We start from the raw sequence: 144,179 nt of genomic DNA, 5'->3' as shown, positions 1-144,179 counted from the left end.
ACCTGCTCTTAACCACTACACCACGGTGGCTCTCAGGAGTTCTGGTGCTTTGGTAGAGTGAGGCATGAGTCTTTTAATTTGATGTCCCTAATTTTCAGGCCCTTTCCAATCAAAGCAAATGTACAAGCAGCCGGCTGCACTGTTTTCAAGGAAGCTACAGGAGAGTCCCGGCTCCGCTGTCAAACAAACTTACCCCCTTTGTTTGCTGCATCTACCGCCTCCGCCGGCAAGCCGAACTGACTCATGAGGGGTCCCAGCTGCCCGGAAGCCAAGGCAGCGCTGAACATGCTCAGGGCCTGTGGAAAGACGAGCCAGGTCAGACTGCATCCCTCCTGATGAGGGAGGACAGAAGGTTGAGAACCTGCCGCCCCTTCCGAAAGATCAGTGTGGACGGGCTTCAAAGAGGAGCCGCAGCTTGTGGCAAAACCTCAGCTGGTTCAAGTGGACAAGCAGCTGTTTGACAGTGACTGCTTTTTTACCCTCAAAATCAAAACGCAGCCTGCAAGAGATACTGCCAGATGGCACCAACCAACTGTGTTTGAACAGCTACCAGTTTTTCAAGTCGTTCAGTGGGTCATTAAAAAAATTAACGTTGTACACTCAGCTGAGCCCTGCTGGACCTCTCCCACAAAGGCAAGGTTGTAACTTGTAGCAAAAATTTAATGTAGGTAACAAAGTTCTTTCAGACAAGCTATTTTTTATCCTACACTGGGAGCTTGAACAGAGACCAGGAAATCCATGGCGCTGATGTGAGCCAGGCGCTCTAGCTAGGAGAATGCAAGGATGTGGGGGCACATTTGAGCTAACGACAGAAATGAGAAGTGCTGCTCCTACTGGCGTCTATTCTCCACACCAGGGCTCTCCAACATGGTGCCCGTGGACACCACGGCACCTGCCACTATTTCCTTTGGAGCTTGCTGAGCTTTTCAGAACGTGGACGCCATTGTAAGGCACGGTAAGGGTTTGTTTACTGATTTAGGTTGCGATCTTGCCCTTTCCTAGCCGAAGCTGGGCTTTCCACTGGAAGCTCAGGGGAAGCTGTGAGCACCTGGGCTTTCCTTAGTCACTGTATGGTTCCATTTCCCTTTCAGGCTTTGCTTCTTCCCAAAAGTTATGAGGGAGGCATTCCGTTGGCTTTGTCTCCCACGGAAGCCATTTTTGGGGTAGAAGAAGAACAGAAGTTTGGATTTATATCCCCCCTTTCTCTCCTATAAGGAGACTCAAAAGGGTTTGTTTGTTTGTTTGTTTGTTAATTAATTAATTAATTAAACAAACTTATGGGCCGCCTCATCCCCGAAGGCCTCGAGGCGGCTCACAGTACGGCTGTTCTACCGAACAGCAAATCAACAACATAAAACTTAAACCCATTAAAACCTATGCAGCAATTACAAACAACAAATATAGATTAAAACAACAAAAGTTTTTTTTAAAACAGAAGTTGTTTAAAACAGGCGCCCGATCTAAGGCCAAAAGAAAGTGAGGGAGTAGGCAGGGCCCGCGATGGAATCAGAAGATCAGGCCCAACCGGAACAGAGAAGATGGAAACAGGCAGCCTCAATTTCAGTGGGGGGCAGTAGGGCCACGGCCGGCCCCTCCGAAAGCCTGGTGGAATAGCTCCGTCTTACAGGCCCTGCGGAACTCACCAAGGTCCCACAGGGCCCGGACAGCTGGAGGTAGAGCATTCCACCATTTTACATTCTCCTTTCCCTCCCCCCTCACAACAAACACCTTGTGAGGTGGGTGGGGCTGAGAGAGCTCCGAAGAACTGTGACTAGCCCAAGGTCACCCAGCTGGCATGTGTCGGGGTGCACAAGCTAATCTGGTTCACCAGATAAGCCTCCATAGCTCAAGTGACAAAGCAGGGACTCAAACCCGGTTCTTTTGTTTAGAGTGCACCTGCTCTTAACCACTGCACCACACTGGCTCCAAGAAATGGCAAGGGTCCCACAGGCAGAAATTCCCCAGTTCTGGGTGCCATTCCAGTAAGCGCCAAGATATCTCAAATGACTGTAATTCCAGCTTCAAAACAGGCCAGTATGTTTCCTTCGGACTGGACAGTTGGAATTACAGTCATTTGAGACATCTTGATATCTGGATGGCCCTCCTCAAAATTCCAAATGCGCTCACCTGTTCAAAAAGATGGGCGAACCCTGCTCTAAGCATTACACTGGTACTGTAAGGAGTTCCGACGAGGCAGAAACAAAAGGCTTTTGGTTGAAAGACCATTTATTCAGACATCTTAGAAAGCTCACACACACGGCATGACAGGAACGGGGCCTCCCGCTTAAACTACAGATTATAACCCCCCTTGTCCCATCCCCCTCCCGGTGTCTCCAGTCCCATTCTCATGGGAACGGAATTCTCATCTCACTCTATGAGATAAGCCCTCTAACAGTGTGGCTGCTGCGGATTCTGGCCCGTCGCCCGTGCCAGGGAACTCAGTCAAGGCCAAACGGCTGTGAAGAGAGTCAGCACCACTGAGATCTTTACACTCTGCCTCTCCTAAGAAAAATCCCTTCCCCCCCCCCCCGGTTTCAGTGGAAAGGCAACGATGAAAGGCAGAAATAAGGGAGGGGGCATTGATATTTCCGAATAGACCCATTGATTATGGCCGGAGGAATATCCCACCCAAGAAACTAAATATTGCAAGCGATTGCGATTAAAGCGAGAGTCCAGAATAGCGTCAATTTCATAGTGCTTGTGGCCATCAATTATGGTCGGCGGGGGTATCTCCGGAGGGTCGTGCCAGGCATCGGAAGCGGGAGCCTCCTTGAGCAAACTGGAATGAAAGACGGGATGGATATTACTTAAGGAATTAGGCAGTTCTAAACGAGCAGTAACATCATTGATCACTTTTGTAATTCTAAACGGACCCACGAATTTCTTGCCCAGTTTTGAATATTTGTGAACGTCTCTAAGATTTTTAGTAGACAAATAAACCCAAGCCCCCACACGTAAAGGGAAGTCAGAACGATGTTTATCCGCCTGAAACTTTTGTGAGTCCTTGGCTTGCTGCAGGGCAGTCTGGACTGTCTTCCACCCCTCAGCCAGGGATGTAATCCATTGTTTGAACTCTGGAGGATGTAGCGCCTCCGTGGGCAGTTGGGGCAGTGGTGGGAAAGAACGCCCAGACACAATTTCAAAGGGGGTTTTCTGTGTGCTACTATGAATGGCATTGTTGTAAGCGTACTCTGCAAATGGGATTAAATCGCACCAATTGTCTTGATGGTAATTAGTGTAACAACGTAAATACTGCTCTAGAGTTCTGTTCGTCCTCTCTGATTCACCGTCACTTTGAACGTGGTAGGGGGCGGCAACCGCCGGGGTGGTTCCCAACAAGTCCAGGAAAGCCTTCCAAAATTTGGAGATGAATTGGGGCCCGCGGTCGGACACCACCTTGCAGGGGGCGGAGTGTAGGCGATAGATATGTTGGATAAACAATCGCGCCAATTTAGGGGCAGAGGGAATGGTAGTGCAGGGGATAAAATGTGCTTGTTTGGAGAACAGGTCCACCACTATCCATAAAACAGTGTTTCCCTGGCTTTCCGGCAAATCCGTAATAAAATCCATTGAAATAACCTCCCAGGGCCGGGAGGCAACAGGGAGAGGTTTTAAAAGGCCATGGGGTTTTTCCGGAATGGGCTTGGCCTCAGCGCAGACCGAACATCCCTTGATATAAGCCTCAATGTCTTTGCGCATGGCGCGCCACCAGAACTGGCGACGGGCCAGGTGTAGCGTTTTGAGGAAGCCAAAATGTCCAGCCGACCTGGCATCATGGCAGGCTTCGAGAACCTGCTTGCGGAGGGGGGGAGGCACGTACCAACACCCCCCCGTTTCCAAACGCCATCCTCCAAGCGCATCTGGGAGTCTCCTTCCTCCGCTGGAAGTTCGCGGAGCCCCGCCTCCTCGAGTTCCCGCAGGAAGGGGGAGACGATACTCGGAACGGGCGAAGGGGGAGGAGAAGCGGAGGTCTGTGACCTAGTGACAGCCAAGCCCAGCTGGGAGGGGGAGAGCACGGTGCGCGGGATATCTCGTAACGAAGAACCGCCCCCCTCCCCGGGAAGACGAGACAGCGCATCAGCCAGTTTGTTGGTTTTTCCAGGGAAAAAATGAACGGTGAAGGAGAAGCGGGAGAAAAAATCAGCCCAACGTAGCTGCTTCGCGGACATTTTGAGGGGGGTGGAGAGGGCGGCCAAATTTTTATGATCCGACCAAACTTGGAAGGGGTGTTTGGCCCCCTCAAGCCAGTGACGCCTTGGATGAGTGCATAGAATTGCCACCTTGCCAGTAGCGTACTTGGCAGTCCTCCTTTATCCCCCACGGTCCCGAGGTTGAGCTCAGGGCCAGAAAACTTTTTGAGATGGATAAGTACAAGCACCGCGGCACAAGTTTACCATCTTTATTTCTCTGCCAAGAGACTGAGCTCGGCATGTGCTTGTCCGATGTCATCCAGTGAACTATGAAGAGGAGGTCAAGGGTCGGGGTGTTTCAAAATAGGTTTGCGGTGAAAGTGAAAGCTGATTTCCAGATGCTGGAGATGCCGACGCTGACATTCCTGAAGGACCAAAGGGAGGGGCGGGCTTAGCAGCCTGTGAATGCCTTGCCTTTGAGTGCGTGCAAAGAGATCTGTGGCCGGAAGGGGCCAGTTTAGCAAATTGGGTACTATAAAATCCACGATAGAAATTAGCCAAAACCAAGGAAGGATTGCAATTCTTTTCTGTTGGTGGGGGCTGGCCATTGAAGTACTGCGTCTACTTTCGCAGGATCCATTTTTAAGCCGTCGGGTGAGATCCGATAGCCTAAATAGTCTATGGAGGACTGATGAAAACAGCACTTTGACAATTTCGCGAAGAGAGAGTTGTCAAGTAAACGTTGTAATACCTCTCGAACCAGGGCTTCATGCTCTTCCATAGTTTGTGAATAAATCAAGACATCATCTAAGTACACGACCACCCCTTTATACAATAAATCTTGCAAAACCTCATTGATTAGGGCCATAAAAGCTCCGGGGGCTCCAGCCAAACCGAATGGCATATTAAGTATTCATATTGTCCAAATTTAGTATTAAACACTGTTAAATGTTCATAGCCTTCCGCAATTCTGACCCTGTAATAGGCCTCTCTTAAATCCAACTTAGTAAAAATCCGGCCCTTGCCCAGTGCATCTAAGAGGTCTTTGATTAAGGGCAAAGGATATTTATTGGACATGGAAACAGCATTTAATCCACGGTAATCAGTACAAAGTCTCAAAGAGCCATCTTTTTTCTTCACAAACAGAACAGGGGCGGCATGGGTGTGTTTGGTGGCTCGTCGTATGAATCCGCGAGCCAGATTCTTATCTAAGAAAGCACGGAGCTCCTTTTCTTCTGTGGGGCTCATGCGATAGATTCTACCCTTGGGCAGTTGAGCTCCGGGCTGTAGAATGATTTTGCAATCGGTATCCCTATGAGGGGGCAACTGATCGCATTCCTGTTCCTGAAACACCCTGGCCAAATCTTTATAAACTTGTGGAATATCGGTGGGACTAGAAGTCACCGACGTGTGCAAGGCGGTGGAAGCCAGCGGTTCAATGTCATTTGGAGGCGGGTTTTCCCCCCACTTCATGTGCTCCCCGCAGGGGGGGTCAGTGAATTCTAGAATTCGCTCTTTCCAAATAATATTTGGCTCATGTAATAACAACCATGGCATGCCCAAGACAATGGAGTGTTTGGCCACTGGAGCAAGAACGAAACTAATCTTTTCCCAATGGTCAGCGCAACGGAGCAAAACAGGTTGCGTTTTGAATCGGGCCGGGCCTTCCGCTCCGAGTGGGCTGCCATCCATTTGAGTAAACGGAATGGGCTTCACTAGGGGAATTCGGTCTAAGCCAAGCTCCTCAGCCACCTGCGGCCGCATTAAACAGTGGGAGCAGCCAGAGTCAACGAGGGCGGAGGCTAGGATACGTGTATGCTTGGCAGGGTTGGCTAAAGAGGCTTGAATAGTAATGGGCGCGCTGCCTTCACTCACCGAATCTGGAGTAGGACCCATGTCCATGGGCGCCGAGGATAGGCAAACTGCCACTTCCCCCTCCTCGAAGTCCTCCTCGATAGCGGCTTTGGACGAGCCTGTGGGGGGAGGACCAGACTTCCGTGGAGGCTTGGCAGAGGGGGTGCGTGAGACCGGAACGGCGGGCTTCTGTTTCTTGGGGCAGTTGGCAGCCAGATGGCCAGGACCACCACAATAGAGGCATAATCCCAAACGGCGGCGGCGTTCAGATGTGGTCTCAGTGGAGACGGCTGGGCTCGGCTTGCGAGTTGTTGGGGCAACCGTGGTGGTTTTCGGACGTGGGCGTCCCCCGGCACGAGCGTAATCTAGACGGGCTGCTACTTGTGATCCCAGATCAATCCACTCAGCGACGGTGCGCGGAATGCGGATGAGGAGTACTGTCTCCCGAAGTTTGGTATTCATAGCCTCGAAGAAGTATTCACATTTCATGCGTTCAGGCCAGTCAGGAGGAAGTTTAGTAGCCGCCGCACGAAATTCACGGGCAAATTCGGCAAAGGAGCGGTTGCCCTGCTGAATGGACTTTATGGTACGAATGGCTTCGTTTTCAGCATCCGGATCTTGGAAACGGGCACGTAAGGCTTGGAGAAATCCGGCCACTGTGCGAGTATCATCAGCTTGCAATTCATAAAGAGTCACAAACCAGTCAGCAGCCACCCCATCCAAGACGGACCCGATGTCCCGTATCTTTTCACGTTCAGAACGATACAAATCATCAAATTCCTCCATATGTGCGTCAAGTTGCAAGATGAAGTAGGGGAGTTTAGAGGCGGTCCCGTCGAAACGGGCAGGGATGGGGGGCCTATAATATCCTCTTTCAACAGCTCTTGGAGCCCGCTGGGGCTGTGGTTGCAACGGCTGGGGCGGTGGGGCTGGGAGAGCAGGGGCCGGTTGAGGTACCGCCGGTTGAGGAGGTAGAGCGGGGCCTTGCACCGTCGTCCCTCCGGCGAGAAAGGAGGCAGCAGGGATTGAAGTAGGACCTTGCAGCGTCGACCCCATGGCAGGGGGAGCGGTGGTAGGCGCTCTGGTAAAGGTGTAAGCACCGACCCGGGTTCGTGCCATCGTATCCCGCTGCCTCTTCAGCTCCTGCTCCAAGGCAGCCAATTCTCTCTCTTTGCGAGTTAAGGCATCTTGATGCGCATGTAGGGCCGTCTTTTCACGATCCAGTTTTGCTTGTTCATCACGTTGAATGGCCGCAGTCAGCTCGCTCTGCATTTGGATGGCCCTAATGCTTTCGCGCTGGCGTTCTAGATCCATCTTGGAGTGATCCAGGACCTTGTCATGGATCGATAAGTTCTGCTGATACAGCCGTTGCAACGCTTCTTTGGCCCGGTTCAGCTCGAGTTGGACGTCCTTGCGTTGTTGTTCTCGGTCCCTTTGCAGGCATTCACGATCCTTTTGCAGCTGTTTGCGTTCCTCCTCCCAGAGTCTGCGTTCCCGGTCCCATGCCTCTTTAGCATCGCGCAGTCTGGCCACTTCATCGTCCCAACTTTCTTTGGACGGGAGGGGAAATAAATCCGGATGGGGAGTCAGGTCTTCTTCGGATTCCTCCTCTCCGGATGGTAACTCCTCCAGTCCTCCGACAGCTCCATGGGGCGCCTCTTGCACATCAACGGCTACCTGTAAGGAATTCCATAGAAGCAGAAATAAAAGGCTCTTTGGTGTAAAAGACCGTTTATTCAGACATCTTAGAAAGCTCACGTACACGCAGTGGCAGGAATAAGATCTCCCGCCAGAAACACAGGTTATAACTCTGTCCATCCCATCCCCCCTCCCGGATTCCCATGGGAACGGAGGTCTCATCTCCCTCGCAGAGATAAGGTCTCCGGGGCTGGCCATCGCCCGGGCTGTGGGAGATGTAGTCAAGGCCAGGCGGCCGACCAGCTCATCAACACCATTGAATCCTTTACACTCTGCCTCCCTTAAAAGACCCTCCCCAGGTTTTGTCGCGGAAAGGCGCGGTGGAAAGCAGAAATGAGGGCGGGGGCGTCAATATTTTCGGAATAAATCCATTGATTATACCCAGAGGAATACCCCACCCAAGAGACTAAATATTGTAAGCGTTTGCGATTAAAGCGAGAGTCCAGGATGGCATCAATTTCGTAATGCTTGTGGCCATCAATAATAGTCGGTGGGGGTCTCTCCGGCGGGTCGTGCCAGGCATCGGAAGCGGGAGCCTCCTTGAGTAAACTGGAATGGAAGACAGGATGAATGTTACTAAGAGAGTTAGGCAAATCCAATCGGGCAGTGACATCATTAATCACTTTAGTAATCTGAAAAGGTCCCACGAATCTTTTGCCTAGTTTTGAAAATTTATGCGCGTCTCTGAGAATTTTGGTAGACAAATACACCCAAGAAGCCCACACGCAGAGGAAATCAGCGGTGCTTATCCGCTTGCAGCTTCCGGGAGCCTTTAGCCTGTTGTAAAGGCAGTCTGGACCATTTTCCACCCCTCGGCCAGAGATGAAATCCACTGCTGAAACTCCGGAGGATCCAATGCTTCCGCAGGTAGTTCTTGGCGCAACGGCCGGAAGGAGCGACCGGACACAATTTCGAAGGGGGTTTTTTTTGTACTGCTATGAACCGCATTGTTATAGTACTCTGCAAACGGAATTAGCTTCGCACCAATTGTCTTGGTGGTAGTTGGAGTGTAACAACGTAAATACTGCTCTAGGGTTCTGTTCGTTCTCTCCGACTCACCGTCACTTTGAGCGTGGTAGGGGCGGCAACGCCCGAAGCGCCCCTAACAACCCTAGAAAAACTTTCCAGAACTTTGAAATGAATTGGGGGCATGATCGGAGACCACCTTAACCGGGGGTGCATCAGTAAAGCATGCTGAATGAACAGGCTAACTTAGGAGCGGAGGGGATGGAAGCACATGGGATGAAATGGGCTTGTTTAGAAAATAAGTCCACCACCACCCACAAGACCGTGTTGCCATGACTTTCTGGCAAATCTGTAATAAAATCCATGGAGATGACTTCCCAGGCGGCGGAGGCCACCGGGAGAGGTTTCAACAGACCATGGGGTTTTCGGAACGTTCTTGGCTTCTGCACAAACAGAGCAACCTTTAATATACGTCTCAATGTCCTTGCGCATCGCGCGCCACCAGAACTGACGGCGGGCCAAATGCAGAGTTTTTAAAAGCCAAAATGTCCAGCCGAAGCGGGCATCATGGCAGGCCTCGAGAACCTGCTACGGAGGCACGTACCAACAATTCCCCCGCCGCCAAACGCCATTCTCAAGCGCACTGGGAGTCACCTTCCTCCGCCGGAGGCTCGCGCAGCCCCGCCTCCTCGAGTTCCGTAGGAAAGGAGAGACCAGGCTGGGAATGGGCGGAGAAGGAGGAGTGGATGTCTGAGATCGGGTGACAGCCAGCCCCAATTGGGAGGAGGAGAGAACAGTGCGGAATGTCCCGTAAGGCAGCTCCACCCCTCCCCGGGTGCGCGAGAGCGCATCAGCCAGTTATTGGTTTTCGGGGAAAAAATGGACCGTGAAAGAGAAGCGAGAAAAGAAATCGGCCCAGTTCGAAGTTGCCAGCGGACATCTTGAGGGGGGGTGGAGAGGGCGGCCAAGTTCTTGTGATCCGACCAAACTTGAAAGGGGTGTTTAGCCCCCTCCAGCCAGTGGCGCCAAGTGGAGAGTGCTACTTTGATGGCCGCAGTCTCTTTATCCCCTACAGTCCAGTTGAGTTCAGCACCGGAGAATTTCTTTGATAAATAAGCACACGGAACCAGCCTATCATCTTTATTTCTCTGCAACAGGGCTGCCCCAAGCGCTTTGTCCGAGGCATCCACGTGAACCACAAACGGGAGATCTGGGTCAGGGTGCTTTAGGATAGGTTCGGTGGTAAAAGCAGATTTTAAAAGCTGAAAGGCTGTCTGACATTCTTTAGACCAGGAAAGGGGGGCCCCGGGCTTGGCAGTCAGTGGATCTTTACCCTTAGTGCGTAAGAGGTCTGTGAGAGGGAGAGTCAGTTCAGCGAATTGGGGTATAAAGTCACGATAGAAATTAGCAAAACCTAGAAAAGATTGGAGTTCTTTTCGGCTGATAGGGGCAGGCCATTGGAGGACTGCATCAATCTTAGCAGGATCCATTTTTAGGCCCTCGGGCGAGATCCGGTAACCCAAATAGTCAATAGAGGTTTGGTGGAAACAGCACTTGGAAAGTTTGGCAAAGAGGGAGTTGTTGAGCAAACGTTTCAATACTTCCCGAACCAATGCTTCATGCTCCTCCATGGTTTGTGAATAAATTAAAACGTCATCTAAGTACACCACTACTCCCTTGTACAATAAATCATGGAGAACTTCGTTGATAAGGGCCATAAAAGCTCCGGGGGCCCCACTCAACCCGAATGGCATTATTAAGTATTCAAACTGTCCAAACTTTGTGTTAAATGCAGTCAAGTGTTCATAGCCTTCCGCAATTCTGACCCTGTAGTAAGCTTCTCTCAAGTCCAACTTAGTAAAGATGCGTCCCTTGCCCAATGCGTCTAAGGTCCTTGATTAATGGCAAAGGGTATTTATTGGACAGGGAGACTGCATTGAGTCCTCGGTAATCTGTGCAGAGCCGTAAAGACCCATCTTTCTTTTTTACAAACAATACAGGAGCAGCATGTGTGTGTGTTTGGTAGCCCGCCGGTATGAACCCAGCGGCGAGGTTCTTGTCTAAGAAGGCACGCAGTTCCTTCTCCTCATTGGGACTCATGCGGTAGATTCTACCCTTGGGCAGTTAAGCCTGGCTGTATTACGATTTTGCAGTCAGTGTCTCTATGGGGTGGCAGCTGATCGCATTCTTGCTCCTGAAATACTCGGGCTAGATCTTGATGCGCCGGTGGAATGCGGTAGAATCGGGAGCAATCGCTGATGAAGCGAGTGTGAGGAGAAGCCGGGTTTTCCCCAATTCATGTGTTCACCGCAGGGAGGGTCAGTGAATTCTAAGATCCTTTCTTTCCAAAGGAATTTTGGTTCATGCAACAACAACCATGGCATGCCACGAACTATGGAGTGTTTGGCCACTGGCGCCAGAATAAAACTAATTTTCTCCCAATGGTCGGCGCAGCGGAGGAGAACCGGTTGCGTTTTGAACTGGGCCGGTCCTTCGCTCCCGAGAGGACTGCCGTCCATTTGGGTGAATGGTATGGGCTTAGCCAGGGGGACTTGGTCTGAACCTAAGCTCCTCCGGCCACCTGGGGCGCGATAAGCAATGGGAGCAGCCAGAATCCACAAGGGCTGAGGCTATAATACGAGTATGCTTAGCGGGGTTGGCCAGAAACGCTTGGATCGTAATGGGAGCGCTGCCTTCACTCACCGCGTCTGGAGTCGAACCCATGTCCATGGGGGCTGAAGAAAGGCAAACAGCTGCTTCCCCCTCCTCTGGGTCGCCTTCGATGACTGCCTTAGACAAGCCCGTTGGGGGCGGCCCGGATTTGCGTGGTGGCTTGGCAGATGGGGTGCGCGTGGCCGGAGCAGTTGGCTTCTGTTTTTTCGGGCAGTTGGCGGCCAGATGACCTGGTCCTCCGCAGTAAAGACACAATCCCAGTCGGCGACGGCGCTCGGAGGTGGTCTCGGTAGGGGCGGCTGGGCTAGGCTTGGTGGACGCAGTGGCAGGTTTGGGGCGTGGGCGGCCTCCGGCACGAGCGTACTCCAAACGAGACGCCACCTGGGATCCCAATTCAATCCAATCAGCAATAGTGCGGGGGGACCCGAATTAAAAACACCGTTTCACGCAGCTTGCCGTCGACAGCATCCGAGAAGTATTAAGCATTTCATGCGCTCAGGCCACTCAGGAGAGTCGAGCAGCCGCCGCACGAAATTCACGGGCAAATTCTGCAAGCGGCGGTTGCCTTGCTGAATAGTTTTGATGGTGCGGATAGCTTCATTGTCAGCACCCGGGTCGTGGAAGCGAGCCCTGAAGGCTTGGAGGAATGCGGGCACGGTGCGAGTATCCTCATCTCGGAGGTTCAAAAGAGTCACAAACCAGTGGGCTGCCGCCCCATCCAGGACTGAGCGATGTCCCGTATTTTTTCGCGCTCAGACCGGTATAAATCGTCATAGTCCTCCATGTGGGCGTCGAGGGCCAACGTGAAGTAGGGAAGTTAGGGGGCGGCAGACGTGAACCCGGCCGGTATTGGAGGTCTGTAGTATCCCCTCTCCACGGCCCTGGGCGCCCGCGCGGTGGTTGGCGCAGGTTGAGCAGGTTGAGGCAGCGGTTGCGCAGGGGGGGCGAATCGGTGGTGGTGGAGGTACCAATGCCGGTGCGCTGGCGTTCTGGTGGGAGCGGTCCTTGGAAGGTGGCAGGACCCAGCAGCGTCGCCCCTCTGGCGCCGGCTGTACCAGTGACAGCGTAGACTCCAACTTGGGTTGTCCTGTTCTGCTGCTTCTTCAGTTCCCTCTCCAAGGCAGCCAGCTCTCTCTCCTTGCGAGTCAATGCATCTTGAATTGCGCATGCAAAGCTGCTTTCTCTCGTTCCAATTTAGCCAGTTCGTCTCGTTGAACAGCTGCAGTAAGTTCACTTTGCGTGCGCAAGGCCTGAACCAGCTTTCGGCGTTGACGCTGTAAATCCAGTTTGGAGTGTTCCAGGACTTTATCATGGACTGATAGATTCTGCGCATATTGCCGTTGCAGCGCGTCTTTGGCACGGTCCAATTCGAGTTGGATTTCTTTGCGCTGCTGTTCCCGGTCTCTTTGCAGGTTTTCACGCTCTTGCTGCAGCTGTTCCCGTTCTTCTTCCCATAGCTGCCGTTCACGGGCCCATGCTTCTTGGGCATCTCGCAGTCGGCCCACTTCCTCATCCCAGCTCTCTTTCGATGGGAGAGGGAACAGATCCGGATGGGAGTGCAGACTCTCTCCGGACTCCTCTTCCTCTGAACGCAGGACGTCGTGCCCACCGGTGGCTCCACGGGGCATCTCAGATGCAGCCGCTGGTCCGGGATCTGGGGGTTCCGATCGGAAGACGGTACGGATACCCCTCCCAATCCCTGGTATAGTCCCAGTTTCAACGGTGGTCTTCGGACGGGCCCCAGTGCTATGCCACGGTGGATCTTTGGGAGCATCACCAAAATACGAGTCCAGGAATCGTTCAATGGACTCCTGTGTTGCCGCATGAAAGGTGGTCAGGCCCGTCTCCTCCGTGACAGGTTACATCTGAGGTTTGTAATCCATCACAGCGGGTAGATATCCGATCCACACGCTCCCGATCCATAGACAGCGCCCCGAACGACTCATGTAAGTCCCCATGGTCGTCTTCACGTCCCTCGTTCCAACTGAGTAAGGGAAGACTCGTGCTGATACGAGGACGGGAAAGAGTCACCAGCGAGACCCGTTCTCCCGCCGGTTCCTCCAGATCCAGAAGGGAAAGGTCGGAGCCCTCTTTGGGGGCTACCGCACCTTCCACAGAAACATCCAACCTCTCCATGCCGAGACACCAGAGGTCCACTGCACTAGGAATATAGATGAACTAAGATTCCTGCCACAATGTAAGGAATTCCATAGAAGCAGAAATAAAAGGCTCTTTGGTGTAAAAGACCGTTTATTCAGACATCTTAGAAAGCTCACGTACACGCAGTGGCAGGAAGAAGATCTTTCGCCAGAAACACAGGTTATAACTCTGTCCATCCCATCCCCCCTCCCGGATTCCCATGGGAACGGAGGTCTCATCTCCCTCGCAGAGATAAGGTCTCCGCCGGAGAAGCTGGCCCATCGCCCGGGCTGTGGAATGTAGTCAAGGCCAGGCGGCCGACCCGCTCATCAACACCATTGAATCCTTTACACTACCGGCCCGGGGGCTGGAAATCCGGATTGGGAACCGGCACGGAAACCCCTCCCGATCACCGATCCTGATCTCGTCAACGTCCCGGTTTCGACTGTGGACTTGGGACGGGCCCCGGTGCTATGCCACTGGGGATCCTTGGGAGCATCATCGAAGTACGAGTCAAGGAATCGTTCAATTGACTCCTGGGTAGCTGCATGAAGTTTAGTCAGACCCATCTCTTCCGAAACAGGTTGCATCTGGGGTTTGTAATCCACACGGAAACGGGTAGAGATCCGATCCACAGGCGCTCGATCCATAGACAGCGCCCCAAATGACTCATGCAAATCCACATGGTCACATCCGCATCCCTCATCCCAACGAAGTAGGGGAAGACTTATGCTGGAACGAGGACGGGAGAGAGTCACCAGCGAGACCCGTTCTCCCACTGGTTCCTCAGAATCAGGAAGGGAAGGCTCGGAACCCTCTATGGGGGCTACCGCGCCTTCCACAGTTTCAGGAATATTCAATCTCTGCATATTAAAACACCAGAGATCCACTAAGTGTTAAAAAGAAAAATAAAGAATCATTCCTGTCATAATGTAAGGAATTCCAACGAGGCAGAAATAAAAGGCTTTTGGTTGAAAGACCATTTATTCAGACATCTTAGAAAGCTCACACACACGGCATGACAGGAATGGGACCTCCCGCTTAAACTACAGATTATAACCCCCTTGTCCCATCCCCCTCCCGGTGTCTCCAGTCCCATTCTCATGGGAACAGAATTCTCATCTCACTCTATGAGATAAGCCCTCTAACAGTGTGGTTGCTGCAGATTCTGGCCCGTCGCCCGTGCCAGGGAACTCAGTCAAGGCCAAACGGCTGTGAAGAGAGTCAGCACCACTGAGATCTTTACAGGTACCTTGAATTATGGACCAATCAATCAGCCTTTATTACCTAGATCTTTTTGATTTGCTCACTGTTTTTGCAAAACAGAGAGGAGAGGCCACTGGGCAGAGCCACTGCCTTAAATCAGGAGGCTGCTCTCCAGAAAACTCTCCAAAACACATCTGGAGATTTGATCCATGCAAAGAGAGTGCTGCTATTGTCATTGTAGCATTAAAAGAAAAACTCACCTGCTGAAACTGCGGGGAGGTTAGTGTGTTCTGGATCTCCTCTGCCGTCTGCGGTAGAGATTCTCCCGAAGGCAGGTAAGGCAGCAGCCGTTCTTGTACTTCGGTGTTTGCCAGAATTGGCGCCATTATCTCGGGGGTGAGCACGCTCGACAGGTCAACTGGGGAAGGAGAAGGCGAATGAGAGGCTCTTTCAGGCTGGAGCACCGAGAAATGGCAAGGGGGCCACGGGAAGAAATTCACCAGTTCTGGGTGCAATTCCAGTAAGCGCCAGGATATCTCAAATGACTGTACGAGTGGGCTGCCCCGTTGGCTACGGGCCCGGTCCCTCTTCCTTTAATATTACCACAAGCTGCATTCAGACCTCACAACAGAATATCTGTTCTGCTTTCCACTTCCTTCATTACTACCTGGCCTTTCTCCCCAAACCTGCTTCCATCACTGTCCGTCCTCCATTAAAACCTCTAGCTTCAGAACTGGCCAGTATGTTTCCTTCGGATTGGACAGTTAGAATGACAGTCATTTGAGGCATCTTGACACTTACTGGAACTGCACATCTGGAGATCTGATCCATGCAGGGGAGTGCCGCCATTTTCATTGTAGCACCAGAAATTAACTTTTACCTGCTGAAACCGTGTCAAAGTAGGACTGTTCTGGGGTGCTGTGGATTTTCAGATATAGCGTGTTACCAACATTCTCTCCTGGCGTTTAGCCTGTCATCTGTGGCTGGCATCTTCAGAGGATCTGAAGTACTGCCAGCCTGGAAGCTTCAGCAGCGTCGAGAAGAAATACAGCCCGGAAACCACACAGCACCCCAGTGATTCCGGCCGTGAAAGCCTTCGACAATAGGACTGTTCTTTCTGGAGTTCATTCCCCTTGTCAAGCAGTTCCCAAACTTTTCTGGCTGCCACCCCCTTGGTCCCATAAACTCATCCCAAGTGCTCATACCCTACCCTATAAAAAGCATTATGCAAAATAGTGGTTTGCAAGACCCGCTAAGGAAGGTGATTACAATTAAATTGGAAGCCATAACAATCAACTGCACATCTATTTAAAAAGTTTATTCAACACGATTGATTGATGTGACCCACGGATACCAGCTTTTCAAAGTTAGAAAAAAATTCCAATAGTTTTCACCAAATTTGCCAGGGTGGTTCCACAGCTTGATCTATTGTAGTTATGTGAACCACACAACTGAAGGGGTCCACTCCCAGCCGCCCCCCTGCTGCCCTTTTGCCTCTTAGTGCCCCTCTAGGAGCCCCCCCCCCCAGGGGGCAGTAATGCCCACTTTGAGAGCAGGTACTACCCTTGTCCGTCCAGACTCTCCCCCCAAGCCTACCCCTCCCTCACGTGACCCTGCTGACCTCCAGCTCCAGCAGGTACATTCATAGTTGCCAAGATATTCTGGAGGTCACTCAGTTGAATGGGCTGGGTTGGGCTGGTTGCTGTACTGGTTCCATTTCCTGAGCTTGGGGTGGGGCTGGTGGCAGCGGCGGCGGCAGGAGCAGTGGGAGCTGGCGTTACCCGTGTGGATGAAGTACTGGAAGATGGCGTCACAGCGGCCGATTGGCTGCGAGAGCTAGAAGGACAGAGATGTTGTCAGCTGCCGGGCAACCTGCTCCTCTCCCTCACTTCCACAAATATGGTACTGCCCATGGCTTAAATGCTGAACCCGGGCAGCCACAGCCAGTTAGTAATAGGTCTCCCTTCCACTGTAGCCCCAGACATGGGTCCTTGCACTACGGGGGCACCCTCCGTGTCCTTCAGCGTGCAGTCACAAGCTAAATCACAACTTTTTAAAAAATTTAAGAGGCGGCAGTATTTTTCCTGGAGAAATAAATCAGCCAAAATGTGTTCACTGCCAAACAGAAGGTTCCACTCAAGAGACCTCTCTTGGTATGTCCCCCAAAGACCATCACGCTCTACAAACAATGACCTACGGTGACCTCTGGCCTCACAAAATTGCCAGCTGTCCTCAAACGTCTTTCTCGGCTCTGGCTCCAGCCTGGTGGAATGCTCTGTTCTACCAAGACCAGGGCCCTGTGGGATCTACCTAATTTCTGCAGGGCGTCTAAGGAAAAGCTGTTCCACCAGGCCTACAGCCGAGGGCAGAAACATCGCGGCTCCATCTCGGCTGGCCTGCCCTCCCCTCCCCCTCTGTTTTGTATAGTGGATTAGGGGAAATCAGAGGGATGTTTAACTGTATTTTAATTGCTCCACCCTGACTGGATCTTTTAAAGGCCTCATTGAATTGTATGTTTCTAATGTATGTTTTTATTGACAAAATGGAAATCGCTCTGAACCTGCTTTGGCAGAGAGAGCAAATCATAAATCTAATAAATATATACATAAAACAAACACCAAGCAAGGATGTGATACCATTATACAAGAGATTTATACCCCACCTTTCTCTCCCGCAAGGAGACTCAAGGTGGCTTACAAGCTCCTTTCCCTTCCTCTCCCCACAACAGATGCCTTGTGAGGTAGGTGGGGCTGAGAGAGTCCTGAGAGAACTGTGATAGCCCAAGGTCACCCAGCAGGAATACGGAAACACATCTGGTTCACTAGATAAGCCTCGGCCACTCAGGTGGAAGAGTGGGAATCAAACCCGGTTCTCCAGATTAGAATCCACCTGCTCTTAACCACTACACCACGCTGGCTCTCCCGGCAAGCACCGGGACTGGCAGAGAAGCACCCGGTAACTAGCAAGACAAAGCCCCCCTTTTAAATGAGAAAAGACCCAGACCAGAACTGCTAAAGCAAGAAAGAGTGAATGCAAACACATACAGAGGGCAGCAGTCAAATTCAAACCCAAGCAGGCCACGTCTCCCAACAATGATTCAAATATTGGTCCCAAGAGTAAAAGGTGCTGGACTTTTCAATCTCAGGCGCCTACTCTTCACTCTCCCAAGGCAGGATTAAATGTGAGTCTACCGTGCCATGCTGCTGAAAAATTACTGGGGAGAACTGTAATGCTCTAGAAGCGATGTCTACGCATTCATTTAGTCAGCTGAAGCACAGGTGCATGGGGAAGCCAACACCAGCACCAACCCAGAGGTTGAGCATCTGCATGCAGAAGGTCCCGAGTTCAATTCCAGGCATCTCCATCAGAAAGGACCAGGTAGGAGATGATGGGAAAGACCCTCGACCAGAGACCCTGGAGGCAGCCGGTCTCATGGGGACAGTGGTGGGAGTGCCAGGACTAAGACACTGCCGGGTTCACAGGAATAGGAGACTTTATATCTCCAGAAGCAGGATTGTTGTTTCACCCTGCCAGCATGGCCAATTGGTCATGCTGGCAGGGGCTGATGGGAATTGTAGTCCATAACATCTGGAGTGCCAAAGGTTCGCCACCATGGGAGTAGACTATACTGACTGCGATGGTCTGATGGTCTAGTTCGGTATAAGGCAGGGTCACGTGCCAGAGAGCACAGCCACACAGAGAGCTAACAATTTCTAGTTCACAGCAGCATCTTTTGCTGTAGGATGGAGCTCTGGGAGAGGAGCCGGCTGCTCCAAGGAACTAACATCGCACAGAGAGGAGCCAACATATTAGCACTGCAGTTCAAAGTCCTCCAGCAAAGGGACCTCTTACCTTGAGGAAGAGCTGCTAGTGGGCGGGCCTCCGCTTCCCAACAGACTAGCCAGGCCAGGACCGGTCAGGGCACCCAGCCCACCTTCCATAAAAGGGAGAGAGACTCGTTGAGACACTTTCACATTCAGAAAGGGGTTTTAGAAAGCACCATTTGCTAGACCAGTGGTTCTCAACCTGTGGGTCGGGGCCCCTTTGGGCCCCTTTCACAAGGGTCGCCTAAGACTCTCTGCATCTGTAAAATGGATGTTAGGGTTGGGAGTCACCACAATATGAGGAACTGAATAAAGGGTTGCGGCATTAGGAAGGTTGAGAACCACTGTGCTAGACTTTTGACCCAAGGACGTCTTCAAACATAGCAGGTTTTCCTACACAGACACAAGTGCAATTGTCTTACGCTTTAATCGTACTGCCCCCTAAATCGGTCATGTTGAGGAACATGGGAAAAAGGCAAAGGAGCTGGGGGGTTTTCTGGCTTCTTTGGCCACGCCCTGAGCAATTAGCTACCTTATCCTGGTGGCAAGGAAAAGGTGAAAGGCCAAACCTGAATTCTCCTTTCTGCCACTAAGCTGTCCTTCTGCTACCTCAGGCCGTTTTCTTCATGAAAGCCCCATCTCAAGTACTGAACTACAGCCATTTCCCTTTGCACAAAGGCCTTACGGATATTGGGAGGGGGGAGGGCAGGAGAACCTAGTAATGCTACATCTTTTCATGCAGGTTTTGGTCTGCCTATAATCCCTTAACATGAAAGCCTTATTTCAGAACACACCACGCCGCTTGAAGAGTCAGAAAGAGAGAAACGCAGGAAGACAACATGGGTGCAAAAGAATGACAAACACGTTACCGAGTCCTCCAAGGCCCGTGGGTCCGATCAGCTGCATCAGCTGGTTGTGGCTCATGTTTCCCAGGAGGCTTTGCAAGCCACCTTCACCTAATGATTAAAGAAAAAGGACACTGATCAGCTGTCCATCTCAGGGCAGGCCGTTTAAACGGCTTCAAGTTTTGAAGAAAGAAAGGCTCCCTGGAAGGTGTGAAAGACAAGCAAGGAGAAAAAAAACAGAGGGTCCCTGAAGAGTCTCACAAGATGCAGGAGATCAGTGTCAGAATGCTGGCTCAAAAAGCATCTGGTCTCCCTGAATATTTTACACCCAACCAGTTCATTTCCCCCCAAAATATTATCCCTGGCTTTCTGGCAGCCCAAACACCCAAGACAAGGAGGCTGAGCAAAGGCCTACCTCCTAGGGCGGAGAGCTCATGGCCTCCACTTCCGCTACCACCCAGAGCTCCAGGCATCGGAGGGTTGTTGAGATACTCATTCACCTTCCGGCAGTGTTCTTCGTCTTTCTCCACCTTGGGCTCCTGGAAAGAAGGCAACAGTGTCCTGAATTCACAAGTGCTTTGATATCTAACTAGCAGAGGCTTTGCCCTGCATGGGACAAACACTCGTACATAGAGTTTGCCAGGCCAAGCACGGCAACTGGCAGGAGGATTAGGGGTGGATACAATGCTGTCTGCGTCCCTAGGTCACTTCCTGGAAAAACCTGGAAGTGGCGTAAAGAAGCTCTAGAAGAAAAGAAGAGTTTAGATTTATACCCTTCTTCTCTCTCCCATAAAGAGACTCAAAGGAGCTTACAAACTCCTTCCATTTCTCTTCTCGCAACAGACACCTGGTGAGGCAGGTGGGGCTGAGAGAGTTCTGAACCAGCTGTGACTAGTCCAAGGTCAGCCAGAAGGAAGGTAGGAGTGAGGAAACAAACCCAGTTCACTAGGTAAGTGAAGGAGTGGGGAATCAAGCCTGGTTCTCCAGATTAAAGTCCACCTGATCTTAACCACTACACCATATTGCCTCTCTAGAGTTTCTGAAGCTTCCTAGAGCTACCCTACATTGCTTCCAGGTTTTTGCTGGACATGACATAGGGATGCAGTTGGGTTTCCCTCTGCTGCCACTTGGAGCAGTGTCACACAATGGAATCTGGAGGCGTGGTATTCCCCACCCTGACTGGGGGACAGGCAAGCCCACTCCCCTCCTGGAGACTGAGATTGGTCACTGGGACTGGGTGTGGCCACATACCTGCATCCAGAAGAAAAGGCGCTTGGAACCAGCCTTGAATTTCAGCACATACACACGGCCTGTAGTACACTGAGGCACCCTCTTGAATTCACAGTCGTCCGGAAAAATAATCAGGTCCTGAAATACAAGCAGTGAGTAAATGCTCCTCTTCCCAGCAACCATCTGTTCACAAATCCATTACTATAAAAACTTTTCACTTTTAACACAGGTTTTTAAGAGCTGGCTGCACACACTGCACAGGCGTCAAACTCGCAGCCCTCCAGATGTTTTGGACTACAGTTCCCATAATTCCCTGCCAGCATCATGCTGGCAGGGGATGATGGGAACTGTAGTCCATAACATCTGGAGGGCCGCGAGTTTGACGCCTGTGCTGCAGATGAACGCACATACACGTTTCCAGGTTACGTGCACACCTGACTGTGGCGAGAAGCACACTTTTTTCAATCATTTAAAGTTGTTTATCTCACCAGGAGGGCAACGTCCATATTACCCTAAAGCAAAGGCATAGGCAGGGGAAATGGCGGCCGGGGCAAAATGCCCCCCCCCCGCATTAGTGAAAAAGCAGCCTGCTCTGGCCACGCTGCTTCGGGCCCCAGGGCCTGACTGGTGGGGAGGAGCCAGGGTGATTTTCTGGGGGGGGGGGTACCACGTGACCCCAATGGTGCGTGCCCGGGGGCTGCACCCCCCTTATCCCGTGGCAGCTACACCACTGCCCTAAAGCACAACTCAAACATCTCCTATTTGCCCCTTCAAATTATGTGCAGCTCAGCTTTAATAATGACGCTTTCTACTTACATCCTCCACATTCCCAGAAGTCCTGTCCTTCCAGCAGAAGTGGATGAGAGAATCATCAGTTTGCTGGATGTATACCAGCCCTTTCCTCTTGTCTGGGGTGACTGTACTGCCTTTCAAAGACATCTTTCCTGCACGGAACTCTACCAGGTACTTGCTGGACGAGCCCCGAGAGCCAGAGACCAGGCTTGGGAATAATGCACCGGAAGACATCCTGGACAGAAACAAGAAGGAAAGCACAGTTTCCTAAGCAGCTGTTCTTGGACGTGTAAAGCTCTACTGAGCACAGAACCATCCTTTCAAAAAGAGGCCAAAACAAGCAAAATCGAGCCAGAATTCCAGAGCTTCCTCATGGGGATCCCTAGTTGGGGAGAAGTCAGTCTTGGTTATCAACACAAACGTCTGAACAGTGACACTGTTCGCTACATCTTCCTTCCCTCTCAGCTTTGCACAGTAGTAACACAGCCCTCTCATTTGAACCTCTGGCATGTTTCCTCCAACCTTCCCTTGGCCTTTCATAAAAGGAGTTAAAACCATTCAATTCAGACTGCATCTGCCAGCAAAGCTTTTTGATGCTGGAGATATTGAAGAGCTGCGGCCAAAGGGCGTCTCCAAGGTCACAATGGTGGGATGCTCTCGAAGATTAACACGTTTCCCCACTTTTTTTTTTTTTTTTAGTATTGCGATTTTTTTATAAGAGATTTTTGGCCATTTGCTCTTTTGCATAGACCTGTTTATCTGATGTAGAGAGTAGAAGAGCATGACTGACACGTGATGGTAGATAGAACATTGGCAACTGAACAACTCAATTAGCCCAAGAAGGTATGGCTGGAGTTGTTAGGGTCTGTGATTGTGCTGTCAGAGTGAATAGGGGGGGAGAGTGGGCAAAAGTTCAAATGCCCAAAATCGTGTTGATCTTGACTGGATTCAAATCTATCTGTTCTGCTGCAGAGCAACACAGCTACTCTCTAGCTTAGCGGATTCCACATGGGCCAAAAACAGCAGTGTGAAAGCGGTGTAATCCCTTTTACGCCATTTTTCACACTGCTGTTTTTTGCTCATGCGGAATCTGCTACAGATTCTATCCAGCCAAATAAAATTCAGAAAGTCCGTATAAGGATGTGTTCCTATTCCCTGGCCAACTGAGCTTCTCCGGGGAACCAATTCACCAATGAAGCAACAAGCGAGCCAAAGGTTGCACAACTATCCAAGTAATTTTTTTCCACAGTAATCAGACAAGCAATCCCTACTTTTTTGCGCCACAGAAACAAAAACACTGCCTTACACCCTTCTTTAATATGCATTTTCGATTACAGTAGCTGTTGTCTTACCATCTTGGGGGAAGGGGGGAATCAGCAAAAACTTTGTGAGGGTGAAATCACCTTTTGGGCAGGTGGAAGACGCATCGTGGGATCCAACCCAACACAATTAATTCCATCCCACTGACAGAACAGGGTTCTCTGGCCAGGAAGCTGATGTAGGTCAGGTTACAACCTCAAAGAACTAATGTGCGTGTTTACTCAGCTACTTGAAGAACATACATACCAACATGATTTGAAGCACCTCAAAACACCGCTTCCCACCCCCCCAATTCTAAACATTACATCACTTCAGTCTAAAATTCTGGCTCCCTCCCTAAAAAAAAAAAAAAAAAAAAGGATCACGCTGTTACTGGATTTCAAAATTCCAAACAGCAGCAACACATGAATCCTTTTGGTCTGCTACCCAGGCCACTTTTTTTTTTAATGAAAGATTTCAAAAACAGGATGACTATTTGGGATAAACACTCAAATATATTTGTACTGAGAAAGACAGATGTTCAAGGATAAAGCTTCTTATACATCAACCAATGCCTTTCAGAGTTTGGGGGAAGGGAGGGAGGGAGTGATCAATTTAATGTTAGGAATGAACAGCTCAATATTTGAAAGAGAAAAGGAACACTTTAGGCCAGAACGTTGAGGTATCCATTATGAAAAATACCATTAGAGCAACACAAGTGGAGGCCCATCAAACTCATGGTGGGGAATCCCATCTATCCACTACCATTGCCTTATTGTGCTTGAGTACTTACATTCCTTCCTTAAAGCCTTTTCACATGGGGTCGAGGGACACTTTGGCTGATTCTGCATGGGCCAAAAACAGCAGTGTGAAAACGGTGTAAAAGGGTTTATACTGTTTTCACACCACTGTTTTTGGCCCACGAGGAATCATATTAGTCAGAGCCCACTTCAGATACTGCATGAGAATCCTCACTAGTGGTCACTTGGTGCCAGAGAGGAATAAAAACAGGCGCATGCGTAGTTCATTTCCTTACTTATTCTAATCTAGGCGGATCCTGCCCATTCCAGACAAGCTGGGTTCAGGGCAGGTTCCGGCCACAACAACGCGTGACTGAAATACACAAGTACATTCAAATCCCAACGTAAAGCTAAACTTAAAATCTAGAAGCTAGATGGTGTCGGTACACCAAGAGGCCCAATCATAAGGGACAAGTAAATCAGAACCCCGCTTCACAGGGTTGCCAACTCCAGGTCTGGGAATCCCTGCGGCTTCGAGGGAGAGTGGGGCTCAGGGAGGGGAGAGGCCTCAGTGCAATATGATGCCACGCAGCCCACCGTTTAAGGCAGCCACGTTCTCTAAGAGAATGAACGTTTTTAATAAGCAAGCGACGGAGGTGTGGAGAACTGTAATTCCGGGAGATCCCCAGCCCCCACCTGGAGGTTGGCCACCCCCCGCTCTTCATTCCCCTCACAGCCCCCTCCTCCTTCCCACGGTGAACACCCCGACCCCGGCCGCCATTTACCTGCCGACTCCGTCCCTTAGCAGCCCGCTCCCGTCCTCGTCCGTCCCCTCAATCTGAACACGACCCACTTCCGGCTCCCTCAGAGGACCACACCGGAAACCCGTTCCGCTTCCCCCTCCATGCACTCCTTCCCCGTCGGGCTCTCATTGGTTGAAGAGCTTGCCTCTCCAATCAGCCTCCCCAGCATGCACTGCGCGCTTCCTCGAGTCCTTTTCGCCGCGCCTGCGCTTGAAGCCGTCTGCGATCGTGCTGTGTCACGTCGGCCCCGAAGGGGAGGAAGGAGGTGCGGCCCCTAGCGGCCTTTGGCGGAACTGCAGTTGGATTGTACCATTCGTCTCCAGTGGCAGGGAGGACGGGAAGGGAGAGATGGTGCCTGCCAGCATCAGGAAGCGCTCAACACAAAAACGGCCTGCAGCAATTCACACGCTTAAATAGGAATATGCTTGAAATCAGTCTCTTTTTTTAGAAGAAAAAACACATTTATTATATTCAGCAGTTACAATATACATAATTCAATGAAAATTACTTATAATAGATGTGTGAGTCGTTCCACAAAGAAATAATGGGAAGGGAAAGGGGGGAAAAACAGAGATAAAAGAGAAAGTGTTGCCACCAGGAAAATAAACAAAATATTTTCCTGAAGTCAGGTTGCCTGGCTACACTGGCTCCATGCCCAGATGCAGAGACTTGTGTGGTTCCGAAGCCTCCATAAGGTTCACAGAGAACACATATGTATGTTTGTCCCAATGCTATACGCTTTCCCTCTTGTTTATGCCTTTCTAGGATGTAATAAAAGCCCCTTTTAAGTTGATTTTATGATGTGCCTGCAGTTTAGGATGTTAGTTTAGTTAGGTTCTTCAGTTTAAGGTTTTGTTATTGTTAGATTTCAGAAAGCCATGCCAATAAGTATCTGTAAAGTCTTGCCCATAAGTATAAGTATATGTGTTTATCCTGTAAGGTTTCTCTAATGTTTAAGTTTAGAAATGTTATTTTTGAAATTTGTGTCTGATGGCCAAAGCAGTGGCCAGAAAGGTTGGTATTAAGGGACAAGGAAGTTAGTCCTGGAATTCAGTTTGGACCAACACCCAGGTAATCCCATCTTCACCAACAAAAGGGCCTTTTGACTAACAAAGGATGTCACCCTGTTTTGCTATTGGACTGTTTGAAGTTTTACTCTCAGGATCCAGAAGCTCATTGGACTGTTCACACCCTTACTTTCAGGATCCAAGAATTCATTGGATCATTTAAACTTGTCTCTGTCTAACACTCCCAAGGAACCACCTCAGGCAGGAAGGTCCAAGCTTTTCTTCTGGGATTTGATCTCATCAGCATGTGCAAAGGGATTGTTTTCTCCCTTTGGTGTTCTAGGATATTTTCTCTGTAAGATGGAAGGAGACCGCCCCCTTCCTGGTTTTTGCACTATGGGGGTGGGACTGCCCTACACCCCCTTTCTGGGTTACTGGGGAAATGTATTAAAAGGGCTGATGCACAGCCATGTGGGGGTCCTTTTTGCTGAGCTGTGCCAGGAAATCACTTGCCAATAAAGAACCTCCCTGCTTGAAGCACATCGCCTTCCTGCGCCTCATTAAGTTGCTGAGCTGAAATCACTTATTGTTACCTGGCAAATCGCTGTAACAAAATGAATACAGAAATCAGCAAGTTATCATTATCTACTTCCTTCTGTTTGTCCCCAAGAATGCATGTCTTGTATGCATTGCAAAGCAATCCACGGTGGATCAAACCAAAGGGCCTCCTGCAGTAGTCCTCCAGCTAATTCTATAAGGCTGAGCTTCCCAACTTTGTTCACTGGCCAGTGGGCAACCCATTGGAATCTACTGGGCCATTTAATAGTGAACAAAGATACTAAAAGGGAAAGGGAAGCAGAAAAGGCAGTGGCAGTATTGACAGGGGCTGCTTTTGAGGCACAAAAGACCTCCAAGTCAAAGAAGCCAAATGGGTGCATTGTTAATGTGATTAACAATAAATGTGCTTTCTACTAGGAATGAGATGAGTCATAAGGGAGGATGCTTGTGGCAGGACAAAATAAGACGGTGGGATGACTAGGCTGAAAAGCAAGCCTTGTATCAGACTGTACATATTGAGCATGCTTAATAAGCTAATACATATTAACTTCTGCTCTGATGGCAAACAGTATTGTAATGAACATACAGGAAGAATATGGGAGGGGCCACAAATTAAGGAGGAACATGTAAATAGGCAGACTGGAAAGTTGTGATTCTAAGTACCCTTAGCCAATGGGGGAACAGAGAGGGTGTGGTGAATTCAGAAGAAGGGGATAAACGTGCTGTAGATGTACTGTTTCAGGGGAGTCTGCCCCTGTGGGGACAGCTCCCCTTTCTTTGCAAATAAAACTGCTTAAAACTCTTTTCTGTTGGGTTGATATTTGGTAAAGGAATATTGGGCACTGCACTAATATTATATACAGAGTTATGTGTTTTTTTTTTAAAAAAAATACAGGTTGCAAGACCCAAACACAAAGTTGGTCCTGGAGAAGAAGCCAATAGTTGGCTTTTTAGGATGTTGCAACACAGGGAAAAGTTTGATGAACTGTTGTTCTGGTCAATTTAAAACTGGCTGTTGTACATGCATGGGATAGCATTAGATCGGTTTTCCTCTTGACAGTTGTTGGTAGTGATGGTTCCAAGACATGATGGAAGCAAATTTCCCCTGCAACATACACTGGAACCGCAACCAGTGCTTTCTTTGTATAAGCGAGAAATATTTGGGTGTGGGGAGGCATGCCCGGTCATATTGAGGCTCCAAGTATGTGCAAACTCATGTTGTACTGAATCTAATACTACAGCATATTGTCCAGCTGCGGGTATTTGATTTGGAATACAGCCCCATTGCTTTATATATCTAATGGCTACCGTAAATACATTCTGAGAACTCAAAACATATGTGAACTAGTATTGTCGAAGGCTTTCACGGCCAGAATCACTAGGGTGGTGTGGGTTTTCCAGGTTGTATGGCCATGTTCCAGTAGCGTTTTCTCCTGATCCTCTGAAATTGCCAGCCACAGATGAGGGCAAAATGTCAGGAGAAAATGCGATTGGAACACGGCCATACAACCCAGAAAATCCACAACACCCATATGTGAGCTAGATTTGCCCAGCATCCTTAGATACCTGTAGGATTTTAAGGGTGCATTTTGTATGCAATCAGATTACCATTCAGAAATGCCAAAGCGGATTACTACTCTATGTTATTTACTCAACATGGCATAACATATGGGATGTTAGGTACATCTCGGAGTCTGCAGGCATGTCTGGTATGATTTATGTAGTTCTTCAACAACAATCCTAAAGTCTAAGGGCCTAGTCCAGGAAAGGTTGAGATACTTTGTTGCTTTTCCCCAAAAATCAGCTACAGGTGCTTATAGAGCAGTGGTGGCGAACCTATGGCACGGGTGGCACTCAGAGCCCTCTCTGTGGGCACGTGCAGAGTCGCCCCCACACACATCTAGGCTGGCCTGGGACGCTGGGCTTGATTATTAGCATTAAACCTAAGACCTAGTTTTGGGGAAGCAGTGTGGGTAACCCTGTTAAGCGCTGTTAAACCCCACTGATTTTCATGCGAAGAACTAAAGCACGATCCTTTACCTGGGAGTAAGCTGAGTTGCTGGCAATGTGGCTTGCTTCTGAGTAAACCCTCCTAGGGTTGTGATTCATCCATTCGAAGCGTTGCACGGTTGCTTCAAAGCAAAGCCACTGATTACCACCAAGCTTACTCCTGAGTAACGCACGCCTTGGAGCTAACCGTTTTTTCTAAACTGAAACCTCAGTAGTCAGGTTAAATTGCCGTGTTGGCACTTTGCGATAAATAAGTGGGTTTGGGGTTGCAATTTGGGCACTCGGTCTCAAAAAGGTTCACCATCACTGTCATAGAGCCTGAGTCTGTTCACTTGGAAGTTACTCGTACTATGTGCAGGAGAATTCAACCTCCATGTAAGGGGTCCCCCGACTTTTCTGTGCCAGAAGCCCAACTGGAGGAAAGATTTTTCAAACGTACCTCCATCTTCTATTTCCTTCACAGCTAGGTTAAGGTTCTGTTTGGCAAAAAGTCTGTTTAATAACTCTATGGGGAGACAATATTTGTTCAATGAATCAGATTTAGTTTTGGGGACAGGAGTGTAATCACAGAAAATGATCTTTTGGACAAGCACTGAAATTTCGCTGCCCCAGCACGGTCTCCACAGTGGGGCAGTGGAGTTTGGGATGGGGGGGGGGGGTGTCAAGCAACCCTAGTTGTGTGAAAAGGCAAGAAGAAGAAGAAGAAGAAGAAGAAGAAGAAGAAGAAGAAGAAGAAGAAGGAGGAGGAGGAGGAGGAGGAGGAGGAGGAGGAGCAGGAGCAGGAGCAGGAGGAGCAGGAACAGGAGGAGCAGGAGCAGGAGTTTGGATTTATATCCCCCCTTTCTCTCCTGTAGGAGACTCAAAGGGGCTTACAATCTCCTTGCCCTTCCCCCCTCACAACAAACACCGTCAGACTGAGAGAGCTCCGAGAAGCTGTGACTAGCCCAAAGTCACCCAGCTGGCGTGTGTGGGAGTGCACAGGCTAATCTGAATTCCCCAGATAAGCCTCCACAGCACAGGCGGCAGAGCTGGGAATCAAACCTGGTTCCTCCAGATTAGATACACGAGCTCTTAACCGCCTACGCCACTGCTGCAAGGCAAAGAAAGAAAAATAAATAAATAAATCCCCAACTGGACTCTGCATTCGCAACCTTTCTTCACTGCTGGGGCGGCACATTTTTTGTGCCAGACTTTGGGCAGTGGGCTCTGCCTGCAACCCCGCCCCCCCAAATCCAAGCAGCATGTGGGCTCAAGCCTCCTGTTCGGTTCCCCAAGGAAAACAGTCTTAGGTGCCCTGTACTAAGCCAGGACAGAGTGGGAGACTCACTAGCAAGGTGTAACAGTTTTTTTAAAAAAGGTTTATTGCTTAGAAGAATTAAGACCCTAACTCTTCCCAGGGTCTGACTAAAATAAAGTACGTGCTTGACTGAAACAACTTGAAGTTTAAGACTTTTGTCCTTTCTTGACTTCTTCCAAAAAAAGTCCACTTTGTCTGTGCTTTCTCTTGGTTCCTTCAGTGTCCTTTATCTGGATTCTACTTTCTGTTAACACCTTGATTCTCTACACTTTATACACCTTAGATTATACATTGTAGATGTCAGAGATATTGCAGCCTTCCAGCTTCCCTGGCACCTCAGACTAAACTGAGCTTAACAGGGGCACTGCTGGGTAATGAAAGGAAGACTGCCTCTAGGGCAGTGGTGGCAAACCTATGGCATGGGTGCCAGAGGTGGCACTCACAGCCCTCTCTGTGGGCACGTGCAGAGTCACCCCCCCACACATCTAGGCTGGCCTGGGCCACCGGGCTCGATTAATAGCATTAAACCTAAAACCTAGTTTTGGGGAAGCAGTGTAGGTAACCCTGGTAAGCGCTGTTAAACCCCACTGATTTTAATGCGAAGACCTGAAGCACGATCCTTTACCTGGGAGTAAGCTCGGTTGCTGGCAATGAAGCTTGCTTCTGGGTAAACCCTCCTAGGGTCGTGATTCACCCGTTGGAAGAGTTGCACAGTTGCTTCAAAGCAAAGCCACCGACTACCACCAAGCTTACTCCCAAGTAACACACGCCTCGGAGCCAACCGTTTTTTCTAAACTAAAACCTCGGTATTCAGGTTAAATTGCCGTGTTGTCACTTTGCGATAAATAAGTGGGTTTTGGGTTGCAGTTTGGGCACTCGGTCTTGAAAAGGTTCACGATCACTGCTCTTAGGGGATTTCTTAAAAGGGCAGCGTCTAACTAACGTTCCCTCTGTTGAACACTATACAAAAGGAACTTAACCCATTGTAACTACAGGGACAACTGAGACCAGTAATAAGAAAATAGTAAGAGCTTCTCTGGGGGCATGACACCTCCCCCCACCCAGTTACGCCTCTGTTGGAGTGGGGCTGATGATGAAAAGGACCCCAAAACACCATGTCTTCTCCAAAACAACCTTTATTCAGATTTACAGTTTTTAACATTTATGTCCACAAACCTGTACAGACTTCTCTAAAAAGGTAAATATGGTTTCGTCTCGTTAATATAGCTGGGTATTAACAGTTATTAAATATTATAAAAATAAATCCATTTCACTAAAGCCTTTTTTTTTGTTATTATCCTCCAACATGTTCATGCAACAAGGCAAAAGAAAAATAAGAAAACTCACGGGCGCACTCTGCCAGCAAATGCTCTCTGGTGCAAGCCCCACTCAAGGAAACTGGGATGGGGGTGCACAAGGGTACAGTGTGCGTGACTACTCTTGCGCAAGCCCCCTTTCGAGTGGGGTTTGATGGAAAGGATTTCCTGGTGGACTGACCCATCTACGTAAATCATCATTAAACAGAAACACGGTAAGTAAGGCAAAAAAAAATAATAACAGCAACAGTAGCAGCAGCAGAATGGACCGAAAAATGGAGCGGAGGGGGTAGATGGGTAATATGTTGAATTCTTCCATGCTATAAAAACCATACTTTAAAAAAACAAAATCAGTTTTCCCATGTTAGAACCGTTAGCTTTTACACGTATGTAACTATTGCTTTAATTTACAATTGACTCCAAACCACGTGTGTGTTTCGAGAGGTGACATCGCGGCACGTTGTCAAATGGGCGTGTGAATTTAAAGCACTACATAAACAGGAACATCTACGTCTTACTTGCAACAGTAAAATACGTGGAGCACAGTGAACGGGAGAGAGGCTAAAGACCCCGCCAGGGACCCGAACGGTTTGGATGATTCACGCTGCCCATTATTTTTATATTCCGAACTCCGGTGCAGCCTTTCCAGATTTGGGAAGGAACTTTGGGCCGTGAGAAAAGATTTCAACTTGTTAAGGAAGGATCTGCTTGCTTTTCACATATAGTTCACTCGTTAGTCTGCTGATCACCAGATTTTGAAAGAAGAAAAGATGAGAAAAGGTTAGCACTGAAGTGGAGACCATAATCAGGTTTGTTTCTTTCTCAGTTAGGTGAGCTAAGAGTGGGCCAGCGTGCAAAAACAAAACAGATCTGCCACTTGACGTGAATGGGTTTATCAAACTTCATCCAGTAGGAATATGCAATCCACGCACCTCTCATTCGCTTGAGAAGAGATGTCAGGTAAAATGAGTTATTTAGCTGAGACGTAAGACTTTTCTTTTCTTTTTTTACATAAAACAAAATAAAATAATTGGCACTCTCCAATTAAGATCCTCCTCTGGAGGATTCAAGAGATTTGTAGTGTTATTTAAAGCCCGGGATCCTATGTAAGTCCAAGAAAGAATGAAGGCAGTCGATTCTACTGCTTGTTGTAACAGGTAAGGAGGTGAGGGAGGCCTCAGAAAAGTTTGTTTTTGCCTCTGTAGTACTTATCCCCAGGAAAGCCAGCTGTATCCCAGGCAATTAGCCTATTTTCACTACACCACGCCAGAGATAGTCTAGTGCAGGGGTGTCGAATTTGCGACCCTCCAGATGTTTATAAACTACAATTCCCATCAGTCCCTCCCAACATGAGCATTAGCTATAGTGGCAAGGGCTGATGGGAATTGTAGTTCATGAACATCTGGAGGGCCGCAAGTTCGAGACCTGTGGTCTAGTGCCAACCCTTTTTGTTTACTGCTAACAAAGTACCTTTAGTCACTGCGTAGAAGTAATCAGTCTAGAAGCAAAGGTAGAAGCCACCTATTGGCATAGCATGGAGAAGGCAAAGCACCCCCCGCCCCAACTAAAGTTTCAGAGGACTTTTATGCAGACACAGAGGCCCCTTCCGCACACGCAAAATAATGCATTTTCAAACCACTTTCACGACTGTTTGCAAGTGGATTTTGCCATTCCACACAGCTTCAAAGAGCATTGAAAGCAGTTTGAAAGTGCATTATTCTGCATGTGCGGAAGGAGCCAGAGTTCCAGGCAAGCACAGCCTTTCCGACATACTACACCATCACTACATGAACAGGCCCTAGTGATGGGTGTAGGAAATTCTCTCTGACGTTGGAGTAGAGGGGGAAAGCCTCTGTTTGTAGAGAACACCCTCCGCGCCTTCGGGTGCCAACCAGCACCCATGGGTCAGGGCCAATGTGCGCACTCAGGACTTAAACGTCAAATCAAAATATCAAGGCAGATACAACTGAAAGTGAGCAGATGAGGAAAAATAAATAGATAATTGTCCTCTAAACAATATTTAAGCTAACATTTCATCGATCCTGAATATTTTAACGTGATTACTTGTTAAAAGTGCTTCCTCCCCCCGCCCCCATGAAGTGTCAAATGGTCAACTGTGTATGGCAGTGCTAAGCGATGAAGGTGGTACTGCTAAGTGCAGGTAAAATGTTAATGAGACAGGCAAGTTGTGTTTTTAGAAAAATTAAATGTTACATTTAAAGCTTTTAAGCGTCAAGGTCTCTAGGGCCCCTCCGCACACACAAAATAATGCGTTTTCAAACCACTTTCACAACGGTTCGCAAGTGGATTTTGCCATTCCGCACAGCTTCAAAGAGCACTGAAAGCAGTTTGAAAGTGCATTATTCTGCATGTGCGGAATGAGCCTAGGACTCATTTCAATCTGATGCTATAGTGAAGTGTTAGTTTTAGATTCCCGGCTGCCCCAGAGAAGAGGCAGACTAGAAACTGAAGTCAAATGCTGAAGAACATGTCTGCTATTTCCCCAAGATACATTTTTTTCCCAGTGCAATTCAATATTAGCAGTGTTGCAAGTGCTTAAAAGGAACAGTTCACACCAAAACTCTCCCTGCCTCTTGAGACAACTGCCTATTTTAGGCTTCTCCCAAAAGATTTGCCCCCCCCCCCCCCCTTTATGCACTGTTAATTTGTAGTGAGTCTGCCCAAAAACCCATCAGGTATTAGGCATGAACACAGTCTATGCCTGGCACTAAAGGATGAGACTCAAAACATGGACATGATTTAAGGGTGCTTCAAATGCAGGTTGATTAAGCAAGAAGTTAAGTAACTGAAAGCACTGGGCATGGCATGCCACCGTCACCAGTAAGACATTATTTATTTATTTTTTTAAAAAGTTAATTAAAATTTCAAATACGCTAGGATGACATTTTCCTCTTGCGGAGCAATATGGAAGAAATATCCCTTCTAAGTTTTTTTATATTAAAAAAAAACTAGGTTCATTCATTCCGCAGTTCAGAATGTAAAATATTCCTCCGCACAACTTTATGAAAATGGCGACAGTAGATGTCGTATTTTTAACTATCTGCTATGATAGTAGTAGGCCAAGTGATTCTAGCCCGGCCTCTTTCCTACTTTATCTAGAACAGGGGTCGGAAACCTGCGGCTCCGGAGCCACATGCAGCTCTTTTGACCTCATACCATGGCTCCGCAGCAGCAACACCAACGTCAGCAAGTTGCACTTGGGACATGATGAGGGTGCCTCCTTCCCCGCCCCCCTTCCTTCCTTCCTTCCTTCCTTCCTTCCTTCCTTCCTTCCTTCCTTCCTTCCTTCCTTCCTTCCTCCCTCCCTCCCTCCCTCCCTCCGGGGTCCTTTCCCCTCCTTCACTCGTCTGGCGCCTGGGAAGGAGAGGAAAGGATGCCGGAGGGAGGAAGGAAGGAAGGAAGGAAGGAGGGGCGCTCGCCGCGCCCCAAGTGCAACTTTCTGTCATTGGCGTCACCGCCGCTGTCTATCCTGCCCGCTTGGCTGAAGGGAGGGCTTGGGGAGGATGGGGGCGGGGCTTGGGGAGACGGGGCCAAATGGCTGTTTGGGTGCTAAAGGTTGCCGACTCCTGATCTAGAAGGAAAGGGGGACATTGGTGGGGTCATCATCTTCCCTTCTCTGGCCAAGTGTCCGTCTGGCATAGGAACAGGAGAGGGCATGAGATCTACTCCTCTTCGGGTCGAGGCATTTGTTGGTAAATTATATGCTTCCAATCAAGAGCGCGTTCCTTAATTCTGACGAGAAGCTTATTGTTTACATATACTGATATGCAGATGTACAACATTTATTCATTGTGGGATGGAAGGGAGAGAAAACATAGAAGACAGTGAAGACGCAGCTGAATGAGGTTAATGACTTGAAGTGTCTCGCTGGGGACCTCCAACTTCAGAGGCTCGGAATACCAGTTCCAACCTCGGAATACCAGTTCCAGGAGGCAACATCAGGGAGAGTCTTGGCCTCTGTGTCCTGTTTGTGGGTCCTTTCAGAATAACTGGTTGCCACTCTGTGAGACAGGATGCTGGACTAGATGGACCGCTGGTCTGATCCAGCAGGACTCTGCTTATGTAATGATGGTGTTCATCAAGCATTTCTTAGCCCCGTCGGAACGAATAGGGGACTTAAACTTTTCCACAAACACAATGCTTGGAAGACCATATCCAAGGACAATATGAAGTTAAGAGTGATGAAATGCATGCTGGCCAAAGGTAGTTCTCTCAGTTTGTAGTGTCTTCTTATTGCCTTGAATGTTCTCAGCAGAAGCTGGGAAATGGCTGGAAATGCAATTAAAATGCTGCAGCCAAGTTTTCCGGCTCAATAGGCAGCGTAGAAAAATACCAACACCTACATTCCCATAGAGGTCTCGGGCGCTTCTCTCCTTTAGATGCAGTTGCAGCATCTCTCTAGTCTTTGGTCGAAGTTTGCAAGTGTGAAACTTCAAAAAGCGTGGAAATAAAAAAATCATCCGCTTGATATAGACATTTTTCAATACACGAAGGACAGATTCTTGACTACTGCACTGGTATAATCCCAGCAGCTGATGGGATTTCAGCCAAAAAACTAATCAGTGAATTGTTATCTCTGAAGCTCATGAAAATCTGCCTAAATTACCAGCCTAAACTTTATTTTCAAGTTCACTTCCTTTCTAGAAATGTATAGCTGACAAGGGGGGGGGGGGGGGAAAGGCTTCGCTTTCACAATGTGTAAGGTTAGGGATCATATGGCTGATATGTTTTTAAATCCAAAAAATAAGCTCACACTCAAGAGACTGATATCTCTTATAAATTCAATGAAAGCCTCACGCAGGTCACTCAGTGTTAAGCCACAGGGCAGAGGAGGGAAACTGCTTATTAGTCATGACCCAGAAAATGCTTCAAAAACATGCATTTAAAAAAATCCAAAAACCAAGTGTGACATTTTTGCAGAGAGAATTCAGAGAAAGGAGGAAGTGCATCTTCATGAATAAATCCCGAACAGCGTCAGCCTGCCTGAAGCAGCGCTGCAGACATCTCTTGAGTAAAGCAAAAACAAAAAATGTGGTTTCTTACACAACACACACACACACACACACACACAAAACGGCCAAATTCCGACAAAAATCTCCAATGCCTCGGTGATATTTTTTTTAAAAAATGCATACATTCTGAAACTTTGGACAAGGAGACATTTGTCAGCAGCACTTATAAAACATGTCCCCAAATTCGACATAGTAGTTTGCTGTTTCTTTTTTTAAAAAAGAGAAAAGAGTCGCAGGTACTTCACGTAATTGATCATCACTGTGCGCAAAGATCAAGTCGAAAATCAAGTGAAAGTTTCCAAGACTGCAAGACAGGCCTGATGCTCTCTGCTAAAGTTGTTGAGCTAAAATTATAAGACTTCTTTGAGAAGACTCCCAAGGATTCCAGTCACTCCAATTCTCATTACATACCCCTCCAATAACCACACTGCTTCCGGATCGTACCAATTTACCACAATTGCTCCAAGCTGTGAATACGTCCAAGTATCCTTCTCTGCTGGCATACGGAGGTTATGTAGCGGTCATTTGTACTGAATAAGTTAAATTTTCAAGAAGGTGCTGAAAGCAATGCTGGTTTCAGCATTTTCGTTGTGGCCCGGCAACAAAATAATAAAATACAGACTGACTAATGGGAAAAGCAAAACAAACATGCAAACCACTCCCCTCTGAAACGCAATTAATTTCAGGCTATCGCTTTATGGAAAGAAGTAACAGGACTTGAATTCATTTTGGCAATCGAAATTAAGGGACAAATCCTTGATCGGCGACTGATTGTTAAAATTTACTTTTAGAAAAGGGGGCATTTCTGCTCTTGACCAAGTCAGAGAGTCACTGGCATCGGCTGAAGTCTACCATCTCAGGGCGAAGCAGCAACGGCGTTCAAGGTTTCAGTATATGTCTGGACAGTCAAAGAAGTTTCTGTCAAAGTAGCCGCCTGAGTATAACCAGTCTGGAGTCCCAGTATATGGATTTGTACCTTGATAAAACCATCTATTAAAAAAAAGAGAGAAAGAAAGGAGGTTGGTAGTATAGGACAGTGGTGGGGAACCTTTGGCACTCCAGATGTTATGGACTACAATTCCCATCAGCCCCTGCCAGCATGGCCAATTGCCATGCTGGCAGGGGCTGATGGGAATTGTGGTCCATAACATCTGGAGTGCCAAAGGTTCCCCACCACGGGTATAGGATATACTGCTAAGTCAAACAGCAATTAAACGAGAAACAAAACCTGTAGCATATCACCCGGAACTATTTTATCCCTGATACATTTGTAATTTAAAAGGAGATTCAAGTTCCCTATGTCTATTATGATAATAGGATAGTGACAATAAGATTACAATAACAATAGTCATCTTCAAAACTTTTTTTTAAAGTGTAGCAAGGTGCTAATAGGAATTTGAGAGCCAGGGAGTTATAGTGGTTAAGAGGATGTAGGAGTGTGGAAACACATCTGGTTCACCAGATAAGCCTCCGCCACTCAGGTGGAGGAGTGGGGAATCAACCCCGGTTCTCTAGATTAGAATCCACTGCTCTTAAAACCACTACACCATGCTGGATACCTGTTACGCTGCATAGAGACCCCCAATTTTGGTTGAAACTCTCTGGTACAATACAACAATCCCTCTCATTATCCATCTACCAACAAATGTATTTCTCCTCCCCTGCCCCTTGGTTTTTCAGAAAATAATTTCTCATCTGACCGTGGTACCAAATGGGAATTTTCCATCATAAATATTTATCAGGCTATTTTAGTTCAATACAACAGGGGTACAAATTGGGCTCTACTCGGTTGAAAAGATAACGGTCTTGTTCTTTTCAATGCATCAATGGTGGCTTTCATTGGGGTGCTGCCGCCGCTGCTTACTGAAGTGAATATCAGACCCTGTTGTGTACTTTTTTCTTGGGGAGATTTGTCCACAGAAAGAGAGGCACTGTTATTATCACTCTTTTCCAAAACAGCCGCCGCAAGTCAGAATAACAATTTTAAACAAATACAGTCCCACTGCTCCAAGCATTTTGGAGGGTTCTTTTGTGCAGGCGCACAAACAAGGAAAGATGCAAAGAATCCCTGCCGAAGCACAAAAGCTTCTCTTGTGTCTACGAGTCACAGTTTCCTCGTTTTGACAGCCACTTTGGTGCTCCCGTTCAGCAAGAACTAGGTGCTGCTGCAGCAATTGCTTTCAAGTCGGAAAAAGTATGGAACATTTCTCATTTGTTTGTTTGATCACTGGCTGGCTTCGAATTATATACAATCCTCAAGCTTCATAATGGCATTTGAAGAATGCAGTGGAGGAAGAGAACTCAGCCAGGGATAATATGAATAAGGATGATGAACACCACATGGTAGGTTTTAGAACACAGATAAGGGACAGTCAATAAAGTTCCAGTTCATCATAAAGTTCCAGTTTATCATAGAATTGCAGAGTTGGAAGGGGCCGTACAGGCCATCTAGACTAACCCCCTGCTCGATGCAGGATCAGTCTAAACTTAGCATCCCTGACACCTGTCTGTCCAGCTAGTGATTGAAGACTGACAGGGAGTGGGAGCGCTTTGCTTTCCTTTAACACAAGGTATATTGCATGATGTTTGTGGGCAACCCCCATCCCCGATCCCTCCGAACTTCAGTTACCTTGTTTGCCATTCGGTTTCCTCTTTTGCGCGTTCCTTACGAGCAGCCCTCTGTTTCTCTTCTAGCCTCTCTTTTTCTTTGCTAGCCAGATCTAACAGACATTTCAATAGGATTGATTACTTCGTAAAATAAAACGAAAAGTACAGAGGAAAGGAAGGTAGAGAAACAAAACCCAGACAGGCTTTAAGAACAAACTCTAAGATGCGGTTGTGGCACAAAGCAAATGACTAGTTTGGGCTTTGCACTCCCTCTCAGTTCAAAGGTTTTAAAAATCAGAGGCATGAAAGTAAACTCAAGTGCCATCCTAGCCAGATTAAAATTCCAGGAAATCGTCTTGCCTCAATGCCTGCTTGGATCTCAGTAACTGAAAAGCTCTCAGCAAAGCTCAGAGGAGAACGTTTCATAATGTTGGGGCTCGCTAACACATCTCCCTACATGCTTATTTCAGAATTACACCAGAATATAATGCAATAGCATTCACCTCAAGAGTAGAAATAACGGGTACCAGCATATTGCAATTTCTGCAGTAGACACAGTTGCCTGGATGGGGCTGAGGTGAAGCCAACACGGAGTTGTTCTTGTCCACAGCATTTTAATATTTTGTAGGATTCTTCTATTCTGAAACTTGGATTTTTTAAAAAATATGGAGGTCCAATATTATCAAGATTAAATCTTTACGTTTTTCATCTGGAAGAATTCCATGTGCTTAATTCAAATGAGATCTTCAGTATACCCCAAAGAAGAGTACTGGACCAGGAACAACAGCTGCTTTTAAGCATCGGCAGACAAATCGTGCTCTCCTCTATATTACAATGTAGTACCAACATATCGGCAGTTGGCACGATATATTGATCTAGTATTGGACTCTAGGCAAAGATGGGTTCTAAGTCGAGCTAGGTGCAATGTGCAATGTCAGCCGTAGAGGAGGGACGACTACTTTCTATACCCGTGGTGGCGAACCTTTGGCACCCCAGATGTTATGGACTACAATTCCCATCAGCACCTGCCAGCATGGCCAATTGGTTACAATTGGTTACAATTGGCCATGCTGGCAGGGGCTGATCATTTTATTGTCTCATCCTAACAGATAGGAAACAGCAGGTGAAGCTAGGAAAAATTACATCAGACACCTGTAAAATGAGCACAGGGGCCCCCCAAGGCTGTGTACTTTCACCACTTCTCTTCTCTCTGTATACCAATGACTGCATCTCAAACGATCCATCTGTTAAAATACTGAAATTTGCAGATGATACAACAGTGATTGGTCTCATTCGAGACAACGATGAAACCGCATACAGACGGGAGGTTGAACAACTAGCCTCATGGTGCCACTGGAACAATCTAGAACTGAACACACTTAAAACCGTAGAAATGGTGGTAGATTTCAGGAGAAACCCTCCCATCCTACCTCCTCTCACAATACTAGACAACACAGTATCAACAGTAGAGACCTTTAAATTTCTAGGCTCCATCATATCTCATGACCTAAAATGGTCACCAATATCAAAAATGTCATCAAAAAAGCACAACAAAGAATGTTCTTTCTGCGCCAACTCAGGAAGCTCAAACTGCCCAAGGAGCTGCTGATACAGTTCTACAGAGGAATCATTGAGTCTGTCATCTGCACCTCTATAACTGTGTGGTTTGGTTCTGCAACCCAACAAGATCGACACAGACTTCAGAGAATAATCAGAACTGCAGAAAAAACAATTGCTGCTAACCTGCCTTCCATTGAGGACCTGTATACTGCACGGGTCAAAAAAGGGCTGTGAAAATATTTACTGACCCCTCGCATCCTGGACATAAACTGTTTCAACTCTTACCCTCTAAACGTGGCTACAGAGCACTGCACACCAAGACAACTAGACATAAGAACAGTTTTTTCCCGAATGCCATCACTCTGTTAAACAAATAATTCCCTCGATAATGTTAAACTATTTATTATATACTTATTATATAATTACTGCACTACTTTTTTCATTCCTATTACCCATCTCCTCCCACTTGTGACTGTATGACTATAGCCTGTGCTGACATTTTATTTTATTTTATTTTATGATTTTACATTTTATGTTTTCATTACTACTGATTGTTTCCTGATTGCTTACTAGACCTATATGACAATCATTAAGTGCTGTACCTTATGATTCTTGACAAATGTATTTTTCTTTTATGTACACTGAGAGCATATGCACCGGAGACAAATTCCTTGTGTGTCCAATCACACTTGGCCAATAAAGATTCTATTCTATTCTATATTCTATTCTTTGCCTAGAGTCCAATACTAGATCAATATATCGTGCCAACTGCCGATATGTTGGTACTACATTGTAATATAGAGGAGAGCACGATTTGTCTGCCGATGCTTAAAAGCAGCTGTTGTTCCTGGTCCAGTACTCTTCTTTGGGGTATACTGAAGATCTCATTTGAATTAAGCACATGGAATTCTTCCAGATGAAAAACGTAAAGATTTAATCTTGATAATATTGGACCTCCATATTTTTTTAAAAATCCAAGTTTCAGAATAGAAGAATCCTACATCTGGAGTGCCAAAGGTTCGCCACCACTGTTCTATACCATTCAATGAAAGATTCTGTTCATACTGTTTAAATCAAGCAGAGACTCTTACTCATATGATCTTCTTCTGCCCTAAATATGCGAGCATCAGATATTTGTCAGCACAGGCTACATTTCCTAAAGCGTTAATTTGCTCAGCCAATTCAGGAATCACCCTACTTCTAAACAGTAAAAACAGAGACACTGGAAAAGACTGCAAAATTTATTCTGCAAGTGATTGCTACACCAACTTAAGAACAACAGAAGAGAACTTGATCTTGACCTTGTTTTTAATATCTGTATATTTCTATTTTTGTATTTATTTTTATGCCTAATAACGGTTATGTGTATTATTATTGGATTTATTTTATGAACTAGCTGGCTTGTGGCAGGCTACAACATAAAAGACTCATTCTATTCTCTCTCAAAGATCTAAGGAGAGCTTTTACTCTTGCAAGAAGTGCACATTTACCTTCTGCTGTCTTAGAAGGGAAATATCAAAAGATACCTTACGCTGCAAGGTTATGTTCTTGCTCTCTGAATTCTGTAGAAACTATAGAGCATATGTTGTTAAAGTGTCCCCTTTATGAGGAGGCAAGGAAAAAATGCCTGTCACATCTACTACACAAGATGACATATTGTTCTGATAAAGTTTGTTGTGAAAAACTATTACAAGATAAGAAGGAGAATGTTGCTAAATGGGTAGCAAAATTCTGTCTGTTCATTATGAAAAAGAAAAAATGATTTGAATATGGTATTCCCCTCAGATATTTTTGTTTTGTTTAGTATTTTTATGCTGTTTGGTGTGTTTACAAAGTATAATGATATATAGATGGATAGTGCTGGAGTAAGGGAGAGAGATCTGTGTTTATGTTGGACGCCACTGCAATGCATTGTTATTAATCTGTTTTAATGGGGGTATTGTAATTATTGTTTTTATCATGTTGTTTACCGCCCAGAGCCCTTCGGGGGAAGGGCGGTATACAAGACTAATTATAAATAAATAAAATAAATAAATAAATTCTTGTTTTGTTGTAGATATTTTGGAGATTTGTAATATATCTGGTCATTGACTGTAAATAAAGTCTTCTTCTTCTATTCTCTCTCAGTGAGCTCCCAGAAGCAGTGTTCAAGACGACAGGAAAGCATTATTTAATGTTTCTAGTACAGATGAGCGCGCACTCTCCCACCCGCCTCTTTACACATACCTATCTCTCCATTCTCCATGTGCCTGATGTCCGGCCGCAGTCGACAGTCTGTGGGAGCCAGTGTTTCCTGCATGCCCTTTTCTAGCTCGTTGAGAGTGACGGCAAAGCTGGTGAAGTTGTACATCTTAAGCAAAAACGAGAACACAGATATGTCATCAGTCTCAACTGTAAAACTACTGCATTCTCCCCGCTGCCGCCCGACAAAATAACGGTCTTAATCATCCTCGCTTGGTTTACGGACACAGACCAGAATAATAACCCGCAGTCTAAAAATTTCAAAAAAGTCCATCCAAGAACAGATTTACAATCAATTTCCCTCAATAAAACATATGATATAGCAAATAAAATAAAATAAATTTTCAGACAGCATCTGCACCTCGCTTGACATTTAACTTAAACGTATTTTGTGTGGTGCGAAATTTGGCCACCAGAGCGGGGAAGGAATATGCAGAACTAGAGAAGAAACTATTATTATTATTATTATTATTATTATTATTATTATTATTATTATTATTATTATTATTATTATTATTATTATTATTATTATTATTATTATTATTATTATTATTATTATTATTATTATAGATTTCACAGCTGCCAGATCTTTAGCTGGTTGTTGGCCTTCATTACAATTTGAGTCTCACCCAGAGGCCTAGGAATAATAATAATAATAATAATAATAATAATAATAATAATAATAATAATAACAACAACAACAACAACAACAACAACTACTACTACTACTACTACTACTATTATTATTATTGTAGATTTTTATCATTTTATCGTTTTATTATTTTATTATTATTATTTTATTTTATCATTATTTAATTATTTAATTATTGTTGTTGTTATTGTTATTATTGGTGGTGGTGGTGGTGGTGGTGGTAGTAGTAGTAGCAGCAGTAGTAGTATATTAGACTTGATAGACCGCCCAACCCCCGGAGGGCTCTAATGCTAAAATGGTATAGAACTCGGAAACAACTGTCATATATGATAAGAGGATTCAGTCCAAAGTGTTGGTATTGTGGTGAAAAAGGCACAATCTATATACATATGTGGTTAGAATGTGAAGAGGTTAAACAATTATGGAAACAAATTACACTGTATATAGAAAAATATGTTAAAGTAAAAATAATGGTAAATATTGACTTATTAATTACAGGCATAATGGATAATAAATTAATAGACCAAAGAAAGAGGACACCTTATAAAATGATAATAAGAGCAGCCCATGCTTTAATAGCATTGGGATGGAAAGAGAAAAGTACGTGGATGAAAAGAAATGGATGGAATAAGTATGGGAACAAATACAGTTAGAAATGTTTGGCATAACGTCAAGAAACCAAATATGGCAAGAAAAACAAATGGACATGTTGATGATTTGGACTGAATTTACAGATTGGTTAAATGAAGTTGGAATTGGAGAAGAAAATTGGAAAAGAAGAGTCGACAGAATGAACCTGCTGTTGCACATTTGAAGAAAAGGGGACAGAATTTGGGGCTAGGGTGGGGAAAAAAGGGATATATCAATAATTAAAAAAAAAAAAACAAAGTGGGGGAGGGGACTTACTGGGGAGGGGTGGGGGTGGGGATGTTAAAACTACATCTATGAATGTACTAACAAAGCAGCAGATATTCGTTTTGTCTCATGCTACAGATATGATGCGGATGAGAAAAGTGCAGCTTCGTGGAGTTAACTTTGGAAGGAACTGAGTAATCCAAGTCTGAGCCCCTGGCAGCAAGAGAACTTGAACATCCCACTGCTCAGATGGCAGGCATGATGGGAGGTATGCAATTGGCATCTCTTCAAGCATGATGGCACCACTTCAGATGAGACACAGCAACACGCTGGGGGTGCTAATTGTGCTTCCCCACCTTAAGTCCCCGCCCCTCTTACATCTTGCTGTTTGCCAGCCATGGAGCCCGGCCATTGAGAGACTTCTTTATTACTGGAACTCAGAAAATAAGGAAACTTTGGCTATGGAGACAAGAGTGCAGCTAAAGATTAAAGAACGGCAACAGCTAAGAGTCAAGAACTAACATTAATTTAGCCAGAAATTTATACATGAAATTCTGGAGAAGGATATGTTTTCAGAACATAAAAGGGCAGGAAAACAAACCGATTTGGCAAAGGTCAAATGATTCACTTGTTCGAGAACAAAAGAATGGAAATGGCAGACAAATCTATGTGAATTACTGGTTGCAGTTTATCCATTTCTGGGAATAGTAAACACACTAAGGTCGCAGAAATGCTACATGTATTTATGATAGCTGAACAGGAATTGTGAACCCCGACTGCGTAGATTGAAGTCCAATGCCCCTCCGATGACCAAAAAGGCTGTGTTTAGGATCACGGGACCTATGTGGACAGATGGAATGGGGGCTGTACAAAGGAAAGGAACTGGCTGAGATAAAGTGAAACGGCTGCTAGATCCAACCCAATTACGTTTATTGAATGCTTTTGTTCTTAGCATGGAATTCAGGGTGGATCAAACAAGATTCTCAAGTGGTCTCTCTGATTCAGGCCCTGACCAAACCTGGATTTGCTTAACTCCAGCAAGACTGCTGCTTTCCAATAATACTGGGTCCCATGCTTAACTCTTGCAGTGGGCGGGAAACGCCTCATCCGGCCCAAGGTCACCCAGATGAGCGGGGATTCGAATCCGAGTCCCCTGGATACTAGTTTGACACTTTTAGCCAGTGCACCACGCTGGCACTTAACAAGTTTCACACAGAAAATGAAGGAACACAGAACGGAAGGACAATTTTTCTTTATGCCCCATTCTTTGTTAAGGGACTGAATGTGCGAAGAGGTTGAGCAACCCTGTTTCAAAGTAAATGCAGGATTGGGGTATCATGGTTTTCAGAGGAGGCTTCTTCAGGTCAGGAAGAGCTGGAATATTTTGATCAATTCTACATAGCACTGGAGATTACACACTGTATTTTGACATTTTATTGCAGGCATTAAAAAAAAGGAAACATGTATCTGCATAGAGATTGGAAAGATAAATGAGGCTGTGGAGAAAGAAAAATATGTGCTGCCAATACTAGAGAACCATCCTTCAACAGTGACAGCAGCCAGGATGTTCTCAAAATTTCACGGCTCAAGAGGTTTTGGCAAACCCCAGGCAAGAGTGAAAATTGACTACATTTATTACACCACTTGGGAGACTGTTTCAACACTTGCCATTTGGGATCATGAACGTTTCTGAGTTCTTTCAGAGAAAAATCACTTAGCTGCTCAGAAATGTGAAAGGAATTACTGCCTTTATACAGTGCTTCTTAGCATACCCTGTGACTTTAGAAGAAACCCTGCAGGTTTGCAGCAAAGCAGCATCTGAGAACAGACTTAATTAGATCTGAACAGTGACTCAAAAGGATGCAGAAGTCTCGAAGTATATTAAGCCAGGATGAGCTGTGTATTTTTTAGAATGACAGTGCTGAATACAGTCAACTACACTGTGCCACAAACAATGGGAAAGACATTCTGGATGTTCTCCATCAAGGATATGGTGGTTTAAGCCATGTACACAACAAAAAGACAATAGGGTGCCCTGTGGTAACCTAAAGGCCCTTTGTCTACATGTATTTCCTCCTTTCAGACTGCTCCAATGAGACAACCTCTAAAGAGGCCGAATTGTGTGCTGAGACGATTGTTCATAAGAAAGCAAACATTCCATACATTTTAACAACTTTCATGTAGAAGAAGAAGAAGAAGAGTTTGGATTTATATCCCCCCTTTCTCTCCTGCAGGAGACTCAAAGGGGCTGACAATCTTCTTGCCCTTCCCCCCTCACAACAAACACCCTGTGAGGTGGGTGGGGCTGAGAGAGCTCAGAAGAGCTGTGACTAGCCCAAGGTCACCCAGCTGGCGTGTGTGGGAGTGTACAGGCTAATCTGAATTCCCCAGATAAGCCTCTACAGCTCAGGCAGCAGAGCTGGGAATCAAACCCGGTTCCTCCAGATTAGATACACGAGCTCTTAACCTCCTACAGCACAAGAAGAAGAAAAAGAAGACCTTTTTATGCCCCACTTTAGTTTACCTTTAAGAAGTCTTGAAGAGACTTACAGTCGCCTTCTCTTCCCCTTCCCACACAAGCACCTTGTGAGGCAGGTGAGACTAAGAGAATTTTGAGAGAACCGTGACTAGCCCAAGGTCACCCAGCAGGCTTTATGTGTAGGAGCAGGGAAACAAATCCAATTCACAAGATTAAAGTCCACTGATCATGTGGAGGAGCGGAGAATCAAACCTGGTTCTCCAATCCACTGCTCTTAACCACCATGCCACACTGGCTCTTGTAAGGTTATGAAATTTAATCTCTGTATATTAATTTTATACTGTATGTGAATTGTAATGTTAAATTGAAGACTGATCCCTTGATCGCAATAAATGTCAATGATGATAAAGGTCCTTTGACGATACGACGACAAAAGGTGTTCAACTTCACTGACCGCCCTTTCCCTTCCTTTCCTTTTACTTCCTGTCCCTTCTTTCAGTTTATTATTTTATACCCTTCCTTTATTTCTTTGCTCTTCCTCCCGATTGGTCTCCTACCTATTAGTTTCCGGTGACAGGAATTCTGATTTTTATTTCTGGTTTATTTTATTATTACAAATTGCTACTGTTACAAGCCGGCCTGAGCCTGTTTGACAGGGAAGAATGGCCTAGAAATCAAATAACTAAAATAAACATAAAATGGTTCTGAGGACCTTCAAAATCAAAGGGGAATAAATTATTTTCAGCGCCACCAACAGCCATAGGACACTTTGGCTCAAAAGGTACCTGCATCTTCCCATCTCTTCCTGCTCATTCAGAACTTAGGACAGCGGCCAGTGTGATTATTTTTTTTTAAAAAAAAGTGGAGATAAAACAAGAAAAAACACCCTGGATGGGAAGTTAACACTTTCCTTGCTTCTCTGAAGTATAACAGTGCTGCGAAGACTGCAATGCACATGGAAAGAGGTAAGTAAGAAACGAGCAACTAAAGGCCCCTTCCTCACATGCAGAATACTGAACTTTCAATCCACTTTCACAATTGTTTGCAAGTGGATTTAGCTATTCCACACAGTAAAATCCACCTGCAAAGTGCATTGAAAGTGCATTAATCTGCATGTGTGGAAGGAGCCTTATCAAAGTAAAAACAAAGTTGTATGAACGGAGAAAGTAGGCACTTGTATGGAGGGGGGATCTGGAATAAGTACGGATCCAACTGGAAGTCAGGAAGGACTCAGACAAAATCTGCAAAGTCAATACTGGCAGAAACATATTAGCTAACTGGATTTATTTATCAGCAATCTAAACTACCTTGTATTGGTGCTGCCCTCTAGGGACAAGCCTTGAGAGCATTTCTCTCTCTCTCTCTCTCTCTCTCTCTCTCTCTCTCTCTCTCTCACTCACTCACACACGCGCGAGGGAAATGGTTATGTGTGCATGCAACAACTCAAGAAACAGCAAAGAAACACACATAAGAACATAAGAAAGAGCCTGCTGGATCAGACCAGAGTCCATCTAGTCCAGCACTCTGCTACTCGCAGTGGCCCACCAGGTGCCTTTGGGAGCTCACATGCAGGATGTGAAAGCAATGGCCTTCTAATGCTGTTGCTCCCAAGCACCTGGTCTGCTAAGGCATTTGCAATCTCAGATCAAGGAGGATCAAGATTGGGAGCCATAGATCGACTTCTCCTCCATAAATCTGTCCAAACCCTTTTTAAAGCTATCCAGGTTAGTGGTCATCACCACCTCCTGTGGCAGCATATTCCAAACACCAATCACACGTTGCATGAAGAAGTGTTTCCTTTTATTAGTCCCAATTCTTCCCCCCATCATTTTCAATGAATGCCCCCCTGGTTCTAGTATTGTGAGAAAGAGAGAGAAATTTCTCTCTGTCTACATTTTCTACCCCGTGCATAATTTTATAGACTTCAATCATATCCCCCCTCAGACGTCTCCTCTCCAAACTAAAGACGTCTCCTCTCCACACAGTAGTAACTATTGCACACCGCTCCTGCTATGTAGGAATGGGAGTAATGCTGACCTGACCAAACCCCCTGACCATCTGCAGCCCTCCAGGTGACCAAAACAACCATAGCAAGGCAGCCGGGGCCCCACCACCAAACCGATGAGGCCTAGCTACCAGGGAAGCAATGAATGAGCAATGTGTACACCGATCAAGATCATGACTTCTTAGTCCCCGTTTGTGCCTGTGACACAGTAAAAGCTGTGACCGCATTCAGTTGATCTGTGTTGGCCCTTTTCCCTGTATGAACATTTTGCTTTGTGCCAGTGCCCTGCCAAGTTCCACTCTTCTGCCACTCTGGGTCCTGCCAACTAGTATCTCTAACTTGAACCAGAAGAGAAACAGAAGCATCACTGAATCGCACCACTTGGGATTCTGCTCCACCACGAAACCTCGCGCCCATCACACCAACTACTGAGCCGCTTACCTGGGATGAATTGGGCGGCCTTGAACTTATCCTCCAAAGTAGTTTACTGCCAGGTATGACTTGCACCGTCTCCTGGGTCTCAGGCATATCATCAGCTTCGTCGTTTTCAGGATCCTCGCTCTGATGCAAAGACAGGACAGTTCGCAATACGTTAATTGGAGAGTTATATCAGCGAAGGACCTCAGATTCAGAATTCTTGGCATCTCTTTCAGGATCTGTTCAGTTTCACAGTGCCGACATCATGGATTACTACAACCAGCAAACTTATTTTCCCTAGGGGTCACATGGAAGAGGGAGGTCAAGAATTTTGCAACTGTGAAGACCACCCTCCAACCATGGTTTCTTTGCAGTCAACCTGAGGTACCCATTGTTCTTTCCTGCTTCACATTCTCGTCATGGTTACAGTAGTAACAGCAACGACTAAAAACTATAGTTGGCAGTAATCTCAGGCAAAACAAAGAAGGGAACTGAATTAAGAGTTGTGACAGACAGCTGCATAATCATGAGTTGTCCCGGTCATAGAACCTTGAGTGACAGGAGGTTCAAAAAAGAAAAGAAAAGAAAACCCTGAGGATCCTACAAGTGACAGTTGATAATCATAGAGATGGAAGAGACCACAAGGGCCATCGAGTCCAACCCCCTGCCATGCAGGAAAACACAATAACTTACTGTTGAAGCTGACAGTTGAGAGGAACACATTTATTTAGGATCAAGAAGGACCCTGTGTTTCAGGGAAGTGATTTGAGGACCCTTCCCTAAGGGAAAAAATATTCTAAGTGAAGGTGGTGATCCCTAACCAGTTTTAAGGAGGAAAACTGGGGGAAATGGGGGCCAATTTCTGAGATATGCCCTACCAGTCACTTCTCTATTGGTGTCATAGACAGTTCAAACTAAGATGAATGCCAAAGCTTAATTCTGTACTTTGATACTAAGGGGGGGAGGGGTCTGCTTGTCACATTCCTCTCCACCCCACTCCTCAATTAGAATACACAACAGCAAACAATCTGTATAACAAAAGCCACAGTTCTGGAAAACCTGTCCTCTAGCTCACAAAGGGCATGCAAACACTACACTCAGCCTCTACACAATTAGCTTTCCTAATTCCTTTCGTCCCATGCTGGTCAAATCATAGGCCCCTTCCGCACATGCAAAATAATGCGTCTTCAAACCACTTTCACAACTGTTTGCAAGTGGATTTTGCTGTTCTGCACAGCTTCAAAGAGCACTGAAAGCAGTTTGAAAGTGCATTATTCTGCATGTGCGGAATGAGCCATCACTTTTCCTGACCTATTACTGAAGCACCATCAAACCTTACTTTGAATTAGAGTGCCCTGAGTTGTAAATTCATCAACTCTGCCTAAACTTAATAAAGAACTAGACTCTCCCTGGCTTTGACTCATCTGAACCATTGTTCACAGTATGGCTCTCTCCTGAGAACAGAACCTTGCTTTGTCCAGGAAGACTGCCTCTTGTAGCATTGCCAGAGGGTTAAATTTTCCTATGTCTAGTCCTCCCAAATGAGGGCCTTTCAACCTTTGGACCCTGAGCTGCCTTTCGTTTGGTTCCGCTGTGCTCAACGTCCCTCTCTCTGTATCCAATGCAGGCGTTGCACTCAATTTCCTCAGACCATCATCTGCTAGAACTGGTGAATATTGCTCTCCCCTCAATTATTTCTACCTATCTTTTCTTCTCTTTTTTAAATCCTAGATGCCTTGAAAATCTGTGTGTGTTTTGCCAAACTGCATTTATTCATTTTATTATTTCAGTTCTTTAATAAAATTGTCAAACTTGACTTAAATTCTGGTTTCCTGTGGATTTTTACAGGGAAAAATCCCTGGTGGAGATCCCAAAGCCCAGCCGCTTGCATTGCCAGGTCTGTTCCTGCTAATTCCCCTTCCAAAAGGGAACAGACACCACCAATCTGGGTTCTGAGCGGCAGGAAAAGAAAAATAAACAACAACTGCCAATGGCACATCACTTGTGGGTACAGCCTGGAATTGACAATTGATAGCTCTACAAAACACCAGAAATATGGGCTTTCACAGAATTTCTTGCAACTCCTAGAGCTATTTACTCTCATTTTCAGGTTGTATTTAGAAGTGATCTCAATGACATCACATGCCCCTCAAGTCCCCACCCCCAAATCATGTCCCCACTCCCAAATCTTCAGTTGGCTGTCGGTTCGGCCTAGCAACCCTACACACAGTTCGGCCTAGCAACCCTACACACAATACAGCAGATCCTCTTATGTTATTATTCAGGCTGATTCCGCATGGGCCAAAAACAGCGGTGTGAAAACGGTGTGAAAACAGTATAAACCCTTTTACACCATTTTAAACCCTTTTACACCATTTTCACACCATTTTCACACTGCTGTTTTTGGCCCATGTGGAATCAGCCTTAGTGTCATGGGACGGTTATCTAAATTTCCCCCCTTCAATGCCCTAATATCAAACACCCTGTTTACAGGAAAGTTATTTATTCACAATCTTTGCTGAAGTAACCAGAAAAATACTTTGTCAGTAAACATCAGATTTACAGCTGGAATCTCCCCAAGGACAGACTTGGCAAGAAGGAAGATTTTTGCTCCATTCAAAAGCTCGGTGTTCAGGGATTTGGGGTCAGCAGCATTCATGACAAATGTGTGGCCAAATGAAAAACGTTTGATGGTTCACAGAGGGAATCCATTAGAGCATCTATTAAAAGTCTGCACAGGAAACAGGCAAGCTTAACAGCAGAATCTCAATTCACGGCTCTCCAGCTCAAAATGGAAAAGTCCCCAGGTACCAATCCTCTCAAGTGTGCCTCAAGACAGGAAGGTGTGAATCCATCTCAATTGCGCAGCTACTGAATGTGAATTGAGATGCCTCCCGGTACTCATTCCAGAAAGACAAAGAGTGTCTTCGCTCTTTGAAATCAGTTGGATTGACAGAACAGAGCAAAACTGAAGGATCTAGACCACTGTCATAAAGGTAATCAACAATGACAGCGGAATCTATGCCCAACTTATACTGCATTGATTTCATTTCTCTCTGTGTTTTTCTCCTCAGAAGTTACCTTCTTCAAGATAAGAATCAGCTCTTCTTTTCCTCTGGTACAATTTCTTTAATTTATTTTCAGATATTCATATCCTACAGTCTTGTCACAGCCGGAATCAAACAGCTGTTGTGGGGTTTCCGGGCTCGCATTTTCAGAGGTGTGTCATGGTAAGATGTGTTTCTATCTGTGGTCCAGTGTGGAGTGATTGTGTGATGGGGCATACGTCTTGTCTACCTCACAGGTAGGAGAGGGTTGAGGCCCATTTGCATGTGTCCCCCCCTCCCACCTGTGAGGTGGACCAAACATATACCCCACCACAAAATACACCACACTGTGCCACGTAGAAACATCTCATTGTCTCACCTGACTAAGAAAAACTGACTAAATGGGAGTGTCATCAATACCAATTACATCTCATACCAAATGCTGTGTCAATCTCTCCCAGCTGTTCAAAATAGACAGGAAACAGTTCAAGAAACAAGACAGAATCCTGAGGGAGCACACAGAATTAATGCCATGGAATTAAGAAGAAGTAGAGTTTGGATTTATATTCTGCCCTTTCTCTCCCGTAAGGAGACTCAAAGGGGCTTACAATTTCCTTTCCCTTCCCCGCCCCCCAACCAAACAAACACCCTGTGAGTGGGTGAGGTTGGGAGAGCTCCGAAGAACTGTGACAAACCCAAGGTCACCCAGCTGGCATGTGTTGGAGTGCACAAGCTAATCTAGTTTGCCAGATAAGCCTCCAACAGCTCAAGTGGCAGAGTGGGGAATCAAACCCCGTTCGCCAGATTAGAGTGCACCTGCTCTTAACGACTACACCACGCTGGCTATCTTCAGTAGCCACCTTCTTGAACCAATCATCCAGACAGAAAAGGAACCCCAAGGGAGCAGTGTCCTAACTCCCACCTCAGCCAATCTTTCCAAAAGGACCCAGTGATTCACAGGATCAAAAACATTACCGGCTTGGGTTTCTTCTGGTCGCCACCGCCTCGCTTTTCGTTCTTTTTGGCGCTTTCGTAAGTCAGAGGGTCAATACACCACAAGCATTCGGTCCATTTGCCATAAATCACCGAGAGCTTCTTCTTACTGTTTATTGGGGGGGAAATATTAACCTGTTTAGGGTTCGCAGAATTCTAAGTTTCATCAGAGTACAGGTGGGATTGGAGATTATTTTTAATAAGAGGCTGCTCTCTCTCTCTCTCTCTCTCTCTCTCTCTCTCTCTCTCTCTCTCATACACACACAAAACATGGAACATCCTTCAGTCCATTCTCACATCATTCCATTTTTTTCTCCATCTTCACTATTCAGTGGTGTTGAACTGGTGTAGGAAAATGCATGCGGTAATACAAAAAAAGCCCAAATCGTGTTGAGGCTAGCAAATCAGCTGTGAAACGCTTGCTCATAAAGAACAGGCATTTAAATTATGATCAAAATCCTCTTGTTAGTAAACCACGTATGATATTCTTGAGTGTTTTTTGGTCTCCTTAAAAAAGTAAGCTCTTGGGGTAAACTTTTTAAAATGGGATTTAGTGTAAAATGATGTGAATGGTTTGTTATGAATTCATGAACAACTCTTGTAGATCAAGGCACTGAAGGAGATTCACAGAAACAGCGACGATAACCGGAATTCCGTCTGCCTGGGATTATCATGCCTGAGCAATCTGTACTACAGTGGTCTTATAAGCAATGTTTGCCTCCAATTACTTTGAACAGAAAAAACTCCCTTTTATGTATATCTATTGCACATTAACTAATGCAAAGATTTTGTATTGTAATCTCAAGAATATTATATATTGCTTACCAACAAGAAGATTTTGATAAGTATATGGCACAATTTAAAACCATGTTCTTTATGAGGAAGTGCCTCCCAAAGGATTGAGCCTCAACAAAATTTTGGTTTTTTTTCATATTACTATATGTGTAACGTGTTGCCCTCCAATTTGATATACATAGGAAAATGCATGACATGAAGACACAAGTTAAGTCATGACACACGTTATCCTGGAGATGTAGTTTCTGGCAGAGGAGCAAGAAGAAGAAGAAGAAGAAGAAGCAGGAGGAGGAGGAGGAGGAGGAGGAGGAAGAGGAGGAAGAGGAAGAGGAGGAGGAAGAGGAGGAGGAGGAGGAGGAGGAGGAGTTTGGATTTATATCCCACCCCTTCTCTCCTGTAGGAGACTCAAAGGGGCTTACAATCTCCTTGCCCTTCCCCCCTCACAACAAACACCCTGTGAGGTGGGTGGGGCTGAGAGAGCTCCGAAAAGCTGTGACTAGCCCAAGGTCACCCAGCTGGCGTGTGTGGGAGTGCACAGGCTAATCTGAATTCTCCAGATAAGCCTCCACAGCTCAAGCGGCAGAGCGGGGAATCAAACCCAGTTCCTCCAGATTAGAATGCACCTGGTCTTAACCTGCTACGCCACTTCTGCTCCTGGATGAGGATACTGAGCAGATTACAACATTTAGATCCACTTTTAGATTCCCCCCGTTGCTCAAATAATAGCAGTACTGCATTCAAAAAAAACTTGCCCAAATTTAAATGCGCATAGGGAAAAAAGCAAGAGAATTTATTCCTGAAGATATTACCGTTGAGCTGCTGGGCAACATTTTTTTTTTCAAATCACAGACATACATAGTGAGGTCTCTAAATCAAGGGTTATGTACTGATTCCTGTTGTTTCGGTCTTACGGAATGAGAAATGGACACCTTCAGAAAACTGAAGTTTTGCAAGGTGGGAAGTTACATATTTGTTTACACCCAGACTACTAACACCAAGATCAAATAGCTAGTGGGGACAGGAATATCCTATTAATATAACGTTGGAATAGAAAAGAAACATGACTGAGGAAGAGAACCGCCATAAGGTCAGAGTCATTAGAACATAAGAAGATCTCACCAGTGGCCCAAGGATGACATGACCAGAGGTGTACCGTCTATGGGAATATGGGGTCACCCATGTCCCCGGGCGCATGTCACCAAGCCCCGCCTCCCTGAAGGCCGGCTTTTGGGCAAAAGCTGGCCTGCAGGGAGGCTGGGGGCGTGGCTCAGTGGCATGGCCCTACCCCGAGCCCCACCCCACCCCGAGTGCAGGGGGGCGCAGGGGCACCCAGAGAAGGAGTTGTCTCCAGGTGCCATTTCCCCCTGATACGTCTCTGATCTAGTCTAGCATTCCTGTTTCACAACTGCCTACCAGTTACTCTGGGGAGCCTTGCAAGAGGGCTCAAACTCAGGCCCTCCAGATGTTCGTGGACTACCATTCCCAGCAGCCCCTGCTAGCGCAGCCAATTGGCCTGCTGGCATGGGCTGATGGGAATCATAGTCCATGAACATCTGGAGGGCCTGAGTAACACCTATGGCATAGAGGCAGAGGCCTTCCCCTGAGGTTGCCTCCTGGCACTGGTATTCAGAGGTTCACTGCCTCTGAATATGGTGTTGGGGACACAGCTCTGCCACTCCATCTAGTCCCCCACAAAATCAATGAAGTGTGATGGAGAGCAAGTCCACAAACGAACATTCCACTTACTTCTTGTCTTGAATATAGCCTTCTATTCTGTGAAGCTCTTTACCGAACAATCCACATGGTTTGAAGTTAAGGATACATTTATCTCCAGTACTATGAGAAAGAAGGTAACGTTAACAGATTAGAATGCTAGAACACTGGTGTTGAATTCTCACCATACTCCTGAGCAACCTCCACTGTTTGTAACTTATAATCACCGAAGGGGAGCTAGCCTTCCCGAGTGATTGACAACCAATTGGAAACGAAAGGCGATGATATCATCCAGTAAGCGGGAAAATACATTTCTTGTAAAACCTCTTTTCTGGTTTTAAGAGGAGACAATGGATTATAGATTCAAATTACCTGTGATTTACAATTTCTACTGTTCCATATTGTTCTATCCAGAGCTTGCCAATAATTACATTATGTACACAGCAGGTAGGGTTAGTCCATGTATAAGCTTCATTGTGTCTGTAAAAAACAAAGAAGAAAAAAGAGGGGAAAGTCTGATCAGATGCCAACCAATTAAAAAAAGAAGAATCAACCAAATTAGAGAGAATCTGAAACTGATTAGATTCTAACTTCTCCAAATCCTCTTCTAATGAACAGTTCCTGTTTGTGAAATCTCTCTGAAGGATTCACCCCTTAGCCTTTTGAATTCTGTAACATGTTGGGTGCTGATGAAAGGTTAATAAGCAATTAAAGGGAAGCAAGGAAGAGGTAGTTCTTCTATACATCTGAAGTTATTAAAGAATCTGGCACTGACAGCTGTGCGGCTTCTCGGTGAAAGGACCACTTGTTTTCAGAAGATACTAACAGGCTTGATACTTATGCAAAGGAAGCCAAACATCTTCACTTAATAGGCACAAGTGCTATCCAGGCACCACTCAAATCCTGTATTCGTGCCAAAGAATTTTTGCCAAAGATAGCAAATAATAGCTCAAAGCCTGGCCCAACTTTCTCCTTCTAGGTTCACAGCTGACTGGCATGCAAATTACACATCGTTATGCGAAACTGTTTGTGATGTGACTGAACAAAATCGCAACTGACACAGGACAAGAGGTCCTTGGTTCAAATCTCACTTCAGACGTGAACCTCTCTGGGTAGTCCTAGATGCCTAACCTGCACCTCAGCCCCCTTTCTTGATCTGAAAGGCAATAATACAGATCCATCTTGCACAATGTTTGCAAGGGATTATGCATGCAAACAGGAAAAGTGTGATTATGACAACTACCAAATTTAATCTCACACATGGACTACCAACGCTCTGAATTGCAGTCTGACAGGTGGTCGACACCGAGCTTGTGAAGTTTACCATAATGTTGGACACATACTCTTCTCGACCCTATTTTAAATGTCCTTTGCAAAACCATGACTCTTGCTGTAGAGTTCTGCTCAGGCTACCCTGGAACATCCACAGTTTTTCCATCTGAGTCAGGATTGGACTAAATACACAGTATATTAAAATATACTTGGGATCTGAGTTTGCAGCACCAAGTTCGTATAAAGACGTGGTACACAGGAACTTGGCACAGGACACAGAACCTCCCTGAGTTAAGAACGTAAGAACATAAGAACATAAGAAAGAGCCTGCTGGATCAGACCAGAGTCCATCTAGTCCAGCACTCTGCTATTCACAGTGGCCCACCAGGTGCCTTTGGGAGCTCACATGCAGACTGTGAAAGCAATGGCCTTCTGCTGCTGCTGCTGCTCCCGAGCACCTGGTCTGCTAAGGCATTTGCAATCTGAGATCTAGGAGGATCAAGATTGGTAGCCATAGATCGACTTCTCTTCCATAAATCTGTCCAAGCCCCTTTTAAAGATATCCAGGTTAGTGGCCATCACCACCTCCTGTGGCAGCATATCCCAAACACCAATCACACATTTTATTAGTCCTAATTCTTTCCCCCAGCATTTTCAATGAATGCCCCCTGGTTCTAATATTGTGAGAAAGAGAAAAATTTCTCTCTGTCAACATTTTCTACCCCATGCATAATTTTATAGACTTCAATCATATCCCCCCTCAGACGTCTCCTCTCCAAACTAAAGAGCCCCAAATGCTGCAGCCTCTCCTCATAAGGAAGGTGATCTAATCCTTCTCTGGACTGTAACGAAAAACCCTGAAAATGTGGCCATGTCTGCTAAGATCATATATCCAAGATCAAACTAGGTGGGTGCAATGACATCTTCCTCCGCAGTCATATATTCCTGCTATTACACAGCGCTCTTCATTTCAGAACTCAAGCCCTTTCAGCCATCCCAATCTAATCAGATCTTGAAAGCTAAGCAGGGTTGCCCTGGTCAGTATTTGGATGAGAGACCAAAAAGTCCAGGGGAGCTACTCAGAAGCAGGCAATGACAAATCATTTCTATTTGTCTTTTGCCTTGAAAACCCCAGGGCAGAGTTTTCCAAACTTTTTTTCCCATGGCCCAGTTATTTTAATACCTCTCCTTCGTGACCCACTAGAAATTTTATGGTCTAGCAAAATAAAACCAATTTGAATGTCTTTGTGCTCCAATGGTTCCTCCACTCCGACTCCTTCCCGCTGCTCTCCTTCTCTGCCCTGCTGCTCGTCACTCACTCTAACCACCTCTCTACCTCCTTCTTCACCCACTCCGTGCTGTCCCTTGTTTGCCCTTTTATCCCTTCTCCCTGGTGGTCGTAAGGGAGGCTCCCCAAGGTGCCGTTCCCGCCCCCACCTCCCTTGCAGCACCAGCATCTGCCGCGATATGCGGCTCCATCCCTGGCCCCTTTCTGGGTGGTCGGCTGGCCAAGGAGGAGCCCCGAAGCTGCTGTATCGTCCCAGCTGGTTCAGCTCCAGGTGGGTGGTAGCCTCCGAGCAAGGATGGGGTTGGGGTGGTCGTCCTCAGCCCCGGACATTAGGTGACCCAGCATTTTGCTTTTGCGACCCCGTGCCAGGTCACGACCCACCATTTGGGAAACGCTGTCCTAAGTAGTTGCCATAATTTTATTTAATTTCATAGAATCATAGAGTTGGAAAAGTTCATACAGGCCATTTGGTCCACCCCCTGCTCAATACAGGATCAGTCTAGAGCACGGGTGTCAAACTCGTAGCCCTCCAGATGTTCATGAACTACAATTCCCATCAGTTCCTCCCAACCTGAGCATTGGCTATACCGGCAAGGGCTGATGGGAAATGTAGTTCATGAACATCTGGAGGGCCATGAGTTTGACCCATGTGGCCTAGAGCATCCCTGACGAGTGTTTGTCAGTCCCCTGCTGACAGACCGTGAGTGGGTGGGGTGGGGGTGGGGAGTTTAAAATTCCACTGGGTGCCCTATGGAACTTAACATCTGGAACAACCAATCAGGGAGGGAAACAACAGAGGAGGACAAAAACCAAAACTAAAACCACTAAAACGAAAATAATATAAGGGTGGGGAGGCCAGCTAAGATGTAATTGCTGATGCCTCAATCACAGGCCTGGTGGAAAATCTTGTTCTTGCAGGTCTCGCTGAAGTGACCGATACCCCTCAAGGCCCAGGTCTCGTTCAACAGAGAGTTCCACTAAGTTGGCTCTAACTTCATAGCACCTTTCCCCACTATGGCGAGGCAGCACATTTATTCAAGAAATGCAGTCCGGGAATTTGCTATCTTTGCCATCATACACAAGCATTCAAAATCCTGCTGGAGTAAGGGAGATTTGCAGTGTGTAATAACTAGCAGATGGGAAAAGGGTTAAAGTGCTCTCCTCCCACTGTGCTCTAAGTGAAAGTAGACTTTCCTCATCAAATTGGCTCGCGAAGCACTGACGCAGAACACGTCGTTTGGGTCCTAATTGCAAAGATGCTTCTAAAAATGGTCAGAATGCTAGCCTTTCAACAGCTGCCATCCTGCTTTTACTGGCTAGGTCAAAACACATTTTGAAGGCTGAACTTACAGATGACTCAGCCTTCAAAATATGTTTGGACCTAGCAGCCTTATCTTTATCCAGCAAACACTGTCTTAGCCTAGTATTGCAATAGCTCTTAAAGCATGACGTTCCCCCCTACAACTTATGAATCCACACATGCATGCGGAGCTATTGAGCAAGCTAAAACCTGAACGGTTATTCCATTAAAAATATCTGTATCTCACCTTTCGCCAGAGCTCCATGGCGACTCTTGATGGGAGCATCGCATGTATTACGTAAGAAGGAGGAGGAGGAGGAGGAGGAGGAGGAGGAGAAGGAGGTGGTGGTGGTGGTGGTGGTGGAGGAGGAGGAGGAGGAGGAGGAAGTGGTGGAGGAGGAAGAGTTGGATTTATGTATTGTCGAAGGCTTTCACAACGTAACAACGTAACATCACTTGGGTGATTCCTGAAGATCTCTGAAGATGCCAGCCACAGACGCAGGCGAAACGTCAGGAGAGAATGCTGCTAGAACACGGCCATACAGCCCGGAAACCACACAGCACCCAAGTTGGATTTATATCCCCCTTTCTCTCCTATAGGAGACTGAAAGAGGCTTACAAACTCCTTTCCCTCCCCCCCCCCACAACAAACACCCTGTGAGGTAGGTGGGGCTGAGAGAACTTCAGCATGTGAAAGCTAGTCCAGATTAATGCTATTATCTTTCATTAATGAGAGCACAGAGCCGACTGATAACCATGATCCACTTCTAACTAACCGTTACGGTGCTCGCTTTTATTCTGCTCCAACCAACTGGACCATCTCTAAGAAAATCTCCCTGCTGCTGCCCCAGTGGAATGAACAGAAGATGTGCAAAAAAGCTACCTCGTTGGTCTCCCATCCAAATATTAACCACGGCTGACACTGCTTAGCTTCCAAGCTCTGGCAAGATCAAGCTAGTTTGGACTATTCCGGCTGCTATGACAGCTTTGCATTGGGCTGAAAAAGCATCTCCGAAAATATTTCAGAGTTTTTAAAAATGCAGCTCGACAACAGGTCGAAAGATATTTTTGTTTGTTTCAGTAGATTTTAACCTGGGGCGAAGGGGATGGGTGAGACAGATATGATCGTAACATCCTTTCGAAAATACTCTCAATGAGTGTGTGAATGGGTGCTTTCTGCCTCAAACTTTAGTCCCTATAACAGATACTACACTTTGGCGTACTTAAACTCAGTACGGGGGTTGGGCGGTCTATTAAGCTGAATATAATAATAATAATAATAATAATAATAATAATAATAATAATAATAATAATAATAATAATAATAATAATAATAATAATAATAATAATAATCCCAAAGGGCACCTACCTTTGGTGTGGTGGTGGGGCTTGTGGGTGTCTCCAATGAGTCAGGAGGGCTGCGCTGGAGGGCCACCCAAACCAGAGGAGGCCTCTGATGAGGAGCCAGACTGGAAATGTGCCCAAAAAACTCCAAAACCATGGTGAAGACAAGAAAAGAAACTTTATACCGGATCGGCTCGTCAGCCTCGGTCAACAAGGGACCGCCGCTCTAGTGCTGGAGTACCTGGGCACTTGGCGGAAAATGGGCTATTACAGGATCTTTGCAGGATCTTCAGCTGAGCAACCAGGGCTGAAGACTGCAGGACTACTGGAAGTACCGAACAAAACGCTTCTAAAATATTCGTGTGCAGAGAATGAGGAGGAATTATGGCTTTGCTACTACAAATCAAACTCCATCAAAAAAAGAGGATACTCTCAAATCCAATGTACCAAGCTCTGGAAAGAATCTTCACCCAGATGTTACAGAAATTACTGAGCAAAGACTTGCTGATCAAAGAAGAAGATATATTGAAAGGAACAAAGTTTTTAGTGCACTAGAACTAGCAGAAATCCAGCAGAAAGCACAAGACAATGGTATTGAAAACATACCAAGGAACACTCAAAGAAATTCAACAAAATTGGCAACAATTCAAGGCCTGCAAGAAAAAGAGGAGGAAGAGGAGGAAGAAACAAACACCATCCCAACCCCAAAGGAGCCAACCCGAAGTTCCCAATTGACAAAAAAAAGCAAGAAGAACTGATGCAGAAGATCCTAGAACACATGAGCAATACAAACTAACGTGACAAGATTGCCACCATTGAAGATTGTTCCAAGGAAGGATCTGCTCAATTCACTGAAGGATGCAAACAAGGTCATTGCTGGAATCCAAAACAATGTCACTGCATGAAACAAACCAGCTTATGTACAGCACTGCAGTAGTGATTACTAAAGAGCCAGGTAAAGATTCATCACCCAGAAAGAAGGCCGTAAAATAGATACTCCAAAGTGGGAAAATCAGACTGGGAAGAAAAAATCAGCAAATCCACGATCGGATGCCAGCAAACTGAAAAAGCATGAAGGAGAAGAAGCTGAAAAAATGACAAAATCAAAGCAGACCTAGTTAAGAGGTACCACCTGGACAAGAGGAAACTCAATGAGGCAATAGAGGTGGACAAACAACAGATGGTGGCAGTTTCAAAGAAGATTGCAAGATTCAAGCAAGGGTTGCTCAATTCAAGCAGAATCAACTTTTCTACTCCAACCAGAAACGTATTCTACCAGAATGTAAGTGGAGATGTGAAACGTAAACACAGGAGAGCCAGACAGAGAACAAACGATTGAGTTCTGGAGAAACATTTGGGACAGCCCAAAGAACTACAACCAAAATGCAAGTTGGGCCAAAGATGTGGAGGCTGAACTGAGCAGCAACAATATGGACAACCTGGTAATAACAACTAAAATGGTTGGAAAACGAGCAAAAAGGTGAGAACTGGACTGCCCCAGGCAGTGATGAACTACATGGATTCTGGCTGAAGAAACTGACCAACTTGCATGAAAGAATTGCCCAACAGTTGAATCACAGGTGCTGCAAACAGGCCAAATTGAAGAATGGATGACAACAGGAAAACGCTTCTGATAATGAAAGACCAAGAAAAGGGAGCAATCCCTAGCAATTACAGGCCAATCACTTGCCTACCAACAACCTTTAAGCTTTTACTGGCATATTAGCTGATGCAATACAAGACCACCTGGAAGGAAAGAACTTGCTGCCCCCAGAACAAGAGGAAACAAACGAAACAGTAGAGGAACAAAAGATCAACTGCCTATAGATAAAATGATCCTTGAGAATTGCAAAAGAAGGAAAACCAACTTGCATGTAGCTTGATTGATTACAGGAAAGCATTCGATTCACTGCCACACAGTTGATACTTCATTGCCTGGAGATAATTGAGTCAGTGAAAACATCAAGAAATTGGTCAAGAATGCAATGCACACTTGAAAACAGAATTAATAGTCAATGGAGAATAGGGGAAATCAACATCCATATTCCAAGGAGACTCCCTGTCCCCACTACTCTTCATCATTGCTATGATTCCGCATTCTATAATTCTGAAGAAAACAGGTCAAGGATATCAGACAGCAAGAAACTCACCAAAAATTTCACACCTTCTATACATGGATGACCTAAAGCTCTATGGAAAATCAAAAAGCAGAGATTGAGTCACTACTGAACACAGTGAGAGTCTTTAGCACTGACATTGCAATTGATTTTGACTTGACAAGTGTGCAACTTTGGAACTCAGTAAAGGTAAACTTGCAACATGGTGTGAATATGCCAAATGACATAGAAATAAAGAGCTTACCAGTGAATGAAAGCTACAAATACTTGGGGATACTGCAAGCAGAGAACATCAAGCATGCAGAAGTCAAAGGCTAATTAGGAAGGAATATCTTAGAAGGGTAAGAAAAATTTTGAAATCAAAGTTAAATGGAGGAAAATACAATAAAGGCAATTAATACTTTGGCGGTGCCTGTAGTACGCTACACTGCTGGCATAATTAACTGGACACAAGTCGAATTCGACATCCTGGACAGAAAACAAGGAAAATTATGACCATCAATCGAGCACTGCATCCAAGAAGGATGTAGACAGACTCTCCCTAGCAAGGCGCTCAGAAGGAGGAAGAGGACTGCTCCACATCAAGCCAAATCAGTAGAGTGAAGAGAAAAGCAGGCCTGAAAATAATACATCCAAGAAAGTCCAGCTCAAAGCATTGAAAGAAGTCCACAAGGCTGAGCATTGCTGAAAGCCAAAGAACTGCAAAAAGAGCATAGGAGTCCAAATATTTCTTAAAACCACCTAGTTGGAGCAGTGGCGTAAACAAGCCTACCTGATGGGCCAGTATTTTCAAGAACATTGAAGGGAAGGCTGACAGCAAGAAAACATGGGAGCGGGTTTCAGAAGGGAACTCTAAAGAAGGAAACTGAAGGCCTGATTTTGCTGCCCAGGAGCAAGCGTACTTTAGACATTGCAATGCAACAAAGACACGAATCGAAAAGTCTCTACAATGACCCAAAGTGCCGCCCTGCAAGAGGGTGATGAAACCGCGGAGCATTAATCACTCGTTGCCTGTTAAAAGAAAAAATAAGCCAAAATCCGACTATCTTGGAACGCCATAACAGGCTAGCAGCAAGCAATGGTGCAGTACCGGAACTCCTTTGGTGCACGGGCTCTGCCCTGGTAGCAAAGATTCCTGGCAATACTTGGCACAAGCCAGAGAAGACCACAGAAAATGGGAAGAAGCCAAAATTGACTCTGGGACTTTAGAATACAAACAGACAGACACCTGGCACACAACACCCCAGACATAACAGTGATAGAGAAAAAACATGTTTGGATCATAGATGTTGCTGTGCCAGTTGACAAAAGTATAAGGGTGGTAGAGGACAAAAGAGCTGGAAAAGGACTGCTAAAATACAAGGACTCTTACAAACTTGAAGTTATTGAACGCATTGTGGCAGAAAAGAACAAATAACAGTAATCCCACCTTAGTAGTCGGGTGCTCTAGGAGGAATCCCAATGGAAATCTTGAAAACATCTTGAAAGTTTCCTTAAATCCTCTGGACAGAACATCAGTCCACATGCTGCAGAAAGCAGGCACTTCTAGGAACTGCAACAATATTCTAATGCTAGAAATACCTCTAATATCCTAGGTCCTTGGGAAGGACTCGATATTCAGAGATGAATTCCAGACACTTGTGCTGTGTTGTTATGTGTACAATAATAATAATAATAATAATAATAATAATAATAATAATAATAATAATAGAAGCAAAAATACTCTGGGACTTTAGAATACAGACAGACAGACACCTGGCACACAACACCCCAGACATAACAGTGATAGAGAAAAAACATGTTTGGATCATAGATGTTGCTGTGCCAGTTGACAGCAGGGTAGAGGACAAAGAGCTGGAAAAGATCACAAAATACAAGGACCTACAAATTGAAGTTGAACGATTGTGGCAGAAAAGAACAACAGTAATCCCACTAGTAGTCGGTGCTCTAGGAGGAATCCCAAGAAATCTTGAAAAACATCTGGAAAGCCTAAACTTGGACAGAACATCAGTCCACATGCTGCAGAAAGCAGCACTTCTAGGAACTGCACACATTCTACGCAAATACCTCTAATATCCTAGGTCCTTGGGAAGGACTCGATATTCAGAGATGAATTCCAGACACTTGTGCTGTGTTGTTATGTGTATAATAATAATAATAATAATAATAATAGTGACAGTCCCAAATTTTTCTGAATAGAACCTGCTGACACAAGAGAACAGCTTTAGGTCTTTAAGAAGAGCCTGTTTTTGAAATATCTATTAACTTCAGGTTATTGACATTATCTAATTGGTTTGAAAAGGAATACGAAATAAAGCCATATCCGGAGGTTTTATAGCCTCCTAAAAGCCTCTGCATAAGCCTCCTGTTGCTTCACCTGTTGGATTCAATATCCCTGGATTGATCATTAAAAGATGTGAAGATTGGGACTGTCACAATTATAAATTGATTGTCACAACTGTAATCATTTGTTTATGACTCAAGAATTGAGTTTAAGCACACCTACCCTGTTAAGATGGTGGCTTCATACTTTAGTCCAGCACAGCTCAAGCTATAAACACATTTATCTATCCACAGTCACACAGTCCAAGAAAATATATTTTATGCATTTCTTGGTAGCTTCTGGTTGCTTTAAGGTAATTAGTAAAAAATAAAAAATCGAACCTACTTTAAAAGTTCCAGCGTTATGGTTCCCCGGGGTTCCGCTTCCACGCTTTTCCCCCAGAACTTCAGCTTCGGGTAAATTGATCCGTGGAAAACAAAATCCTGGTTCAAGCCTTCAGAATAAAATGCGCTGATGGGGGGGTGATGACTGACCTGTTCAGAAATAAATCTAAAACCTAAATCCTCCCTAGAATGGAAGAATAAAAGAGTCTCAGAATGCAGGAGAACCAAACAAACATCAAACGTTAAACGATCTTTGTTAGGCATAAGTGTCAAGGATAAAATCACCAAAAAAGACAAATATAACAAGACAGATGAGGTTTCTCTTTCCAACAAAACCTGCAGCAAATACTGGGCTGCGTTCCCGAGCATCAAGGGATCGTTGCTGTTGAGCCGTTTTAAGATGCCAGCTTTAGGGGAGCAGTTGCGTATGAACTGTGACAATAAGGCTTCCATGAGAGGCTTATATTTTGGGCAGTAGAACAAGATGTGTTCGAGCGTTTCAATGCAAGTTGGGCAATGTGGACATACTCTGTCCGATAGAGGGGAATTCCCAAACCGACCCTATTATAAGGCTGGAGAGAAAACACTGCATCTTGCTCTGGTGAGGAGGACCCAATGTTGCCTAGGGTCACTGAGATGCCATAGGTATGTGGCCATCTTGCAAGAGAACCATATAGACACACACACACACCCCTCTAAATTACTGCTATATCAATACCATCATTCACTTTATCCCAACAATTCAATAGATGCTCCTCAAAATAGGCTTAGTGGCTGGGTGTTACAAGATCACAATGGTTTGGATCCACCAAAACTGTTTCTGCAGACAGTGAGTTATTTCCCCTCCTTTCGCGAACGTCTGAAAATGCCTTCACTAAATGCTACTCATGGGGTTCAGGGACCTCCCTCCCCACCAGCAGAAATATGGGGGATATTTTGGAAACAGTGGGAAGGGGAGAGGGGAATAAGTCGCACTCCACATAATTGTTTTATCTGCAGAAACACTGCAAGAAACTTGCTGCAAAGTCAACCTGCTGAATTTGGAACACTGTGAAGTACCTCCTCCCTACCTCTATTAGTTACCATTTTATCACTGATGTCAGCAGCAGCTTTTCTGAATGGAAGCAGATGATTCTGCCCTCCCCTCAGGCCAGGCCTCCTCCTGCCGCCCTTTGTTCGGGTGCGTTTCAAAGCCAAGACGCGACCTCCCATAAATATTGCAATCTCACCTGAATAATTCATACGTTTCTCCAAGGAGAGGGTTAAATGGTTTGCCGGTTCTCTCCCACTGAGAAGCTACAGCAGAAACCGCAAAAGCAGCAACAGCCTGCAGGACACACAGAGCAGAGGACAGGTCAGAACTGGCCAATATTTCATGATCGGAGTGAAGAAGAAGAAGAAGAAGAAGAAGAAGAAGAAGAAGAAGAAGAAGAAGGGAGGGAGGAGGGAGGAGGGAGGGAGGGAAGAAGGAGGAAGGGGGGGGGGGAGGGAGGGAAGGAGGGAGGAGGGAGGGAGGAGGGGAGGAGGGAGGAGGGAGGAAGGGAGGAGGGACCGGCGGAGGAGAAGGAGGAGAAGGAGAAGGAGGAGGAGAAGGAGAAAAAGAAGGAGAAGGAGGAGGAGGAGGAGGAGGAGGAGGAGGAGTTGGATTTATAGCCTACTTTTCTCAACCGTAAGGAGTCTCTCAAAGTACCTTAGCTTCCAAATTCCTACCCTTCCCCTCCCCACAACCTTGTGAGGTAGGTTGGGGCTGAGAGAGTTTGGAGAGAACTGCAACCAGTCCAAGGTCATCCAGCAGGCTTTATGTGGAGGAGAGGGGAAACAAATCTGATTCACCAGATTAGAGTCCACTGCTCTTAATCACTACACCACATTGGTTCTTTAAGTTTCCCTTCAGACCATGGGTTGGGTCTAGGCTACACAGACAATTTCCATCTGTCTCACCCATCCCCTTTGCCCCAGGTTAAAATCTACTGAAATAAACAAAAATATCTTTCGACCTATTTAAAAACTCTGAAATATTTTCGGAGATGCTTTTTCAGCCCAACGTAAAGCTGGCATAGCTTGGCTGCCCACTGCCCCCATCCATTCTCTCACACTCCCACACACCAACCGGGATGAGCCGGGTAACTTACCGGCAGTGGCAAAGCAAGAGGTAAGTTGGGGGGGAGGGGTACCAGACAAGTGGTAACAGAGGCGATTGGGGCGGGGGGCAAGGAAGGCAGACAGGAAAGATGATGTGCCTCTCCCTCCTACCCCGCTAGAGCCCATTTCATTCAACCATAACATGGCTGTTAGCCATAACTTGGCTATTAGTTTGCAATAAATGCATTTGTATTTTTGCTATGCATTTGTTTCTTCTCTAGTGGCCTTGGTCAACTCTTGACCTTTTGGTATTTCACTCTCGTTACAGGGTTAAGTTTGTTACTTTCCCTTTTTCTGGCTTGTCCAATATGAGACTGGCAGCACCCACAACATTTGTATACATTTCATATTTACACAGCTCTATATCTTAACACACACACTTTGAAGGAGAAGAGCATGTGATAAACATGGGCAAACAACTACCTGCATTCTTTCTAGAGGGTTCGAGTGGCTACATGCTTTATTAATGAGGTATGTGTGTTCCATATATTCCGTTATCCGCTGGAGAAAGCTCAGGGGCTCGTTGAAGGCGATGGGCATGGTAATTTTAGACAGCTCCTACACCAGAGACAAAACAACATAAAAATACAAAGAGCGTGAGTTCCAAAGAGAGACTTATCCAATTATGTATACAATGAAGCCTGACAGATTATGAAGAGTGTTACATTAACGTACAGCCACCGCCACCTACGCAGCAGATAAATGGAGAACTGTTAGTTAAAACCAAATGCATAATTAGGTTCGCATAACACAGAAAAGCCTCATTCCCCAAAAGTTGGATTCCTCACTTTTCAGAGAATCCTATAAAACAAGCTAGGGCAGTGATGGCTGCATGTGAGCTCCCAATGGCACCTGGTGGGCCACTGCGAGTAGCAGAGAGCTGGACTAGATGGACTCTGGTCTGATCCAGCTGGCTTATTCTTATGTTCTTATGGCGAACCTTTTCAAGATTGAGTGCCCAAATTGCAACCAAAAACCCACTTATTCATTGCAAAGTGCCAACACAGCAATTTAACCTGAATACTGAGGTTTTAGTTTAGGAAAAACAGTTGGTTCCGAGGCGCATGTTACTCAGGAGTACGCTTGGTGAAGCAACCGCGCAACGCTTGGAATAGGTGAATCACGACCCTAGGAGGGTTTACTCAGAAACAAGCCCCACTGCCAGCAACCGAGCTTACTCCCAGGTAAAGGATAGTGCCCTGGCCAGCCTAGGGGTGTGTGGGGGGGGTGATTTTCCGCCCCCCCCCCCACATGATGCACTCTGTGCACGTGTGCCCACAGAAAGGGCTCTGAGTGCCACCTCTGGCACCCGTGCCATAGGTTGGCCACCGCTGAGCTAGGGGATCTGTAAGGACCTGCAGGGGGGCATTTAATTTTTCCCTGCTCGCTATCTCTTCTCTTCCGTGCCTTGAAAGAACACGAACCTTCTCCCATTTTCTCGATTCTTTCTTTACTTCCCATCTACCAGCCATCCTCCATTTTTCTGCCCTCTGTCCAGGTTTCCTCCCCTTCCCTACCCCTGGAATACACTTTGCTCCCACACAGCTGGAAGACACCCTGAACACATTTTGATTGAGTTGGACTAAATCAGGAGCCAGGGTGAAAAGCTATGTCAAAATGAACTGTCTTGATGACGTGTCAAATATCACTTTCAGAGGAAATTGAGTTTACTGCCCAGTAGCTCAGCTTACTGAACCAGCAGAAGTGGGGTCAAAGTTCAATCATTTGAATGGCAAACCCAAAGAGCAGGAAGTATTTTCTTGGGCTTTTTCATAACTGCTGCAAATCTGAATGATAAAAGCGGCCCATTCTCCTTTGCTATGCATGTTGTTCCACATGACTGTTTCTATTACATTTTTATCCTACCTTTCCATCAAAGCATTCAAAATGGTGTCGTTTTTTTAATCTTTTTTCTTGCCTTTAGTCTTCACACCAATTTTACCTCACAAACATTTCTAGGTCGAGTAGATTAAGTACAGAGAGACCAGCTATTGAGAATGGGCAGGAGACCAGAAGTGTGGCAGAAAATTACATGAAAGGCACTTTTGTGATGCTAGCACTTAATCTCACTCTTTCCAAAATTTCGGCTAAATTTGGCCTCTGGAACAAAATACTAAAAATCATTTTAAAAATCTGAAGGTAACGCAATGAAGCTTCGTGACCCCAGTGAAAATTCAAACCTAGGTCTTTGCAGTCCTATTTCAGCTGCCATATTACATTGACTATCAAACTGACCCCACCCTACAAGTAAACACACATTTCAGGTGGACAGCTACGTTCATCTGCAGTAAAACAGAGAGATGTGAGCACAGTAGCAATGCAGAAACCAACTAGATTTGCTGGGTATAAGCTGTCAGGAGTCAAAGATCCTTTCATCAGGCATCTGACAAAGGCTACTTTGACTCTCAACAGCTCATATTTATAATTGTATTAAATTTGATACTGCATTTGGTATCAAATTTGATACTAATGCCAGGCTCAAGGCGGCTTACACACATTATAATTAAAAACATTTGACGTTTACCCTTATAATAAATTAACTTAAAATGTTAACTAATTGGTTATAATAAAACACAATAAGATGGCAACTGGTCCAGTGTCGTAGCCTAAAATCCCTCATCAGATTTTGGCTGCGTCTGCATTATCTTTCATCTGAACATTCCCTTGTTTCCTTAATACTCCCAGACACACAGGCTAACCGCTGGTTTTCTCTGATGGAAAATAAAATTGTATCTATCAGTTTGTCTCTTGAATCACTCTACTCTCTTTCCTGCTCAGAAGCGTACAAACTACTCAAAGACCGACTCTTAGATTGGGAATTTGCAGAACTGTATCTAGCAGCTAAAAGAACTTGCTCTCCCACACAATTTTTAATTCCATTTGAGCAGGGTCGCATGGCCCACTACTTATATTTTCTAACTAACTCCTGCTCAAGGAGAGCTTTCACAATTGCTAGATTCAATGTTATGCCATCTGCCTTACTACATGGCAGGTTTAATAACCTGGAAAAATCTAAAAGGTTGTGTAGCTGTAATTCTAAGGTAGTTGAAACAGTGGCTCACCAGCTATTACATTGCACTTAATTTGCTAAAATTAGATCTAAATATGTCAATCTACACCCTCTCTTCCAATCTGAGTTAACAGATTTGATTAGATTATTGTTGAATAACTCTGATTCTGTTTTTTGTGAAGAGGTTGCAAGCTTTGTTATGGAAATAATTCAGAGCCAGTAATAATATGTATTTACCTGAGGTTATCCTTTTTGCCTTTTAAAATTTTTATGTTTGTTGTGTTTTGTTGCTGCTGTTCTATGTATGCCAATAAAGGCTTTGCTTTGCAAATCCCTCATCCCAACATCCAGTTATACATCTAATAGTTAATTATTGGGATGGGAAAGCTGGCTGGGGGGCACGGGGGGGGGGGGGTGGGTTGAGAGAGTTGGGAGGCCAGCAAGATGGATTGGACGTATGGGTTGCCTCAACCAAAAGCACAGTAGTACATCTCTGTCAGACTGGCTCTACGGAACTGGTTACAGTCCAGCAGGGTCCTGGTCTCAGCTGACAGAGAGTTCTACAAGGCTGGATCCAGGGCCAAAAAAGCCCTGGTTCTGGTTCAGGCTAATGGGATGTCCTTGGGGCAATAGGAAGAGATGTGGTCATGATGAAGTTTTACCCTGGAGATCCTGTCGGCCTCTAAGGTGCTACTGGACTTGTATTTTACACCATCCTTCACCAAAAGTGTCAGGCAAGCCTGATTAGAACCAGGCACCACCTTACCAGGCCAATGCATTTTTTCAAAATGCTCCAGACGCTGAAATCGCTTCTAGTAAACATCGGTGCCGGCAACGCTGTTCTGCAGAAAGAACAAACCAACAGGTTATTACCACTGCTCGTTCTTCTGCAAGCGCATTTTCCTAGAACAACCACTCCTGATTTTCTGAGCTCATGCGGGCAAGCGACTTCATGTCTTCATAAGGTCAAAAGCAAATACAAGAAAGAATATCACAAAATTTCCAAGGGGCTCAGGAGGATGTTCCCAGGGCAGAGCCGACTTCAGTCAGCTGCCAAAGGATTTTCAGTCCAGGAACGTCCACCCCACCTTCAGCCCCGCAGACTTTCACCACCCAAAAAAGGCTGCATAACTATATGGGCTTTCGCAGGGGGAAAAGGAGTATTTCCTTTTCTCCCGGGACCTGTGCCATCGATTTGCCTCTTTGGAGGCAGCGTGGCTGCACCTTTTGGTTTGGGCTGCAATTGCAGCTGGATTCAGGCTACTTCACAATAACACACAGCCCCCAGATGGATTTTAAGTTGAGGGAGGTTAATTAGTTTTGTCTCTATTTCATAGAGTCATACAGTTGGAAGAGACCCCCAAGGGCCATCAAGTCCAACCTCCTGCCATGCAGGAACACACAATCAAACCACTCCTGACAGATGGTCATCCAGGCTCTCTTTAAAAACCTCCAAAGAAGGAGACTCCACCACTCTCCGAGGCAGTGAATTCCACTGCCGAACAGCCCTGAAAGTCAGGAAGTTCTTCCTAATGTTTAGGTGGAATCTCTTTTCCTGAACTCATGACTCCTAATGATCCCTTATGCACTGTTTTGCGACTAGCTTCAGAAGGCCAATCTATATATATATATAAAGCTAACAGTGTTTTTGTTGATGACAGGTAATCTCCCAAACTACTGGATCGATTGCTTTGAAATTTTCACACAATGTCGCATTCACGTGCGGCCAGGTTTTCATGCTGTTTCCACACCTCCTGTTGTGTGCATGTCACAACTGTGCCCGTTATTGTGTACATGCCACACTTGTGACACTTGGAACCACAGTTCTGTTCCGCAACAGCGCCATCCTCTGATACAAGGGAACCAACCATGCCTTCCTTGAAAACCACTGCCTTATGGAGTGAAAAGGATGGGGCAGCCTATCTGCACATGGCCCACCCACCCTAGCGGAGAAAGGGAAAAGAGAGGGAGGGTCCAGGGGTTTGCTAGACCAAACGCTCTGAAATTTGAACACAACGTAGCTCATGCCTCCCAGCGTGTTTTACGGTAGAAAATTTGCCTGCAAGGGAAGGGAGTGAAAGGGACAGGATCAGCCCACCTGGACATGGCCCACCCACCCTAGCAGAGGAAGGGGAACGTTAGGGAGGGACCTGCAGGGTTGCCATGCAAGGGAAAGGGAGAGAGGGAGGGGAGTGAGGGGCCCCTTGCCTCTCCCCTCCCTTGCAATCATTGTGCAATGACACATGTTCGAACCGTTCGCTTCCCCTTTTCTTCCCTTTTCACTTCACCAGACTTAGCCACAGCAACGCGTGGCCGGGCATGCTAGTATATTCTAAAAGAAAACGTTTCTAGGTACAGAAGCACAGCAGCATCCACCTCCACTCCCTGTGAGAAGTCTAAAAATTGCACTGCAGCAGCAGTTCCCTTTCTTCCCAGGAAATGTAGATCAAGTAGATCAGCTTTACTGTCTGGGTACCAAGTCACTATGCTTACTATACTGGCAGGAAAAAATCCTCAGAAGAAATCTTAACAAATGGAGACACCATGTTCAAACCGCTCAAAGACCACTGCTCGGTCTGCACTCTGGAATACCTGTGTTTCTTGATGCCATTCTCTTGCACCTGCCCATCTGCACTGTGTCTTCCAGTCCTACTGGTGGGGTGGATAGCCACGTCTACTTTATGAATTGCTTCTGAAAATTCCCCTGATGAGTTGTCGGAATCGAAGCCTGTGTAAACAGAAGGACATGGTTAGCCTTGATGCTGCCTGAGGACTCTTGCCGTTTTGGCAGAAAAACAGTATGACAACTAGAGAAGGGGAGATAACAACACGACAACAATTTGAAGTTTCAGCAAAGAGGTTATATCAGGGGTCTTCAAACTATGGCCCTCCAGATGTTCATGGACTACAATTCCTATCAGCCCCTGCCAGCATGGCCAAGTGGCAGAGCTGATGGGAATTGTAGTTCATGAACATCTGGGGGGCTATAGTTTGAAGACCCCTGGGTTATATGAACCACGAACTGTTCTTTAAAAAAACCCACAGAACCATATAAACAGAGCTGAAGGGACCAAAAGGGCCATCTAGTCCAACCCCCTCCTACCACAGAGGAAATCCACAACTACATCCCTCTCACTCCCCCAGTGACTCCTGCTGTATGCCCAGAGGAAGGCAAAAAAACCTCCAGGATCCCTGGCCAATCTGGTCTGAAGGAAAATTCCTTCCTGACCCGAAAGGGATAATCAGCATTATCCTAAGAAAGGGCCACGAGAGCCCAGCACTGGCAATTGCTTCTGGCAACATCTACACAAAAAAGCTTTATTACTGTGCCCAGAAGGTAGACAGAAACCATTCAAGGTACAGGTAAGCTTTGACTCATGAGAGTGTCCTCCTTGGAAATCCTGTTGGCTTTTTAAGATGCTACTGAACTCGGATCTTCTACTGCAACATAGTTAACCATCTGGAATTATCTGGAGGAAGGCACTGTCTTTGGATTTCAAAGGTCAAGCAGGTTGACAGTCATGAAGGTGCCCAAGCTTAGGAAAATACTGGGGAAGATGGAGGTCGGGCCTTCAACAGGAAGTGGGAAAAAACAACATCCTGCCTCCTAGAAGAAGGGTTAGTAAACACCTATCCAAGACGCCCTAAGTCGCCTCCAGGAGAATGGTGACCAAATGCAGGTGATGTAGCACCAGGAAGCAAAGGCACTCTGTTAAAAGGACAGGGCATTTCACCCCAGGTGTGTTGGAAATCCTAGACTTAAAAGGGCCACCCATCTGTCCAAACATACGCCAAGAGCTCTTGTCAAAATCCCACCCACAAAAAAAATTAAATACTGCATTTTATTTCTTTCCATTGTGCAGACACAACAAAGCTATAAATCAGCCATAATGGCATGTTCAATTCATGCCACAGTTATTATTCTTTAGAAGTAATACTATGGATAATAGGGGAAAAGTAAAGCACAATTGCCTGCAATCTTGAAAATTAGGTGCATTTTCCTTCTCAAAGGCCTTTCCTGACCTAATACATATAGATCATTCTGAATTTCCTGGTACATTGTAAGGAAAAAGTTATTCTCTTTACCTGGAGCATATCTGAGAGAGACAAACTGCATCATTCTGAAATGGAAGTACTCATTAACATGTCCTGCCATACCCTCCACAAGTGACAGCAATAATGCCAGATCGCAGAACCAATTAAGTCCCCCTTCCTTTTCGTAAAAACCTTATAAGAACTAGTTCTTTGCAAATGCCACGCAGAGAAGGCATCTGACATTTTAGCGATTTACTTGGAGAGAATTTGATAGGGTACACAAGTGTCCTTCCATACTGACAGGCCCGTGGTTCTTACTTCATTCCTGGACAAGGAACTACAGACAGCCAATGGTCTACTATAAAAAGACAGCTTAAGCTGACTGGTACAGCAGTGGGTACATGCCCAGCAGATGCCTGGAATCCAGGCAGCACAAATGCAACATCAAGACTCCTAGATAAAACGGAACCCATAGGAAGCCAATCAGTGCAAAGACTGTTAGTGAAGAGGAAATACAGATTTCTAGCTCAAGAAAGCTATTCTTCTCTCTCTCTCTCTCTCTCTCTCTCTCTCTCTCTCTCTCTCTCTCTCTCTCTCACACACACACACACACACACACACACACACACACACACGGCTGGGTCTGAGAAGCACCCCCACCCACCCATCAAGCAAATAGTATGAAGTACCACAAAGACACAAGGTGAAGAATTTGAAAGACTGAATTATCCAGATATGCTTTGCTGGCCTTGTGACCATAATAAAATCAATCAATCAATCAATCAATCAATCATTCATTCATTCATTCATTCATTCATTCCAGATATACCAGTATTCAATGGATGAGATCAGACAAAAAGCCACTGAAATCTGGCAGGACAATAAAGACTCCTAAAATATGCCTTAATTAACTAAAGCGACAAAGTCCTGTGCACTTTGCCAATTTACAACAATTTATAGTAAGACGACTAAATGTTAAAAATACAGGGCTGAGCTGGCATGATCGCTTTCATCTGGAAAATGAACTGGGATGCTCATTTTCTTTTCCTTGTTACAACTGGGTGTGTAAACCCAAAGCTTTGAGCGTTCTTTAAAATGCTCACTGAATGCTCTCACTTCATCAATCGCAGCGAATGTTAGTTCGTCCTAGAGAAGATGCCATTTAAACTTGCTTTGTGTTGTTGTTTCTTGCTTTCAGCCGAACTGCATGCAGAAGGTCCCACCTTCAATCCCTGACACGGCCACGTAAAATGATAAAAAGGGTAGGGGATGAGAAAACCCCCTGTCGAAACCCCCTGGAAAGCTGCTGCCACCAGACACAGCAGGCAGTGCTGATCTTGACAGGTGTTACTCTTTGTTAAAGGCCATTCTGCACAACGTGTTTCTGTCAAACTCCAAGTTCAAACAACAACTCACTTGATGGGAGTCAAGCATTTTATTGAAGACATGAGAGTAACAGCAATAGACAGTTCTGGTGAGAAGGCACCAAAACTGTTGATAATATGTTGAAGCAATCCCCACTCCCATGTGAACCAAAGCAACAGTAAGAGTCCAGCCTGAGAGCCTGTTTCAACCACAGAGCTTCAAGGGCCAGAATAAAATAAACACCTGCAAAGCAAAGGCAAAGCTCATCTCCACAGGGGTGCTGTGTGGTTTCCGGGCTATATGGCCGTGTTCTAGCAGCATTCTCTCCTGACGTTTCGCCTGCATCTGTGGCTGGGATCTTCAGGCAAAACGTCAGAATGCTGCCAGAACACAGCCATACAGCCCGAAAACCACACAGCACCCCAGTGATTCCGGCCGTGAAACCCTTCGACAATACACTCATCTCCACAGTTTCCCTCCCCCAGGAATAGCATCCTGACAATTTCACAGAGTCCATACCTGCCAAAAATATACCAAACCTAGCTCTCCGATGAAGCTTATGCGTGTTCACGAGCATGCTCCTCATACACTTTAAACATTTAGACATGCTTCTAACTATACTATTAAAAGTGCCCTATGCTTTAAAAATTCCACAAATCTGCTTCAGCTAGATCCACAGCAAAAGTAACTAAAAGCTTGAGGGGGATGTAAATAATTAACTGCTTCTCAGTGCAACGGGGCCTTGGAAAGGTATTACAGCGGCAATGCAGAGAGATCCACAAGGGCAAATGCTGGGGATCCCTGAGTGCACAGTCCTTAAGCACTGGGAAAAAAAGTGGCCCTGCTCTCAATCCAATTGCAGTAAAAAGCTATCATTTGGGCCAGAAATCAGCAGCTTTGCACTGCAGCGCAGAAATATCAATCATGTCACAGAAGACTACAAATCTGCTTTTTTCTATACACATGCATGTGTTTTTCTTAACAAGGGAAATCAAGTGCCCAGCAATGTCACCCTGCACAGATGCCTTTTCACAAAACGCACAACAGTATGCAATTAGACTCTAAATAAAAACTCAATGACGGCAAATAACTCAACTAGTGAAAATAACTGAAAAGTCCGCAGGGAGTCCCATTTACTTTCCAATTGCTCCTGCGTGTGTTTGGAGACAGGAGAAACGCAAACAAAATCACACTTTTTCTAGCGGCAGGTAATCACACTTTTTCGAACTTGCAGGTAAGGGCAGACGTTTACCTGAAGGAGAAATGAACTGCAAACAGAAGTCATTAATGCCGTTGTGAATAAATGATCGGAATTCTTATTCCCCAGTGGAGAACAGGAGTCACCTTAGGACAAAGGGTAAAGCATTTGCTGGACAGGCTGAATGTTCCAGAGCACAGGTGTCAAACTCGCGGCCCTCCAAATGTTATGGACTACAGTTCCCATCATCCCCTGCCAGCATCATGCACCTGTGTTCCAGAGGTTCAATCCCCAGCTTCTCAAGTTAAAACAACCAGGCGGTAGTTAATGTGGAAGATCTGTGCTGGTGACTCTGGACTGCTGCTGAAAGTCTGAGTGGACAGTGCCAAGACTGATGGATCGCTGGTCTGATTCAGCAGAAGGCAGCCTCGCAGGGTCAATGTTTTCCACATATTTTTAGAGACAGAAGAAGAAGATGAAGAAGACGACGATGACGCTGAAGAAAAAGAAGAGGAGTTTGGACGTGTACACTGCTTTTCTCAACCAAAAGGAGTCTCAAAGCAGCTTACAAGCTCTCTCACTTCCTCTCCTCCCAACAGACACCTTGTGAAGTAGGTGGAGCTAAGAGAGTTCTAAGAGTACTGTGACTGGGCCAAAGTCATCCAGCAGGCTTGTTCTGCCCCCTCCCCCCCCCCCCAAGTGAATCTGTTTTTGGTGCCCTGTACTTGGCTAGGACAGAGTGGGGGAGACACAAGCCAGGTTCAACAGTTCTTACAATAGGTTTATTACTTAAGAGAATCAAGACCCTAATTCCTCCTTTGGACCTATCTTAATCAGAGTACTTGATTGTCTTGAGCAGGTTTGAAGCTGTAGACTGTGTCTTCTCTGGGTGCTTTTAAGGAAGTCCACTGTATCTTGCTTCCTTTCAGTTCTTTCAGTCTTTGTCTAGTTCTAACTGCTGTTAAACTTAACTTGTACTCTATGGACCACCATATACTAATATGTACCTCACGAATATTCCAGTCTCCAACTACCCTTAGCACCTCACTCTGACTGACTGTCCAGAACTAAAACAGGGGATTGCTGGGTAAAGAAAGGAAACTGCCTATTGGGAAGTGTGTCTTAAAGGGACAGGGGCCAACTAAACTACCCTCCCTTAGAAGACTTAACAATGAACTAAAACCGTGTTAACTATGGGGAAACTGAATCTTAATGGGGAAATAACAAAAGCCTCTGTGGGGGCATGATAAGGCTTCATGTGGAGGAGCAAGAAGAGGCACTTTTCTTGCCTTTTTTAGTTTACAGTTGGGGGGAAATGTTCTATACCCGTGGTGGCGAACCTTTGGCACTCCAGATGTTATGGACTACAATTCCCATCAGCCCCTGCCAGCATAGCCAATTGGCTGATGGGAATTGTAGTCCATAACATCTGGACTGATGGGAATCATCTGGGGCTGATGGGAATTGTAGTCCATAACATCTGGACTGATGGGAATCATCTGGGGCTGATGGGAATTGTAGTCCATAACATCTGGAGTGCCAAAGGTTCGCCATTACTGTTCTATACAGTCTCACAAAAAAAACCAAATAAATTTCATATGGAGGGTTTTCAGAACCACTATACGGCTCACCACACGCCTACCACATGTTGAAGAGGATATTGCCAACAGAACTGGAAATGTTGATATAACCCACTGTCCACAGGAATTAGAAGTAGCTTTCCAGACAACTCATAAAAAGCTCAAGCCTTCTCCCTGCCACCACACAGCTCTGGAGTTCCATGTTGCCCAGACTTCTCTGGAAACTACAGTGACCCGCTTTGGGAGTGTTTGCTTAGTTCCATCTAAATTACAATTAATGTCTGTGACTAGGTAGACTTATTCTCCTCATGTGGACAACTGCTTTACATGGTGAACCAGTTTAGAATAAAAAAGCATGCCTCCCTCCACACCCAGTATCTGATAACATGACGGAAGAAGAGTTTGGATTTACACTCTACTTTTCCCTCCTGTAAGGAGACTCAAGGTGGCCTACAAGCTCCTTTCCCTTCCTCTCCCCCCAAGAGATACCTTGTGAGTTAGGTGGGGCTGAGAGAGTTCCGAAAAACTGTGCTAGTCCAAGGACACCCAGTAGGAATGTAGGAGTGCGGAAACACATCTAATTCACCAGATAAGCCTCTGCCACTCAGAGGGAGGAGTGGGCAATCAAACATGGTTCTCCAGATTAGAATCCACCTGCTCTTAACCACTACGCTACGCTGGCTACACCATGCTGAGGAACCTGGTACTCATCTAAGGAAATGCAAGATTTCCAAGAGCACTTGTTTTTATAATCTATGCAAGCAGTTTCCAAAACAAGATGTGGGTTCATCCTTTTTTAAAAACAATTTAAATTCCAACCTTTCTCCAAAGAGCCTTGAGCAGCATACATGGCTCTCCCTGCCAACATTTTATTCTGACAATAACTCAGACCCGAGGTTATCCACTGAGTTTCAAGGTGAGCGGGAATTTGAGACCTTGCTGGATCTAGTCAGCATTCTGCCCGCAACAGCACACCAGCTTTTAAAGGGCAGAAAGCGCATAAATACTTATAGCACGGATCATTATTGCAGCATTTTACCAGTAATCAGAAAAACATTATGCCACTCTGGGTAAGGTCAGATGTTTATCCGAAAGAGAAAAGCTGAATGGGAGCCGTTTGCCTGCTAGGGAGAAATGATCCAGACCATTATTAAAAACAGACCATTATTAAAAACAGACCATTATTAAAATTGGGCCTCCCTTTCCCCAAAATTGGAAGTTGCCTACTGGCAAATAATATCCAGCAATTAACAACCAGGAACCTGCAGGTGACAATCTCAAGACTCAAAACAGGGGAAAATGTCACACAACAATGGAGATTTGGCAAATTATTTCTATAGTTTAACTGTCTGGGTGCCCAAAGTTGGCTGCTATTTTAGAATCTGTGATATTAAATCCCAACGTCACAAAAGCACCTTTGACGTCATGGTCTCCTACCCTTTCTTTAATAGCTAGTGCACACAAGATGTGAACAAGCACAACTCATACTAAACACAAATGAAATCTGTTACCCTTCCTCGGGATTCATACACGAGCTAGCTGCACGCCGAACAGTGTGAAAGCTATCCAGTTACAGAACCTGTACACGAGGTGTACAACAAACAACAATGGAGATTATTTGTGTCCAAATAATACACTCCTCTGTTTACTCTGTTGAGACCTTGCTGGATCTAGTCAGCATTCTGCCCGCAACAGCACATCAGCTTTTAAAGGGCAGAAAGCGCATAAATACTTATAGCGAGGATCATTATTGCAGCGTTTTACCGGTAATCAGAAAAACTTTTGATTTCTATTTTCAGATTTTTTTCCCCATAACTTTTTGATTTCTACTTTCAGATTTTTTTCCCCGTTAACTTTTGATTTCTATTTTCAGATTTGTTTTTCCATTACCTTGCAGGTGTTAAAAAAATAGGATGTATGCTCTGTGATATTCTAGGTTTGTAGTATGCGAACATACTCTAATATTGGATATATCTGTAATCTTGCTGGCAGAAAACTAAGCAGTCCGGCAGTTTCGGGTTGATAAGTATTGCATATATTTCTATTTTTAAACCATAACCATGTTTCAAAACTAATTTGCCCCCTTTTGCTAAATGCGCTTGTTTTCCAACAAGGGGAAAAAATGAGTTTTGCAAGTATTACACAAATACAACCCACCTGAAATGCATGTTCAATATACCTCAAATCTGTACAGATGTCGAGTTTAAAGCAAAGAACGCTGCTGATAACAAGTCCAGAACTGAACACTGCTAGAAATAAAAGTATAAAATATGTCCACAGTGATGTTACTTGTTGATTGCCCTGAACATTCAGACAAAATTGTAGAACAGTGAACCACATTGCTATGTCAGCGCAAGGAGGAATACACATGTTCCCCTCATATATGTTCTTTCAGACACTGACTGTTCTGCCCCCCCCCGCCTCTCCCCCCAAGTGAATCTGTTAGAGGTGCCCTGTACTTGGCTAGGACAGAATGGGGAAGACACAAGCCAGGTTCAACAGTTCTTACAATGGGTTTATTACTGGAGAGACAGTTCTTACAATGGGTTTATTCACTGCTCTACAATTTTGTCTGAATGTTCAGGGCAATGAACAACTAACTCCTCCCTTGGGTCTATCTAAATCAGAGTACTTGATTGTACTTGATTGTCTTGAGTAGGTTTGAAGCTGTAGACCAGTGGTTCTCAACCTTCCTAATGCGGCAACCTTTTAATACAGTTCCTCATGTTGTGGTGACCCCCAACCCTAACAATTATCCATTTTACCGATGGAGAACACTGATGCAGGGAGTCTTAGGCGACCCCTGTGAAAGGATCGTTCGACCCCCAAAGGGGTCGCGACCCACAGGTTGAGAACCGCTGCTGTAGACTGTGTCTTCTCTTGGTTGCTTTAGGAAAGTCCACTGTATCTTGCTTCCTTTCAGTTCTTTCAGTCTTTTTCCTGTTCTAACTGCTGCTAAACTTGACTTGTACTCTTTGGACAAAAATGTAGATCAAAAAATGTCCAAGGTGTCCAAAAAATGTCCAAGGTGCTTGGAGGTTATTTAAAAACACAGTCTTAAAAGCTCAGCTGGAATGTGTTCCGCAGGTTAGGAAAGGCAGCGCCCAGTCCAAAAGAAAGCCACCATGGTTAATAAGGGAGGTTGAGGAAATTATTAGGAAAAAAAAGATGTCTTTTAGAAAATGGAAGTCCAACTTAACTGATGAAGAATACCAGAGAGAACACAAATGGTGGCAAAAGAGAAGCAAGTTAGCTGTAAGGGAGGCAAAAAAGGATTATGAGGAACGCATGGCTGCGAACATCAAGACTAGCAACAAACAGTTCTTCAAGTACATCAAAAGCAGGAAGCCAGCTAGGGAAGCGGTAGGCCCGTTAGATGATGAAGGAACAAAAGGTGTGCTAAAAGATGACAGGGAGATTGCAGAGAAGCTGAATGAATTCTTTGCATCTGTCTTCACCCAAGAGGAGGTGATGAAAATTCCTGCACCTGAACCAAGCTTCTTAGGAGGTGAATCCGAGGAACTAGGGAAGATAGTGGTAGACAAGGAAGAAGTTCTGGCAGCCCTTGATAAACTAAATGCTACCAAATCCCCTGGCCCAGATTGCATTCATCCAAGAGTTCTTAAAGAGCTCAAGCATGAAATTGCTGATGTTCTCACATTAATATGCAACTTATCCCTGAAATCAGGCTCCATCCCTGAAGACTGGAAGATGGCCAATGTCACACCAATCTTTAAGAAAGGGTCTAGGGAGGACCCAGGAAATTACAGGCCAGTCAGTTTGACATCTGTTCCTGGTAAATTAGTAGAATCTATCATTAAAGATAAAATTATTAAACATGTAGAAAAGCAAGACCTGCTGAGGAAGAGTCAGCATGGCTTTTGTAGAGGCAAGTCCTGTCTTACAAACTTACTAGAGTTCTTTGAGGGTGTAAACAGACATGTGGATAAGGGGGAACCAGTGGACACTGTCTACTTGGATTTCCAAAAGGCTTTTGACAAAGTTCCTCATCAGAGACTGTTGAGAAAACTCAGCAATGAAGGAATAAGAGGGGAAGTCCTCCTATGGATTAAAAACTGGTTGAGGAACAGGAAACAAAGGGTGGGTATAAATGGGAAGTTCTCACAATGGAGAGATGTGGGGAGTGGTGTCCCCCAATGATCCGTTTTGGGACCAGTGCTCTTTAACCTATTCATAAATGACTTGGAAGTAGGGGTGGGTAGCGTGGTGGCCAAGTTTGCAGATGATACCAAATTATGTAGGGTGGTGAGAACCACAAAGGATTGCGAAGAGCTGCAAGCGGACATTGATAAATTAGGTGAGTGGGCTAAGAAATGGCAAATGCAGTTCAATGTAGCAACATGCAAAGTGATGCACATAGGGGCAACAAATCCAAACTTCACATACACGCTACAGGGGTCAGTGCTATCAGTCACAGACCAGGAAAGGGATTTGGTGTCTTAGTTGATAGTTCCATGGGAATGTCAACTCAATGCATGGCAGCTGTGAAAAAGGCAAACTCTATGCTAGGGATAATTAGGAAAGGAGTTGATAATAAAACTGTAAGGATTATCATGGCCTTATATAAAGCAGTGGTGCGACCGCACTTGGAGTACTGTGTTCAGTTCTGGTCGCCACATCTCAAAAAGGATATCGAAGAGATAGAAAAAGTGCAGAGAAGGGCAACGAGGATGATTGAAGGATTGGAGCCCCTTCCTTATGAGGAGAGGCTGCAGCGTTTGGGACACTTTAGTTTGGAGAGGAGACGTCTGAGGGGGGATATGATTGAAGTCTATAAAATTATGCATGGGGTAGAAAATGTTGACAGAGAGAAATTTTTCTCTCTTTCTCACAATACTAGAACCAGGGGGCATTCATTGAAAATGCTGGGGGGAAGAATTAGACTAATAAAAGGAAACACTTCTTCACGCAACGTGTGATTGGTGTTTGGAATATGCTGCCACAGGAGGTGGTGATGGCCACTAACCTGGATAGCTTTAAAAAGGGCTTGGACAGATTTATGGAGGAGAAGTCAATCTATGGCTACCAATCTTGATCCTCCTTGATCTCAGATTGCAAATGCCTTAGCAGACCAGGTGCTCAGGAGCAGCAGCAGCAGCAGAAGGCCATTGCTTTCACATCCTGCATGTGAGCTCCCAAAGGCACCTGGTGGGCCACTGCGAGTAGCAGAATGCTGGACTAGATGGACTCTGGTCTGATCCAGCAGGCTAGTTCTTATGTTCTTATGTTGGACCACCATATAAACATATGGACGTCACGAATATTCCGGTTTCCAACTACCCTTAACACCTCTTTCAGACTGACTGACTAGAACTAAAACAGAGGATTTCTGGGTAAACAAACTGCCTATTGGGAAATGTCTTAAAGGGACAGGGGCTAACTCAAATACCCTCCCATAGAAGACTGAACAATGAACTAAAACTGTGCTAACTATGGGGAAACTGAAGCTTAAAGGGGAAATAACAAAAGCCTCTGTGGGGGCATGACACTGACCATAAGATGTTGGAAATCTGTGTATACAAGAAGCAACAGCGCCTAGATGTGATAGTGAGAAAATTAAGGAAGCAATTATAATCCAACTGACTGATTGACTACAGAAGGTAAATAAAAAGGTCAAGAAAGAGACATTTACACTGAATTCCATCGCCCCCAAAATACGCAAATAACCCACTTCAGGGTATGAGTAGTAAAATTACTCAGCCCAAACAAATATTTCGCAAGCACACGGGACGTTTATTAAACCCACTCGACGTGTGTAGTCCGCAACATGGAGAAGCAGATGCATTTTAAGGGAAGTGTGAGAGGATGGACTGGAATCCTCAGTTAATTTGTAGGTGGTGTTGGCATGGAGGGGGAGACAACAGTGCCTTTGTCACAGCCAAGGCGGAGGAATTCACACAGGGTGGGAGGACCCCTGAGAAAAAAAAAGAGGTAATGAAAAGGGAATATTTATTGAGAGAGGAGAAGAGGAAGAGGTTGGGGGGCTGCTGGAGGTTAGAGAGTACGAAGGAAGCCTGGATTCCTTGCTTGGAAAAAGGCAAAGGGAAGAGGAGAAGGAAAGGCAGCAGGGGCAGATTGAGAAGGGGTGTCGGGCTCTACCCGATGTAGGACCTTGGTTTGTGGCCTTATTGGTCAGATACAGCAGCTTTGTGGTGACCACTCTTCTCGGCACAAGTAACTGCCTCCCACTGCCATTCTAAGAGCTGGTTTACCGGTATATAATTCTTTGATTTTGCACCCTGTGATAGGAGGAGGTTCATAAATTGCCTTACAGCACAAGGGGCTATGCTAACTAGTGACAGGAGATGTCTCCATGTTTAGTCACAACCTCAAGGCGGCAGATGTGATGGTCTTTTCTGATGATTTGGTATAGTTTTGAAACTGTGTTAAGCATGCTGAAACACAGGATAACAGTCTCAGTTTCTTAGGGGAACCTGATGGCATTTTATTCAATTTCATTGCCTCCAGGGTTCAATTAAAGGTTGCTGGCCTTATTAAAATGGAGTCTCCTCAATATTCTTTTGACATTTTAAGACTCCTGCAGAAATGAGGGGGTCTCTCTTGTCTTTTGCTGAGCGTAGCATCTGCTGTATTTTCCTGGTGGGTTTGTCTATCGCATACCCTGCAGCTGTGGAAAGGTCTACATAGGCACCACAAAGCGCAGCATTCAGACTCATATTAAGGAGCACGAAAGACACTGTTGGCTTAACCATCCTGAAAAATCTGCAGTTGCAGAACATGTGATAAACAAAACTGGACATAACATTTTATTTGAGAACACTGAAATTCTGGACAATTCAGAAGGTTGCTATGTCAGACTGCACAGGGAGGCCATTGAAATTCACAAACACCAAGACAACTTCAATAAGAAAGAAGAGACTTTGAAAATTAACAAAGCGTGGCTCGCAGTACTTAAAAAATGGACTGATAACCCCACCCGCAATACAGTGCACTCAACCACACCTCCACCCTGGGACATGGACAATATACCACACTAAACTTTCCCTTCTCACTAGACACAGTGTGAAACAGACTTTTCTCTGTGATACACCTCTGAAGATGCCAGCCACAGATGCAGGCGAAACATTAGGAACAAGATCCACCAGACCACAGCCCCACAGCCCGGAAAACCCACCAGAGCCAGTTGAATCCAGCCATGAAAGCCTTCGACAATACATAAAACAGAGTAACTTTCGATGTATAGTATCCTGGGCTCTTTGGAGGGAGAATAGAATGTCAAAACACTTAAAACGTCCTTTCTAAATTTCCTTTCAAATTTCCTTTCAATGATGTGAAGCTTTATGGACAAAAGGTAAAAAAGTTACAGCCAATCAGACATGAAGAGAAAATGCCTACAAGATGTTTTATCAATGGTACATCACTCCAAAGGATATCTAGAAGACGCCGGTCACCGCACCTCTGCAGACGAAGACACACCAAAACCACCTTCTCCAGAAAGGCTTGTTGATCAGGCAAGTAAATCTGAGAAGAGGCAATCCTTTGAGTATTATGGTCCAAGACCATATAGGAATTTATAGCAACCAGTCTTTTGAATTATGTGCAGAAGCAAACAAGAAATCAGAGAATCATTTCAATACTGGCAAGAGGAGCTCTGTGAAACTCACGCCAACCTGCCATTTCACTGTGATTGTTTAAATTCAGTGTCTGGACATCAGGGATGGCTTCTTTTCAATGCTGGCCATGATCTGAACCACAGGCGTCAAACTCGCGGTCCTCCAGATGTTATGGATTACAGTTCCCATCATCCCTGAAGTCCATAACATCTGGAACTGAAGTCCATAACATCTGGAGGGCTGCAAGTTTGAGACCTATGTGAACCACCCTTTTCTGGTGTCCTACGCCATCCTGCCTGAGGGTAAGTACAAAACACGCATCGCTTGGGCAACTAAGTGATCGATACACCTGCACTGCTGCTGGAACAAACAGCAACGGTGCCAAGGAGTAGTGGCCATTGCCATCATTCCTTGTCCACTCAGCTTCCCAAGGGATGGCAGCTGGACAGCACCATCACTGCTTAGCTCCAGCAGTAGTTGCTGTTTTGCATTCTTCCAGTTTCTTCCTACATAAGATAGAAGAGGGGTTGGTTTTTACACCCTGCTTTTTCACTACCTTTAAAGGAGCCTCAAAGTAGCTTACAATCCCCTTCCCAGCAGTGGTGCAGCAGTGGCGTAATGGTTAAGAACAAGATGCATTCTAATCTGGAGGAACCGGGTTTGATTCCCCGCTCTGCCTCCTGAGCTGTGGAGGCTTATTTGGGGAATTCAGATTAGCCTGTGCACTCCCACACACGCCAGCTGGGTGATCTTGGGCTAGTCACAGCTTTTCGGAGCTCTCTCAGCCCAACCCACCTCACAAGGTCTTTGCTGTGAGGGGGGAAGGGCAAGGAGATTGTAAGCCCCTTTGAGTCTCCTACAGGAGAGAAAGGGGGATATAAATCCAAACTCTTCTTCTTCTTCTTCTATCTGGGGAGCTGGGTTTGTTTCCCGTGCCTGCAAGTGAACCCTGCTGGATGACTTTGGGCTAGTCACAGTTCTCTCTGAACTCTCTCAGCCCCACCTACCTCACAAGGTGTCCGTTGTGGGGAGGGAAAAGGAAAGGAGTTTGTAATCCGCTTTGAGACTCCTTCCAGGAGAGAAAGGTAAGGAATAAACCCAAATTCTTCTTCTAAGAACATAAGAACAAGCCTGCTGGATCAGACCAGAGTCCATCTAGTCCAGCACTTTGCTACTTGCAGTGGCCCACCAGGTGCCTTTGGGAGCTCACATGCAGGATGTGAAAGCAATGGCCTTCTGCTGCTGTTGCTGCTGCCGAGCACCTGGTCTGCTAAGGCATTTGCAATCTCAGATCAAGGAGGATCAAGATTGGTAGCCATAGATCGACTTCTCCAAGTCCTTTTTAAAGCTTTTTTTATTGCTCCATAATGTCCCTGACGTGTTTCACTGCATAACCTTCATCAGGGGGATCAGAGTTCCTTTCCACAGCAATTTTCGGCTGGCACAGTTTCTTGGTGCAGCCCGATTTTTTTCTTTCTCCCAAGCATAAACCAGCAAAATCCAGCAAGTTTCTTTCAAAACAAGAGGTCCATTGTGATGTCACGAAACTCAGGTCTATTTTTCCAGCACCACTTCGCCAACGTAGCATTTCTATTTCGTTTAAATTCTTCCTTTCCTCGAAAGCAAAAGCGTGCCTTGTGATTGGCAAAGAAGGAAACGCCCCGAACGCCGGCTTCAGAAGAGGTAACAGAAGGTGAAGTGATCTTGTGTGTTTTTTGAAGATCGTTCGGCAGGTGTTTTTTTTCCCTGCAAGAGGCAGGTCCCAAAGGTGATGTCACTCATTACTCAGCGTCGTTGCATGCGAATGCTCCCACAAGTGTAATTTACCTAATGAGAACCGGCTCCCATGGCGTCACCACACCTAATCTGGGAACAATAACTGATGTATTTATGAGGAGCTCAGATGATTAAACCGAAGACCTACTTACAGCACATGTGTCAAATCCATGGGGGATACCGTCAAATGTTGCAATCAAGTAATACTGAAAGGTGGCAAATCCTTTATCCACCAGTTAAGAAGGAGGAGGAGGAGTTTGGATTTATACCCCACCTTTCTCTCCTGTAAGGAGACTCAAGGTGGCTTACAAGCTCCTTTCCCTTCCTCTCCCCACAACAGGCACCTTGTGAGGTAGGTGGGGCTGAGAGAGTCCTGAAGAACTGTGACTAGCCCAAGGTCATGCAGCAGGAATGTATGTAGGAGTGCGGAAACACATCTGGTTCACCAGATAAGCCTCCATCACTCAGGTGGAGGAGTGGGGAATCAAACCCAGCTCTCCAGATTAAAATCCACCTGCCCTCAACCACTACACCACGCTGGCTCTCAGCTGGCTCTCAAGACATAAACGAGACTAAGAGGAAAAATGTATGCCTTGGAAGTGGGTATACATCAAAGTTTTTAGTCTGTAGAAGAAGTTATGGGCACCCCACCAATCTCTGGAGTTGCTCACATAAAAATAAACAGACACACACATCTTACTAGGAGATCTTGTTCCTAACATTTTGGCGGCACTAGGAACAAGATCTACCAGATCACGGCCACACAGCCCGGAAAACCCACAACCACCAGTCGAATCTGGCTGTGAAAGCCTTCGACAATACATCTGACTAGGAGTTTAAATAAATCAGTGGAACTGGGTAATCTAAGATTTCACTAGGTTGCCATCCAGTCTCCCAGTAAAATGCCTACTAGCAGATTCAAAGCACAACAGAAAATAAAGATGTTCGAGAACATCAGTAAATTTAGGAGAAGAAAAGGGACATGCCCTTTTCCAGGGATGTAGGTCAGGGGGGTGGGGGTCCTCGGGTTCAAACCCCTCCCACTACATGTCCGGCTTGCTTGAAACAATGCATGGAATGGAACAGCCGGAAAGCCCTCAGTCACCGAACCCACCCCATAAAAAAATCTATACCTACGTCACTGCAGGCCTTTTCAATCATCATTACATCACAAAACAATGCATAATTCTAGTTTAAAAGAGAACATGGATATCAAACCTCTGCTGTAGATCTCAAAAACGGTCAAGTAAACTAGCAATTTACTTTCACGTAGTTCAGCTGCCCGCTCCAACAAAAAATAGTTATTTTTCCACACCGACAACCAGCACAATCAACTTTGTTTACATACTATAAAATGTTTAAGAAAAGTCACTATACTATACAATTCCTATATTATACTGAACTGTCTGATAAGAAGTCAGGGAGCCTCAGAATTATGACAAGGAAGTCAGGAAGACCTCTTGGGCCTAGAATAGGTGATTGAAACAAAACAACATTCTAAAAATGACATCTTAAAAGGCAAAGGGCCCACTTTAAATTTAAATCCAAGAAGCCGCCGATGAACGGCCACAGTCCTCAAAGTATAAAGTGGGCCTACAAAGGAAACAGTGACAAATGCTGCTAAGAGATGAGGTTTAGGACAGACCAGCTGTAATAAAGAGATGTACAAGTAGAAACTGGGTTTAGGCGCGTCTTTTTTTTTTGAGACGGTGATCAGTCTTTCTTCCAGAACGTTACCGCTTCTGACAGGAAGGCTTCATCTATACTTCTCAAAACAGAACTTTCCATCTTGCAGAAATGAATATAAATTAATAAAAGATCTAGTGGCCTCTTGTATATTTCACCATTTAAGAACAAAGAGAGAGAGAGAAAGCGACTTACTGGCAAATTTGTTTTTAGAAGTCTTCTTCTTCCCGAACCTGCCAAACAAAGCCATTCTACGCTGACTGGCCTCCATCTGCTTGAAATCCAGGAGGGAAGTCCTGCCAGCGTCTGAGGGTTGAAGGAACAAGTCCGCCCTCTTTCCTATGTAGTCATTAACACAAACGCCGGGTAATAGCCTCCAGAAAATGACAGCTGTCACGAACGCTCGGTTTTCTGCCAGAAACCTTCAGAGCTCAGCGAGGCAAAGGAGGAGGAAGCTATACGGAAGCTCACCTCGGAGAAGAAATCTCCTCCATCGGTAATGTTTGTCTCCAGTCACACTCCACTGGAGGCAAACATTTTTTTTCCCACCAATCAATTTTAAAGGGTTCCATAATGAAAAGGCAGCATCTGCTAATTATAAGGCACGATAGCTGGAATGCGAGACAGGTGAATAAGTCAGTGACAGAGACTTCCGGCTTCCCTGTTGAAAGAAGAACTTCATTCCCGTGAACCAGTCGGACAGAGTGTGTTTCCTATTTGGCTGAAAACAGGATGGCGTCCATTCCCCATGCTCTCCTGGTGTTTGGAGACGGAAACAAAATGGAAGAGAAACCTAAAAGGTTTACAAGAACCAGAATAGCCAGCATGGTGTAATGGTTAAGAGCGGTAGACTCTGATCTGGAGAACAGGCTTGATTCCCCACTCCTCCACACGAGCGGAAGACTCTAATCTGGTGAACCAGGTTTGTTTCCTCATGAAGCCTGTTGGGTAACCTTGGGCTGGTCACGGTCCTCTCAGAATTCTCTCAGCCCCACCTACTTCACGAGGTGTCTGTTGTGGGGAGAGGAAGGGAAAGGAGTTTTGTAAGCTGCTTTGAAACTTGGGTGCTGTGCGGTTTCCGGGCTGTATGGCCGTGTTCTAGCAGCATTCTCTCCTGACGTTTCGCCTGTATCTGTGGCTGGCATCTTCAGAGGAAACTCCTTACAGTTCATAAAAGAAGGGTACAAATCCAAAATCATCATCTTGAATACCAACTGGTTAGGTTAGGCTGTGACTGGCTCAAGATCATCCAACAAGTTTCCATTGGAGAGTAGGGATTCATATCTGGACGTCACAGATGTCATCTGACACTCTTACCACTATACCACAATGTGATGTGGGGTTTTTGGAAAAATATGACTGAAGAAAATTTCAAGTGTCGTAAATGAAGAACAATCTGATTTAGCATAGCTATTTTAACTCTGACATTCATCACATTTTAAGACTATCCAATGTTGATTTTATGTCCCAGTAGCAGAGGCGTAGCAAGGGGGAAGAGCGCCTGGTGCACTGGTGCGTCCTCCGCCCCTGTCCCGCCCTGGAATGGCCCCATCCTGCCTTGGAACACCCCCATCCCGCCCCAGAAAGGTCCTGCCACGCCCCCACAGGGGCACGCGCCTGGTGCAATGCACTCCCCCCCCCGCCCCCTTGGAGCTACGCCTCTGCCCAGTAGTAATAAATATTCACACTAAAATATCTGAATAGGAAAAAAAATCTTCAGGTCTGGTTTAAATGCTATAGTCAAAATCTGACACAGAAATTATTCTATTGAACCAATATTTGTAAAAATGGAAAGACAATACAGTATTTATTTCCTTTAAATTGTTTAAATTAAAAGAACAAAGGCATTGAGAACTTTTCGCTTAGTAATTTGAGCACATCTGAAGGACTGAGTATGACAATGGCATGGAAATGATTGTCCATCTATTCCAACAGAATTTAAATCTCTTTCATGGAGGTATCTCAATTTCACCGAGACCTTCATTATTTGTTTGTTCCATGTCAAACAGGTGACCACAACATCCCTTCTGACATAGGAGAGGAGAGATACAAACAGGAATTTTAGCTTTGGATTTGATTCGACCTGCATAGCCAGATGAATTCATAACTAGATTTTTCATCTGGAATGTGCGCATGTAAGTAATTTGTTGTATTATTTCCTTGTGAAAAAACATTAATTACCACTGTGGAACCTTTGGGCTTACCTATTACTGCATCAGCAATGGGATCCATTCATCAATTCATAACATTAATACAATTGCATAAAATTAAACAATTGATTTGTAGAGAAGGAAACTCTTCCATGAAGAAATAAACCCACATCACAGTCTTAGACAATCCAGGGTCTTTACAAATTAAACCAGCATTTGAAACCTACTGGTATCTAATTTCATTGTTAGAGTGCAAGTAAAATGTTCTGCCCTTCGGTCAAGACATGCAGCAGAATCTTGAACCAAAAATGGTTTGTCAACAGCACATGAGATTGACCACACTAAAATAATTTGCTGCGGTAGTAAGCAAGGTATGGATGACTACAGCCAGACCTCACTAATTCATTAGTCAGTGCTATTTGTAGAAAGCTGGAAAGAGTACTTCTAGTCATGGTTGCTATTTAGGCAGAAGAATGGTTAGTTCAGAAGCATATAAATTGGTTGGCAATGAAGCATCACTGCTGAGATGCTAGAATGGATCACAGACTGCTGCCAGTAGTCGGCTGTATTTATTATCTACCTTTCAGACAGGACCAGAACCACTGTAAACCCTCCCAGGGTCAATCCTACAAGGTACCCCTAAAACGAAGCCATGATCTAACAGATACTTTTGGGGTTCCTATGTCTACTCTTGGCAAAGGTATCCACCAGAAGGACCATAGCCATCTGAGTTCCAAAACCATGACTAAAACCTGACAGAAATTAACCTAGACAATCAGCTTAATTCAAGGTTTCTGCCATATAAACCCTTTACCTTCACCTCAGCTTAATTCCATTTTTATTCCTAAACGGTAAGCCAAGGCTAAATAATAGAATTCCACAACTTAAGTTGACAGTCATTAAGTAGGAGTCTGGGAAACACTATACTGTGTAAGGTAATAGAGGAGTCTCCGTTTCAAGTCAACAGGTAAATTTAAGACAGGTGGATACCTTAGAAAAACCAAAGTCACTTCTACTCAGTTTACATCAGACGTTTCAAAGAACAGACTGGCCACAGCTAGGATGGCCAACAGTTGATAAGAAGGTCTGATCCAAGGCGTATATAAAGTTTTTTAAAAATTTTAAAAGGGAGACCTGAAATCAATGCAAGATAAATTAAAAGACTGTAACATGGCCAGGGCCATCGTGAGCCAACAAGGCCCTTCTACTGTCTAAGATGGGCAAACATGTCAATGTCCATGTATATCAATGTTCATAATTTGGGCAAAATAATTCACATCATTCAGAAACCAGTGGGGGATGGGTTGGGGGTGGGACGGTATTGTAATCTCCCTGGAGATATTGGAGTGGATCTAATCCAGTGGTTCTCAACCTGTGGGTCGGGACCTCTTTGGGGATCGAATGACCCTTTCACGGGGGTCGCCTAAGACTCTCTGCATCAGTGTTCTCCATCTGTAAAATGGATAAATGTTAGGGTTGGGGGTCACCACAACATGAGGAACTGTATTAAAGGGTCACGGCATTAGGAAGGTTGAGAACCACTGATCTAATCAGCTTTTGTGATGATAAAAAAAGGGAGGAAGGGTTGCTTTTGACCAGACAAAAGGGTCCATTGAATACTTACTGTGAAGGGCCTTTCTACTGGACGGCAGGGGGATATCTTGATAGGGTGTCTTCTTCACCAATTGCAAGGAGGCAGGAACTAATTAACGAAGTAACGCCTTCTTCCTGTGAGGTCACGACTCCTTCTAGCCTCAGTATCCATTTTTGGCCAAGCAGTCACATAACAGGGACCACAGGAAGACAAACAAGAACATCGAACAGATCAACAATAAACTAACAGTTGCTCCCAGGTAACCTGACCTAAACTAGAGCATTAACATTGGGGACTGATAGCCCCCCAGGGAGGGCCAAGATATCCCCCTGCCGTCCAGTAGAAAGGCCCTTCACAGTAAGTATTCAATGGACCCTTCTACTGGCGGCGGGGGATATCTTGATAGGGACCTCCCCGAGCAGTGTCCCCAAAACTAGGGTGGGAAGCATCAGTCCCCCATGATATTCTCCAATACCCTTCTTCCGAAGGCTACTTCGGAGGCGGCCAAGGAGTTCAGTTTGTAATGTCTTACAAACGATGAGATTGACGACCAGGTGGCGGCTTTGCAGATCTCCTCCACTGTCGCGTAATTTCGGAAGGCCGCGTTGGCGGCCGCGCTCCTAATGGAATGGGCTGTCACCCCTGACGGAATGGGTAGCGCTTGTGCTTTGTATGCCTCAATAATCGTAGCCTTGAGCGTGGTGCTGATGGCTGCTTTTGACATAGGTAAGCCCACGTTGGGAGGGCTTACATTGATGAACAGCGCTTCCGTTTTCCTAAGGGGCTCTGATCTGATCAGAAAGGCTTTGAGTGCCCGCCGCACATCCAGGGTGTGCCAGAGCTTCTCCTTGGGATGGTTTGGGTTAGGCAGAAATGACGGGACTGATATTTCCTGTTTTAAATGAAATGTCGAATGAATTTTTGGGCTGAACGTCGGGTCCAGTCTAAGGGTCACCCTGTCTGAGTGGAAAATGCAGAATTTTCTATTGGAAGACAGAGCTTGCAGTTCCGAAACGCGTCTGGCTGATGTGATGGCCAGTAGGAACAGAGTTTTCATTCTCACCCAGCGCAGCGGTATCGATTGAATGGGTTCGAAAGGTGGCTTCGTTAGTGCGACCAAGACTGCATGCAATCTCCAGGTAGGGAACCTGTGAATTACCGGAGGTTGCTTGAGAGTCACTCCTCTAAGGAACCGCCTCACGTCAGGGTGTTTGGCGATGGTGTTGCGTTTCTTTGATAGGCTAAGCGCTTTTCGGAGATTGCTGCCAGTTGCCGTCTCAACGTAGCGCTTCGCAGGCCCAGATCAAATCCTTTCTGTAGGAACTCTAGGATGTCTTTGATTGCCGGTTTCTCCGGGTCTATGTCTCTGATTTCGGCCCAGCGGGCGAAGGTTCTCCACGAGGCATTGTAAATGTTAATAGTGGATTTCTTCCGTGCACCCATGATGGTGTTGGTGACCCTTTCGGAGTAGCCTTTTTGCACTAGTCTTTTCCTTTCACACGCCACGCGGTCAAGCAAAGCCACGTTGGATCGGGGTGAAATAGCGGACCTTGTATTAGCAGGTCTGGGGCTGTTGGTAGTGTCAGAGGCTGTCCGCTGGCTAGCTCCTGGATGGTGGAAAACCATGGCCTCCGTGGCCATCTTGGTGCCACCAGGATGACTGTTGCCTGCTCCAAGATGATTTTCCTCAGGAGGCGTGGGATTAATGGGAATGGTGGGAATGCGTATAGCAGGCCCGGCGGCCACTTCACCGTCATCGCATCTGTTTCCTCCGCAGTCGGCTGGAAGAACCTGGAAAAGAACCTGGCTGTCTGGGCATTCTCCGGCGAGGCTAGGAGGTCCACTTCTGGAGTTCCGAAGGTTTTGCAGATCAGGCGGAATACTCGTGGGTTCAGCTGCCATTCTCCTTCTTGTATCTCCTGTCTGCTCAACCAGTCTGCTTGGTTGTTTAGCTTTCCCTTGATGTGTTGCGCTTCCAGCGACAGCAGGTTGTCCTCTGCCCAAGACAAGATCTTTTCTGCTTCTTGATGCAACCTCGGGGACCTTGAGCCCCCCTGGTTGTTGACATACATTTTGGCCGTCACGTTGTCGGTCCTGATAATGACGTGTTGTTGTTGTAGATCCTTTTGGAAGTGTCTTAAGGCCAGAGCTATGGCTCTGGTTTCCAGTATGTTGATGGCGAGTTTTGTTTCTTTTTCCTCCCATCTTCCCTGTACATATTTTTGGTCGAGGGTGGCTCCCCATCCCTGCAGGCTGGCATCTGTGAAGACCTGTGGACGCTCCCCGTGCAGGTAGCGCTTGCCCTTCTGTAGGTTCCTCTTGATTAGCCACCATCGGAGACTGTAGCGGACTGAGTTCGGGATGACGATATTTTTGTCCCGCTTTTGGATTATGTCCCCTTGAAATCTGCGCAGGAGGTGTTGCAGTGGCCTGGCGTGGAATCGGGCCCACTGGTTCAGGTCCATCACAGAAATGAAGAGACCCAGGAGGCTGGCTGCCTTGAGCAGCGCCGGATGCCTGGCGGTTAGCAAAGCTGAGGTTGCTTGCTGGATTCTCTGGATCTTTTCTTCGGGGATGAACAGTGAGTCCTTTTCCGTGTCCAGGATGGCTCCCAGGTGCTCGATCCTTCTTTTTGGTTCGATTGAGCTCTTTTCGAGGTTGACCATGAACCCGTGCGCTTGCAGCGTGTTCTGCACTCTGGTGACATCGATACGCCTTGTTGTCTGGAGCTGGACCTGATTAACAGGTCGTCTAAGTAGGGATGGATGTGGATTCCCTCCTCTCTCAGACGAATTATCGGACCTAGAAGTATCTTTGAGAACGTTCTGGGGGCCGTGGCCAGTCCAAATGGGAGCGCTTTGTATTGGAAGTGTTGCAGGCCCACCGCAAATCTCAGGAACTTGCGATGGGCCTGGTGGATCGGGATGTGCAAGTACGCTTCCCGTAGGTCTAGGGAGGTCAAGAATTCGTTGTGCTGCAGGGCTGCAGATATAGTTCGGAGAGTTTCCATACGGAACCTCGGCAATCGAATTGACTTGTTGACTGTCCTTAGATTCAGCACTGCTCTGCAATCCCCATTTCGTTTGGGGACTGTAAAAAAGTGTGAATATGTTCCTAAGAATCTCTCCTGCAGTGGCACTGGCTCTATTGCCTGAATGTTTAAAAGGTGATCCACTGCCTGGAGGGTTAAGAGGGCCTTGGCCGGCCGTGTCGCCAACGGAGATGGTATGAACTGTGGTTTTGGAAACTTTGCGAACTCTATCACATAGCCTTCTTGAACTACCTCCCTGGCCCACCTGTCTATATGTGGGCCCTGCCAGGCTGCCTGGAACCTGGATAGACGTCCCCCAATAGGGGGGTCCAGGTAGTCATTGTTTTTTGAAGTCTGGCTTGAATGGTTTTCCCTGTTTGTTATGTTGTTTTTGGAAGTTTTTGTTCCGAAAGGAGCTCTGTTGGCGTTGCTGCTGCTGCCAGCTTGGTTTTGAGGACTCTCCGGAGTATCTGGGGAGCACTCTGTTGGAGCGAAACGTGGTTCTGGAGTTGGAGTTGCTTTTCTCCTGTCTTACCGATTTGGGCATTGCCTTCTTTTTGTCCTTAGTTTCGACAAGTACCCGGTCTAAATGTTTGCCAAATAAAGCCTCTCCAAAATAGGAGTAGGCCACCACCACGTTTTTTGACCGAGCATCCGCTTGCCACGGGCGGAGCCACGCGTTACGCCTGGCGATCATGGTGGATGCCATGGCCCTGGCTATGAGAGCGATGGCATCCAGCGTGGCATCAGCTATAAAGGCAGAAGCCAGGAGCACCCGCTCCACTCCCTCTCTGGTGGCAGAGTCCATAGCAGGGATCCTTTCCAGGATCCTCTTGAGCCACGCCATGCTGGCTCTGGAGACCGTGGAGGCCGGAGTGAGGGCCTTAATGGCTGCGGCCATCCACTCGTGTGCCTTTCGGAGGGCTGCCTCCGACCTTCTATCTAGCGAATCTCTAATATTGCCCTCTCCTTCCTTGACGACCAGGTCCCCTGAGTGGAGAGCTGCCACCGGCTCGTCTATGGCTGGTGCCTGTAACATTGTATGAAATTGGGGAGGGACCAGGTATGTCTTTTTGTACGACGGTGGGAGCGTTTTGTGCGCTGCTGGTTTGAGCCATTCTCTTCTAATGCGCCCCACAAAGTATTCCGGGATCGGAAAAAACTTTGCCCCTTCTTGGTCTGGAGGGAAGTAGTCTAGTTTGCCTTTTGGGTAGCCCTTAATGGGCTTTGTGGGAACAATATCAGAGTCAGGGTCTGCTGGGGGGTCTTCTGCCCCCTCCTGATCTTGCAGGTCTAAAGCTGATATGGACTTTGTGATCAGTAGTTGGAGGTCCTCTAATTTAAAAAATTTTGGGGACTGCTCTGTAGCCTCTATGGCCGTTTCCTCTGCATCAGAGAACCTTTCCTCCCCTGTCCCTTCTTCGTCCTCGGAGGAGTTCTCTTCCTCCTCCGGGAACTCAATGGGATTCCTGTACTGGCGCCTTCCCTCCGCCTCTCTTTGGCTGGTCGTGGCTGCCGTTTTACTGCGGCCTGCCTGCGCCGGGGCGGCGCGCCTCTCCCTGGCCTCCAGGGCCTTGTCTATTTGTTCGGCCAAAAAGCGCGCGAACTCTTCTGGCGGCGCGTTGTGCCAGGCCGCGACTGCCGTTGCCGCGGTTGCTGGCAGAGAATTGGGGCCTGTGGACTCCGCCCCCTCCCCCCGGGGCCCCGGCTCTTGCCTTGTCGAGGAGGTCGTTGCCTGGACTGGGGCTTCGGGATCTTCTTGGCCGGGGGGGAGCACCGGGGACTCCGAATCCCGCATGGGGTAGGAGGAACCGGTGTCGGAGCCGCCGCTAACGGCTGCGCCCTCGGAAGGCGCCAAGCTCCCGTCCGTTGCAGGGCCGCGCGGCCGCTTGCTCGCGGGCGCGGTCCCGTCCTTGCCGGCTGCTTTCTTCTTCTTACGGAGGTCCCCTGCTGGAGCCTCCGTGAGGGCGATGGTTTTTGCCCTGGTCGATCTTGTTCCCTCCGCAGCGGAGCGGCCAAATCCCTCCCTGGGGGGTGTGAAAGAGCCGGTCGACATCTTGGCGGGAACCGCGTGCGCGGCGAATTTGTCTAACCTAATCACTCCTCTTTTCCCTAAACGTTTTACACACTAAGCGGGGGAGGGGAGTGACACAAAACACCAAGAAACAAGTACACACACAAACTCAACATAAGACTCCTATGTGCTAGATCCTTAAGGAGCTAAGCACAAACGCATGCACTCCTTGCAGGCAGGAAAGAATACTGAGGCTAGAAGGAGTCGTGACCTCACAGGAAGAAGGCGTTACTTCGTTAATTAGTTCCTGCCTCCTTGCAATTGGTGAAGAAGACACCCTATCAAGATATCCCCCGCCGCCAGTAGAAGGTGATGTTGGGGAATCAATGGAGCTGTATGGGCAAAAAGGGCAGTAGCTATCATGAGGAAGAGAGCAGGGTTAAGACTGTGTGGGAAAGCTGTTAGGATCCACCACACTACTGGTGTTCTCCACGACTCAACATACAACACGAAGGTGCTGAATTAGAATTCATCAAAAACACCCATGTGACATTCTGGCTTCAACAGAGACCTGGATTTCCCCAATCACAACAATCTACACCGCCCTGAACACGTGAGGGGAGGGCAGCATATAAAACTAATGAAACAAATCTCCAATGGTGCAACAGGCCCCACTTTCCAGGAATTTTAACTGACTCCTCTCAACAAGCCCTGTCAGACTATGATTTTGTACCGAGATAAGCAAAGGGTTGAAGGGCCATTAACTTATCTGTTTGAACCTTAACCTCCTTCGCCATCCAGTATGTGTACCTGTTAATGCTGTTGGTTTATGATGGGACTCATCTTTACCCCTTGGAGCAGCAGTGGAGTAGGAGGTTAAGAGCGTGTGTATCTAATCTGGAGGAACTGGGTTTGATTCCCAGCTCTGCCGCCTGAGCTGTGGAGGCTTATCTGGGGAATTCAGATTAGCCTGTGCACTCCCACACATGCCAGCTGGGTGACCTTGGGCTAGTCACAGCTTCTCGGAGCTCTCTCGGCCCCACCTACCTCACAGGGTGTTTGTTGTGAAGGGGGAAGGGCAAGGAGATGGTAAGCCCCTTTGAGTCTCCTGCAGGAGAGAAAGGGGGGGATATAAATCCAAACTACTACTCCTCCTACTCCTACTCCTCTTCTTCTTCTTCTATGTCAGTTCCTCCCCTTTCCAGCTGATATTGAGATTCCTGCTTGAAAGCTGTAATTCAGACCAAGCCTTGATTCCTCCCCACCCCACCTGCCCCGTGAAAATTCCTCAGCACAGTTTTCCATCACATATCTACCTGACAAAGGGGACACAAATCCACAAAAGCTTGCACTGGAATAAATGTGTTAGTCTTAGGTTCCCCAAAGCAGTGTGTGTGGGCACATGGCACCCACCAGATTTTCCTTAGCAGCCGCTGAGCTCTCCAGAAAGGGGACAGGAGCATTGTAAGGCTGGGCTTGTTATGGGCTGCCCATATGCAAATAAAGCGTTTTTCCATGGCTGCAATAGCCAGGAAGTGCCAGGAAGACTGGCAAGCCCCTGGGCTTCCATTAGTCCGTGTGTGGTTCCATTATCTTCCTGATCAGGATTCCTTTTGTTTCTTTTTGACCCCACAGTTCTTCCTCCTTGCTTTTCCTTTCTTCTTTCAACTCCCAGGTCTCCTTCCCTGTTTTTCCTTTCCCTCTTTTCCTTTTCACTCTTTTGTTTTGCGCTCCTTTCTCTTTCTCCCCCCCCCCTTCCAGGATCTACTTTCTCCTTATTTTCCTTTCTCTTTCTTCCCCAGCTTTCTTTCCTTTGAATTTATCCCTCTTCTCCTTCCTCACTTCGTGCTTTGTCGCCGCCGCCGCCGCCCTTCTTCTTCTTCTTCTTCTTCTTCTTCTTCTTCTTCTTCTTCTTCTTCTTCTTCTTCTTCTTCTTCTTCTTCTTCTTCTTCTTCTTCTTCTTCTTCTTCTTCTTCTTCTTCTTCTTCTTCTTCTTCTTCTTCTTCTTCTTCTTCTTCTTCTTCTTCTTCAAATCGAGGAAGGAGGAGTCATGTTCGTTCCGCCTCCTGTGGCAACTGTTTTAAGGCAGCGCTCACCACCCTCTATCAAAATTTAATGGCTCCTGCCGGTCAGGAAGGCTGGGGACCCCTGCACTACATTTTTTTTGTTTTACTTTGGATCCTGTGATATTGTTCCCCTTGCCTCTGGACGCTGTAGAAGAGTTTTTCCACTGCGGCGCTCACTGTATCTACCGCCAGCACTTCCGCATGCATAAAGGCTCCCTGAAAAACACTGAGCTTGCATATATAGAAGCGCCAGTGGCAAAGGAAGAAAGCGCTGGAGCACAGGAAAACCTCTGAACCAGACAGAGAGAAGCGCAAGGGTAACGATGTCATAGACCCCAAAGCTCACGACTCTTGAAGTCGTTACCAGAACTCTTTGCACTGTGTGTGCCATCTCTAGTTCAAAAACTGTTCCATTTTGTAAAAAAAATAGATCTGTGTTCACTCATAGTTTCCATTGCGGCTACAGAAAACTCTTCCACCTCTCTGACACATCAATAAAAATAATAATTACGACTTTGACTTGTATGTCCAAGGATTATCATGAGCCGCCTTAAGGCAAGAAAGTATACTATTTAAGCCTCAAGTGAAACTGGACAGTAACATGGTTATACCATGCAACACACCCATTCTACGCCACAACCACTATAAAAGAAAGACTCAGATGTAAAATACATACAAGAAAATCAACCATCAGACGAGAATTCCTTTCTGCTTTTTAAGCAATAACTCCAAAGAGGTTGCAAAGGTACTTTAACCTTCTCAGGTCAAAAGCTTCAACGGGAAGAAACTGGCCTCCGCCTAGAAACTCAAGCATAAGATGTATCCCACAAGCTCTGGGTGCCTCCCTGATTCAACCTGTTGGTTACTAGAGAGATAATTGCCCGAGAAAGAATGCTTCACGGGTATGCCGAACAAACAAGCATGCCTTTCCGGCGCACGTTGAGGAGATTAACTTCCACAAGGAAAAGCTGCAAGTATGTGCTAGGGGCGTTAGAATGCCTATAGAGCCGTAGGATCTAATCCCACTGGCAGAATGCAGCCAATGGAGCACACAAGCAAGGACTTGGTACATCTGAGGATAAATCAAGACGCCATAAAGGTGTAGAAGTTGGGAGTGCCTGAGCAACCAAGTTGACTGCTGTGTACTGGTCTGACTTACAGGGCTGGATAACATGAGCCAAGAATCTGAAACACTAAGTAGGGCTCTAGAAGTCCAGAGCATTAAGACCCAAGTGCAGTTGTCCTTGAAGTCCGAAAGTCAGTAAGTTTGCAGAAGAAAGCCATTCTTCCTAGCAACATATGACCCAATGTGAGGCTAAGAATGCAATCATATGAGTAACTGCACTCTAAAGGGACGACTTGTCTGATCCAGCAGGGCTCTTCCTATGTTCTCAGTTTGAGCCAGACCCTTGGTGGATTCTAATCTGGAGAACCGGGTTCAATTCCCCGCTCCTCCACCTGAGTGGCAGAGGCTTATCTGGTGAACCAGATGTGTTCCCGCACTCCTACATTCCTGCTGGGTGACCTTGGGCTAGTCACAGTTCTTCGGAACTCTCTCAGCCCCACCTGCCTCCTCATGAGGTGTCTGTTGTGGGGAGAGGAAGGGAAAGGAGAGAAAGGTGGGGTATAAATCAAAACTCTTCAAACTCTTCTTTTTGGTCCAACAGACTGGCAGCGGGAGAGGGAGGGGGAGGGGCCCTGGCATCTGGACATGGCCCACCCACCCTAGTGAAGGGAGGGGGGGTGGAAAGCAAGGGAAAGGGGTCCGGCATCTGGACATGGCCCACCCACCCTAGCAGAAGGAGGGGTGGCATGCAAGGGAGGGGAGGGAGGGGTGGCATGCAAGGGAGGGGAGGGAGGGGTCTGTCCAGAGTCCCAAGCAGAGGTCTTCTGTATCATCTGACTGGCTCTTTTAACTGGAGATGCCGGGGACTGAACCTGGCACTTTCTACAGGCAAAGCAGATGCTCTTCCGCTGAGCTCGTTCAACCCATTATTACTTTACTGCCTGGCCCTTTCCCTTTGGCCATCTGATGCGTGCATTTATTTATCACTGTTTTTTTTTAAACAACATTTCAGCACAAACCGAGAGCAGACGACCTGAAAAGCTGCAGACCCCTCAACCTCGGCTGATGTAAAACTGAAATGATTGCAGCTGCAGCAGCTTGCGTTGGTCCTTGCTATCTCTGGATCTTCCTCCTTTAGACTTCCTCTCTCCACCCCTCAAACAAGAATGTCAACCTCCGGAGGATCTGCATTCTGCCTGCTCTGCGTGAACGCTAAGGACATAAATATGCAGCCAGCTCACTTCAAACAATGTTATTAAGCCAAGAACCACACCAACACTATAGGCTCAAAATAAAATTCACCCACAGAGGGGGCAGATTACAATAAGCATAAGCATAAGCATTTTATTGCCATTGTGCACGCACAACGAAATTTACAGCAGCATTCCTCGATGCACACAATTTCAGACTCATACCCCATCCTCACTTTCCCCTTCCTCCACCCATCCCTACACAGCCCCAAACACATCAACACGAAGCCGCGGAGTTTAGCATAGCCACAGCTCTAGAGTAGAAGCTGTCTCTAAGCCTCTTTGTCCTAGTTTTGATAGACCTGTATCGTCTGCCAGATGGTAACAGTTCAAAAAGAGTGTGCTGGATGAGACGGGTCTCTCAGAATATTTTGGGCTTTCTTTAGGCTTCGGGAATTATAGAGTTCTTCCAAGGAGGGGAGAAGGCAGCCGATAATCCTCTGTGCAGTAGTGATCACCCTTAGGGCCGTCTTTATAGGGTCACCACTTTCAGGATACAGAAACACTCGGGTAGTTCCGTATCCTACGCAACACTGACACCCTGGAAACTCATCACTATCACCCCTCCCCAAAAGGACAGCTACTCCATAGGAACGCTTTTGGCAATTCTGCAAGCCAGGTTCAGATCTTTGCTGCTGCATTCAACTTATTTTAACACATAGGCAAAATCAGCTAAAGTATATGCCAAAAACATAGATGCCCCCCCCCCCCCCCAGTTACAATACTGTGAAAACTGCTTTAACGTATGACAGCTAGGTGGTAAAAGTAAAGGTAGTCCCCTGTGCAAAGGCCAATCCTTTGTGGACACATGGGGTTACCTTACATCACAATGTTTACTAGGCAGACTATGCTTACAGGATGGTTTGCCATTGCCTTCCCCAGTTGTCTACATTTTACCCCAGCAAGATGGGTACCCATTTTACTAACCTTGGAAGCATGGAAGGCTGAGTCAACCTTGAGCCAGCTACCTAAACCCTACAAGGCTATAATACTAACCAAAAACACAATCATCTTTCATAGGTATGTAGGCATGTACGTGCATACACTCATGACGGCTGCAAATTCCTTTTAATTGGTTAAGAAAAACAATGATTTTGGTTATCTCTTCCTCCTTTGGATTTCCTCTCTCTCCAACACTCAAACAAAACTGTCAACTTCCAGCATAGGACTCGCCGATTTGGTCTGTTATCTGCAATTACTAGGTGATTTGGTATGTCATCTGCAAATTTACCAGTAGGTATATAATGCAGTAAATCCATCAAATATTAAGATTTTGACATGAAAACAAGCATTCAGGGCACAATTCTACACATCAGGCTAAAATACCAGCTCAAATCCTATTTCCAAGGAAAAGAGAAAAGTCCCCACAATGCAACACCTATCAATTGGGATGCAAATTAGGGGGCATGTCGAGGACACAATTTCAAGCTCTAACTTGAGGGCGATGGGGTTATAATATCACTCCAGTTCAACATTCCCTGTATTACCATATTAACAGGCAGCGGATCCCTAGAGCAGATGAATCTGAGCCGGTGGCGGAGCTACCAGGGGAAGGGGGGTGCGCCACGCACCGGGCGCATGGCTTTGGGTCACTTGGGGCAGTAGGTTTTCCCCGACCCGGCCCCACACTTGCCCCTTTATAGCAAGCCGAGGAGCAGGCTGGAGAACAGGCCTGCTTGTTCCCTTCCAGGCTGCAAAGGACCTGGTAGGAACTACATTTCCCAGGGGATTCCTGGGAAATGTAGTTCCCACCAGGTCGTTTGCAGCCTGGAAGGGAACACAGGCAGGCCTGTTCTCCAGCCTGCTCGGTTCGCTAAAGTAAGTGTGTGTGGGGGGGCCGCAGGAAGGGGACACCACGGGGGGGCACCGCACGGGGGGGCACATGCGAAAAAGCCAGAGTGCGCACCGGGCGCACTCTGGCCGAGCTATGCCTCTGATCTGAGCACGGATGCTTTCTAACCAGACTGCAGGGCTTTCAACGGGATGCGTATCCAAATACTCATTCTCAGCATGCAAGTGAAGATGCGCACAGTATCGAAAACAAAGCAGCAGAGAGAGGGAGCATCCGCACCTGAAAACTGAATAAGTGACAAATGTGCACCCTTCTTTTGCAAGTCTTAGTCAGTTGGTTAAGATATGCACAGGACGGGCGGTTCCAATATCAGCCTTGACATCTTGCACTGATGGGGAGCATTCACCCAGATGCCCAGGAATGGGGCAGCCATGTTTTTTTCTTTCCACCTCTATTCAAGTCAAGGTTCTATCTCACAGCGACACAGTCACACACTTCACTAAAACTGAACAACAGCATCATCATACTGGCCAGACAATTCCAAATTAGTTGTGGTGGGTTTTCCGGGGTGTGTGGCCGTGGTCTGGTAGATCTTTTTCCTAACGTTTTGCCTGCATCTTTGGCTGGCATCTTCAGAGCTGTATCACAGAGAGAAGTGTGCTACACACTGTCAGACACAGCCAAAACGCTAGGAGCAAGATCTACCAGGCCACGGCCTGATCTACCAGGCGAAACGTTAGGCACAAGATCTACCAGACCACGGTCACACAGTCCAGAAAATCCACAACGACCAGTTGAATCCGGCAGTGAGAGCCTTCGACAATTCCCAATTGGTTGGGATAGTGTAGTCAGCGGGAAGTTTTGGATCTTTAAAAAAAAATGCTACTAGACCTAGTGCCAGGAAGAACAGCCAACAGCGGGAAAGGGAAACAAAGAAGGTAGGAAACATTAGGAGCCCGTGAAAGCCCCTTTTTAAATTGTAAATGATTGAACATGAATATTCAGCACTGCCCTAGTCCAGTTGATTTCCCAAGCTTCATTCAAATACATACCAGCCATTGACAGAGACACCCACACCATCCTAAAACTGCAATTGAACACATCTGAAGCCTGACGTTACAACAGCAGCCTGACATTACAACAGCAGCAAAACTTGCCTGACGTTACAACCTGACGTTACAACAGCAGCAAAACTTAAATAATGGTTACTACAGCAGATGGATGTCTTTATTCAGTCTAGAGGAGGGGTCTGCAAGCTGCGGCTCTCCAGATGTCCATGGACTACAATTCCCATCAGCCCCTGCCAGCATGGCCAAGTGGCAGGGCTGATGGGAATTGTAGTCCATGAACATCTGGAGAGCCGCAGCTTGCAGACCCCTGGTCTAGAGAAATACCAGAAGCAAGTACATATGGCTTACCAGAGCCACAGGCTGGATACTCAAGCTCTGTAACCACACCAGACGTTTTTAGAATACATTAACACACACTAAAACTCTGGGCATCGTTGCTATCGGCCACTGCATAAAATGGGCTGTCACCAAGGACTACAATCTTGGACAAAGAGGCCACCAAATGTACAGTAACAAAAAGAACAAAATTTAGACAGTGTCAGCTCCAACCGTGCATGCAGAATACATGTGCTTACACGCTCTCTCTTGCTTTTCAGAGCAGGCATGTGAGAAAACATTCACGTTGTATCCTGAATCTCAACCATCTCAATCCAAAGAGACACTTATGAGATGACAACAGATTTTTCAGCTTTCGCAAGCTCTCTGCCTATGTAATGTACTTCGGTGCATGATCCCCTTTCACAAAAGCAGTCGTAAGAACGCTTGCATCTGCTAAGCCGGCAGAATGGTACTTTCCAAATCCCTTCTGGCTTAACTCTCTTGCAATATTCTACAGGTAAAGTAATTTAATCTTTCGGTGCAACACATGCTTAAATATACAATGATGTACCTGATCATCTTGTAAGCGGATCTGTTTTAGAGCAGGCTGCAGAGTTGTATCTGAAAGCCTCTCTAGCCGCTTATTTGCACAATCGTTTGTAAGCATCAGATATGTTATCTGGCAAACGGAGCTCTGACTCTCAAAAGCTCAAGCTCCTAACAACTTGTTGGTCTCTGAGGTGCGACTGGACTCAACACTTGCTCTCCTACTGCAGACGAATATGGCGACCCTCTGAAACGATCTTAAATGAAGGAGAATAGCTATAGAAGATCTTTAGACATATATACTTTTATATACAGAAGTTGTTGGTTTTTTTGCAGAGGATTGTCAGCAATATTGGCAGGCAAGACAGGAACAGCTGACAATTTCAAGCATCACTATGTTTGGCAGGGATCATCCACCACCTTGTTTAAAGCCTTTATTGTAAAAACATACTGGACAGATCAAAAACCTTTACAACCAATTGAGAATACAGTGTTCCGGCAGCAGGAACCAAACTGTTTCTAACGCATCCAAGCCAACATCTTTGGGATTTTCCTAGCGGTCTGCATGCAATCCATGGTTATTCCTCTTGACCGGAACAAGACAGTAAGGATTATTTGAAAGCAAGATCCTAATTGCTCTGTTCCACACCTCACTGGCATTTTTACCGAGTTCTGGAAATTACAGCTGCCAGTTTTTCCAGTTCTTTCCTTTCCCTTACCTTTATCATAATACCTTAAACCCTTTTATGCCAACACTAGAGTTACTTCGGATTTCTTGCTTTTATGAGTCTCCAGCCTATGCATTTATGCAGCTTCCAATATGATGCAGTTCCGTTTTTTCAGACAGAAAAAAAAAATCAGGAAAAAGGGTCAAACAGAGTATTTTGTTGTAATTAATGTTTGCAGGGAATTTCCGTTCATCTTTAGAAACTGTGCAAGAGTGTATTCACCAGCATTCATTATCTAACTAAATGTCATATGACATCTATGCTTATTATGTCTATCTATGTTGATTATGTATGCTGCTATGATTATTGTTGCCTTATAGCTTATATTGTTATGATTATTGATGTTCTTGTTGTTTATATGCCATGTTTATAATGTTATGTTTATTGATGCTAAGTTTCTTGATATTTTGTTGCTTGATGTTATGATTCCTGATGTTTGCCATTATGCTGTTGTTGTTCACCGCCCTGAGCCCTTCAGTGGAGGGCGGTATACAGATCGAGCAATACAACACAATATTCCACAATGATAAGGAGTGTTTTCGTAAGGGCAGTGTCAGACTAACATAGAAAAACACATCCCATTATGGTTACTTGGTAGAGACTTCCTATTAAGAATGCAGTATTAATCAATAATCTGAACCCCTTCCACACACTCATTTATATTCAGGAGAAGAGCCATTGGCTAACAGGCTAGCAAGATCAATAGCAGCAAAGACTTCTCTCCTGTGGCGTAGAGACTTCAGAACCAGGGAGCAGAAAAAAGGAATACCTGTCTTTTCGTTTTTAGATAAACACCTAAAGCATACCATGAAAAGAGCTTAGCATGTGATGTGTAAATGTCATTGTTAAATTGTTTGGATTAAGAAACTCCTTGTGCCGGGAATAAAACGAGATGCACTGTATTTATTCCACGTACCAGTGAAATGAAGACTACTGACTACAGCATATTCACATAAATCAATTTCTCCACGTGTGCATGCCTAGAGCATACATGTTAGAAAGCCACACACCCTTTCATAGCCTCAAACATGTATACAATAGAAACAGACAGGCAAACGAACGTCACACACTTTGCCCTACATGGAAGCGCCATTTGAGCAGTAAATTACTTGTGTTCAAATGCAGACAGACCAACTTCGCAAGAATCACAGAAAAAACTCAGATCTTGACACCATCTCCTAGTCCACGGGTGTCCAACTCTGGTGCTTCAGATGTTCATGGATTACAATTCCCATCAGATATAATTCCCTAAAATTCCCAATTGGCCATGCCAGCAGGGGCTGATGGGAACCGTAGTCCATGAACATCTGAAGCGCCAGAGTTGGACACCCCTGTCCTAGTCGGTTCAAAAACAGAAGGGATTCCCATCCATAAACATATTTTCACATACATAAAAGTCACAACTTCCCAGTAATGGCAGACATGCCTGTTAACAGAATAAATACCAATAAGTTATATACTATAATCAACAAAACTTTAAAACATTACAAATCGTGAAAAAAGTCTGCTAAAACCAAACACACTGGGGTTGGCCAAAACCCATTTGATTTTAATGAACTCTCTTTTAAAACAATTTGTACTGTATTATAGTTTTGTTAATTTATTGCATGTAACCCATTAGTATTCATTCTGTGAATAGGTGTTTTGTCCACCTTCTTATTTACCTGGGTTTTTTGGGGTTGAAATATTTTTCTTCCCCTTTCTGTTTTGGAATGGCAGAAACGCATCATTCTGGTTCTTCCGCACAGGCTAATTTTTCATATTTCTTTACTCACCCGTAACGGCATCATAGAATTCCTCTTCACTATTCATCCTTTAAGTAGTAGGTTTTTCCCTCTGCCCAAGCAGACTGCTTCCTTCTAATGCATAGCTGCTCTTGATGTGATAGATTTCTTTCATAAAAATATTTTCCCAAATGATCCGCTTGGGAGAGAAAAGAAAATAATTATGTTTCTCACTTATGTGCTTCAGACCATAATTTAAAGACCCACATTCTCTGCTTTTCAAAAAGTGAATACGAAGCCTACAATGACATCTAATGTCACAAAAAGAGGAAAGAAATTGTGTACTAAATAGTTTTGAAGATGCACTGGGATTGCTTTGCAATTGCAGATAATTTCACAATCATGGCAAAGATGCACACACGTACACACAATGAAATTTGGTGCATCGCTGGCTCCAGAGTTTGAACATAATCCACAGAGGACTGATATTTAGCAGACTGTTGTTTTGGGGTTGGGGGTTGGGGAGAAGCAAGTTTGGAAATCCAATTCCATCCTTCCCAATCTCCTCCTAACACTCTCAGCATGCTCTCGGAATGCAACTGTCTTTCAGCAAGTCCTGAAAAAGCTACAACTCCCTTCGTGTAACATGCTTCAACACAGTCTTTTTCCTCAGTGTCTGGTCTCTTGAATCGACACCAGGAGTTTTACACACCCACTTCTCTGTCTACCTGAAAGGAAGCCAATATTTGTTTGGCAAGTGCCAAGTCCTTCTGCGTTTCATACAATAGCTTCCAAAACGGAGAATCGGGCAACTTCAGCCGACTACCGGCCTGTCAAAACAGAGGAATTTCGTTTGAGTTTCCCTTGGCTTGTTACGTTCCTTGAGCTGCCACTCCCATGTTTTTACAGAGGCTTTTCAGTAATTATCCCAAGTTATGAAACATTTTTATAGCTATCGTTCTAACTTTACAATCGTCCAAAGGGTAGATGCATTATCGGCAGATGTAAAGCTGACTTTTAATCCGATTTTAATTATCGCTGTCACTTGCAATAGTGCTTCGGTGCTGATATGAAGCCTTCACAGTAACAACTCACGGACCTAGCTGTGGCGCAAATGCCATCAAGTCACAGCTGACTTATGGCAACCCTGTAGGGTTTCCAAGAGATATTTGGAGGTGGTTTGCCGTTGCCTGCCTCCGTGTGGGCTGACAGAGTTCTGAGAGAACTGTGACTGGCTCAAGGTCTCCCAGCAGGGTTCATAAGTATGAATGGGGCAGCAAACCCGATTCACCAAATTAGAGAATGCCACTCGTGTGGAGGTGTGGGAAATCGAACCTGGTTCTCCAGATTAGAGTCGGCTGCTCTTAACCGCCATGCAGGCTCTCCAAGCACCTAACTACAGGTTACATTTTCCCGGGGGAGATTCCCACATTAGGTGGAAAGGCATGTTGTGCACTAATCAAATAAGTTCAGGCATAACCAGTGGCGGGATCCAAAAAATTTAGTCACAGGTTCCCATGGTGGTGGGATTCAAACTGTGGCGTAGCACCAATGGGGCTGGGCGGGGCACGACGGGGGCGTGGTCGGGCATTTCGGGGGCGGGGCATTCCTGGGCGGAGCTGTGGCAAGGACGCAGCCGCTGCGCCGGTCCTTGGGCGGGAAATGAATGTACGCAGGCGCAGGCTGCCACGCACGCCGGTGCACCTCCTGCTAGACTGCTTCAAGTTCTGCGCGCTACTGCTGAGAGGAGGGGCGTAACTCAGGCAAAAATCACATGGCAAAATCACCAATTAGTAACCCCCTCTCGGCACACACAAATAATTAGTAACCTACTCTCGGGAACCTGTGAGAACCTGCTGGATCCCACCTCTGGGCATAACTCCAAGCAGGGCTATGGAGTATGAAGAAAATGGCCTTAAGACCACCTCCACCTAATCTTTCTAATCTAGAATCACCGAAGCATAGAGTTGGAAGAGACCACAAGGGCCATCAAGTCCAACCCCCTGCAATGCAGGAACGCATAATCAAAGCACACAGAACAGCCTGGGAGGATCACCATTTGCCCAGCTGCGGAGATGTTACATGTAGCTCCTCAGTATGCATGCAGCCACCAACTGGGAAAACAGCACACTCCTGCCCAGGGCCGCACCAGGTCAGAAAAATGGCAACAGGGTGGAAGTCCAAGCCTCTCTTGCCATATGCCACATTCCTGATCCAAATTGGACCTGTGCCCACCGGCACTTCAGAACATGCCTCGCCACCCAGCCCGGAGACATCTCTGTGAAAGGCATGACCTGCAGCCCTAAGTCTCGGCCGACCTGTTTGTGCCCCCCCCCCCCCCCGCACACATTCTACAGCGTCCCAAAGTAAAACAGAAACAGGTTGCTCGCCGATAGGTGTGTCGACAGCGAGGGGAAAGTTAAGGTCAGGACAGAACAGGGTTATACAAGCCAGTAAAAACAGAGATGGTTTTTAAAAAGAGAGCGAGAAAGAGAGGCAGGGTTGCTTGATAAACAGGGAAGCCGTTGCCAACAATTCAAAGCGAGCCAGCAACTCAAAACAAACCAGCCGCTCCGTAGCATGCATACCTGAACGGGAACGGTTTTGAGCGTTTTCTCTCCACAGTCCCCTCTCCAGCTGCTTTTAAACAATCCAGAATTTTTTTAAAAAAAGTAAGCTGGGGACAGGAGTTGCTGCTAAGGCTATTCAGGCAAAAAACGGTAGATATGCTTCGATGGCAGCAAACTCCTTTTAAGCTGCCCTTTTCAGAAGAAAGCAGCCCGGGCAGGCAATTTTGCCAAGTTAGCGCTGGGAACGTACACTTAGCTGTACGCATCTCTAGTTTCACCCGACCCCTCGTTCTGCTGTATTATTAACTATTAAACACTGTATTCCATTCACACTTTAAAGAGGAGAAGGGAAGAAGAACGTGATCCATTAGGATTAAAAAAAGAACGCTAATTATTTTCCTCCATGACACTTGAAAGTAGCGATAAACCAGTGCAGAAGTGCATAAGAAGTATTCTTAACTGGTACCTTCCCCAAAAGTGCCAGGAAGCTGGCTGGGTGACCTTGAGCTACCTTCTCAGGGTCACCTGGGTTCATTGTTATTGAGAAGATAAAAATGGAGGAAGGGCACGAACCACATGCAGTGCTCCGAAGTCCCTGAGGTAAAAACGTACTTACTAAATAAATAAGGATCAGATGAGGCCTGACTCATGGCATGCATTTCTCGATCCTGATCTACCCATCTAGGATATTATAAACTGTTAAAGACACAGACAGGTTGATTTCCCCACCTCATTTTTGTTCCAATGACGTTGATGGGCAATAGCTGCAGGGCAAACAAAAAGACATGCTTAAGTGGTTAAGAGAAGTGGACGCTAATCTGGAGAACCAGGTTTGATTCCCCGTTCCTCCACATGAGTGGCGGACTCTTATCAAGTGAACCGGATTTTATTTCCTTACTCCTCCACGTGAAGGGCAGTCAGACTGGGTGACTTTGGGCAAGGCACAATTCTCTCAGAACTCTCTCAACTCCACCTGCCTCACAAGATGTGTGTTGTGGGGGAGGGAAGGTGATTGTAAGTCTCATTGAGGCTCCTTAAAGGTAGAGAAAAGCAGAGTATGAAAGCCAACCCCTTTTCTTCTTTCTTACTCAATTAGTAATTAAGTTGTGAAATTAAGTTGTGAAACTGCCACTGGAAGTTGTGATAACCATGAGCACAGATGGCTTCAAAAAGGGGGTTAGACAGATTCATGGAGGATAGGTCCATCAGTGGCTACTAGCCAAGCTCAGTAAAAGAACCCTCCATATTTAAAGACAGTAAACCTGTGAATATTAGAGCTAGGAGGTAACTTTATAGAACCATAGAGCTGGAAGAGACCACAAGGGCCATCAAGTCCAACCCATTGCCATGCACAATCATAGAAACCAAATTTAGGACGTGGGGTTTTGGCCTCTATGCCCTGGCCCCTGCCTGGTGGAACACTCTCCCTCCAGCTGTCCGGGCCCTGCGGGACCTTGGTGAATTCCGCAGGGCCTGTAAGACTGAGTTGTTCCGCCGGGCTTTTGGAGTGTCCAGTCACTGAGAGTGCCCCTTTTTATTCCTCCGGTTCGGAGTTCCCATGATCATCTATGGGACCCACTTTTTGTTTTGCTTCCCCCCTCTGGGAGGGTTTTAATTGGGGTATTGTGGGACGTCATCTTTGTTAATTTTATCGCTGTGTTTTAATCTAATTTTAATGGGGTTGTTTATATGGGTTATTGTACACTGTGTAGACGAAATTATGTTGTACACCGCTCAGAGCCCTTCGGGGGTAGAGCGGTATAAAAACACATAAATAAAAATAAATAAATAAATATGTCCTGTTTCTGGGCTTGCAGAGTAATTGTCTGGCCACTGTATGAGACAGGATGCTGGGCTATAGTGACCATCGGCCTGATCCAACAGGGATCTTCTCATGTCAGAGTGCACCATCCTTGCAGTCAAAAAAAGCCCTCTAAAATGTTGTTTCTGAGGGACAGCAGAAACCCAAGAACAGCATGGAAGATATTTGGGGTTGTAGCAGAAGGGAGCAAAAAGTATTCCCCTCCACCTGCAGAAAAGTACCCCGCATCCATCTGCATAAATCCATGGGATGTTGAGAGAAGCTGAGATGCAATGAAACAAGAAAGGAAGGGAGAATCTACCCCTTCAAGTTTCTGACAGCACGAGGAATGGTTTAGGAGGAGATTCTGAGGGGTGGAAGTAGATTTCCAAACTGTTCCCCCTTCCCATGATCCCTTACAGGCCCTGAACTTATCATAAGATGGTTCTACAGAGAACATGTATAATGTACAACAGGGGCGCCCAACTCTGGTGCTTCAGATGTTCACGGACTACAATTCCCATCAGCCCCTGCTGGCATAGCCAATTGGGCCATGGCAGCAGGGGCTGATGGGAATTGTAGTGCATAAACAACTGAAGCGCCAGAGTTGGACACCCCTGTGGGTGAGTCCTTGGCATGTAGGCAACATCCATAAACAGGCTGATGGGCAGAACTGAAGGCTTCATGTCTCTTGATAGGGATTGACAGGTCACTCTGAAAGTTCTGAATTAAAACTTTTTACTCAAAATACGGTATCGCATCATTCAGGATGTCCGAAATATGGCAGACTTCCAAGAGGAGCACTGAATTAACCCACCGTTTGTGTGACGTAAAAGCCATCTTTGCTTTGCAGTGATAATTCCGTAAGCAGTAACAGATAAGTAGGCAAGAGTTTCAGAACAGTCTACTAATCCACCTCCACTGATGCAGGCTTAACACCGCCTCCCAAGATGAGCTACTGAAGAGCCGAGACCTCCTTAAGCCGAAACTGGGAGGCAGAAAAAACAGTTACCAAAGCATTCGAAAAACAGTTACCAAAGCATTTGGAAATTATCTCTCGAACAGCTGCTCACATAATCCAGAAGGAATAATTTGTTTGTTTTAGTTCATCAGGACAGGGGCAGAAACCATTTGCAAACTAAGTGGAACAGGCAATTGCTTAGCAATTGCAGCCTATGGTGTTTGTTTCTCTTCCGGAGGATAAACACCAGCTCTGGGAAACAGATCTCATACAAGTGAAATGGCACAGGAGGAAGGGTTCAATCTCCTTGCCTCAGGAGCAATACAATTCCACAACCACCTGTCAGCAGAAAATATACTATCTACTCCATGACTTAGAACTTTCACAATGTACGTTTTCTTCGGAGAAAGAGGTAGGAGACAGAACACAGCCAATATGCAACACTTTAAAAGCAATTCTGATTTGGTATCTGAGCCTAACCTGGGAAGGAAATCTGGGAGAAAAAAATTAGAAAACTACAGGGACGTTAACAATTTACAGTTTTTGCATATACAAGAACACGGGAAAAATAAATAATTTGTTATTGCTTTGTAATTTATTTCCCAATCTTAGCTGTCCTCTTTGAACCATCCTGAAGTTTTAGGAGCCTGATAAAAATTAGACTAGTCGAGCAAGACGTTATAAATACCAAGATGTTTTAGCGATATTAAGCAGTGAAAATATCCATCTTGAAATAAAGACTCTTCAGCTAATTGCAATGATGAACAAGGCTGTTAATGAAAGAGGACGCAGATTCACAGAGATATCCATGAGTTGGAAGTGACTTGACAGGACTTAACACACTTAACACAGGTAGACGACAACATTCCATGCTTACTTTACCGTGCTATGTTAGTCCACTAACATAACAGGAAAATTGCATTTGATAGTTGGTTTGCAAAGTAGTGTCACCTTAATAAGGAGATCTATGAAACCAACTTTACTCAAGACTAATTTTCAAGTTAATTTTGCAGCATAGTTGCCACTGCTACCTAGACAGTAATATTTCAAAGATGCTACACATGAGTTGGAAGAAGAGTTGGATTTATATCCCCCTTTCTCTCCTGTAAGGAGACTCAAAGAGACTCAAATCTCCTTTTCTCCCCCCCCGCCCCGCCACAAAAAACACCCTGAGAGAGCTCAGAAGAACTGTGACTAGCCCAAGGTCACCCAGCAGGAATGCAGGAGTGTGGAAACACATCCAGCTGCTCACTCACACCAGGAATATATTTGCACTTGTCCTTGAAGAAAAGGTGATTGGTTTGAACAAGGCATTAATCCATTTAAATTTCACAAATATATCAAATTTTATATGCTAACAGAGGTTTGGATCCTAAGTAATGAAAAATATATTTTGCTAGAAAAAGGCAACCATTGGCACACCAAAATTGTGCCCCTGTTGGTCAGAGGACAAATACATATACAACTGAAGCCTTTTTTATACTTAAAAAGATTCAAAATACAATGTATTTCAAAATTACCAACTGCGAAGGTTGCCAAAAGTTGCTTTCAACACATGGATTAATTTAAATAAAATACAATTCAGTCTCCAAACTCAACTTGCAATACATGTCTGCATTAATGAAGGGGAGGAGCTATCATCCCCAAACTTCTGACAAATTGCAAGTGTAGAAACATCCCTCTTGTACACTGGAAAAAGGCGACACAATGGTTGCTGAAGATAACATACCCTCCACTTGTTAACATTTCACATGATGAAGAAGAAGAGTTTGGATTTATATCCCACCTTTCTCTCTTGTAAGGAAACTCAGGGTGGCTTACAAACCCCTTTCCCTTCCTCTTCCCACAACAGACACCTTGTGAGGTTAGGTGGGGCTGAGAGAGTCCTGAGAGAACTGTGACTAGCCCAAGGTCACCCAGCAGGAGTGTAGGAGTGCAGAAACACATCTGGTTCACCAGATAAGTCTCTGCCACTCAGGTGGAGGAGTGGGGAATCAAACTCAGTTCTCCAGATCCACCTGCTCTTAACCACTACACCATCCTGGCTCTCACTCACTCAAATAATCCTGGAGACACTGGATGAGCCCGTAGCTTCAGGGCTGAAACTACAACTTTCTTCCAAGTAACCAGATTGCTGGATCTACCAACCAATCTATTATATAATATACCAGTAGGTACAGGTAGCAAAATAAATCTTTGTGGGCTGGTGAACTACTTGTATTTCTCTGCAACGACGCTCTAATGTTTGTTCAGATAAGAAAGGGCACAAAAATTTGGGCCACAGTATACCTCACCACGCTGTGCACATGAATATTCCTCCTCACGTCTTTCTTCTGGAAGCTAATTCAGACTGTGCAAGCTTGTGCATGAATTCGATAAATGCAGACTTCTCCACACACCAAAACAAACACCAGCCTATCAACCAACTGCTTGCTTTCTTATTCACTAAATTCCACGAGATGGAATGCTAACAAAAGCATATTTACAGTGCGGGTCACTCCTATCGGACAGCAGAAATTAAAGGGCCTGAGTCAAGCCTGTTGCCTGGACTCTCTGTTGACCTTCAAGCTCAACTGAAGATGCTGGCTTACAACTAAAAGACCCCTAAATGGGAGAGTCCCACATATATTGGGGAGCATCTCCCCCTACACAGGTCGTCCCATCTGTCAATGATCACCTAAGCATCCCTCGTTTCAGATGCCATTCATCCATCCCATGAAAATCCACTACAGTTTATAGCATGGACCACCTCACACCACATTGTCCTTGTGCCAATCAGCAAAACAACAGCCAAGCATTTTTTTTCCATATCAAGGTCCAACATCTTAACCCTCTAAAAATCTAAGAAATTTAACTGGCTTGATCAAGGCAATTTCAAAAGGGTATCCTTGTTAAGTCCATCATAGAAAAGCAACACAGAAAAGAAAAAAAAGGTAGACAGACAAGGAGGAATGGGAGGTGATTAAAAACTCAATCCTCTGAAGATGCCAGCCACAGATGCAGGCGAAACGTCAGGAGAGAATGCTGCTAGAACACGGCCATACAGCCCGGAAACCACACAGCACCCAAGTGATTCCGGCTGTGAAAGCCTTCGACAATACAGTGATTAAAAAGTTAGAAGAAGCCGGTATTTAGGCAACAGTAACGGCTTTAGCTAACAGCCTGATCCTAGCTTTGCCTCCCCTAACTGAAGTAGGAACAGAATTCAAAATGGCTGACTCCACTGAGGAGACAGGAAGTAGAAAAAATTGGTTTCCTGCCAATCTGTCGGAAGGGGTGGGAATCATCCATACCAAATGTTCTCCCACCTCAGAGGGAGAATGAGGCCACTGAGTAAAACAGAAATCCACTACCACCTGACGTATCACCTCGCTGCATCAGATGATTTCTGATGCGTGGTACAGTAAAGCTGTGGAGCTGAGGCTATGAATTTTGTGAGATGTGCCATGCCAAATAAGATCAAAATGGCTCAAATTAAGAGCCAGTTCTTTGGTCCAACCACCACCACCTCTCTGACACCTCAAAAAAATATTTAGTCTGACACTGTAACGAACTCACTAAATTCACTGCCAGACAATTCGGCAAGCTCCACCTAGGCAAAGGTTAGACCAGGCAAATTAACATAACTGCAGGCGGTAGCATAAAACCTGCATTTCCACCTGTACAAGGAACTATCAGGACATTTGCATTCAACAGCCCTTCCAAACAGAATTCTGGCACCAACACGCTGAAATCTTGCGCCTCGTTTTTAATACCTTGAAAGTCAAAGTTCCCTTTGAGGACCTTCATCCCGATTTCACAACAGTGCTTTAACTTCCATTCTTCCTGCATTAATAGCATTCCTTGAATCTGCTACAACATGTAACAAGAGTGGCGCATTCCGTCCAACCTACAACTTGCAAAATGGACACTACTAAGCTTCTCATAAGCCACCCTCTTCCCTTGCATTCCTGCTGCTACCTCACCTTTTCCCATATCAACTGATCAATACAATGCAAAGAAGTCCAAGGTGAAATTACAGCTATTGAAGTCACTAGGTCAGTGTGATAGAGTGGTTGAGGTGATAGACTCAGACTTGGAAACCCCAAATCCCCATTCGGCCATGGAAGTTTGCTGGGTGACCTTGGTCCAGTCACACTCTCAGCCTCGACCCTGGCAAGTATTTGGATGGGAGACCTCCAAAGTGATGTGGAGGCAGACAGGGGCAAGCCACCTCTGAACATCTCTTGCCTCGAACAACCTACAGAGTTGCCGTAAGTCAACTGTGACTTGATGGCAAAAAAAGAAAAAAGTTAATAAGCCGACCCCAAAAAACGACTAGGGTCAGCCAAGTTGAATCACTGTTCTTATCTTCCTGGAAAGATCTCATTAGGTGGTCACACAACACTTTTTTTCAGCCCTCATACCTTCATGACCGTCTCACCCCATATGTCCCAAGTAGGCCTCTGGTGGTCCCTGGCCCCTCCATGATGTGACTGGCCTCTACCCGGGCCAGGGCTTTTACGGCCCTGGCTCCTGCCTGGTGGATCGGGCGCCACACATTTTTATAATTTTATTGTTATGTATATTGTACTGATGCTGCTAGTTTTATGAATTTTGTAAATTGTTTTAACTTGTTCTAATTTATTTTATTTGGTGTATTTTGTTTTGTATGTTTGGCCCAGTGTATACCGCCCAGAGCCCTTCGGGGGTGGGCAGTTTATAAATTTGATACATAAATAAATAAATAAAAATAAAAGATCTCAAAACTGCACAATGAGCAGGTTTTGGCAAACACCCATACATGGGAGGCAGGAGCTCATTCAGGTTCGCTAGAGCAACTTGTTGGGCCTGGACAACTTTTTTCCAGAACTATTGATCCACAAATGCCAAAGCTGTTATTACAGTTGCTTTTGTATTTTTGTATGAAACAACAAGTTGTATGAAACAACACCCATAAGAACTTTATTTTGGATCAAAGAGTTCCAACATGCCTCACTGCAAAAAAGAGAGAGAGAAGACAAAGGCAGTCTCCCATATATCCTTTTTGTGGCAAGGAAAACTGAAGGGAACACCAGCATTGTGGCTAATCTGGACAGAATGTAACTTGTCAAGAAGGGTTGCTTCAGAAAAATGACTGAATACATTTGTGCTGTCCTTTGACCAAAAAAGTCTGAGGTAGAAATTTCCAACTGTAGTTTAAACTATATTGCGCTATCAGTAAAACGGCATCCAGTCTGAATGAAGAGAACTAGGAGCCAGCATATAATCTGGGGGAAACCAAATGCTTAAATGTTGTTATATCTTGGGAGTGGTGAAGAAGGAATCATAGAGTTGGAAGAGACCACAAGGGCCATCAAGTTCAACCCCCTGCCATAGAGGGAGATACAATCAAAGCACTCCTGACAGATGGCCATCCAGGCTCTGTTTAAAAATCTCCATTTCCTTCTTGAATTGCAGTGCCCAGAACTGGACACAGTATTCAAGGTGAGATCAGACCAATGCAGAATAGAGGGGTACTATTACGTCCCTCAATCTAGAAACTATACTCCAACTGATGCAGCCCAAACCTGCACTGGTTTTCTAGGCTGCCGCATCAGACTGCTGACTCATGCTCAGTTTGTGGTCTACTACCTACGATTCCCAGATCCCTTTCACATGTACTGTTGTCACCCATCTTATATCTGAATGTTTCATTTTTTCCACCTAAGTGTAGTATCTTGCATTTATCTCTGCTGAAATTCATTTTGTTAGTTTTGACCCAGCTCTCTAATCTGTCCAGGTCATTTTGAATTCTGACCCTGTCCTCTGGGTATAAGCTACCCTTCCTAGACTGACTTTGATGGTCAGATTTTGATGGTCTGATGGTCATTGACCCATTGATGCTCATCTTTGCTCTCAAATACTGACCTTGCAGCTGGGAAAGATGGAATATGCTGAGCAAGCCTACTCGGTCCTTCTTTCCACCTACTTTGCAGCCAAGCAGCTACGGCCACTCACAGGTCTATCACCACTGCTCGGTTTCTATAGAAGGCTAGGAAGAATGGGAAGCCAGGGAAGGGGGTGCAAGACTGCAGGACGCACCTGACATCTTCACCGTGGTTATAAGAATGAGAGTGTTGCTATCGAGATGTACCCAAAATCCTCTGCCATTTATTGCTTTAATATGTACCAGAAGATCAAATATATGAGTTTGCAGATTCTCATTCCGAGAATTGTTTTACAAGTGGAGGGTCAGAGCCAAGAGAATGATTTGCTGAAAGCGACCCAGATGGTTCTGAACCCAGATCCAAATCCAACACAACCTAGAACTGGACCTTGAGGGGGGGGGGGGGGGGAAGAGATTTTGCCTCATTTTAAGTTTTACCAGTTAAGGGAAGGGGGAGTTAACAGGTTTGGGAGGTTGTTCAGAAGTCATGTAAATAGCCAATTAAGATTTAATTTGCTAGCCTTACAACCAGTTAGCGAATGTATTATATATAATCATGGATGAACAAATAAATAAGAAGTGTTCTGAAGCAAGACACCCAACCGACTTTGATTTGACATGATGACCACATATCAAATCAGGCTCAGCCTTAGAAAGAAGCATTTCTTCATAGCAGGGTTTCAGTAAGTGGGGGTAGAAAGTGCCGTCAAGTTGCAGACAACTTGGGGTGGCCCTATAGAGTTTTCAAAGAAAGAGATAGAATCATAGAATCATAGAGTTGGAAGAGACCCCAAGGGCCATCAAGTCCAACCCCCTGCAATGCAGGAACACACAATCAAAGCACTCCTGACATAGGATCATCCAGCCTCTCTTTAAAAAACTCCAAAGAAGGAGATACCACCACACTTCCAGGTAGTGCATTCCACTGTTAAGCAGCCCTTACTGGAAGGACGGTTTTTCTGACGTTCAGGTGGAATCTCTTTTCCTTCCCCTTGAGCCCATTACTCCTGGTCCTAGTCTCTGGACCTAGTCTCCCTCACCAACATGACATCCCTTCAAATATCTAAACATGGCTATCATGTCACCTCTTAACCTTCTCTTCACCAAACTAAACATCCCCAGCTCCCTAAGTCTCTCCTCATAGGGCATGGATTCCAGATCTTTTACCATTTTGGTTGCCCTCCTCTGGACCCGTTCCAGCTTGTCAATATCCTTCTTGAATTGCAGTGCCCAGAACTGTACATCAAAGTGATTTGCCACCACCTTCCTCCACAGAGAGTCCCTGATTAGTTCTGAGATTGGGCTTGCCTGGGCCATCCAGGTCAGGGAAAGGACTTGTAAGTATTTGTTCTTAATTATTTTTTAATAAGGCTGACCATCCTCCTGTTTGCGCTTTTAAAAAAAGAAGGCAGCTTTTAGCAGATCAAATAAATGCTGCAGAGTTATTTTGTTTCGTTACGAGTTTGTACTTATCCTGCACACTCCAAGTACAAAATATTTTCATTTCACTTACGAAGATCTGTGACAGAGATACCAGGGAAGAAAAGTTAAAAACTTCTGACAGAAATACCAGGGAAGAGACTGAACGCATTCTTAAAAGGAGACTTTTCTTTCATACCTCTCACATAACAAAACACAAATGAATAATTTACTAGGCAATTGATCGTATAAATTAGTCTGGCCAGCTCACTTGTCTCAATAACATGACAATGCATATTTCTGACCAGGAAGAAAGGATCTCAGAAGTTCCCCTTGCTCTGGAAAGTTAAAAAAAAAAATTGCTGGCAAATCTGATACCTCCTACGACAGCCGGATATAACAAAACATGCCACTTCTGCATTAATTTCTGGGCAATTCAACAAGACATCTTTGTGATATCCCTGCCTCTGAAGAACTTGCTATGAGTTTAGCCGACCACTTTACACTTTGCGGAGGTTTATTTCACTGTACCTACATTGGGGATTTGTTTTAGTTACAGCACAGAATGTGTCCCCGAAGATATGCCGTTTCGAGTTTCAGATGTCTGACATTCAAAACTTCCACATCATGATTAAGTTTAAAACTATGATCAATTAAAATTAATCCCTAACCGTTGCCGTTCAGATTGCTTTTCAAGCGCTGACATTTAGAAAAGAGGAATACTGTCAACACCATGCAAGCCCCACGTTATCATCTCTGTCGTTTATGACAGGGATACATGCCTAGGGTCAGCGATCAAATCAGCAGTCATAAAATGTGAAAACACTTATGGTGTAATCTCATTTCCATCTGAAGGCAATCATCCCCAAAAGCCATCATAGGTATCAAACTCGCGCCCCTCCAGATATTATGGACTACAGTTCCCATCATCCCCTGCCAGCATCATGCACCCCATATGTCCCTACTCGGCCTCTGCGCTCAGCAGAGGCCAATTTGCTGGTGGTCCCCGGCCCCTCAATGATACGGCTGGCCTCCACGCGGACCAGACCTTTACGGCCCTGGCCCCAGCCTGGTGGAACACACTTCCTCCAGCTGAATTCCGCAGGGCCTGCAAGACTCAGTTGTTCCACTGGGCCTTTGGAGTAACCAGCCGTGGATGGTGCCCCCCCCCCCTCCTTGTTTTGTTTACATCTTTTATTGATGGAGCCAGCAGTCTTCACATTTAGGGAGGGTTTTAAAAATGGGTTTGCTGAGTGCCCGATTCGATTTTAAACTTTGTATTAACCGCTGTTTTAAATGGGGATCTAGTAATTTATTTATATTGGAATGTAATTGTTTAGTTTGATTGTATTTAACCGAATTATGGTTTAACTTTGTTGTACGCTGCCCAGAGCCCTTCGGGGATAGGGCGGGATATAAAACTAAACAATCAATAAATAAATAAATAAATAAATAAATAAATAAATAAATAAATAAATAAATAAATAAATAAATAATAATAATAATAATAATAATAATTAAAAAAAAACAAAGGTCAATGCACCCTTAGCGTGGAAAGCTCCCCCTCCCAAATCTCCCCGCAACCCCAAATCCACAACCAAATTCCTTTGGCAATTAATAGCCTCTCCGGTTTGCGTGAACACTGTTGCAAACCACTGCTTTCACCTTCATTGCAAAGCCCATAGAATGCTTGGATTAGATAGTTTCTTGTGCTCTGAAGCATAGTAACCGATTTCCTCCTATTGAGCCAAAAAAGCTGCAATTTAATAAGAATTACTATGATGCTCAAAAACCATTCCGCTGAAGCACTCAAGTGGCCATACCTGTACCAAAAAGAAACTCGGCCAAGGTGAGGACAGGATGCGCAAGCCCGGGCAGTTCTGTAGAAGCTCTTGCATGCAGAAAATGCTGGTCGCAAAAGAAAAAACATATCAACGGGCTAGCTGATATAAAGCACAACCTTACCTGTCCAATTGAATTTAACGGCAACACTGATTACACCATGTATTTACAGACAGTCCACAGTGCTGATTCACTGCATCTGATCGGTCTGAAACTCAGCCTGAAAAGACAACGAAAGAACAGTTTTCCGTTGGTTTTAGAGACAGCGCTTGTTTTAATTTGATAGGACAAATATTCTCCATGTAGGAGTTTGGACGAGAAAGCAGTGATGCCAAGCAATGTGAATTTTTACAACCAAGCCAGGAGACCGCGTATCCAGGAGAAGATCCTTCCAATGTGCTTCCATCAGGAATAAGATGGCAGTCGCTAAACTGTAGGCACGTATGCATCCATCCCAGAGATGCTTTCAGTTATTACTTCTGGAATAAATCCAGTGAATGCTAGCACGGCCCCAATCACACCCTGAATACATACTTTCCGTAGATCTGCCTAGTTCTGGAATGGACATCCATGCTTATGGAACCTCCACCAATGTGTTTTCTTGACCAAAGGAGGCTCAATGGAACAAGCTTTTCTAACCTACTTCCCTTATAAAAGCAAAGCAAACTTCAAAATTAGGGAAAGGATTATTTGTTTAAAATAGTTATGCACCCACCTTTCTCCTGACCATTTCAGGACCCAAGACCCATTTATAAGCTAACTGAGAAAGTAGTCTGGGCACAAGATCAAGCCAGAAAACACAATTTGCTCTAATTTTAATGGGATGGGCGGTGCAGTCCTGATGGGGGGAGAAGTTGAGCGGCAACCAGGAATGATACAGTCACGGCATAGCCACACAGCCTAGTAAGACGTTTGCTGCACCGTGGTGAGCAAGCCCCTTCCCCTGTTAAAGTAGTCAAGGCAGCACAATGGCCTGTACCATTGATCTGGCCAATGTAAGTCTGAGCCAGCAAATTGGGGTGTTTCCAGTTCGAAAAGAAGAAGAAGACAGCTTGGATTTACACCACACCCTTCTCTCCTGTAAGGAGACTCAAGGTGGCTTAGAAACTCCTTTCCCTTCCTCTCCCCACAACAGACACCTAGTGAGGTAGGTGGGGCAGAGAGTTCCAAAGAACTGTGACTAGCCCAAGGTCACCCAGCAGGAATGCTGGAGCGCAGAAACACATCTGGTTCACCAGATAAGCCTCTGCCACTCAGGTGCAGGAGTGGGGAATCAAACCCAGTTCTCCAGATTAGAATCCACCTGCTCTTAACCACTACACCACGCTGGCTCGGGAAGCTGACTAAATCTGGCCCCACCTCTAGGAACACCCCCCCCTTTGGCGCCTGCATGGGCTCCAGCGATTGAGGAGTTCTGGCAGCATGGCTGAGCTAGTGCCCAGGCATCACAGAACTCCTCAGCACCAGCGAGAGCACCCCTTACACCGGTACAAGGGGCATTTATGTCAGCTCCAGGGTCACACAGTCGCCCAAGAGGTTTCACAACCATCCCAGGATTACACTACAATTATGATTTAGCTTTAACTAACAGTGAAACTGGTTCCTGCAATACATTCTCCGTGTCAGTGGTGATAAATGTTGCAGCTAACAAAGGTGAGAGATCTACCCATGAATTTTACTATAGCCTGGCTCAGAAAAAAGATGTCAGCAAGATAGTACATTCCTCTGCTACGGAACTCAGCATGCTGGACCTTCTTTATAGGATGGTCCGCCAGAGTTCTAATGCCTTCCTAGCCCTGCTCCCCCACATCCGTTTGAAAGTAGCTCAATGAACTATAAATGCTCGTGAATCAAAGTACCATGTTTAATAATGGACAAAATAATGGTTTTGACAAAGGCAATGCGTAAACATGAATGATAATTCTCCCATTCATTTGGGACTATATTCTAATGCGGAAGCATACTGTTTCCTCAACTGTTGTACCTCAACTGACCGTACTAACATCTTTTTCTGGTGCACAGTATAACCCTGGTTTGAAATGATGGGGTGGATGGAGGGAAGAAAAATTACCCGAGGGACAATCCTGTTATGGATTAGAAAATAAAGATGATGTCCCATTATGTAAGCCTCCAAATAACATTTATAATCAGATTTATGTTTATTGGGCTTTCTGGACATTTATACACCCCCACACCATAATTACCGTGTATACTCGTGTATAAGCCGACTTTTTCCGCACATTTTTAAATGATGAAAAAGCCCCCCTCGGCTTATATTCAGGTCGGCTTATACTCGAGTATATACAGTATTTATATACAACTGTATGTGCACTAATCTGTGCTGATAACCTCACACCAGCTATAGCTGAAGCTCTGTTTGAACATACAGATGAGGAGGAGGAACCCAGTTTTGAAGGATTTTAACTCTTGTGTTTGAGCTTGGTTGCTGATTGAGATAAGGTTTTTGTACTTTTAAAGTTATTGTTGATACTATATTGTTTGTGTTGACCCTCTTTTCCACTTACAGAGCTGTTTTACTGTTTTTCTTTGAAATAAATATTCAAAAACATTTAACCTACTGATGCCTCAAGTGATGCAATTTCATTGGTATCTATTTTTATTTTTGAAATATACCAGTAGCTGCTGCATTTCCCACCCTAGGATAATACTCGAGTCAATAAGTTTTCCCAGGTTTTTGTGGTAAAATTAGGTGCCTCGGCTTATATTCGGGTTGGCAAATACTCAAGTATATACGGTATAATATTCAAATCTTATGATAAGCTCTACTGACAAATATCACAAACTTACTCTGCAGTTCACACTAACAAAGGCAATCAGAAAATTCTGGCAACTAAAATATCCCCATCGTCTTCAAACCTCAAACTGTAAATGAAGGGATCTCCCAAACAGGTTTCTTTGATGTGCTTTAAACAGAAGTTCTATAAATCTGCAAGTGAACTTGGGGGAAAAAAACTTAAGAGAATGTTAGACTGCTTGAAAGTTCAGCGTATTAATTTCTGGTAGGATTGGGGCAACCTCAGGTGACCCTCTAATATCAACCGAAGAATCAGAACAGTGATCTGGAAGAATTTCCACTAACGAGGTTTTTTATGTAACTGGAATGTTCAAGGGCAGTTTGCCATAAATCGCAGTGATCCACATGCCAGGAACAGACAGACCCTCAGCTAATTTGTCTGAGGCCAGAAAAGTTCATGCCTGAACGGTCATCTTCTGGTACTGCTCCATATATGCAACTTCCAACTGAGTGATAGAGAAAGATCTGCTGAGGCCCAGAGATACAGTAACATTGATACTGCCTTTCGACATTGGGACAGGGCACTGCTATACTTTTTTCCACAAAAAGATTTCAAGAGATGTGTGAACTGATCTGCCACATTTTCCTGGATCTTTTTTGGGGAGGAATACTCTGCTGGGGTCCTAGTGCCCGTATTCCCCTCACTTCCAATTCTCTGTCACCATTAAAGAACCTTACTTAAGTACTGCCTTTGCCAAAACCATTATCCTCTGCAGTGGCGTGGTGGTTAAGAGCAGGTGCACTCTAATCTAGAGAACTGGGTTTGATTCCCCACTCTGCCACAAGCTATGGAGGCTTATCTGGGAACTAGATTAGCCTGTGCACTCCAACATACGCCAGCTGGGTGACCTTGAGATAGTCACAGTCTCTCTTTAAAAACCTCCAAAGAAGGAGATTCCACCACTCTCTGAAGCAGCAAATTCCACTGTCACACAGCCCTGATAGTCAGAAAGTTCTTCCTAATGTTTAGGTGGAATCTCTTTTCCTGCACCTTAAATCCAATACTCCGTGTCCTAGTGAGGCAGTAGAAAACAAGCTTGCTCCCTCTTCAACATGGCATCCCTTCAAATATTTAAACATAGCTATCATGTCCCCCCCTTAACCTTCGCTTCTCCAGGCTAAACATCCCCAGCTCCCTAAGTCTCTCCTTGTAGGGCATGGATTCCAGACCTTTTACCATTTTGGTTGCCCTCCTCGTTCCAGCTTGTCAATATCCTTCTTGAATTGTGGTGCCCAAAACTGCATACAGTATTCCAGGTAAGGTCTAACCAATGCAGAATAGAGAGGTACAATTATATCCCTCGATCTTGACACTATACTCCTAATGATACAGCCCAAAATCGCATTGGCTTTCTTGGCTGCCGCATCACACTGCTGACTCATGTTGCAACAGCTCTTTTTCACATTTCATCATCTGACTGACTTTGAGGTTATCAGAGACAAAGTTTGCCTGAAATTTTCTAGAATTTGTCTCAGCAACTTACACTGTTCAAACTAAAAAGTTGTATCCAATGCACCAACCACAGCTGTTTTGCCACATGTGAGCTCCAGTCACAAAAAACTACAGATGGTCATTCTGATTTTACCACAGCTACAGTCAGGTACTCCAGTTCTCCAGCAACCAGGTCTCTGGGATTTTCCTGGTTCCAGCAATTGGCCAGGTCTCCTTTACACTCAAAATGAAGCACCTTATTCAAAAATCACTAGAATTCAAGATTCTCAACCAGTATTAATCACAACTAGATGGCATTAGTGTGGAATGTCGCAAAACAAGCCCTTGAGAATAGCCTTACAGTGCAGATGTGCTGATGTTCTCACAAAGATAAGAAAGACGAATTACCACTGCACACTGTCAATAGCCCTGAAACCAGGTCAACATTTCTACAGGGGAGGGGGGGGGGTCCTACATCAATCAAAGGGAGAAACCAAGCAATGTGTAGAAAGCAGAGATCAGCAATTCTACACCAACAGAGGAAAAACAAACCCCTGCCTAGCATATTTGCATGCCCTGAGTTAAATTCTGGCTCTCAAGTTGGGTAATTACATAATTGCCCCTGAGCCCTAATCTCCCAGGCCACAAGCAGTGGAGTGCAAGTAGGCTGGCGATATAAATGAGCCAGGTATGAAAGTGGGATGCACTGAAACACTATTTTATATTCACTAGCCACATTCACTGATGAGCTGTGAGAACCTAGAGGGTACCAAAAGAGAGAGGTGACCAGCACATTTTGTGTTCTTTTAGCAGATGGGGCAACTGGCAATTAAGAAAAAGCTACACTTCAGAGTATTGTATGAAGGCTCAAGGCCACAACTATCAAATTAAAATAACTGTTTCCTTTCTTGTGAAATGTCTACTTCAGAAAACTGGATGTTTGGGGGTGGGGGGGTCAGACAAGGTAGGTTGGAAGGAAGATGGGAAGAGACAAGTGTCAAGGGGTCATTCGCTGCCCTGACCTGGATGGCCCAGGCTATCTGATTTCGTCAGATCTTGGAAACTAAACTCCCATCAATATTTGGGTGGGAGACCACCAAGGCAGTTTGGAATTACTATGCAGAGGCAGGCAACGGCAAACCACCATAACTTGCTGTCATGATGGTGCCGTGGGGGAGGGATCGCTTTTGCTTTTGCAGGTGCAGTTTTATCACTTCTAGCTGTGGCCTTGGGGTTCTGCGGCTGGGAAGAGACTCCAGGCCGGACAATGCAAACTGTATGCTCCTCATGTGGGGGTGGGGATCCAACACTCATATTATCAAGAGTTTGGCGCGGTTTTCACCAGAACTCTCTTTCTATGTTCCTGACATGTCTTCAATAAAAGCCTTGAACCAATCAAGTGATTTATTGTCTGAACGGGGAATCTGACACTTGCCTTGAAATCCCAATGGAGTTGCTTTAAGCCACAGGTGTCAAACTCGCGCCCCTCCAGATGTTATTAACTACAGTTCCCATCATCCCCTGCCAGCATGATGCTGGCAGGGGGTGATGGGAACTGTCCATAACTTCTGGAGGGCCGTGAGTTTGACACCTATGCTATAAGCCAGTGGTGGCAAACCTTTGGCACTCCAGATGTTATGGACTACAATTCCCATCAGCCCCTGCCAGCATGGCCAATTGGCCATGCTGGCAGGAGCTGATGGAGTATGATCCATAACATCTGGAGTATAGGTCACTTCCACAACTAACTGACAGCAACCTGACAGCACTTTCCACCTTGTCAGCCGCTTGCAGTACCAAAGGACCAAGGGCATGGGAAGCCTTGAGTTTTGAAGGCATACAGGAGAACAGCACATCTCTATCCATTTTTGCAATCTATTCTTCAATGGCTAAATTGCTCGGGGGGGGGGGGGGGAAGGGACAGATGACATCACAAACCTCTAGCTGGGTGGTTGGAAAAGAGAAGGTTGAGATTGAATCCACTGAAGACGGAGCTCCTGTGGCTGGGTCAGGTTGGTCCAGTGGAGGGTTTTCCAGCTGCTGAAATTTGGCAATGCAACTTTAGATCCAGCCGCGTTGGTTGAAAACCTAAGTGTGATTCCGGACTCCTCCCCTTCCATGGAGGCCCAGGGCACAAATATGGGGGGAATCACCTTTCACCATTTTTGGCAGGCTGGGCAGCTGGCCTCCTACTTCTCCAGCCCTGACTTAGCCACGGTGATCCATGCAATGGTCACCTGCAGACTAGCCAACAGTAACTCGCTCTACCTGGCCCTACCCCTGAGACTGACCCAGAAACTAACACCAGGAGAACCTCTACGGTTCTCTGATAAAAATCTCCTGGTGGCCCCCCATCCCAAGGACATGTGATTGGCCTCGACCAGAGCCAAGGTTTTTTCTGCCCTGGCTCCAGCCTGGTTGAACTCTTTGTCAGCCGACACCAGGGTACTGTGGGACCTTAAACAGTTCTGCAGTGCCGGTAAGAAGATGTTCCACCAGGCCTTTGGTTGAGGCCACTTGGATATCCCGATGCCATCTGCCGACCTCCCTTTATCACCTTTAACATCATCTTTAACACTAATGCTGTTTAGTGTTACCTTCTCAATTTGTTGTCCATGCTCGTCTGATTAAATGGGGGATCTATGTTCACACTGGGCTAAGTTGTTTATGGGCTAAAAGTTTCTGCCATCTTGGATTTCAATGTTACATATATTTTTACATTTTTTTATTAATGTTTGTATACTGCCCTGAGCCCAACCTCGATCGGGGAAAGTAGGGTATACATTTAATAAAATTAAAAATAAAATAATCAACACCATGTACAGCTAGCTTCTGCACCAAGTTCACAGAACTCCAGCCTGTGCAGAAAACTGAACAATTGATGACTAACTCACGATGGTCTCACTGAACGGAAGAAGGCTTGAACTGATGTATAACTTTGTAATCAGAGTTGAAATTATTTGACCCCATGCTTCCACCCAATCTTTCTACAAGTCACACAAATGCCAGCTCTCAGACCTCTACGTTCATCTTCTTCAACAAACTGTACATTGTTAATTATATTCACAGAATATATTTTCTTTCTCTCTTCATTACCTGTTACTTGTATTTTTCCCTTTTCAGTGCACAGTTTGATGCTCCATACCAATTAGTGTGAGCAATCTGTGATTTTTTAAAAACAGAATAGACAGTAAAAAAGAAAGGTAGTCTCCTGTTCAAGCACGGAGTAATTACTGACCCACGGGTTGATGTCACATCACAATCCCTTCCCTAGTTGAGCCCTTTGGAGGTGAGGCAGCCTATAGATAGATAGATAGATAGATGGATGGATGGATGGATGGATGGATGGATGGATGGATGGATGGATGGATGGATGGATGGATGGATGGATGGATGGATGGATGGATGGATAGACAGATGGATAGGATGGATAGATAGATAGATAGGATGGATGGATGGATGGATGGATGGATGGATGGATGGATGGATGGATGGATGGATGGATGGATGGATGGATGGATGGATGGATGGATGGATGGATGGATGGATGGATGGATGGATGGATGTTTACTAGGTAAGAACATAAGAAAGAGCCTGCTTGATCCAACCAGAGTCCATCTAGTCCAGCACTCTGCTGCTCGCAGTGGCCCACAAGATGGCTTTGGGAGCTCACATACAGGATGTGAAAGCACCTGGTCTGCTAAGGCTTTTGCAATCTCAGCTCAAGGAGGATCTAGATTGGTAGCAAGATTGGTAGCCATAGCCTATGCCAATGGGGTGGATTGTCATTCCCTTGTCGGCTACAGTTTACCCCACAAGAAGCTGGGTATTCATTTTACCCACCTCAGAAGCTGAGTTAACCACTACCCGGCTACCCGAAACCAACTTCTGTCAGGATCAAACTCAGGTCATGAACGGAACGCACAGAGAGTAACAGCATAAATATTACACAAGCTCTGAACCACACTGACTTTTCAGAGGGATATCAGATTATCGTATCACTGATCAATACACCCGTGAAGAAGGGCTGAGTTTGCAAAAGAGGGCTGACTCTGAAAGAACTAGTTTTGCTTGCACAAAAGCAGCCATGCAGAATATCTGGGAATGGTGTTTTGGCAGCGACAATCGCTTTCTCACTCAGGATGTGAAATATGATTTATGAAGTCCACAAAGTAAGCTGTCATGAATGCTATACCACTCAAGACTACTGAGGAAGAATTCATATTACTTTCACAAAACTCCCACTTACAGAAGTGGAAGCCGCCGGGAAGGTTTGCTCATATTCACCTCCAACACAACTTACAGTGTCTAATGCTTGCCTAAACTCAACAGAATTTTGCAAATGAGATAGTACTGCAGAATCAAGCTTCAATGTATTGAATGACATGGAGAACTGTGCAGAAGTTTATCCATCTAATCAACTGTACAGAATGTCTTGCAGTCTCTCATAAGAGCTCTGCAAAGTGATCGCTACCCTGAACTCAACAGAGATATACTGGGAACACAGCCCACACTTGGCCACTCAAGTGAGAGAACAGCTGACCTGGCTTTGAATCCAGGTCTGAATCCAATGACATTCACAGGGCTACCTTGTGCTTCATTGGGTTCACACAGTCCAAGATAAAAGGAAAGCCTCATCTCACTGATATAGCTTGGGACAGTTGTATGCAACGAAAAAGCAGCCCAAATGAGTGCATACTAAAACATACCCACACCCCATACTATCTGCAGTTCTCCACATTGCACAGCTGATTCTTATCACACTTGCCAACGGAAGTACTTTGCATATGATCCATTGCTGCTCTTTACAAGAATCAAGAAATTGGAACAGTTTGCTGGTCTGTTCCCCGGAGGTGATGATCCCATATCCGGGGTTCCAGTCTGATTATGTTAAAGCTCGTTTTCTAAGTTCTCAAAGCTACCGATCTCCTATCTTCTCGGCAAAGAACATACCTCTTTGCTATTCATGCCACTTCTTGCTACCGATTCCAAAGATTCTATGACCACGTATCAAGAGAATATTCTCTCTTCTTGTCCTGCTAGATCTGTCCTCAGTGTTCTGACAGAAAAGAAGATTTGTATCATAAATTTCCAGCCCTGACCTGGATGACCCAGGCTCCTCCAAACTGCTCAGATCCTAGAAGCTGAGCAGGGTTGGCCCTGATTACCACTTGCGTGGGAGACCGCCAAGGAAGTTCAGGGTTGCTACACAAAATCCGGCAATGGCAAACCACCTCTGTTCATCTCTTGCTTTGCAAACCCTTTCGGGGTCACCATAAACTAGCTGCAATATACCGTCCTTTCCACAACATCATATATTGCCAGTCCAACGGCTAAGCTAGGGAAGCAACATTTGCTGTACACAAGGAACAATAACAAGCTGAGCTCATTCAGTTACTTTCCCCTCCTCATTCACCAACGCTGTTCCTCATCCTGTACTGGGAAGAAAAGTACCCCTTTGCGGGTCTCTTGTTGATACAACCCAGATCAGAGGTGAGAACAGGAAATGTTTCTCTCGGTTTTTCACAGCCACTGAGACGAGGAATCAGTTTTGTACACTGGTTTCATATCCTCAGTTTCACACAGGTATAGACAGAAAATACTGGCCTATATATCAGATAGCACCACATTTTTCAGCAGAACGTCTAGACTGAAGTTAATCTCCAAGCTACAACTGACAGATGAACCACCCAAGGCTGAAGCAACTAGCTTACTAGATCTCTCCACCCAAGAAGGATAATTTCAAGAGCTGGGAAAGAAATTGTTAAAAGAAGGAAGTAGGTTGGCTATCCCCTTCAAGGCTAGGTTATAGTTCTGTACCTGCAAGGCAAAAAGCCTTGCGAATACTTCTTTCACCTTACAGGATGGAGGAGACTCCTGGTCTGGCCAGGATCTCAAGTTACATTATAGGTCCAGAAGGATATTCAGCATCAGAAGCAGAGCAACAAGCCTCAAGTGTGGCTCACACTTACCCCCAGGCATGATAGTATTACCAGTGGGGTCTATGTCCACAATACAAATAAGGTTCCAGCTGACACACATTCCTCTCCTCAATTCCTGTCTTATGCCAAGGTGGCTTAAGGCAAACAAGGTGTGAAAGATCATTTTACTCTACCCAGTCCGAGAACAGGGGAACGTGCACTCCAGCTGAAGGGTGTCCAAACACCAGATTGGAAATATCATTTTTGGTAACAGATTGATTCCGTTCATGACTTCAACCAGGTAAGTACAGCCATAAGACATAAGTAAGGCCTCACTTCCAGAAGCAGGCTTTGTGACACTGGTTAGTAGCATTCAGGCCTGGGGTGGGGACCTTTTTCCTCCATATATTACCCAAGATCAGGTGCTGTCACATGTGGCAGATGGAAGAGTTGAAACTTAAGAAAGTAAAGGGCAGGGGGTGGCTACACACTTTCTAAGCCAAAGATCAGCAACTGGGGGAGGGGGGAGAGGTGAAGAGAACAATTCCTGCCTCCTGATCACCCACATTTCCAACACCCCGGGGGGTGTACCCTAAAGCCATGCAAACAACCTTCAACAGCAGCACTGATGGGCAGAAACCAGAGCACACCTGGATCACCTGCCAACACGATGTCAGCCCATATGGAGCTGAGATTTATGTGTTGAGGGGGGGGGGCGTTGCTTGGCTCTCCCTGCCTGGTTGGGGGGGGGGGAGGGCTTAAGTGAAAAAAGGGGTGCTCCAATCTGCCCCTCCCTCTCCTGGGAAGCTCACTGGCCAGAGAGGCTGAACACTGCTCTTCCCCAGAATGGCTGTAAGAGTATCCAATAATGGGGGTGGGGGGAGAAGGCCTCTTCTCCTCCAGGGGGCTGGGGGGGGGGAACACCTGTTTTCCCCCTCTTTCTGCCCTGCTGCTCACGCCCACCCCCTCTCTAGGCCATGGGGTCACCCTCTCCCCTCCCATCATCCTCTGGTGCGGGGGGACGCCGTTGTCGGTTGGCTGGTTACCTGGCAGCCGGCTCTCGCGCGCACTCTCTCTTCCTCGGGCTGCCTCCCGCGACGCATGCGCGGGCGCGCACTCGCGAAGCCCCCCGACGAAACCCGTTGACACCGAGGCGGAAGTGAGACCCTCTTTCCCCCCGCCCCCTCTTTCCTAATCCCGCCCCCTCCCCTGTTTTGACAGACAAACCGGGCCTAACCAATCCGGTGAGCCAACAGACGGCGGCCAGCTCTCCCCCCCCTTCGCTCTCACTCGCTCCTCCCGCCAGCGGACCAATGGACTGACGGCAAAGGGGCGGGGGTATGCTAATAAGCTGTCTAAGTCTCTAGCCGCTCTTGCCCGCTATAGAGGGCTCGCTCGCGCGTCGTCCTCCGCCCCCCGCGCGCCACAGGGCGTCGAGGTGGTGAGGCGGATTAGCCAATACGCTTCCCTCTTTCTGTAAATGGGCGGGTTTATGCAAATGAAGAAATCTCGTCGATCACCTTTTTGCGTAATTGGGTAGCGCCGTGTCAGGCGCCGGGTGGGGCGTTGAGCTGCTGTGATGTTGAATGCATAGTGTGTATATATGTATATTTATCCAGTTGTGAAACTCCTCTTGAATTAATGTTGCTTTCACTGTTTGAACGCAAACGGTTTTAAGGCATTTTACGAAGATGTTTTACCTGCTTTAGGTCCTGAGCTTTCATGCCAACCTCCAGGTGGTGGCTGGAGATCTCTCGCCATTCCACCTTATCCCCAGGCTTATCTCTCGCCGTTTCAGCTTATCCCCTGGAGAAAACGGTCGCTTTGGAAAATGGACCTCATGACATTATACCTAACATTATCCCTCCCACTCTCCACCCCACCCCCACCCCCGGCTCCTGAAATGTCCAGGTATTTTCCAGTCCAGAGCTGGCAACCCTAGTTGCCAGGGTGTGGGTCCCTTTTGTCTGGTGTGAAATTCAGCCAATAATCACACATACCAGTGGAAAGCCAAGTTATGTTTTCTTATTTGCACAGATAGGAAAATATCATAATAGTGCAATCCTAAAGAGTTACTTACGTCTAAACCCATTTCATTTCAGTGGGTTTAGATTGGAGTAACTCTTTAGGATTGTACTGTAAGTGACAAGGGAATCACTTCCAGATCTTCTGAAATTTGATACAAATTTCCATGGTAGTTATATACCTTTTTTCAGGGCCTGACTCAGTGGTGGGATTCAAATAATTTAACAACTGGTTGTTTACAAGTACCATGTTAACAACTGGTTTCTGCTGAAGTGGTGTGAACCTGCTGAATCCCACCTCTGGGCTGGCTGCAAGCCTCTTCTGACCCATGAGATTCTCCTGTTACACCCCCAAAGTTCCTGTCCAATCTCCAGGTTTCCCCTGGAGTAATATCGAGTTCTCTGAGTTCCCTCTTGTTGCCCACAGCTGACCCCAGACTTTACAAAATACAAAACGTTTTCTTTTAGCTGATCAGGAATGTTTTAAGACTAGAGTACAGTCTCAAGGTTAGAGTGCTTGTCAACCTTTGGGCCCTTATCCAATCATGTAATGCAAAGAGTTCTTAGAATAAACATTTCATTTTTACAACCTTCACCTAAGGCAGGAGGTGTTCACCTGATCATTCTCTCAGGGTAAAGAAGGGCATATAAATATTTTAAATAAACACGAACAGAAACATTCTGTTTCCCTTTCTGCCATCAGATTTGCTGCTTGCTTGGTATCTTATAAAGGGAAATCTTATTTTAGCAGCGTAATCATAGCAATGGTAATTCTCATTTGTTAAAATGATGTTACCGCCCCAGGAAAATAAACAAAATATTTTCCTGAGTCAGGTTACCTGCCTGGACGCAGAGATTTTTGCTGCTCAGAAGCCTCCATAAGGTTCACAGGGAACGTATATGTATGTTTGTGCCAATGGACACAATAAGGAAAACGCTGCAGTGTATTTTTAGCAAAGAGCTCATTGCTCTTGCAACAGCAACCCTAGTCTCCTACCTTTCAAGTAATTGAGGGGACCGATATATCAATGCCAGCATTATGACAGATTGTGCCAATGTGATGTGGTTTCCCTCTTGTTTATGCCCCTCTAAAATGTAATAAAAGCCCCCTTTAGAGTTGAATTTATTATTTTCTTACTGTTTAGGATTTTAGTTTGAGTAGGTTCCCCAATTAGCTTAAGGTTTTGTTATTGTTAATTTAGGAGATTCTTATGTATCTTTATTGTACTATGTTCCCTAATGTTTAAGTTTAGAAATGTCATTTTTGGAATTTGTGTCTGTTAGCAAAAGCAGTAGCCTGTAGAGGCTGATATTAAGGGACAAGGAAGTTGGCTCTGGAATGCAGCTTAGACCAACACCCAGCTGACTCCTTAGCAAAGACAAAAGACCACCTTTGGACTTGCAAATTAAATCTGGTGGCAGCACCCAGAGGTCCCCAGTCGTTGGAAGACGTGCAGGGACCACCATTGGACAGTTTGAACTTTTCTTTGTTGTAAAGATGAGGAGCGGGAGCCTCAGGGCATTACTGGAGGAAACAGCCATCTGATAAAGAAGATAGCTGGGTGCGGTAGCAAGCCCACCTGGATTTCCTGAATGGACTGTTATCTGCTCTCCCTTCAGCACCATTGTGAGATCCCGCGAGAAGACATTTGACAGCGGGATTTTGTAATCCCATTCAGAAGTTGTAACTGTATTCAGAAGTTGTAACTTTTTTATTGTTGTTTTCTTATTGGTGTTTGGTGAGGGACTTGCCCCCTTACCTCCCCTTTTACCTGTCCCTTTGCCCCTTTGAAGTTGGGGAATAAAAGTTCTTTAACTGGGTTGAAAGAGCGCGATTCTCCTGCCCGAGCTGTGACCACCATCTCCAAATAAAATCCTTTTGCTTTGAAGACCATCGGCTTCCTGCGCCTCATTAAGTTGCTGAGCTGAAATCACTTATTGTTACCCGAGCAGCAGTGGTAACAATGACACCGCAGTTCTCAGCATCAAAGATTCCTTCAGTTCCTCATATGTCACCTCAGGCTCTCGTGCAGTGAAGAAGAGAAGAAGAACTTGGATTTATACTCCGCTTTTCTCAACCAAAAGGGGTCTCAAAGTGGCTTACAAACTCCTTTCCCTTCTTCTACCCACAACAGGCACCTTGTGAGGTCGGTGGGGCTGAGAGAGCTCTGAAGAACTGTGACTAGCTCAAGGTTGACTAGCAGGCTTCATGAGTAGGAGCATGTCATGTGTCAGTGCTAACCCTTGAAGGCATGGACCAACAACACCATCTTATGCAGCACATTTATTGCATGTAGACATGCACACATCAAACAACTTAGCAGGAAGCGTTAGCAACATAAAACATTCAGCACATATTAAAACTCTCATGCTGTTCCAAGATTAATCAATGTTTTGCATTTTCCGCCCAGCAACAGCCTTCACACCTGCAACAGAAACTGCAGAGTGTTCTATCAGTCAATGTCACTACATCTGTTGCTATGTCAGCTTCCACAATACTGATGGGGTTTGAACTTGTTAATTCTTGAAGCCATATTACATGACACAGACCAAAGCAATCAATAGAATGAGGCATCTAATAAGCGGTATAAATGATCCCGGTGGCTATAGGGCCTGGAAGAATGGCATGTGTGGGAAGGGTCTGCAGTGGGAAGGTAGAGTTGGTAATATTTTCCAGTTTAGTCTCAATATTGCCATACAGTCCACTCTCCAAAGAAGTGCCATACAGCAGTGGCATAGCACCCAGGGGAAAGGAGGGCATGACGCCCCAGGTGGAGCACCAGCAGAGGCGTGGCAGGGGCTGGCATAGCACCCAGGGGGAAGGGGGGCATGACACCCCAGGTGGAGCACCAGCAGAGGCGTGGCAGGGGCTGGCATAGCACCCAGGGGGAAGGGGGGCATGACGCCCCAGGTGGAGCACCAGCAGAGGCGTGGCAGGGGCTGGCATAGCACCCAGGGGGAAGGGGGGCATGACGCCCCAGGTGGAGCACCAGCAGAGGCGTGGCAGGGGCATTCCGGGGCGTGGCAGGGGATGGCACGGAGGGGCGCAGTTTCCCCTCGTTCTGCCTCTGCCATACAGTCTACCCTCAATTTTTCTCCAGGGGAACCAACCTTAGTAATCTGCTGATTAATTGCAATAGTGGGAAATCTCTAGGTGCCATCCAAATGTTCACAATTCTACCCCACCCCCACAGGCAGAAGTGCCTCCGCACCCACCAAAACCGACCACAACCCCCAACCCGCAATGTTGACATTTCTGTGTTATATTATAGAAATTCCTGGCTGCTATTTGTGGAAATTATTTGTTTAGCCTTTAATAATATCTATTTGTGACTCCTGACTTTGCTGGTTCTTCTGTGAGATAACTACTTCCCCTGTCATAACTACGTCAAAATGGCATTTTCCTGTCTTTTCTGAACCGTCGAAAATAGGTTTAGATGTTGATAATCGAGGCAGAAAGTCACTTTCCGATGGCCCAGGTTACTGGAAGGAAGCATCTTTAATTTCCCGTGGGCTGGCAGGAGCTGGCATCACTGCGAGTCATGATTTGTATGCCTTGAATTTGGCATGCTTCACATCCCATTAGATTTGCACTTGCCAGATCTGGAAAGTGTGTGTGTGTGGGAGGGGTGTGTGTTTCTGATCAGCTGCTAATTAGAATCCCTGGACTTCAGCTTCTGACTAGCAACAGTTCCAGTTAGTTGCTCCTGGACTCCTAGGAGCAACTCAAAAGCAAGTGGTATAAATGGACTGAAACTCTCCAAACAGTGTTACCACCCAACTCACTCCGCTGCTGCATTCATGAAAAGAGAAATCAAAGGAAACTGACAGCAAAAGCTACAATGGAAGCAGATATTTTATCTGTGCTCATAAGCCTGCATGTATTAAAAGCTACAGATGTATAGAGATTTATATATATACATTTAAAATATAAGCTGCCTTTCTGCATAGCCAGGGCCACCACAGCAACTAACTGTTAAAAGCAAAGCATTAGATAACAAATTTTGCTGGGGGACAATGTTATGGTTAATATGGCAGAGTTAATATAGAAGAAGAAAAAGAGTTTGGATTTATATCCCACCTTTCTCTCCTCTAAGGAGACTCACGGTGGCTTACCAGCTCCTTTCCCTTCCTCTCCCCACAACAGGCACCTTGTGAGGTAGGTGGGGCTGAGAGAGCCCTGAAGAACTGTGACTAGCCCAAGGTCATGCAGCAGGAATGTATGTAGGAGTGCGGAAACACATCTGGTTCACCAGATAAGTCTCTGCCACTCAAATGGAGGAGTGAGGAATCAAACCCAGATCTCCAGATTAGAATCCACCTGCTCTTAACCACTACACTATGCAGAGTTATATAGCAAAGGAGAGACCTGTAGAAACGTGTAACTCCATGAAATGGATGGGAAGAACAATGGACACCCAGAGAAAGAGGAGGGATCAGAGGGCAACTCCCAGGATAAGACAAAGAGAGGGACATCCCATTCAAAGAGATAACAATTATTCACACTTGGAGTGATGTAGTGCCCCCTAGTGTCTAGCAGACTTCGGACAACCCCACAAGATTTTCAGGTTGAGAGACGTTCGAGACTGGATTTCCTTGGTGGTCTCCCATCCAAACACTAACTGGGGCCAACTTTGCTTAGCAGGGCTGGTCATAAATTTTTGAGGGCGCAGACACAGATGCTGCCCCTGCTACTTAGTTTTCTAATTCCAACAGGATTGGACTAGCTTGCTTGGGCCATCCAAGCGAGGGCTGGTAAATAGGATTGCCAGTCTCCAGTTGGCACCTGAAAATCTCCTGCTATTATAATTGCTCTCTAGATGAATAGCATTAGTTCCCCTGGAGAAAATGACTGCTCTGGAGGATGGCCTGTATGGGTTCTGGATTGACAACTGGAGATTTGATTGGTTGTGCAGTTGCCACCACAACATAAGAAACAGAACCATTGAGTTGGAAGGGGCCACATAGAAGAAGAAGAGGAGGAGTTTGGATTTATATCTTTCCTTCCCCTTAAGGAGATTCAAGGTGGCTTACAAGCCCCTTTCCTTTCATCTCCCCACAACAGACACACCTTGTTTGGCAGGTGGGGCTGAGAGAGTTCTGAGAGAACTGGAACCAGCCCAAGGTCACCCAGTAGGAATGTAGGAGTGGGGAAACAAATCTGGTTGAACTCCACCACTCAGGTGGAGGAGTGGGGAATCAAACCCAGTTCTCCAGGTTAGAATCCACCTGCTCTTAACCACTATGCCACACTGGCATCTAGACAAACCTCTGATCAATGCAGGATGAGTCTAAAGCATATGCTGCCACAGGAGGTGGTGATGGCCACTAACCTGGATAGCTTTAAAAGGGGCTTGGACAGATTTATGGAGGAGAAGTCGATTTATGGCTACCAATCTTGATCCTCTTTGATCTGAGATTGCAAATGCCTTAACAGACCAGGTGCTTGGGAGCAACAGCCACAGAAGGCCATTGCGTTCACATCCTGCATGTGAGCTCCCAAAGGCACCTGGTGGGCCACTGCGAGTAGCAGAGTGCTGGACTAGATGGACTCTGGTCTGATCCAGCTGGCTTGTTCTTATGTTCTTATATTCTTATCCCTAGCGTGTGTTTGTCCAGCCGACTGCCAATGAATGGGGGAGCTCATCACCTTAGACAGCCAACTCCACTGCTGAACAAGTCTCAAGGTAAAAAAAAATGTGCTTAAATCTAGCCAGCATCTTTTCTGCCCATAATTTATCCCTCTTATTGCAAGTCCTCTCCTCTGCTGCCAACTGGAACAGCTCCCTTGCCCTCCTCTAAATGACAGCCTTTCAGAAACTTCAATCAGGTTATCCCTCAACTGCCCCTTTTCCAGACTGAACATTTCCAAGTCCCTTAGCCTTTACTTATAAGGTTTGATCTCCAGACCCCTGATCATCCTTACTGCTCTCCTCTGGTCCCGCTCCATTCTGTTCCTATCCTTTTTGAACCGAATCCTTCAGAACCGCATACAGTACTCCAGGTACAGCCTGACCAATGCGGTATACAGTGGGACTATTACATCTTTCAGTTTGGATGCTATGCCCCTGTTGATACACTCCAGGATCGCATTAGCCTTTTTAACTGCTGTATCACATCGATTGCTCTTATTCGGTTTACAGGAAAGTGTTATTTGAACTGCAGCCATGCTGATTAGATTGGAGAACAGGATATCACTCATATATCCTAATAAATAATATATATAGAATGTGGAAATGAATAATAACATACTGTATTGTTTACTGAGGAGAGTACTGATAAAATAACATGTGAAAACAGACGACACGAAGAACAGATTGTGCAACTGCAAAAGAATTCCTGGATTTGAATGACAGACAGATACATGCATACTGTTAGCTGTGATTGATGCGCAGTACATAGCTGCCAACTTTTAGCTGGCCCTGGGCTGTCAGCCCTTGGAAGACTGGAAGGAGCGGGAGCTTCTGCAAATAGCATCCCATAATACCACAATGCTACCTCAGCTCTGAAGCTGGAGTGTTATCACTGTATTGCAGGACTCTCTAAGACAGGGGTCTGCAACCTGTGGTTCTCCAGATGTTCATGGACTACAATTCACATCAGCCCCTGCCACCATGGCCAATTGGCCATGGTGGCAGGGGCTGATGGGAATTGTAGTCCATGAATATCTGGAGAGCCACACGTTGCAGACCCCTGCTCTAAGATTTTCCCCAAATCTAGTACTATAGAGTTTCCCCAAAAACTTTATAGTAAATCCACAGAGTTTAGGAGAAATCCCGATGTGTTCTGAGATGTGGTGATGTCACGTCCAGTTACACAGAGGAAGTGATGTTGCAGGATACTGTATTAGCCCCTCCCACATTTCTCTCCACTGCCCAACCAAGTGACAATGGTACAAGGCCACGGCCAGGAGAATTCCACTAAAGTTACATGTAATAAACAGCACTTTTCTAAACTAGGATGCAATACTCCTTGAGTTTAAATATTGAAACATCTGCTTTCAGTTTAAATGGACAGGATGCTTCATAAATCGACTCAGAAATTGTGATCACCGGTAGAGTTGCCAGCCTCCAGGTGGTGGCTGGAGATCTCCTGGGATTACAGGCGACAGAGATCAGTCTTGCTGGAGAAAATGGCTGCTTTAGGAGGTGGACTCTATGGCTTTAAACCTCCTCAAACCCCTCCCTTCTCAAATCCCACTCCCTCAGGCTCCACCCCCAAAGTATCCAGATATCTCCCAACCAGCAAACCTAACTTTGGACTCCCCCACCTCTCTGTTTATTGATGGGTAACCTACAACCAAACCTTTGGGATATGCCATTCAAATTTGGCACACCATATAGAGCCATGGTGGCGAACCTTTGGCACTCCAGATGTTACGGACTACAATTCCCATCAGCCCCTGTCAGCATGGCCAATTGGCCATGCTGGTAGGGGCTGATGGGAATTGTAGTCCGTAACATCTGGAGTGCCAAAGGTTCGCCACCACGGATATAGAATGAGCCTATGGATCAGTTATGTTAAGATGGGACACGAACGTAGAGAGAGAAACAGAACCATGTAGATGTTTCCACCACACCACATCTCACGCAGACCATAACATCCAGGAAAGGACTGTTCTGCCTCATAAATTGTCTCTCTCATTTGGAGAAGGCTGGACACTTATGTAAAACTTAAGCTGTTGCTCTCCCTCCCCATCTAGAAAAAAAAAACCCGAGAAAAATGTGTCTCTAGACTTTCTTTAGCTCTTTGTTTGGCTTTCTTTACTCTGTTGGGCAAAGAACACATTTGGAGCAGAAAGGAATGGTGGCGCGGGGGGGATGCTTTCATTATTATTCACCGTGCCGTCTCACAAGTTCAACGTTATTTTTGTCTATCCCAGTGAGTTTTCAAGCCAGCAAGGAAGCAAGTTGTTAGACAGCAGAATGGTTGTCAGGAGCAAAGAAAGGATTCGAGGAAGCAAAGGGACAGTCGGGGGATTAATTAGTCCAAATGAAGCCAGTATAGCAGCCCTGCATGCATCTGGCGATCCCGAAAGCGAAGAAGTTGGAGCCAGCTTTTCGTGGAAAAGGGAAATTGGCTAGCTTACTTGCATAACTGGAGAGTTCTGGAACTTTAGCCAGGATGTAGAGGGCCTCAGAATTGGATCTCTCCTCCACCCTTCCCACTGCTTGACTTATTGGACTGGGTTTCATTCAAAGCAAGAGACGTCTCCTTCCCGGTATTCACTAAATACAATTTTCACTGGAATTTGTACTATACGTGAAATTATAGGGAGGTGGTTTGTTTGAGTGTCAACAACATTACTAATTTCTGCAGCGTACACATTTTGGGTGTCTCCCTTACCCATTCAGCAACTGGAAAATCAGAGGCCCCTTCCGCACATGCAGAATAATGCACTTTCAATCCATTTTCACAATTGTTTGCAAGTGGACTTTGCTATTCCGCACTCGGCCCCTTCCGCACGTGAAAAATAACGCACTTTCAATCCACTTTCAACGTACTTTGAAGTTGGATTTCACTGTTTTTCCTGTCACTGTGTAAACTGCCTTCTGTAGCTGTAGCCTTTCATTTGGCCCTGACTGTTTTCCTAATATCCTTTGTTGATATAGCCTTGCGGTGCCATTCTGCTTACTGAAGATCGAAATCAATGGGCTTAGACTGAAATCACTCTACTGAGGATTTCCCATCAATAAGTTTCAGATCAAGACTGTTGGTTTGGGAATCTTGAGAGAGCTGAACGTGATTTCTTCCAGATTGAATTGAAATGCCATTTACAGGCCATGGGTGACAGTTCAGAAATGTCTCAGTGTGTGAGGGGAAGTCAGAGAGGCCAAGCAATGCACTGAGAATCACCATGTACACCAGCATGGTGTAGTGGTTAACAGCATGGTGCAGTGGTGGACTCTAACCTAGAGAACCAGGTTTGATTCCTCCCTACTTCTCCAACATGAGCAGTGGATTCTAATCTGGTGAAC

The 144,179-nt window shown here is 45.7% G+C and overlaps 2 protein-coding genes across 3 annotated transcripts in view; both read right to left on the bottom strand.

Annotated features, from left to right (window-relative positions):
- Positions 1-24,339, bottom strand: part of ADRM1 (ADRM1 26S proteasome ubiquitin receptor) — a 26,141-nt gene extending 1,802 nt beyond the window's left edge. The window contains exons 1-9 of the mRNA XM_048495909.1: positions 24,182-24,339; positions 21,382-21,592; positions 20,587-20,703; positions 19,751-19,874; positions 19,360-19,446; positions 18,519-18,600; positions 16,288-16,502; positions 14,927-15,084; positions 194-296 (exon numbers count right to left, since the gene is read on the bottom strand). Coding sequence (XP_048351866.1) covers positions 194-296; positions 14,927-15,084; positions 16,288-16,502; positions 18,519-18,600; positions 19,360-19,446; positions 19,751-19,874; positions 20,587-20,703; positions 21,382-21,591 — 1,096 coding nt within the window. The 5' untranslated portion in view covers position 21,592; positions 24,182-24,339. The remainder of the gene's footprint in view (positions 1-193; positions 297-14,926; positions 15,085-16,287; positions 16,503-18,518; positions 18,601-19,359; positions 19,447-19,750; positions 19,875-20,586; positions 20,704-21,381; positions 21,593-24,181) is intronic.
- Positions 24,340-36,114: 11,775 nt separating this feature from the next.
- OSBPL2 (oxysterol binding protein like 2) lies at positions 36,115-134,355 on the bottom strand. 2 transcript variants are annotated; one of them, XM_048497996.1, is made up of 15 exons: positions 134,224-134,355; positions 123,133-123,229; positions 108,560-108,707; positions 72,517-72,652; positions 70,691-70,766; positions 67,338-67,472; positions 66,002-66,099; positions 64,774-64,956; positions 55,157-55,264; positions 54,818-54,907; positions 52,259-52,385; positions 48,261-48,380; positions 41,814-41,937; positions 38,050-38,140; positions 36,115-36,410 (listed from the first exon to the last, which is right to left on the bottom strand). In XM_048497996.1, the coding sequence occupies exons 3-15, from the start codon at positions 108,594-108,596 to the stop codon at positions 36,308-36,310; spliced, it is 1,428 nt and encodes a 475-aa protein (XP_048353953.1). In that variant the 5' UTR covers positions 108,597-108,707; positions 123,133-123,229; positions 134,224-134,355; the 3' UTR covers positions 36,115-36,307. The 2 variants fall into 2 exon arrangements, with proteins under 2 accessions (XP_048353953.1, XP_048353954.1); XM_048497997.1 differs by lacking the exon at positions 123,133-123,229 and having other exon boundaries at positions 134,224-134,344.
- Positions 134,356-144,179: the final 9,824 nt, after the last annotated feature.

The sequence above is a fragment of the Sphaerodactylus townsendi genome, linkage group LG05, assembly GCF_021028975.2.
Source record: "Sphaerodactylus townsendi isolate TG3544 linkage group LG05, MPM_Stown_v2.3, whole genome shotgun sequence".
Classification (NCBI taxonomy): Eukaryota; Metazoa; Chordata; class Lepidosauria; order Squamata; family Sphaerodactylidae; genus Sphaerodactylus; species Sphaerodactylus townsendi.
This window is presented reverse-complemented; position numbering and strand designations above follow the sequence as displayed.

What these genes read in the sequence shown, in the direction of transcription:
- OSBPL2 (XM_048497996.1), bottom strand. Translation starts at nt 108,596, where the DNA reads ATGAATAGTGAAGAGGAATTCTATGATGCCGTTACGG. An exon ending in AATGGCATCAAGAAACACAG is followed by an intron (nt 70,767 to 72,516) that starts GTATTCCAGAGT and finishes TTCTTTCTGCAG; the next exon opens with AACAGCGTTGCCGGCACCGA. An exon ending in ACCCTCTAGAAAGAATGCAG is followed by an intron (nt 66,100 to 67,337) that starts GTAGTTGTTTGC and finishes TGTGTCCTGCAG; the next exon opens with GCTGTTGCTGCTTTTGCGGT.